Consider the following 143,785-nt stretch of genomic DNA (forward strand, 5'->3'; position numbering starts at 1 on the left):
TTTCCTTAGTTGTTGAGGGTTGTTTATTTTTTTGCTTTAAAAATATATGGAATGTCAGAAAAATCACAGCAATTTTTCCCTGTTTATAATTGATCAGTTAAAAAATGGCAAAGTGTCAGTGAGTTGTCTATGGTAAAATTGCAGAGCAGATCAGTGAAGCATCACAGAGAACCATAGATCCTATCTTCATTTTTAACATTTAGGATCTCGCTAGACAGGAATAAACCAAGTACTTTAATTGAACTTTTACAACTCTCATTTCAGTAATCTAACATAATGATTTTATAACTGACCAACATAACATAATGATTTTATAACTGACCAAACATAACAACATAATGATTTAATGACTGCCCAAAAGAGAATGGTTGGTTTTTCTCTCTGAGATGCAATACTGTTTATCCCATAGCTTCTAGATAACCTAATGTTCCCATGAAATTTTTATATAAAAATTAGATTGGATAGGTTTTAAGGGTTATTAGATGGGGAAAAAAAGTTGCATCTTTATTTTCATTAACCTTAATTTCCTTTGAAATCCTATGTATTTTCTTTCATACATTTAAAAACATTATTCTAAGGAGTCCACTGACTTCATCAGAGTGACAGAGGGGTTCATGACACAATAAAGGCTGAAGAACTGATTTAAATCAATATTTTCTAAACTCTTCCACAAAACCCTAGCAACCCTAGCAAAATCCTATACAACATGAATAGGTGGTCCACAAGAAAGTTTTGATGATCGGTGATAATTCTCCCTGGAATATTAACTATGAAATTGTTGTTGTTCAGTCATCTCAGTCATGTCCAACTCTGTAACTCCATTTGGGATTTTTTCAGCAAGGATACTGGAGTGATTTGCTATTTCCTTCTCCAGCTCATTTTAGAGATGAGGGAACTGAGACAAAAAGAGTTAAGTGACTTGCTCAAGGTCACACAGTCTGAGGCCAAATTTGAACACAGGAAGATGAGATTTCCTGACTTCAGGCCCAGCACTCTAATCCACTTTGCCACTTAGCTGTCCAAAACTATGAAATTATCTCTGTATAAAATATTTGGTACATGTAGTAATTCTTTTGGTATGAAGATAATCTCAATTCCCTATATTTTCTAAAATTTCTCTAGCTCCCCATTTTTTTCTGGGAGTATCTCATTCCCAAGGTGAGCATTTTTTTACATCGCAGCACTACAAGTCAAAGAAAGGTCCTTTATTCAATAGGCATTTTTAAAGCACCTACTAGATGGCAGGCATTGTGCTAAGCATTGGGGATACAATGCCATAATGTTACTGCTTCCTTTCTGTGGTAGCAAAGAGCTGGGAATAAACCAAATTCCCATTGATTAGACCATCGCTAAACAAATTATGGTACACAAGTACAATAGAATATTATTTTACTGTAATAAGTGATAAATAGGAATAATTCCAGCCAGTCATCAGAAGACTTATCTGAACTGATGCAGAGTGGTTAGCAGGGCCAATCACAAAAACAGTATATATAGCAACTACGACTATGTAGTTGGAAACAACCAAAAAATGAAATTACCTTGTGATTAGGATAACAAAATTTGGTTCCACAGAAGAGCTGAAAAAACACATCCCCTTGGTGTCGTTGCAGAAGTGGAGGAATAGGGATGTAGAATATTTCATGTACTGTCAGACATGGTCCTTGTTTTGGTTAGTTTTGCTGAACTCCTTTTTCATCTTTGTTACAAGAGATGACCTGCTAAGTAGGGAAGGGGGGAGGAATATATTTGGAAATAAATAATGCAAAAATATCAGATCAATAAAATAGTTTTTTTAAAATAAGAAAATCTTAAGATCTCAAGTCTTTTATGGTCAAATTAATTTGGAAACACTGGTCTAGAGGAATGGAGAAAGATTTTTGTTTAGCAATGCCAATGAGCCTTGTAAGATCTCAAAATGGACCTTTGGCAAGCCAAGTGGGATATTTGGATAATTCCCCTCAATCAGATGGCAAAGATTCAAATACTTCTGTCAGAAACAGACATTGTGCTCTACTGTTTAAAATGCATTAACTAAAAACAAAATCAGTGGAAAGAACACTGGACTTGGAGTCTCTGGTGTGAGGCCATTTTTTTCCCCTTGGCAATTCAGCTGTTCTCATCTAAATTAGCTCAATGGACAGAATGGACGGAAGGAAGCCACCTAATCATTTTTCACACCAAAAATCTTTCTTATTTTCCTCAACAATCTTTTCCTTTTTCTTTTTCTGCTTCTCTTCATCCTTAACATAGGCGCAAGCGGTTAATTTACTAACACATTAACAGTTAAATGGAGGAGAGTTCAAGTTGCATCTTTGACATATACTTCCCAGGGCAACCATGGGCAGGTCACTTAATTTCTCTAAATATCCTGGAAAATGAAGATAATATGTGCCCCACTGTCTATACAGAGGTATTGGAAGCATGATGTCATGGAATGAACCTGGATTCCAGATCTGACTCTGTCACTAACTCGTGGGACCGTGGGTAAATGATTTTCCTGAAATGAGACAGATTAGTTGATCTTCTAAGGTTCCTGTTAGCTTTAAGGTTCTTTGCTGTATATGAAATGTGATCTACATCCAGAAGACTTAAGGCTGACCAAATGAAAATCAGTAAAACCATTTGGATTTATCAATTTTTCTGAGTCCATGTTCTGCTGTTTGCTCCAGGGGAGAAGATGGAAGTGATAGCTGGCAATGATGTCCCGCAAAAGCGAAAAGATGGGAGTAGAATGAAGTGGTCATTATTCACTTTACCCACTTGGTAAAACTCAGACTTGGGCTAACCGTGATGGAAAGGGCAGTATTGCTTTTAAAGTTTTCTTTACCTAGTGCAAGCGAGAGGAAGAAGTCTGCCTTAAGAGTTTAATGGGCAGCTTTATGTATTTATATGCTTTGATTGAAGTTAAAAAAGGTCTGTTCCACACAATAGGTAGTTTCTGGTTGGATTTTAAAAGAAAACAAAAACTTTGATCATTTCAAAAGCAATGAAGCCTGCTGGATCAGTGAGAAAAGAAGGCGGTAATTTATGGCTACCATTAAGAACACAAGACAAAGATAGGGAAAGTTTCACTACGCGAAGATTTACAAATGTGTATAAAACATCCTTACAACTAGAAATAGCCAGTGTTTGTCCCAGAACAAAGCACAAGGGGGAGGGAAGGAAGAGTGAGAGACAGAAACAGACAGGGAGAAAAGGAGGCAACCTGCCTGTCTTCCCTGGGGATGAAAAGGGCAAAAAGACATCACCCCGTCCCGCCCCCCCTCCTTTTAAAAAGGAGACTTTCCCCTTCAAATAGAAATGTGCAGGGGTCTGCGGACGGGACAAACAGCCTCCTCCAATTATTCAGAGCGTGGGTGACGGAGGCAGGAGTAGGTGCAGGTGGTAGGGTGCCAATCGGCGTGCCTACCTATCTCCATTTGGGACTTGCACTATGTGGAAGTGATAACTGTGTCCGGATGTTTGGATGCCATGGGAAATTCGTGTTCGGGTACACCGCCTAGCAAATATCCCGGGGCCCAGAGCTGAAGCCTTGTGAGGGAGGCTTCCCCATCGTCCCTACAATCCTGGGGGGTCCTGCCTCTTCAGGGACCGGGCACTGAGGTCCCGATGGGCACTGGCTGCAGGAGATGCCCCCAGATGGACTGAAAAAAGCCGGTCTGCCTTAGAGACAGCCTTCAGCACCACTGCCCTCCCTGGGCCACGGTCGGGCCCTAAAGTCAGGACTGTGTTTTCTCCCTGTTACAATGTTTCTTTTTGGAGGCTACTTTGTGATCATTCTAACCCAGTTTTACTTACGTGACAACGTGTGTGTGTGTGTGTGCTCGGGAGAGGACAGGCCTAGACAGAGGAATGCAGGGGGCTGGAGGGCACGGAGGAAGCCCGGGGCGGGGCAGAGGAAAAGGACCCGAGTTCCAATCCTGCCTCTCCATAAAATGAGTCTCCTCCTCGGCGCCCTTGGCTGCCGGGGCGCCTCGCACATAGTAGGGTTTTCTCCTTGAACGGAATTCGCTTAGGGAGGAGGCGATGTCCCGCACACATCAGGCGCTTTAATGACTTTGTAGACCGGAATTCGCTTTAGGCATGAGACGGGCTTCTGGTGGAAGGACGATGCGCTTTTCAGGGACAAGTCGAGCCCCAGGACCAGTGGGGAGGGAGGGGAGGTGACCCAGCCACGTGCGCTAGGGAGGCGAGGCGTCCAGCCCGGAGCCCGCCAGGTGTGTAGGTCCGAGCCGGGCCGCGGGGGGGCGGGGCGAGGGACTGTCAGGAGGCCCCGCCCCCTCGGCCCGGGAGCGAGGCGGCGAGTGGGGGAGACGGGGGGCGGGGCCGCCCAGGCCCCGGGTGAAAATGAGGCCGGGCCGGGGGGCGGGGCCGTCCGGGGCTGGCTGGCGTGAGCCGCGGCTGTCAGAGTGTCAGACTGGCGGCTGGCGCGCGAGGCAGGCAGGGCGCCTTCCCTCACGCGCTCTCGGCTCCCTCCTGCGGCGGCTGCCGCTCGGCGCCCGGCACTCCAGCGCTCCTTCTCGGCTCCGCCGCCGCCTTCTGCGCGATGCGGGGCCCGGGCCGCCACCGCTCTGGACTGGCCGGGGCGCCGCCGCGGCTCCTGCTGCTCCCGCTGCTGCCCCTGCTCCTGGTCTCGGCGCTGTCGCCGTCCCTGCCACCGCCCCAGGGTGAGCGAGCCCGGGGGCTCCCGTGCGGCCGCAGGCGTCCCTGCCCCGCTGCCCGCTGCCCGCTGCCCCGCTGCCCGCTGCCCCTCTGCCCGCTGCCCGCTGCCCCTCTGCCCCCTGCCCTCCTGCCCCGCTGCCCGCTGCCCGCTGCCCCGCTGCCCCCTGCCCTCCTGCCCCGCTGCCCGCTGCCCCGCTGCCCGCTGCCCCGCTGCCCTCCTGCCCCGCTGCCCGCTGCCCCTCTGCCCGCTGCCCCGCTGCCCGCTGCCCGCTGCCCCTCTGCCCCCTGCCCTCCTGCCCCGCTGCCCGCTGCCCCGCTGCCCTCCTGCCCCGCTGCCCGCTGCCCCTCTGCCCGCTGCCCGCTGCCCCGCTGCCCGCTGCCCCTCTGCCCGCTGCCCGCTGCCCCGCTGCCCTCCTGCCCCGCTGTCCGCTGCCCGCTGCCCCTCTGCCCGCTGCCCCGCTGCCCTCCTGCCCCGCTGCCCGCTGCCCCTCTGCCCGCTGCCCCGCTGCCCCTCTGCCCGCTGCCCCTCTGCCCCCTTACCTCGGGGCTCCTCACGCTTTCTCCCCCTGCTCCCGCCTGGCTCTCCGCCCCCTCCTTTATCCCTTCGTCTTCTCCTTCGTTCTGCCTTCGACTGCCTCGGCCCTTCTTCCTTTGCCTTTCTCTAGACCAGGGAGCCCGCGAGCTCTGCCACCCGCAGTGGGGTTCCCTGGTGCTTTCACTTGCTGTGGGGTTCCCTGGTGCTTTCACCTGCAGTGGGGTTCCCTGGTGCTTTCACTTGCAGTGGGGTTCCCTGGTGCTTTCACTTGCAGTGGGGTTCCCTGGTGCTTTCTCTTGCAGTGAGGTTCCCTGATGCTTTCACTTGCAGTGGGGTTCCCTGATGCTTTCACTTGCAGTGGGGTTCCCTGGTGCTTTCACTTGCAGTGGAGTTCACTGGTGCTTTCACTTGCAGTAGGGTTCACTGGTGCTTTGGTTTGCAGTGGGGTTCACTAGTGGTTTCTCTTGCAGTGAGGTTCACTAGTGGTTTCTCTTGCAGTGAGGTTCACTGGTGTTTTCACTCACAGTGGGGTTCACTAGTGCTTTTGCTTGTAGTGGAGTTTACTAGTCGTTTGTCTTGCAGTGGGGTTAACTAGTGGTTTCTCTTACAGTGGGGTTAACTAGTGGCTTCTCTTGCAGTGAGATTCACTGGTGCTTTCACTTGCAGTGGGGTTCACTGGTGCTTTTGCTTGCAGTGAGGTTCACTGATGCTTTCGCTTGCAATGAGTTTCACTGGTGTTTTCACTCACAGTGGGGTTCACTGGTGGTTTCTCTTGCAGTGGGGTTCACTAGTGCTTTTGCTTGTAGGGGGTTCACTAGTGGTTTCTCTTGCAGTGGGGTTAACTAGTCGTTTCTCTTGCAGTGGGGTTAACTAGTGGCTTCTCTTGCAGTGAGATTCACTGGTGCTTTCACTTGCAGTGGGGTTCACTAGTGGTTTCTCTTACAGGAGATTCACTGGTACTTTCACTTGTCGTGGGGTTCCCTGGTGCTTTCACTTGCAGTGGGGTTCACTAGTGGTTTCATTTGCAGTGAGTTTCACTGGTGCTTTCATTCATAGTGGGGTTCCCTAGTCCTTTCACTTGCAGTGGGGCTCACTAGGCTTTTGCTTGCAGTAGGGTTCTCTAGTGCTTTCACTTGCAGTGAGGTTCACTAGTGCTTTTATTTGCTGTGAGGTTCCCTAGTGCTTTTACTTGCTGTGGGACCAGCTGCCTGGGGAGCAGGGTATGCCCTTAAGTGACCTTTTTAAAGAATAAGCATGAGTTTTCAGCAGCTGGAGTTAAGTGCTTTTGATGAGCTCAGCTTACTCAACTTCAATTATTTCCCAAACTTGATTGAAAAAAATAATCAAGAAGGTTAACTTCCACCAAATATTTCTTCCTATCCCAAGTGTGTTAAGGGGGTGCCAGGCATGCCTTAATGTCCCACAAATGAATATCTTGTCTTCTTTTAAAGTAAAGTTTAGTTACTAATTTGTAAAATTACAGTTAAATTTGAGTTTTTTTAGTTTGATGAATATATAGCACCTTTTTCAAGAGAAATGTCTTTTAGTTTAATAAGGCCTGTACTGCTTTTGTGACTGATAATAAACTAGGTAGTGACAGATTGGGTGGACATTTGGTTAGAAGAAAAGAGGTTAACCCAGATGTGGGGAACCTGCAGCCTTGAGGCCACATGTGGCCCTCTTGGCCTTCAAGTGAGCACTACAGGGCCACATGTGGCCTCGAGGCTGTAGGTTCCCCAGCCCTGGGTTAACCTGTCTAGTCTCCTTCAGTTAAAAGAAGATGGCAGCACACTTCATTTAAGGAAACCACTGACCTACTGCTAAACTTCTCTTCTTTGCAGATGTAGATGAGTGTGCCAGAGGAATTGGTGACTGCCACGAAGATGCCATCTGTCAGAACACACCCATGTCCTATAAGTGCTCCTGCAAGCCAGGCTACCAAGGGGAGGGCAAACACTGTGAAGGTAAACTCACAATCTGCAGTGCCAACGGCATGTCAGGGACACAGTTGCCTCTACATTGCCTGATTTCTTCATGAGCAAAGCTTCCCCAAGAGGGTTCTTCACTCCCACAATGCATAGGCCAGGACTTTAGAGGTAGAAACAGTCATAGAGATGGTAAGAGTCCAGCGCCTTCTTTCTGCCAGGACGGAGACTAAGGACTAGAAGCTTAGTTTCTTCCAAGATTGTGCTGCTGATAATTGTAACAGAGATGAAATTAGAACCCATGTTCCTTGACTCCACATCCAACAGTCTATCAAATGCTAGCTAGTAGCACCCACCTCTCTGCAAGAAGGAAGAGGTATGTTTTAGTACTTGTACTCTGGGACTGTCATTAGTTTTCCAGTTACTCAGAGCTGAACTTCCTTTTGGGCAGTTTTTTATTTTTGCTCATTTATTTTTTTGAGGCAATCACGGTTAAGTGATTGTCTAGAGTTCACACAGTAAGTGTCTGAGTTTGCATTTGAACTCAGGTCCTCCTGACTCCAGGGCTGATGCTCTATCCACTCTGCCATCTAGTTGCCCCTAGTGATCTTTTAATTTACATTACTGTGGTCATTGTGTATATGTTCTCTTTGTCCTGCTTATTTCCCATCTGCATCAGTTCATGCAAATCTTTCCATGCCTCTCTGAATTCTTTTTGTCATCTTTAACTGCACAATAATATTTCATTATATTCATATAGTTTTCTCAGCCACCTCACCATCAGGGGGTACCCACTTTGCCTCAAGTTCTTTACCTCCAGAAAGAGTATATATTGTACCTTTGTTTTTGTCCTTGACTTTCTTGAGATATATTCTCAGTACAGTAGTGGGATTGCTGAGTCAGAGGGTATGCGCAAGTTAGTCATTTTTCTTGCATAATTTCAAAGTGAATTCTAGAACAGCTGGATTACTTCACAACTCTGCCAGCAGTATATCAATGAGTCTATATGGAATACCCCCTCTTTTCTTTTTCATTAAGCTCTTCACCTTCAAAACCTGAATCAAAACTCATCTCTCCCAGGAAGACATCTGTGATTGATCTCACCTAACTTTGCTCTTGCATGGCATGAAATTTTTCTTCACATAAAAGATAAAAACCCAACAAGTTCTGATTGAAGGAAAGTTGTGAACTAAGGAAACTCTTCTCTATTTTTCATATTTTCCCCTTTGAACGGTGCTTCTTATAACCTTTTAGTACCTAGTATTCTATTGTTTTACCACTATCAGAACAAGAAAGGATCTGCAGATACTGTGTATTTAGTATACAGGCATATACCTTGGAGATACTGAGAGTTTGGTTCCAGACCACTGCAATAAAGCAAATATTTCAATAAAGTAAGCCACATGAAGTTTTTGGTTTCTCAGTGCATGGAGAGGTCATGTTTGCCCTGTACTGTAGTGTGTTAATTGTACAATAGTATTATATCTAAAAATGTACGTAACTTAATTAAAAATACTTCATTACTAAAAAATGCTAACCATCACCTGAGCCTTCAGCAAGTAGCAATCTTTCTGCTGCTGGAGGGTCTTGCCTTGATGTTGCTGACTGCTGACCAGTTAGGGTGGTGGTTGGTAAAGGTTGGGGCCCCTTTGGAATTTCTTGAAATAATACAACAGTGCAGTTTACTACATCCATTGACTCTCTCTGTCATGAAAGATTTCTCTGCAGCATTCTATGCTGTTTGATAGCATTTTACCTACAGTCAAATTTCTTTCAAAATTGGAGTCAATTCTTATATGAACTGATGCAAAATGAAGTGAGCAGAACCAGGAGAACACTGTACACAGTAACAACAATGTTGTATAATGATCAACCGTGAATGACTTTGCTATCCTCAGCAATGCTGTGATCAAGACAATTCCCAAGGACTCGTGATGAAAAATGCTGTCTGTTTCCAGAGAAAGAACTAGTGGAGTCTAAGTGCAGATCAAAGAATACTATTTTCCACTTTATTTTTTCATGTTTTTTCCTTTTTGTCTGTGTTTTCTTTCACAATATGACTAATGTAGAAATGTTTACATGATTACACATGTATAACCTATATTAAGTCGCTTACCATGTCAGGGAGGGGGGAGGGGACGGATGGAGAAAGAGAATTTGGAACTCGAAATTTAAAAAAAAATATCAAAATTGAAGCCATTTCTCTCAAACCCTGATATTGCTTTATCAAATAAGTTTATGTAATACTTTCAATATTGTTGTGTCTCAGGGAATAGGGAGGCCTGAGGAGAGGGCAACAGGCAGGGACTGGCTGACTCGGGAAACAATCAGAACAAACACAGCATTTATCAGTTAAGTTTGCCATCTTATATGGGCTAGAGGTCTTCAAACAAAGTCTGAATGATCCCTTATGTTGTAGAGGGAATTCATATTCAAGCATCACTTAGATTAAATAGCCTCGGAGGTTTTTTCTAACTCCCAGATTATGGAGTTGTTCCTCTAGCACCAGGCAAACAGAGCTTTGAGGGGCACTAGGGGCAGGCATAGAGGGAACTTCAGGGAGGGAAAGGGGAAATATGCCAGATTTAGGACCTTGGTTTATACAAATATGTATGTCATTAATGTGTGGCTTTAGGGAAAACTATCATCGTTTTGTTCAGCCATTTTGCAGTTGTGTCTAACTTTTTGTGACCCCATTTGGGATTTTCTTGGCAGAGTTACTGTAGTGGTTTGCCATTTCCTTTTCTAGATTATTTTACAGATGAGGCAAATAGCATTAAGTGACTTGGCCAGGGTCACACAGTAGTCTGAGGTCCAATTTGAACTCAGGAAGATGAGTCTTCCTGACTCCAGCCTCTGCTTTCTATCCACTGTGTCACCTAGCTGTCCACTATCCGCATTACTATAGCACTTACTGTGTATGAAAAGTATAATATATACTTATAGTAAGTATATATTGCATACTTACTATATATTAGTAATTACTATAGATACTGGAAAATTAGCCAAGGCAAGAAAACTAGAAATTTTGGTTTGACTTTATATTATTAATCCTGGTTAGGTCATTTACGAGATGCAGCATGCTGTCAAGAGCCGACCTCAGAGTCAGGAAGACTTGCCTCTGTGTAATCCTGAGCAAGTCACTTAACTTCTCGTTTTGCTCTTAGCAGCTCTATAAGACTGTAAGGTCCAAAGGAGTTGCTGGCCTGCATTGGTCAATGGAGTTTGCTCATTTGAGAGTTCCTTATATCAATGAAATCACAGGTTCATTCCTGAGCTCTGCCCCTGGTTATTTATGGGGACTGTTCAATACTTATGCCAGATTAGGATGCAGAAGGTAACTGTTGTGCATCATTCATGGTGGATCCAATCAAATTTCCACAAGTGTATATTACCATGACACTGACTTGTATTCATGTAAACTCCTCATGCAGTTCTTTGCTCACAACTACATATATCAGAGGGAACATCCTCTGCTTTTACTCCAGGTATCTATGCTACAGAAATTCATGCTTGTTGATAAACTGCCTTGAAACAGTTTACTTTTTGTGAATGTTGTAGCTTTTAAAAACATTTTGAGGGCAGATACCTTGTTTTTGGTTTTGTTTACATGTAGCACATGTTCAATAAGTATTGATTGAATAATACAAATTTTCCATTAATTTTCTAAGATTGATATGCTGTAAATTAAGTTGACTTTTTCACAATGTACAGCAGATGTGTCTTATTTTAGTTTAAAGCAATTATGTTTTAGTGGTGGTGTGGCACCTTTGTCTTCTATCTGACAGATCAGTGAGATCTTAAATCAGTTATCCATCCAAAACTGAAATGTTTCTTCTAAAAAAAAGGAGGAGAGAGGGAGAATGTAAGGAGAACATAGTTCAGAGATGTAACTGTCTTCTCAACAAGTGAATTTCATTTGTAAGTCACTTGGGTCAGGTCTATGGTATCCTCTCTTTATTACCAACTTCACTTTACATGGCTTTCCTGGAAGAAATGAGCCAGGTGTGGCTGCTGAAGGCCTTCTCAGAGAAGTTATTTCTTTAAACCAAGATTGACTGACTGTTTATCCTGAGTATTGTAGAGAGGTTTCCTATTTGACTGCAATTTGGACTAGATGACCTCTCAGGTCCCTTATAACTTAGATTGTCCATTAAAATTTCATAGCAGCTATGTTTGCAAGGTAAGCATAGGATTCTCTTCCTTAGAAATTCTGTATGCTAAAAATTGGGAGAAATTTACATGTACTAGTGTGTCTATTGACTGAGTTCCTAAAGGAACAAATATTTCTAAAATTAAATAATGATATGATACTTTAGGTCATTTGTTTTTCTTTGAAATGTGCAGTACTTAGAACACAGAGTTGGGAGCTGCAATCGCATACATTAAGTAATCTGCCTTTGTGCTTTAGAAAACAGTCATGAATCAAATTAGGTTTAGTAAGGGTGCTCTTATTGTTACAGAATAATAGATTTTGGCATTGGAAAGCATTCTGTATAGACCATTGTAAGCCCAACAAGGTGGGATTTTTGCTGTTTTCTTTTTGGAGTTCAGTTTCCCAGGCTCAGGCTAAATTGTGAACTTCTGAAGGCTAAATCTCCTTTGAACCCTGATAATTCATAGCTGTGCTGAATCATGTAGGTTTCATGCCTGCTGACTCTGAGCCAGTCAGGAGTGAGTCTTTGTTATATATTCTGGGAGGCTGGCATTTTGCTTTGGGGGCTCATTCATGAGAAGCACCTTTTGATTCCCTGCACAGGAATCTGAGTAGCCTGTTTTTTTTTAAGAGGCTCTTCCCCTACCCCCACTACTCAGACGTTGGTGTTCCCAGTCTAGTGGTGTATGTAGGTGGTTGTATTACTTTGTTCAGACAATTGGAGCCCTGTTTGTTGAATCTCATGCTAATTTCTCTGCTTGCATTTTCTATACTCACTTCTTTCTACTTATCTATTAAACTAAAGTAAGATTGTTAACCTCTTTAAAGCTGTCTTTGCTTTATAAAAGAAGATCAGAGAACCTGTGCTAGCAGTCCACCCTAGTGGGTGGGTGTGCTAGTATGGTTGCTAATACAACCATTTTGTCCAGTGTCCTCATTTTATAGATGAAGGAAGTTAGGCCTAGATAAATTAAGTGACTATTGGTTCTTTGAATGAGGTGAACAGTTGTTAGTAAGAATCTGAATTCAACATAGTTAAAAACACAGAAAAAAATAGGCTCATATGTGTTCAGGATAGCTTCTCTATGTCATCTTCCTTTACCAAGATTTTACTTTATCAAGCAATGTGGTTTGTTTCAGTTGAAACCTTAGCTTGAAGTGCTAACTTTTTGTGATAACAAAGTGGGTGAACAAAGTGGGCGCCCACTGCCTGGGGAGCGATTGAACAAGTCACAGTATGGAAATATAATGAAACATTATTGGATTGTAAAAAATGATGAAGATGAATTGAAGGAAAGATGAGAAATCTTGCATGAATTGATACAGAGTGAAATAAGTCAAGCCAGAAAAGCAATATAAAGTATGACTACAGTTATGTAAGTGAAAATAAAATGAATATGTAATGATTGATTGTAGCCCTAGAGAGGGAATGAGAAATGCACCTTCTCCTTTCTTTGGAGCAGTAAGGGACTGCTGGAATAGAACCTTTTGTATGCTGTCACATGCAGCCACTGTCAATAGTTTTGCAGAAGCTTGCTGTGTGTGTGGTTGGGGGTGGGAATGGTAGGGACCGAGATATTTTTGGAAATATCTGTGATACCAAAGCACAAGGCATCAGTAAAACTTTAAAAGTAGAAAAAAGGTCTGTTGATCTAATTATTACATAGAAGCCAGTTTGTAAGATGATTCTGGAGAATGCTTATTGTATGCAGTTTCATGTCATAACCTGTCTTTATCAAAGATATAACAGTCATCTTATAGACTTTTCCTTTATTTCTCAGACATTGATGAATGCAATAATGAATTCAACGGAGGCTGTGTACATGAATGTTTTAACATTCCAGGCAATTATCGCTGTACTTGTTCTGATGGCTTCATGTTGGCTCATGATGGTCATAATTGTCTTGGTAAGTAGTATAGTACAAAAAAATTGCAAACATTAATTTCCTTAACGCAGTTCTTTATCCCTGTCTAGTGCTTTGGTTGGGTTTGAACAATAGGCATTAAGACAGAGCATCTTCAAATCAGTCTTTTTTTTTTGTCCAAATGGAGAATCTTAGTTTTTAATAATTTTTAATACTTTGTGACATTATTTTTCCCAATAGGCTTATGAGATAATATCATCATTATTGCTGATTGATTCTAAAGTATACCAGTATTACTTTAAGACCAAATATTAGTTTTTGCTCTCTTAGAACAGTCATGGATAGATCTGAGTATTATATTAGAAGTATCATTGCTGATACTCAGTTAATGCCACTCTGGGACTCTCTCAAACCTCTTGAATCAGGCAAACCTCCTTGGAATGATCAAAGTATATCCTTGGGTTTCAGTCAGGCAAGTTTTACTTTTTTGTGAGAGAGAGAACACTTTCATTATTCCTTTTCCTCAAAGATACACAGAACAGAAAAATCTGCTGGAGTTTTAAATCTACAGAGCTGGTTCATGGAGTGGTTTCTTAAGATAAGATTTCTTCAAAACTACTGAAAACAAGCTGTTTGGCTGCAAGTAGAATAGTGCAGAGGTTTCAGAATGACTTTGGCCTTCTCTGTCCTACAGCTTGCACTGGCAGCTCTCTGTGGTTTTGCCAACCAGATTCCATCTGTAGCCAAAGATCTGCGTTTGATGTGCAGATGAATGTCAGGAGGAGGCCTTGTGGCCTTCCAGCTTTGATCATGTTATTAATTATCATGCTACTGATCATGTGACTTACATTGTAGAGTGTGTGGCAAGGTGAGAAACTGCCCATCTCAGGGATATGAGCTTGGGGAGCTCTTGAGCTCCAGCTTTATCCCAGAATCATGGGCAACCTATTAGGATGCTCTACGTTTGTTTCCCAGTAAACAGAGGGAATTATCTCACTTCCTAGAAATGGTGGGAGAATTATATTTGCTGTTTAACTGTGTTGAAATTTGTGTCTGAAAGGAAGATGTTGGAATGAGGAAGTGAAGCACAGGTTTTCATTCAGCAAGCTTTGTCCTCAGCTCCTTTATTTGGCTTTATTCTAACAACTCTGTAACTGTTGTAGTCCTAGTAATACAAAGCACTTTCATTAAAGCAGCCCTCTGAAGTAGGTAGGCAGGGCAAGTATTATTATCTTCATTTCACGTAAGAAAATCAAAGAAATAAATCGACTTGCCAACAGTTACACAGCCAGTGGACAGTGGAGCAACTTGCAACCAGGTTTTCTTTTTCCATGTGCTCTTTACAGTGCATGCATGATGCTGCCTCTGCAGCACTTCTTGGTCCAGGTCGAGAGAGGTTCCTGGCTATTTCTTCTAGGTCTGTGGTACCATTAGATTGGTACAAGTCAGGACTGCTGATGCCAAGGTAAGGAATTACATACGCACTGATGGATTTGATGAGGAAAGAAGACCCAAGGACAAAAATAAATTTTGTGATCTGCAATTACCTGGGTAATTGGAATCTTACATGGGTCTCATTTAATTTGTAGATTAAATTTGCAGTAGTTCTTTTCATTTTCAGGAAGAACACTTTGTTCCTATTTGATTCAACAGCAACTGAGATTTATATTTTTAATTTATTTATAATATTTATTTAATATTAATTATTAACTAACTAAATTTATTTTAAAATATTTATTTATAATAAATATTTAATTTAATAAATATAATGTATATTTTTGCATTGACGGTATGTACTTTGCATATATGACAGATTGTACTTTACATATAATAGGCATTTGATAAGTGTTTATTGAATTATGTTGAGGAATTAATAACTCAGATGTTAAGAGGTGGCCTAAAATATGAGAAAGCAGAATTAGAACTCTGAAGGGCAAAGGTCGATAATGCCAAATCTTTATTTCTGGTCAAGCTTCAATCCTACATTTCTCGCTCTGCTAACTATTTCTACCTTGATGTTCCCCTGGCACTTCCAACTCAGCACATCCCAAACAAGCTCATCATTTCCCCTCTCAAATCTATTCTTCCTCTTGACGTCTTTGTTCCATTAAAGGCAGCATTCCATTATCATTGGCTCTTCCCTCTACTTTGCCTATCATATATGTGCGTATATATATATATATATATATATGATATATCCTGCATCTATATCTACATAGACAACATTTTTTTATGTGGCCTCTTCAATATATTCCTTCCTTTTCATTCCTACCCCCACTACCTTAGCTCAGGCTTTTATTACCTCTCCTCTAAATTACGGCAGGTCTTTTCAGCTGGTTTCCATTGCCTTCAATCTTGCCACCCTTCTGGGGGCCATCTCCAGTGGGCCTGGTCTCTGTCTGGTCACTGGACCCAGATGGCTCCAGAGGAAAAAGTGAGGCTGGTGACTTTGCACATCCCCTCCTCACTTAAATCCAATCCACTTGCAAGTCATCACCTTCCTAATATCACGGTCCTCTTCAGAATGAAGAACATACAACAGTCCCTTCCACCTGTACTCTGTGTTTTGAGAGTGATCTTTCTAAAGCACACCTGTGATGCTGTCTATCCACTGAAAATTTTACATATGGAGGTCTTCACTGCTTGTGAACTCAAAGAATATTTGAGGCCTTTCATGCTCTGTGGCCTGTTGCTCTCCTTTATGTACTCTACACAACAGCTAAACTAACGATCCTCCCCTGCCTCAGCATAGCTTCACGCCCTTGCTCGCAGCCGTCTCTCTAATTTTGCTTGTAGAAATCTTTTCCATCTTAGCTCAAATGTCACCTCTTCCCCCTTGCTCAGTTTTCCCTGTTTCCCTCCCCCACATGTACTCATGCATGCAATATCTCCCTCCTTGGAACTCCTGTGGCACTTTGTATTTCTTTTATGACACTGCATTTCTCATTGCAGTGATGTGTATGCATGTCTCATCTTTCTTATTAAACTATAATTATATATATATATAAGCTAGTTGAGGGAAAAGACTGTGTTTTTCATAGGATCACAGATTAGAGCCGGAAAGAAGCTTAGAAATTATTTACTTCAACTCCCCCTTTTTTATGGATGAGGAAACTAAGGCCCAGAGAGGTTGTTATTTGCCTAAGTTTTCACAGGTAGTACTAGGAGAGAACTGGGCTTTGAATATAGGAACTCTGACTCCAGATCCAGCATTCTGTCTACTCTACTGTACCCCCTTAGCCTTTGTATCCATTGTAGTGTCTAAAGCGAGGCTTTGTACTTGATAGAACCTCAGCCCCTATTGGAAAAGATCAATAATTGAATGAATGAATGAATGAGCTGAGCCCCATAGTTTAAAAAAAAACAACTAAGGCTAGCTATTTGGTGGTGTTGGTTAATAAGTGTTTATTGACAGGTTCATCATGAGCCCTAGGTTCTTTTTTGGTTCCATTTCTAACTTCAAAGAGAGTACTTCCATCCCATATTCTCAGTTTGTCTATCTGGAAGTAATAAATCTAAGTTGTCTCTACTTCACAGTGATGTTAGGGGTGAACATGAGTAAGCCTATAATATGTTTAAAGACACTTAGAAGAGCAGCATTTGAAACAAAATGGAAGGACTAGGAAAAACAGAATTTAAATGTTTTCATTTTTTCCATCAATCACATCAAAGAAAGAATGAGATGTTATGGCAGTCCAGAACTTGGAGCTGGGGACTTTTCTGCAGTAGCTAGGATTCTTGAGTTCTGTAGATTATATTTCACATTGTGTTGAGGTCTATAGGTACTAAAAAAACCTTTCCTAGGGTTAAACCCTTGTTGGGCTAGGATTCAAATGCAGCTTAGGACTTGTGCAACATTCAGAATGTGCCAAGAAATGCTTGTGATTTCTGCCAGCCATAATCCAGATATCTAATTTAAGTGTGTGTGTGTGTGTGTGTGTGTGTGTGTGTGTGTGTACATACACACACATGTATATAAACTCACTTTTTTCTGGTACATATCTTTCCTAGTCCCAATTATATTTTCATCAGCCTCTTTTCTGAAATAAATGACAAACATAGAGGGAGAACATCTTTTCAGTATCAAACTGCAAAAATATAATTTGCATGTATATAAAATGAATCAGATATTTTGAACTCAGAATAAAACCTATTCTTGATAATTCTAGGTCTACAGATTGGAATACCAGGGCAAGGTGTGTTCTGCAGAAGGCTCATCTCTTGGAATTTGCTTCAATCTCTGGTTTAAAGTAGGCCAGGTTTCTTAGCCTTTAGGATATGGCACAGGTCCCATCTGTTTAGTCCAGTATCTGCCTGATGGTATAGGAGAAGAGATGAGTGTAAGATTTCAAGTTTGAATCCTAGATAACAGATATTTAAATGGGAATTTTCTTGTAATAGATATGCTTAGAGAGGCTAGTGAGAGCAAAACAAAAATAGACTAAAAAAAGTAAATGCATTTGACTTATCATCCTCAGTTTTCATTCCAATCAATGTAAAAAAGTTGGTTAAACCTTTGGATGTGACTTTGGGCATTACATATTAGTTGTGTATGGGTAGCAGTGGCTTGTTTTTTAACTGTCAAGATAATTTCTGGTATACTTGTGGATCTGTATCTGTGTTGGCTTGAGCTCTTAATACAGGATTATATAGTGGATTAATTTAATGCTTGTAATGAGATCGTGAGCAGGAGTTTAATCCTTTTTGGTTGCAGGTATAACTAACCTGTCAGGGCCGGGCCAGAGATTTTTAGAGAAATGGTGAGACAAAGCTGGTCTAAACTCACTCCTTCCTCTTCCAGATGTGGACGAGTGCCTGTCCAACAATGGTGGCTGCCAGCACACATGTGTCAACACCATGGGGAGCTATGAGTGCCAGTGTCAGGAGGGTTTTTTCCTGAGTGACAACCAGCATACATGCATTCACCATGCTAAAGGTATGGAAAGAACTTCTTGCGTGTGTTACTAGGGCTTTGTTGCATTCGGTCAACAAGTATTTGTCAGATGCCTGCTAGGCAGACAACTGGAAACCTACCAGATGAGAATGTGAAAGTCCCGGTGTAGCAGAGGGAGAGAGAGAATGGATCAATGGATCATTTCTCCAATTTGACCTCCTCTGTAGTACAGGAATTACGGTTCACCACCTAGCTCATGATAAAAGTGCTTGTAAGCTGAAAAATGCTGTAGAAATGTTCATTATTTGTCCTGGCTTGGTCATCTCACTTCTGACCCTGAAGTTCTTCCTTTGCAAATGAGGAAGCCAGACTGGCCTGGGACTCAGATTTCAAAAATTGTAAGTTCCAATATTAGGAGATATATTAGGAGTAATGTCGTGCTTGAAACACTAAACTAGGGGTGGGGAACCTGCAGCCTCAAGGCTATATGTGACCCTTTAGGTAGTTTGGATTCAGTCAGAGGGCTGCACTTGAGGACCTAGAGGGCCACATGTAGCCTTGAGGCCGCAGGCTCCCCACCCGTGCCCTAAACCTTTCAAACATTACCAGTCAATGTATCAGCATCAGACTACTCTTCTGCTTCAAAGCAGGACTTCATCAAAAACACAGACATGTTTCAAAATACTAGTACAAAGGGAAAATTTTTATTTATCCAAGGGGTTCATCATGAAAGTTGTTTTCTCCACTTGCTTCATCATTATTAAATTAAGAAAATGTGTAACATGCTTTGTAAATATAAAACATTATATAAACGTAAGCTGCTGTTATCCGTTCATTTTTAAGGAAAATTACCAAATATCATAGTCTTATACTTTAAATGTTGTTAATACCCTTTGACGGTGTGCTACCTATTAATTTTCAATGAATAGTGCTTTTTCCCCTCCTCCATTTGCTAGCTGATTTTCTCGTTAGAAGATACATTCTTAACTGTGTAAGAAAGGTAGGAGTATTTCACATGTCCAGAGTGATGCTTTCAGAGTGTATGCACGACTAAAGTACCTGTTTGAATAATTTCTTCCACAATAGCTGAACATACACAGACAAAATGCTCAAGTGGAAATTGAGTGGTTCATTTTCATTCCTTGTAAGCACTCTTAGAGGGTAAATCATACTGCTGTGTGTAATGTTGGAGAAGTCACAAAACACTGGAGCTAATCAGGATAATTTCTGAATTTGTGCGATACCCTGGTTCTTGATTGACAGCGGAATAGTAGATGTTGGCTTTCAAGTTGGGTCCTTTGGACTCTTTTGTATGTTCTGTAGGATTTGGGGCATCTTTGTCTCATGAGACTTATGTAGAATTCTCACTGTGGGAAAGGAATCAAGAAACCAGTAGAGCAGAATAATCTGAGGAGCCGAGCCTCCATTCTTTTGTTGTTTAAAGCTCTCTTACTAGAAGGAAGAACACTGTAGTCTGACACTTGGATGTCTAGGCTGCAACATGGGAAGTTGTTGATTAATTATTCCCAGCCCAGCACCTGGAAGCATAGAGTGTAATTTCACTCTTAGGTAACGAGATGTTTTCTCATTCAACCATTTTAGATAAACTGATTGCAATCATCACTTCAAATAAAGTGACTGAAGACTTTCAAATTGATAACACTCCTTTATCCCCAAACTGAAGTGGCCAGTGAAAACTGACCACAGCCACAGCCTCCTCAGAACAAGTGGGAGAGTGAATGTGAATCTTTTCTCCAAGTTTCCAAAATTATATAGTCCAGACATTCCTGAATCCTCTAAAGCACATTTAAAACGAAAGTCTTTTTTTTTCCTTTCTGAGATTGAAGTATAAATTCAAGAATTTGAGTTGTGGCCTGGAAAATCTCATTGTGATTTGGTATTACTTTTCAAGATGATTGCTTGGCAAATTCATATCAACATAAGTCAACAAATTAGAGTGGATTATAATGAAGAACTCCTTCCATATTTTCTTTTTAAATTCTTAAATGGAAAAATAGGTAAAAGGTGCCAACTTAAGGGGAGGGGTTCTTTTTTTAAAAAATTGGTTTATACATTAAACCCTTAAAACTGGTATTTAAGTTCTAAAACCCACAACTGACCGTTAAAATAATTAAAATAAAAGTTTCTAAAGGAAAGCAATAATTAGTATCTTCTAACGAATTTAAAAATATTTTATTTGCAAATATATTATAAAAAGTAACTGTCAAACATAATGATCACATATTGGACACAGTTTTTGACTTTTATTTAATATTCCTCAGTTTGGCGGCAACATTTAGTAGCTTAGGAAGATTCCAGTATATTGATATGTAATTTTTTGACACTTAGAAATGTCAGTTCTCTGGAAAATTGGTTCCCTCTTCTCACAGGATGGGAAGGCTATAGAGATTACATCTGAAAAGGGTATATAACCTGTATCTAACCTCTTCATCCCTGCTCATTGGCGCTTTGGTTGTCAAAATGTCATAATCTCCCAAGTTGAGAAATGGCATAACGGGAGTCAGGAAATATCTACTTTGTAGTCTCAGCTTATTATAGTAAGAATAGTAATAGATGACATTTAGATAACACTTTAAGACTTTTAAAGCTCTTTACATTACCTTACCTGAGCCTTATAACAGCCCTATGAGGTGGGTCCTACTGAAATTATTCTCTCTCAATGAGGAAACTGAAGCTCAAAGAAGGACTTTTATGGTCATAAAGCAAATTAGTGGGGTGATTCGGGACAAGTGACTTCTCTTTGGACCTTGGTTTTCTTCAATATAAAATGAGAGTGTTGGACTAAATACTCTATAAGATTTTTTTCGACGTTAACAGTCTGAAACCATGATTCTAGGTTGCAGGCCACTGCACCTAATTGTTTTGGCCTGTCTGAAATCATTGGCCATCATCATAATAACCAAACTAAAGCATTGTAAGGCTGACAGCTCTATGCATACATCCTTTTACCCAAAACTAAAAAGAGCCCTGTGAAGTAGAGACCATACACTCAGTGTAGAAAACTGAAGCCCCAAGAAGTTCAGCGACTTGCCTATTGTCACATACACACCTGGAAGCATTAGCAGAGTTGGGATTTATACCCAGGTCTACCTTGACTCCCAAGTCTAGCTCCTTTTTCTCCTCTAACAAGCTACAATCCCCTTAACATGTTGTGGCTATCTCTTAATGGTTGGACTGCCTTTTTGTGGAGTAAGGAGGGATCACTAATGCTTCTGAGTCTCTACAGAGAATAATCCCAGGCAGGAAAGGGGCCAACCTTCATAGCTGAACCCCAGATTAGTTGTTACTTGAGGCCCATATTTGCTTTCTCTCCAAAGCCCAGCACCCCAGAGCTACTAGGTCTCCCTACCACCACCATCTTTAGAGATGAAGAAAGAAGACCTTTAGGTGGGGCTGAGTTTGGGTCTGTGAGTTCTACTGTCCCCCCTGCCTCAAGTCCTCTCTATACAATCTCTTCTTTCACTTTATATGCTTACACTTGCCTATTTCACATGTCACATTTTGATCTGATTTCCATCTATGACTTGTAAATTCCACACTGGGTCCTCTGTAAATAAGAAGAAATTTACTTTTACTAGTGGAACTAGTGAATCCCCAAAGCTTCAGGGATGTTGTAACCCCACTCCCCACACTCTCCATTTTTGACTGACAATCTAAATATCATCCACAGCTTAATCTCAAGTGATAGGCAAGTTTACTATACATTAACTATGCTGCTAAGAATTGTCATTATTCAATTCAACAAGCATTCTTAACTACTTCCACCACAAATGCTGCTGCTGACATATTCAGTTTACCCATTCGTTTCCTTGGTTTCTATAAATACAAACAAATAGTGTTGCTTAGCTTGTCTTATGAGCATGATAATCAAAGGGAATAACTCGCTAAAGCAGCAGTCACCAACAACTTGGATAGACCATTTTTGCACAGGCAAGCCATCAAAAGGGTTTGCCAAGTGGCTGAAAATGCCACTCAAAGAAACTCCATTAGCCAGAGCAACAAGAGAGCTTTCCATTAATCCCTCGCAAATTTCCTTCCTCCTTAATTGGCAGCAGCTGTTGGCAGAGGTGAGCTGATTTAAGAGCAGCACCCAGTAGACTGAGGGAGGGCAGGAGTGGGATATTGGCTCACAGCTAGCAGATAAAACAAGATGGTTTTAGGAGAGACCTAAAGGGCTATGGGAAGTATTACCTTTACACTGTATGTTTTATTTGCACTAAACTTCTGTCATCCTGTTACATGGAGAGGTGGTTTATGAGATTTGGATAGCAGAAGTCTAGATTTCTCTATGGAATATTAAGGGAAGGGAAAGGGAAATAATATATGATAAATAGTTTTGAGTCTTTTTATAGTAAAGATTTAGATCCCTGCAGTAGTGGGTACTTTTATAATCATGTATAAAGCCATGAAACTTGTAATATCAGGAGCCTCTTATTGGCTTACTTGTGGTCAATGACATGTCCAGTGATAAGTTCAAAAGCAGGAAGGCACTATTGCTTTTTTTATTTTTTTTAGTTCCAGGGCCTGGTAGAGGGGCTGACATAGATTTTTAATCAATATTTGTCTAATTGATTTGAATGCTGGTAGAGAAAATCACCAGAGATTGGGAGGGAAAAAGAAGTGTGGGATTCTAATGCCAAGTTTTAGAGTGTATGTGGCATAAATAGATCAATGGATCATATTTTGTTCTTGTGCAGTCACTTCATGGGATTTCTACTGGCATTTAAGTGGTTTGATTTGTAATTAATTGGGTGGCAGAAGAGGCATTAAAAAGTGGCATTAGAAATGTCCTTGATGAGTTACTAGAATATGATAGACTCATTTGAATATATTGTCGTCTACTGATGTCACAACTATTTTCAGTCATCCAGGCTCATATTTTTGAAAATTATTTTTCCCTCTCTTTTACTACCTACATCATCAGCTGCCAAATTTTACTGATTGAATTTCCATAATGTCTCTCACATCATTTTCCTCTTCTTCATTCACTCTGCTATGCCCATAGTTCAAGCCTTCATCATCTCTAGGCTCAATTATTGGCCTTCAAACTGATCACCCTATTTCCAGTCTCCAATATATCCTTCAGACAGCATAGCCAAATCTGACTATAGTATTCCTCCCTCCCCTCAGAAACCTTCACTAGTGTCAGCTTCAATGATTCCTTATCACTTTCAGAACAAACCTCTTCAGCCTGGTATTTAAGGTCCTTCTCGATCTCTCTCCAGTCTACTTTTCTAGACTCCTTTCATGCTGCTCTGCCTTGTAGATTTTTCAGTCTAGCAGTTTGGACACCTTGACTTTCCCTGCCCACCTGTCTTCCACTTCCATACAAACCATTCCACTTGCTGGAATATCTGCCCTTTTACGTTCTTCCCTGCTGAAAATATACTCTTCCTTCAGAGCCCAGTCCTCCTCCAAGAACTACACAGCTTCAAGCGACTGCACCTCTGATGCATTTCTTAGAGGATCTTGTCTAAATCTCTCCTTTACCCTTCTTGCATTTTTCCTTCTATCACTCTTACCTGTGTGTGTTGTATCCTCCCTTACTGATCCAAGGTCCATGATGGCAGGCACTTTGGGTCATTCCTCTCTGTCTTCTCAGAACCTAGCACAGTTCCTGAGGTATCCTGCGCATTTAATAACTGTTTGTTGAATGGAGTAGAATCGTATAACACATGAGCTTACTGAGGGGGTGGGTACCTCAGGGGCAAACTGTGTCTCTGGACAGCCTAACCAAAGATCAGTTATGTCCTTGTGTCAACCCTGTTTTGCAAAGCGCTTGAGCTGCATGAACAAGGATCATGGCCGTGGCCATCTCTGCAAGGAGACCCTGGAGGGAGAGGTAGTGTATGAATGCAGGCCTGGTTTTGAACTGGCAAAGAACCAAAGGAATTGTATCTGTAAGTGTGGAGCTGGGCCCACTTATGTCTTCTGGAAGCCTCATAAGCAGCTGCTTTCATCAAGCATCCGCTCACCTGACCACTTACCTCCTCTATGGTGCAGGTGTCATGAATGTTAAGGACATTGAGAAAAGTCAGGAGTTTGGAAGTCAGTGCTTAAGATAGGTCTCTGTCTGTTGTTTAGCTACCATAGAAAAGTTATCTATTACAGTAAGAAGTAAACTGATGCTTGAGAGTTATATTAGAAAATTAAGACTAAGGACCAAGAGGAAGTAAATGGAAAAGATGTTTAGAGAAGAAAAACCAATTAGGATTTGTTTCCAGCTAATAAATACTTCAACATTCAAAAGATTTGTAATTTTGCCTTAATAGATGGATTCATGAGTTCCTCAGACAAGAAGTAATCTCTTGATGGCCAGCCTTCTAGTGAAAAATCTGTCAGAATTTTCCAGGCTGGTTCTCTTGTCCATTGCTGAGCTTTTCAGGCTTGGTAGGACCTGCCAGAGCTTGAAATGCTCTGTTGGCATAGCTTTTGAGAACCTAGATGCTCTAAATGCATGGAAATACAGATTTATTTATCACTTTAGAGCGATCTTTGAAAAATAATTGTGGCAGTAAAACTCTAACTGATCTAGAAAAACTCACTTATGTTCTTTACCTTTTTTTTAATTTTAGAAAGGGTTCTACAATCCCTTTAATAGGAACTTCAACAAAAGTAGATTACTGAAAACTACATATAGATTTGTAGGGTGAGATTTTTGAGTGAATAGGCTAGACTTGGAGACAGGAAGAAGGCAGATTTATTTTTCATCTGAGAGATGAGGAGATTTTTCCTCATAATCATTGTCAATGCAGTGCTAGATGCTAAAGCTAGGAGGTCCTGATGCTTCATCCACAGAGAGCTTATGGCCTTGTCACTGGAAGCTGTATCAGAAGGCAGAGCTTTGAGCCCAGCCTCTAGTGCTAATTTGATAGTCATGGACGAAGGGCCTAACCTCTTCTGAGATTGTGTTTCCTTGTGTGTAAGATGAGGAGGATAATATCTACACTACCTTCCTCAGAGTATTGTTGTGAGAAAAATGCTTTGTGGGTCTGTAAAGTACTATAGGATTGTAAGTCTGCTAGTGTAGTGCAGGGAGTGTTGGACGTGAGATGGAAACTTGGCCTTGGCTTGGGTTGTGCTTCTCTGAGTGTTCTGGCCTGTAGCTGGCCTGCCTTAGTAAGCCTTACACAGAGATGAGTTTTTATTACCAGCTATTGTTAATATTAGCTTTCTGAGCATGGTTATGTCAACAGACCTTAGACTCCACTGGTGTTAACCTCTTGGAAAGCTCTTGAATATGGGCCTAGTGAGAGATTGCATGCCTGTGGTGGAGATGCATGCAGCGGATAGAGTGCTGGAGTCAAGAAGACCTGAGTTCAAATCCAGCCTCTGACACTTGCTGGATGTGTGACCCTGGGCAGGTCACATAACCCTGTGTGCCTCAGTTTCTTCATCTGTAAAATGAGCTGGAGAAGGAAATGGCAAACTGCTCCAGTATCTTTGCCAAGAAAACCCTAGATGGGATCATGAAGGGTAGAACACGACTGAAAACAATTAAATAACAAACAGGAACTTAGCAAAGTTCTAAGAGGCTCATGGCCAGGTTATGAGCCACATGGTTATAAAGTGGCCATGGAATTATAAAAGTTTTGACCCTGGTACTCTGGAAAACCATTTCTGAAGGCATAGAGGGGTTGACATCTGATTGGTGGAACTGATAGCCATGAAATCATGAATATTTGAAGGATGAAGTTTTATTGTCATTAGCAATAACAATAATTAGAAATTAAGCTGCACAGCAAGAAGGACAAATGTTTTGGGCAATTGCTAAAACCCATTAACTTTCCAGATATGTAAATTTGTATTCTGTAGTTTTCAAAGTCAGGAGAAACTGCAGACAGGCAGGCTGGTATTGATCCTTCTATGGCACTGTAAAGCCCGGCTGACAGGCTCAGATCTTAGCTGTGCAGTTTTTAAATGCAATTTCCCCCTCCTTTCTTTTAGGTATTAGTTTAGAAGAAAAGTTCTGTAACAGTAGCAACGGTTTAACTTGGGTATCTGAAGAGTTCTTCAGAGAGAATGAAAGATTCCAGGGGCTCCATGGGGCTAGAAGAAATTGAAGACCTAAAGAGTTTGGGCATTGGAATAGAAACAGAGAGAATTTAAAACAGCTGCTGGTGGGAGAGGGCTAGAAAGGTTAATGTTGTATTAATCATATGTGTTGTGTGTGCAAGTGAGACGTTACTTTGACATGAATACCAGCCTCTCACAGTGTCTCCCTTGATCATTCTTCCCTTCAGACCAAATCCAAATAAAACAATTGATGTAGAGCATTCTGGACCGTTTAGAAGAAGCAGTTTTTGATGATTTTTAAAAATAGTTTTTTATTGCTATCTTTTGTTTTTATATCACCTAGATTTTCTCCTGTATCTCTCACTCTGCTCCCTCACAGGGAGCATAAAATTTTTTTAAAAGAAAAAGAAGATTGACAACTGAAAAAAAAAACTTAGCTGGAGAAATATGAACCAGTTAAGCATTTTCTTTGTCATTCCCAAGAACATAAAATGATACTGAAAATTGGTCAAAGTCTCCTTCTGAAAAAGCTGAAAACTTTATTTAGGATACAACAGATTGCCTTTTTTTGACTTTTGAAAAATATATTGACAAGGGAGTATTAAAACGATAATTAGAGAGGAAAGAAATCATTCAGTGGTTTTTTTCATATTTTGCCACTGCCATGAACAGCACAATTTAAAATGATAAATTTCATATTCAAGCCTTTGGCCAAAAAAGTAATTTAGCACATTTGTTAACATATGACAAAAAAAATTGGAAATGAACATTAAAAAGATCATGTCACTAAATTAAACACCAAAAAATCATGACTAATCTAAGATTCCATTTTGCTGCAGTTGAGATATCTGTGCAGAAGTTGTCAGTCATTATAGCAGCAGAAAGAGATCAGGACTTGGAATTCCCATCAATTGAGGATGCAAAGCTTTCTGTGAAGGCGAGGTTGAGGCTGTTCAACTTAGCATGTCCTAAAGGCAACAGCAACAGAGAACAGTCCAGCAAGTTGGGAGGCAGGTAGCTTGGTTTGTGCCATCCCATCTTTGGTCTTCCACCAAGTACACTATGGTTTTGGGAGCTTCTGGAGGAGGTTCGCCCTGCCAGCCATATTTGTGGATAGCTTTGGTATGGATACCCTGCATTAGAGAGTGGATATGGCGCGTGAGGCCCAGCAGAAGGATATGGTGGAGGACCACCTGGTTGCTCTACATATGGTGGATATGGGGTAGTTAGGCCTGGGTCTGAGTAGGGTTGGGGATTTCCATAATCATGTGGGAATAAAAAGCTTTCCTCCGGCAGGCACTCGGTGCCTCCCTTACTTGGACTGGAGAGGTGAGACTACAATAGATTCTCTTGAATAGAGAGCTAAGTCAGAGCCATGTGTGAGAATTTTATTCTAATGAAGCCCACAAAGTAGGTATGTAGCAAATAAAAGATGTGTGTGCCTTAATCTAAATACTGTGCTTTACTTCAGAGAGAGACCACTTCCCTTCTTACAGCAATGAGCTGATTTTCTTCCTGTTGGCTAGCTTCATTTCTGTTGCTTAAGCAGGCCAGAAGATGCCTGAACACTCCCCGTTTGCCAGTTCAATGCAGGAAGGTGGTCTTAGATAGCAGAATGAGGATACAAAGTGCCAAAGCTCTGGAAACTCCAGAATAATAGACTGAACTGAATCCTTTTTTATAAAATTGTCTCCTTTGCCACTTGGTAAGTAACAGGGTCTGGAAAGGCTTCTAATTAATATCTAGGCACCCCCAAATGCCATAAAGTGGTATCTAGAAACAAAATAGTCCAGGCCCTTGTGTGGAAACTTCCCCTTAGTGCAGGAAAACACATAAATAATTTTATTTAGCTGGACCACGTGTCATTACAGCGAGGCCCTTGTGTTCCTCCTGCCACAGTTTTAAGTGTAATTTTTTTCTTTTGAATATCAGCAATTTCCGGTCAGTTCACATGTTTGTGTGAGGAGGAGGGATGATGTGAGACACAAATGAGATTTAGCTGTGAAGCGAGCAGGTAGCAGTCAGCAGTTGTGAGAGAGCTCACCATGCAGTAGCGCAAGAAACTGGGTGTTGCTGTCCTATTGCATTGCTGCTGCAGAATGGATTGGGAGAGAGAGAGAGAGAGAGAGAGAGAGAGAGAGAGAGAGAGAGAGAGAGAGAGAGAGAGAGAGAGAGAGAGAGAGAACACACTTTTTGTGGGGATGTGGCCCAGCTGTGGAAACATGTGGTAGGCAGTGGGCACAGAGAACCCCAAATCACCAGGTCATGTAGAGTTAGGTGCCCCACAACACTTGTGGAAGCCTCTCTTCTCTCTCCTTTGGGCCGGTATCAGAAGCTGCTGAACTTGCACTTGCATATCACAGGCTCTTGATGGCATCCCTTGGCTTTCATTGCATTGGCTGTGGACATTTCCTAAGTCTTAAAGTCAGAAGGACCTGCAGGCATCTGATCTAGCATTCGGCCTTGAAGCCTTTAAGCTGGTTTACAGATCAAGACAACTGAAGGCCAGAGGTTAGATTATTTACCCAAAGCTACATAACCAGGAGAGGAAGAGTAGGCCTGGAGAGTCAGGTCTCCTGCCATGGCATCACACTGGCTTTTTGGCACATTACTGATCCATGTGTTTTCAGAGACATAACCATGGAAATGGCAGCTGTCAGCACATATGTGATGATGCAGATGAAGGGCCTGAGTGTTGCTGCCACCCAAAGTACAGAGTGCACACAGATGGAAGATCCTGCCTGGGTCAGTACGCAGACTGGCATCCGTCATATCAGAAAACTGATGCTGCTGATGACAAAGGCTGTGGATGTGGGTGTGATATGACCCACAATCCTTTCTGCACTTCTCCCATTAAAATTGCCCTTTGGCTTTTGGCTCTAGTCACAATGACGTTCTCTAGATATATATGGGCTGTATTAATTAAAGCATGATAACAGTTGATGGTTGTATAGTGCCTTCAGCTGTACAAAGTGCTGCTTTGTATACGTGATCTTATTTGTGCTTTAGAGATCTCTGTGAGATAGACACTACAGGTACTCCTGCTACTATCTGATAGATGAAAAAGTTGAGTTTAGTGACTTGCCCATAGTCACATTGCTAATAAGGTCAAAGGCAGGTTTGAACTTGGGTCTTCCTGACTCTAGGTCCTAAACTCTATATGTTGTACTACCTAATCCTCTTCAGTGATTTTTTTTCACACCTTGGAACTTTTTTCCCATCCTGGAAGAGGGAATACATTTGCTACCAATATTTTACATATATATATATGGATGATAGATTTGTAAAAAATTCTTTTTGAAAAATCATATCTTTTTTCACGAGGGATATATTGCTATTTTCAAGTGTTGTTTTCCTTCAAAATGGTTTAAGGATGAGTTGACCATCAGGAGGTGTTATTTTACATCTCCATTGAAAGAAGATGATCATATAGCTCCTATTTTTAAAGCATATTTAAGACTTCAGATGAAGTTGATGGCATAGTTTTCCTAGGGCAAAGGTTCTTCACTTGGAGTCAGTGGACTTCTCCGCTGGATAGATTTCAGTGGGTCTGTGATTAAAAAAAAAACATTTTAATAACTATATTTCAATGTAATTGGCTTTCTTTGTAATTCTGTGTTTTATTTTCATGCATGAACATTATTCTGAGGAGTCCATAAGCTTCATCAGACTGCCAAAGAGGGCAACAAAATAGAAATGATTAAGAACCCTTGTCCCAGTGGCAGGAGCGGTGTCTTCATTTTTTTGTTTTTGTTATTTGTTTCTCTTATAGACAAAGAGAAACCTACCCTGGAGCTAATGGAGCACGTTACATCATCAGTAGCTGATGCTGACAGAAGAGTGAAACGGAGACTGCTTATGGGTAAGATGGACAAGCTCTCCCTACTTTCATCGTCGGAGGGCAGAGAGGCCCGTGTCCTCATGGCCCTTTTTTCAGTCTAACAGGCCACTCTTGTTGGGCTAGGGAGTATCAGACTTTGTATTGCCTTTAATTAAAATGTTTTTGTTTGCATATCCTTAGAGGGCAGAAACTCTCGACCTTCTTCTCTGTATGCCTTGTAGCGCCTTGCATATAGGCCCTTGCTCAATAAATATCAATGGAATGGGTGGATACAACACCTGTCTATTGTTATGGCCTATTCAGTATTTAATAAGAGTATTGAGAGAGAGACAGAGATAGAGAGAGGTTGCTCCTTATTGAGGTATTTCATATGGAAGAGGGATTCATTTTCTGCTTGGCTCTGGAGGAAATTTTCAGCAAAACTGAACTTTAGACTAGGGACTAATTTCCCAACTATCTGAACTGCTGAAAAGTGTGACCAGCTGCCTGTCTGACCAAGTCATTGTTGGATATCTTACAGAGGGGATTCCCATTTTGGTTAATGACTGAGCAGGCAGCATGGGCTGTGACAGAGTCAGACGGAGTGTCTGGAGCATCCACATCCCACCTCTGTGTCTGGAGGCCTCCTTTCCTCTCTGGGCCTCAGCCTTCTCTTGTGTAAAAGGACTAGCTTGTTCTGAGACCATCTCTTCTTAGTGTCTATGGCCTAAGACCTCCAAGTCTGTGATCCCAGGGCTAGATGGCCCCTGAGGCCTCTTACAGCTCTGAGAGTCTGGGGTTTATCTCATTGCCCCTAATTTCATTATTTTTATTTTTTTCAGTCTATTGCCTCTGTTATATAGGAAGTTTAGGAATGAGCAGAATAATGATTAGTATAGAACAGCCCCCAAAAAGAAATTTACCATTCAAATGGTATTCTTCTGGCAAAAAGGAGAACCAGAACAGTCTGCAGAGCATTCAGGATGAGCCCTGGAAGACTTCACAGGATTTTTTCATCAAAGCAGATAATTTCACATTTAGCAGCCTGTGGCAACCTGACCTTTGTAATTTCTAACTGAATTTCATACAGTTCATAATTGTTCATGATAAATCACCATAATAGATTGTCAGTCATGATAGAGGCCAAGCAGGGGGAATAATTTGTCCATGGTCATACAGCTTAGTATGACCTAGTTCTCTTAACTTTCAATCTAGTGTTCTTGGTCCAGAACTGGGGCACCTCTCTTCCTGGCATACAGGAAAGTGGATATCAACTAGCAATAGGAACTTTCATTTCTATAGCATTATTAGGTTCACAAAGACTTTTTCTTACAACAGCACGGTTAGATGCACAGATGGCTGTCCCCATTTTACAGAGAGATAACTTAAGGTCCCGAGAAGTAAAGTGACTTATTATATATCAATAGGTCACAAGATCCCTGATCATGATTGAGGAAGTGGCCTCAGAGGTTCTCTAGTACCACCTAGTCATTTTACAGATGAGGAAAATGAGTAGCAGAGAGGTTGTGTCTTACTGCAGCTCACTCAGATAGAGAGTGAGTAATACAGCCAAGATTTAAATTCAAGATATGCTTGAACCACTGGACCTTTGACCAGCGCAGGGAGCAGATGGCAGGGGTATTCTCTGGAATGAGTGGCTGACTGGAGAATGGGAAGCATGGTCTGGGGCCTTCTAGTTAAAGTGGACTGAGGCAAGTTTTTATTCACTGACCCACCAATCAATCAACCAGTAAACATTTATTAAATGCTTACTGTGTACCAGGCACTTGGTCAACCAATAAGGGGAGAGGTTCATTTCTATCCGGGGTTAGGGAGCATGATCTCTGGAGGGTCAGTGTTCTTGGTGGAGAGAAGTGGACAGCAACAGAGCAGATGGTAACATTCTGCTTCAACCCCAGGTCCGGTACTCTTACCATGAGCATAAGCTGCCTTTTTCCACCCCTCCAACCCTTTGTTGTTTTATGAAGATATAGCCTTCCAGTGATAAAACAGACACATTCTCCCCTTACAATGGGCTGCACCAGGTGCCAGGAGTCCCAACAGCAGGTGGTGATGACATTGACTCCATCATATGTACCCCATTCTGCTTTTGGCCTTCCTTGAACTTTCAGTCATGTAGGAGCATTGAGACACTGAAGATCTTTCTTCTCAGAAAAGCAAACAGTTTTTTCATTTCCTTTCTTTTTTTATCAGAAACATGTGCTGTAAACAATGGAGGCTGTGACCGTACATGTAAGGACACATCTACTGGTGTTCACTGCAGCTGCCCTGTGGGATTCACCCTTCAGTTTGATGGGAAGACATGTAAAGGTAGGTTCCCTCGCAGTAGAGGAAATGTGTATCCAAGCACTGTGATACAATGAAGATACCTCTTCTCCATCTGCACCCATCTCTGCCACCTCTTGAGTGCCTTCAGATTTGATTATGACTCATATCAATAGTAGATTTTCTTATTTGGGCCAGTGAAAACTTGTGATTGAGCAAGCACGTAATTAAAGCTAATTTAATTCTGTTAGCTGCTGGGAAGGTCAGCCTCTATGAACATCAAATAATTCATTTCACGCTATAACCTTATTAGAAAAAAAGGCAGAAGATCAAGGAAATAATCCATTTTGAAGAGATAATATCAGCATATTATAAATAACCACCTAGATAATTATCCAGAGTAAATTAATGAAGAATTAACCCATTAATTCTTACTGATCAAGGGGATCTCAGTGGCCTCTTGATATTTTATGGGCATAAGTACAAAGGACTGGTTACTTAGCATGTTAAAAAAAAATAACTTGTTATCTGTTTCAATTATCTGTTATCAACTGTATCAATTGAAAAAGTGTAAAATAATGTTGAGTATCAGGAAATGGTCTTTAAAAATTGAGTATTTTGTTGTTGTTCTAGTTTTATAGCAAGTGTTTAAGCGCCTTAAAAAGTTTTAATGATTAAAATGGGACGAGGGACTTACTGAGAGAAACTGAGCATTGAACGGAGGAGAATGCAAGAAAACCTCGTTCTTCTTTTCCATAGCTTTGCTCCTGATGGCTAGGGAAGAGTAATGTAAGAGTTCTAAATATATTCTAGAAAGATGAAGATTACCATATTTTAAAAAAAGGATGTGGGAAAATAATGAGTGCGTCAACATTAAAGCAGAAAACCACCCAGAAGTAGAATATCTCTGAAAACTCTTTGATGAACGATTGTTGGGAGTTCTAGAGCACTGGCAAGCATCTTAGGGGTTCATAGGGAAAATCAACAGATGTGTTCATTTTTTCATTTGTCTGTTGCAGATATTGATGAGTGTCAGATTGATAATGGAGGCTGTGATCACTTCTGCAGAAACACTGTTGGCAGTTTTGATTGCAGTTGCAAGAAAGGATTTAAATTATTAACAGATGAAAAGTCTTGTCAAGGTATGTGCTGAGAAAACCTGAAGATTGACTCACTGCATGACCTTGAACTAGTCACCTATCTAAATTATATCTTTGTGAAATAGAACAAAAATTCTTATGTGCTTCATGGGTATATTATGTATATCAAAGAGTTCATGATCAAAGACTTTGAAAAATTTGCTCTTCTTAGGAGGGAAAGGAAAATTTAGAACAAGTTAAGTCAAACCCCATAATAAGGTCCCTCCTCTTTTTAAAAGGCATCATCTTAGTTCTTCGTGTGAAGTGTATCTGAGGAATACGAGCAGGTGTTCAGCCATCCTGCCAGGGACATGTTTTGTAGCTGACATAAGGAAATGAACTGAATTTTCTCAAATATCAAGAAACCTTGTCATAGAAGCATCTGCCTTTCAAAAGCTTTTGATAGCAAGGTGTTGGTGCCTGTCAGTGATTAGCAACTGAATTTGATCCTTGTATCCGGTTTGGAAATGGCAAGCTTTGACAGGCATATGGGGGCATTATTCTTATAAGTTTTTAAAGGGACATATAAGGGGAGAAACCCTCAGGAAGCATACATTCCTTGCATCTATATCACATGGGTGATGTTTTAAATGGTGAGAGCTGGTTGACTATTAGAGATATGGACTATACTATGTCCTTTTGCTGATTGATTCTGCGTGTGGGGAGTAGACAAAACATTCACCATCAAAGTCTGTGGGAGGAAGCTCTTAATACATGTTTGTCAAAAGTACTGTCCGTTCCTCCCTTCTCACCCTCTCCTGTTTCCATGGATGCACAAGAACTGAAAAGCTACCCGGTGAATAAAGGATTAAGTTTGTTCTTCTTTGTCCCAGAAGACCAAGGGCAGAGCACACAGGGGCAAAATGCTAAAAGATACACATTCCCAACAAAGTGATACAAAACTGGAATTGGTTCGGCATGGAAGGCCTTCAAGCAGAGGCTGGATGACCCTTGTCAGGAATGTGGTCAGGGGGATTCCTGTTCAGGGGTGGGTTTGGCAAGACTGTTTCTGAGGTCCCAGCTCCATAGGTAGGAAGTGTCTGAAACAGGATCTGAAGCCTGGTAAGGAATTTGTATTTTATGTTATAAGCAATGGAAAACCACTGAGGTTTTTGAATAGAGAGTTCTATTGTCAAACCCGTGTATTAGGAAGATTATTTTGGTAGCTATGTGAGGGATAGATTGGAGTGTCTGAGGCAGTTATAAAGTCTATATGTAACTCTATATATCTATATATAAGCATCTCTGTGTGTATATATATCTATACATACATACATGCATATCTATCTATCATTTGTGTGTCTATCCATCCGTCTGTCTGTCTGCTCCTTGTATCCACTGCATTTCTGTCAGGAGGAAGGTAACATGCTTCATCATGGGTCCTCCAGAGACATGAATGGTCACTGCTTGGATCAGATTCCTTTAGCTTTTGTACTTTGCTTTCTTTACAGTGTTTTATTCATATAATTGTTTTCCTGGTTCTGCTCACTTCGTTCTATACCAGTTCATTCTGCCTAAGATTCTCTGAAATCCTTTGATCATTTCTCATAGCACCATGATTTTGTATTAGCTGTGTAGAAAAAGGACCTTAGCGAATCCACTAATGCAGAATGATCTTAAATTGGATTGTTAGACTAACTTTTCCATTTAAAGAAATTACTGCAACCCACTGAAATGTCCAGGAAGTGGCATGCAGAAATCTTGGCCTATAGAGGAATGCAGAGATGAGGCCAGACAAGAAGGCTGTGATGAGATAGACTCATGCCTGCTGCTTAATGAGGACACGGATACTCCTAGGGGTCTTGAGCAGGGTAATAGTGGGCAACAGGTCAGGCTTGGAATATGTGACCAAGACAAAGTCTGTCTGCAAAGCGGAGTTGTATCTTCAAATTTAAGTGAACACTGTTCTTGTGGAACCCTTTTGAAGGTAATAGTAATTAACATATTCTTGGACAGGGTTGGAGTTAAAATCTTAAAGCTCTGGGCAGACTAGTCTCACCTGATCAGAGACTAAACCTGACTTTAAAGGTGTCTCTTCATACACCATGCCACACATGTATACCTCTCAAAGAATTATATATATGTATATATATCTATCTATCTAGCATGGTGAAGAGCTTCACGTTTATCCCACGTGAAAATCGGTGGAAGGAACTAGGAATGGTGAACATGGTAAAGAGAAGAAGACTGGAGAAGGACAGGATAACTATCTAAGTAATTAAAGGTTTGAGAGCTGAATGAGGAATTCAACTTCCTTTGTTTGGTCTTAGAGGGCAGAACTCAGGATTGGAGGGATGGTTGCCGACAGGCAAATTTAGGCTTGAGGTCAGTGACAACTTCTAAAAAGGAGAGCCCTCTAAAAGTGAAATGGCGGGTCTTCCCTCTACTGGAGATCGTCAGACAAAGGCTGGACGCCCATGCCTTGTCAGTTATGCTGTGGAGGATATTTCTTTTCTGTTAAGGGTTAGACTTAGATGCCTTTGAACTCTCAAATTCTGTGAGAAATGATATTGTTATTTTATTATCAGCAGATATTATTAAAATGTTTGCATAATAGAAGTTTTCATATTGTGGCATAGTCCTTTATGCTGCTGTGTTGGCAGTCGTCCCATGCAGGTTGATTTGTGACCTTAGTGATAAAGGCTTTCTGATGGGATGAACTAGTTGCTACAAGGGAATTTGCTCCTGAATTTACGAGTGCTCTCAACTGAGGTCCAGCTGAATGAATTCTTTAGAAGAAAACATTGCTAACCCTTCTTTGGAAATTTACAGATGTCGACGAGTGCTCTTTTGCAAGGACCTGTGACCACACGTGCATCAATTACCCTGGCACCTTTGAATGTGCTTGTAATAAAGGATACACCTTGTACGGTCTCACGCATTGTGGAGGTGAGGGAAATGCATCATGTTGGGGTGACCATGACTTGGGGAGAAAAGGAAATGGGTCCAGTCTTGAAGCTTCTTTAGCTTCCTCCGTATTGCATAATGAAAGGAAAATTTCTGTCCTTCCTACAAGGGCAACAGCCCATGTTGGCTTTCAGTAAGAGTGAGATGACTAACACTTCCAACAGTTTTGTTTCCTCTCAACAGCATGAAATGGAACAGAAGGGAATTCTGAGCTCTTTCAGCTGTGAAACTGTTTATTTGCTAGGGAACAATTGTACTTGTAATGTAAGGAAGTGAATCCTACAAACTGATTAATAACAATTCCCTTAAGCATTTATTAAGCACCTATTATGTTCAAGGTATGAGGCTATGTGTTGAGAATACAAAGATAGGATGCTTAGAGCTTGTTTTCATGAAGCTAGTGATCTAATTAGGGGTGGGGTAATAAGGCATACACAAGTAAGAATGATACAGGGAAGTATGAAATAGAAAAGCAAAGGAGAGATCCAGAAAGGCCACTATGAGGGAGCAATCCTAGAGGGATCTTAGGGAGCTCTCCTTGAGGGAGGAGAGATATGAACTCATTTCTACAAAGCCTCCCAACAACTTGTAAAATAGGAAGTTTTATTATCTCCATTTACCTGAGTTGCCTGAGGCTCTAGTGTTCAACCTGAGGAGGCCAGTGGACCACCTGGCCTCATCTCTCAGGGGTGGTAGGTGAGGAAGGTGGGCAGGAAGAGGTTTTGCATCTTGCAGAAATGATCAGCCTAGAGAGAAGGTTGTGAACCCCAGAGAAGAAGAGAGGAAAGCTCTAGCAGAGCTCCAACCCTAGTCTGCTCACAAGCTTGCTGTTGAGTCAGAGGTCCTAATGCTATGAATCAGTATCTGGGCCGAATGTGAGCATGAGAGGTGTTCTCTCCTCTAATAACCCTCATGGACAAAAAGTTCTTGCCAATGTGTAACTTGAATTCTTGTGATTGCCGTTGTAAGTCTGCTTCCTCATGCTCTGTGTGCTGTGAAAAGGAAAGCAGATGTTTACTAAAATGAGTCCAACAACTTTTCATTCCTCGGTAGCTCATGTAAGCTTGAGGATCCTTATCCCAAATCCATTCCCACTGATAAGTCCAGTGCCCCCTCAGCATTCTGGGGTACCCTGAGGAGCCAATGGAGTGGCTTTCTCTCTCGCTATCAACTTGAGCTCTCACCTGTGTGCTTCCCCCAAGATTATAAATTGAGTCATTTAGTCAGCTAAGCTTCAGTAACATTTTAGAAATGGATATTTTCTAAAGAGGTACAGTAAGCACCATTGGTACTATACATTCTTCCAGGTCTGTGATACAAAATCCCACAAGTTCATCCAGAGTCCAGGGGAAAGTGATCTCAAGCTCAGAGAGTTCCTGAAAATCCTTTTTTCCTGTTTTCTGGATACCAAAGAAGTTCCCCTTAAGCATGGTGCTGTTTCTTTTCTGAGCTGTTTGTTGGACTACGAGTCCTGATGATGCAGGATTCAGACCTTCCTGCCCGCTGATCCAGGGATGCTGCTTAGGGCACTGATGAGAAGATGGAAGTAGAACTTCCTCTGGACCTTTTGATTTGGAAAGTCCCACTCTGGTCTAAAGGAGGAGGCGCCTAAGAAAGAGATCTAACTAAGGCTGGAGCTAAGGACTCTCCTTCCTCCCAGAAAATTCTTCCTTAGGAATGTGCTGGAAAACCACACAGTCTAGTTTCTAGAATTTCTTCTTTTTCAGCTCGCTTGTTAATTTATAGATGATTCTTTGGGCTTAATCAAGCCTCCTTGGCCTGTCAGAGCACAGTTCTTATATAGTTAAAGGCCTTATGTCAGTCTAAGACATATTCCTTGATTGAGAAATTGATTGAGCATTGTTCTTCCCTGATTTAATATATCAAGCCAAACATGGGTTGGGATGGTTTGGATCCCAGTCTTATGCCTGTATTAAGTATCCCATTAGCCTACTCTTATTTGGGTTAAAAACTGAATGCCTTGCTAATATATCAGAGAACTTTTTAAAGGATTGAAACCTGTAAATTTGCTTATACTGAGACATCAAGCAAATGTGTATATATTTGGTTTTGAGGTATGGGGAGGAAGTCATATTTTGCCTTGTTTTCCTTTTTGAATTTTGGGATGGATGCTAGAAAGATGTGGGTTTTCCTGGTTTTGCCACTGACTAATGTGACTCATATCAAGTGTAACATTTAGGGACTGCTTCTAGGCCCACAAGGGCTGGATCACTCCACTCACTGCTTTGCCCTGAGGAGTCTCTTTATTCTGGAACCATGTATGTAGACTGTTCAGTCTTGGAGCTCATCATGCCTCTAATGAGAGGAGGGATTAGGCTTTCTTTTCTCACTTTCTTTGACTGGTAAAACTCCCACCCCAGCACCCTTGAGAAAACTTATTTAAAGGTTTGACTGTGGTTCATGTTTAGGGTCTCCCTAACGTGGAGAGTAGAAAGGTACTCACTGTAAAATATAGATCAGATATGGGGTAGGTATTTATTTTTAGCACATAAAAAGAATGCCAAAAGACACAAGACTCAGTCTACACTGAGAAGCTTAAAACAGTATTCAGTAACTTAAACTTTGCCAGGGGACTAATACTTAAGCATCAGTGGAATATAAAGAATTTTGGAGGATTGCTCAATAAGCATTTTATATTTCACCTTCTGCACTGTCCAGCCAGCTCCCAGATTATAACTGATGAAACAAGTTAAGCTTGGACCCATTCTCCAGTTGGTTGTCATCTTTTCCTAGAGCAGTTATCAGAGATTCTTCTCCTTGCCATCAGTCAGCTCTGGCCAAAAGGACCTAGGACTCTGGACCTCTTGAACTCACAAAGTCATCTTCAAGCTTATCCAGGGAGATATCCATTCAAATACAAAAGATGCAGGTTCAGGCACACCTGTGCTTTTATTTGCCATGTGCCCCTAGCCTCATGGTAGCTAGGGTGAGGGGTAAGACAAACCAACTCTCTCCAAACTTTTATGAGAAGTGCTCAAAACAGTCTTGATACAACTATGCTAGAAGAGAACATTGAGACTGAGGTCACCCTTTTAAAGTAACTAACAAGTCACCTGCTGTTTCTGCTCAGCAGCTAATAAGGAGCTGGGAGCTTTAGAGTACCAAGTCCTTTCAGCAATGTACCACCACAGGCCTGGGGGCAGTGAGGAAGCTCCCCATGCCCAAGTGCTGAGGCCCAGTATCCCCAGAGTCCCCTCTCCTGCGATAGCTCCATTTCCCTTCTCCCTCCTTCCCTCTTATAGTCTATCATTCTAGGAAAAATGATGCCTGTTTTCTCTCATATGTCAGAGATGTGTAAAGAATATATACATGTATGCATATGTATACATATATATGTATATACACACATACAAATACACACACAGAGGAACATAGGAAGCAAGAGAGGAACTGGTTTGATTACAGATATTAGTGAATCAACTCACTGGTGAAACTTGTGCCAGTCCTATTGAATCCAGGAATCCAGACGAATGACTAACAGGTGAAGGGGTAAATCAATGCCAAGCATGTTTTCTACAGAAAATTTTTAAAATTTAAAATTTTTAAAAATTTTATTTGGGAAGCAGCAAGTGATTATGGAAAAAGCCCTAGAGTAAGAGTTAGAAGATTTGGGGTGGTCTGGGGACACACATACTGTGCACCTTGGACCATTCACTTCATCCTTTGTGGGTCTCAGTTTTTCGTCTCTAGAATGGAGAGAGTACTTGCACCATCTATCTTACAGGGTTGTTGTTGTTAGGAGAAGACGTTGTATATCCTGGAGTGGTCAGGTCAAACTCAGATAGAAATGGGGACCATTAATCTATACGTAAGAATCCCTGAGAATCACATACTGACTTAGTTTTAAAATGTAATATCTGTGTTTTATTGTATTTTTGTCTATTTTGTTAAATATTTTCTAATTGCATTTTAATCTGGTTTGGGCTGCATTTGGGAGTGTTGTAGGCTGCATGGGGCCCAGGCCATGCATTAGACTCCTCTGCCTGAAAGCATTATGTACATGCAAACTGTTATTAAGATTTGTATCATGCAGTTCCCTTGTTTCTGATCACAGAGGGTAAAGTTCCTGGGTGATCTTCCCCACCCCTGGTAAAGATGATATATAACTGAATCATAGAATCTCTGAATTGAAAGGGACCTTGGAAATCATCTGGCTCAAACCATGAGATCAGTAATGTCTTCTACAATATCCCTGTGTAGCTTCCAAAGAGCCTTTGCAATGAGGAGCTTGCCATTTTGTGAGGTATCTGTTTCCACTTTTGTATGGTTCTCAGTATCAGGGAGATTTTCCTTAGCGTGAGAGGATGTCTATTGCCGTCTAACTCTGGTATGAGGTCCATTCACCAAGGATGATTTTCTTCCTCAGACACTGATGAGTGTAGCATCAACAATGGAGGCTGCCAGCAGATCTGTGTGAACACTATGGGAAGTTACGAGTGCCAGTGCCTCTCTGATCACCAGCTCCACTGGAACAAGAAGGACTGTGTGGGTAAGGCCGCTGCTCATGTTTGCTCCGTCCACAGGCTCTGACCGTTTGACTAGAAGGTGGGGCAGCAATGGGCATTTTCACAAGTCTTAATCGGACAGCTGTGTGGAGTGGCTCACCATGTCCTCCATGCTTTTTGCACTTGATAGGCTGCCCATTGTTTAAAAATGGTTGAGAAACAGGAGATGCTTTGTATGGTCTTTGGATTCTCTTCTGTGTTTCTGTCAGGTGTGTATGTCTGTTTTCTATGGGGCTTCTCTGTACGAGCTCACCTAGTGCTGTTGTCCTGGGATGGCGCATGAAGGGCCTGTCTCTGTTTTTTTCTGGCTTTCTTCTTCTCTGACCAGAACGTTAGTTACATGGAATGTGCTTTGGACTATTCATATTGTTGTCTTTTGTTCCATTATTTTTAATTGTAGAAGTGTTTTTCTGTTTACATGCTTGTGTTTTGTCCTGTTTAGAGGTAAAGGGATTCCTTCCGCGTAACAGATCCCCCAGAGTGTCCATGCACTGTACTAAGAGTGGTGGAGTGGATAACTGCTTCCTAAACTGTCCCTCAGATGTCCACCTCTCTCTAGGTAAGTGATCAGGTCTACCTCACCCTGCCCTCCCCACCCCCACCCCCAACAAGGCAGCTTTACCTGAGGCAGGGATAAGTGGATGCCTGGGACCAAGACAGTAGGTGCTATGTGAACACAGAACACTCTAACCAAAGGGCCGTTTTGGTTTTTTTTTGGAACTTTCTTGGCGCCTTGTCTAAGTAAACCTCTTTTTCCTTAGGCCGTAGACAGCAAAGGCCAGAATGGTTTGAGTTTCTGCTCCATGGAGGTGGTGATTTTATCTGTGTCACCTGTGTGATGTACTCTTCTGTGTAATTGTTGACTTCTGTGTTCTGCCTGCTAGGATATCACGATGCCTACTCTGTCACCTGTGGCACCTCTTCTCATCTCAGGAGTCAACTCCATAAATCTAATGATTCTGCTTCATTGGGTAATTACCAAAGCTGGGCATTCGGTAACAATGCTCTGTGTTTGTCAGGTAGGCAAGTAGAGTCATGTGGGAGTTGTCCACGTTTTTATCTGTAAAATGACAGTGGTGAGAACAGTAACCCCTGCCTGTCTGCTTCGTGGGCTTCCATGAGGACCAATCAACATAATAGATATGAATATTTTGTAAATCATACCTGCACACAAATAGCATTTTATAATGTTTCCTTGCCCATGGCCTTCAAGCCTAATACTAAATGCTCTTAACCCAAACCATCCCTTAAATGTCCAGTTTTATCACATGAAGTAACAACTGACAGTTTAAAGAAACTTCTCAGTTGGTGAACAGGATTTGCCACAAACCCCCAGAGAAACTGGTAGGTACACAGGGAACATGTATGCCCTAGCACATGCAGAGGCTCACAATTGGCATAGCTCAGAAGGAGACAGAGTAATGGGATTTCGCAGATGCTGTTTGACTTTTAAAGCCTTTACCATATGGCTCCAACCCACCCTTCCAGCCTTATCCATCACTCCTCCTCATGCAGTCTGTGCCAATCAAGCTGACTTTTTTGTTCTTCCTTATTCTTGACATTCCCCATGCCCTCTCACCATGCCTTTGCAAAGGCTTTCCCTCCTGACTAGGATGCCCTCCCTCCTCATCTCTGCCTCTTAGAATCCTTAATTTCCTTTAAGCTCAAGTCAAATGCCAATTCCTACACAAGGCCTCTTCTGGTCCCACAAGGCCCAGATGCCTCCCTCTGGAAGTACCTTGCAATCATTTATGTGCACATGACATCCCCCACTTCCATTCAATGTAAACTTGAAGGCAAGGACCATTTTATTTTAGTATTTGTACCCTTGGCCCTTTGCTCCATGCCAGCACATGGGGCTGCTTAATTGGTACTTGCTGATTGATTGATTGACCTATGTCTACTTGGGGATGCACTTATAAGCCCTTATAGCTGGAGAAGTCATGTAAACAATTGTCCCTCACTCCCATATTGCACAAGAGCTCTTGTGGGGGCAGGTTAGTGTGCCTGCAAAGCTGTCCATGCAACTTAAGCAGCATCTGGGCCCTGGAGACCCATCCTGGAAGCACAGGAAGTCTGTTTAAAACCCTGCCCTTTCCCAGAACACGGATATATGGGAGCTAAAGGCAACCCGGTCACCTGACCCATGTCCACCCTCGGAGGTGGATGGGATTCGTTACATTTAGTTCCAGTAATATCAGCCTTACTCTCAAATTATAAAGCCATCTTCCCTCTTTGCGCTAAAGCCCTGGGAAGGCAATGGGCGTGTCAACCTGGTCCCATCCTGTCTTGTGCACATAAATCTGCACTTTGGTCTGGTTTTTTTGTGCTTTTCTGTGAGGTAATGGCTTTGGAAATTTCTGCTTTGTCTTTCTGGAAGGCTGCCTTTAGAGGGTTCTTTTTTTCAAATGTCAGAGAAGTCTTGTTGACTTCTACAGACCCTGTTCTAATTGGGACTGTGAAGACATCCTGACCTTTCAGAAAGTTACGTAAGATACTCCCTTGCAGCTTTTCCAATACTTTTTCTGTCATATTTGAACTTTGGATTATCTTTCTTTCTTTGAAAAATTTATTGATGCATTTAGTTTGTCTCAGCAGACATTTCTCTATAAAGTGCATCCTTCAAGAAACAATTTACTTTGGATTTTTTTTTTTTAAGTGGAGAGATACATAAAGCTTTATACACAGACTTTTTCTGGCTCTATAAACAGGATTCTGGTATCTAATAATCCAGTTTGGGGTTAAATCAACAACTAAGAGGTTTAGATTTTTCTCAGGCTATGGATAAGGTAGCAAATACAGAAGTCTGGTGTTTTTAAAGTATTAAAAATGTGTAATGTACCCTTGCCAGTGGAAGGCTTGGTATTACCTGGTCTTATTCCTTTGCCTCTGAGGGTAACATCTCTTATTTGTTTCTTTCTGAAGATGTCGCCATTGTCAGGACAAGTGTCACCTTTAGGCTAAACGAAGGCAAATGCAGTTTGAAAAAGGCTGAGCTGCTTCCAGAGGGCCTGCCACCAAAGATACCAGGTACGGATGGATATTTCCCCATGGCACAAAGTATATGGCAATAAGAGCTCGTTTGCACGTTTGGGGAAACTAAATTGGAGGCTTAGAGACAGCAAAAGGTCTATCCGAAGATACCCTTGTGCCTGAATTCAGCTTAGTTTAAGGATAGTGTTCTTCAATTGGGTGAGGGCATTTTGGATCAAATCATGAGTTCTCCAGAGGTTTTTTTTTTTTTTTTTAACAAAGGTATGGCTGTCCCAAAAGTCTTGGTGCAGTTTTAAGCAGGAATCACTTACAGTGACTGAAACCACATTGAGACTTTTGGAAGAGTCTATCTTATTGTATCCACACATTTTTCATTTTTAGAGTGGTTTAGTGTGGATCTTTGTTACTTCTTTCAACCTCTAATACTGGACTGAATTTCAGGAGGCTTTTGATTATATGGTTTGTGAAGTGTGGGGCATCTTTGTGTTGAAAAAGGAGGTCAATAAGTATAAAATGCTCTGACTACTTGTGACTTTATTGGACCAACTTTGCTAGATTCTGACACCTCAGCAGTACATCTACTTCCAAGTAAATAAAGTAGGATTTGGATTAAAAAGAAAAAGAATTAAGGAAGAATACAGAGTACAGTTCTCCAGCTGTGTCTTTTCCTGGCTTGGGCCAGTTTCGGTCAGACTAGCTAGCTACCCCTTCCTCAGCTCACAACTTCATGGGAGAAAAAAGCCTTAAGATCATAAGGGTAGAAACAGCAAGGGGAGTTGGAGGACCTAGGCACAAATTCCAGTGGGGCCATTTAGTAGGTTTTTTAAGGTGTTTTATTTTCTTTCAAATTTATTAATTGTTTTCAGTTTTCAACATTTACTTCCATAAGTTTTAAATTTTCTCCTCCTTCATCCACCCTCCCTCCTCAAGATGACGTGCAATCTTATATGGTTTCTACACATACATTCCTATTAAATACATTTACACATATGTTGGATAGAAGAAATTATAATGAATGGGAGAAACCATGAAAAAAAAAACAAAACACAATGAAATATAACAAAAAAGAAAATGGTCTGCTTCATTCTGCATTCTGGCTCCATAGTTCTTTCTCTGGATGTAGATGGCATTTTGCATCATGAGTCCTTTGGAAATGTTTTAGGTCCTTGCACTGCTGAGAAGGGCTAAGACTATCAAAATCAGCATTGCAAATTGTAGCTGTTATATGTTCTTCTGGTTCTGCTCATTTCACTCAGCATCAGTTTATATAAATCTTTCCAGGTTTTCCCAAAGTCTATCTGTTCATTTCTTATAGCACAGTAGTATTCCATCATATTCATATACCATAACTTGTTCAGCCATTCCCCAATTGATGGATATCCCCTCAATTTTCAGTTCTTGGCCATTACACAAAGAATTGCTATAAATATTTTTGTACATGTGGGTCCTTTTCCCATTTTTACGATCTCTTTGGGATACAGCCTTAGAAGTGGTATTGCTAGGTCAAAGTGTATGCACATTTTTATAACCCTTTGGGCATAGTTCCAAATTGCTTTCCAGAGTGGTTGGATCAGCTCACAACTCTACCGACAATGAATCAGTGTTCCAACTTTCCCACATCTTCAATAGTTATCATTTTCTTGTCATGTTCACCAATCTGATAGGTGTGATGCGGTACCTCAGAGTTGTTTTGATTTGCATCTCTCTAATCAATAGTAATTTAGCGCATTTTTTTCATATGATTGTAGATAGCTTCAATTTCTTCCTCTGAGAACTGCTTATTCATATCCTTTGACCATTTATCAATTGGGGAATGTATTGTATTCCTGTAAATTTGACTCAGCTCTCTGTATATTTTAGAAATGAGGCCTTTATCAGAGATACCAGTTGTAAAAATTCTTTCCTAGTTTTCTGCTTCCTTTCTAGTCTTGATTGCATTGTCTTTGTGCAAAAACTTTCCAATTTAATGTAATCAAAATTATCCATTTTGTATTTCATAATGTTCTCTGTCTCTTATTTGGTCACAAATTCCTCCATTCTCCATAAACCTGACAGATAAATTATTCCTTGCTCCCTTAATTTGTTTATAATTATTAGCCTCTATATCTGGGTTGTGTATCTATTTGGACTTTATTCTGGCATACGGTGTCAGATGTTGATCTATCCCCAGTTTCTGCCACACTATTTTCCAGTTTTCCCAGCAGTTTTTGTTAAACAGTGAGTTCTTATCCCAGAAGCTGGGGTTCTTGGGTTTATCAAATGCTATTTATTAATTTTGTGAATTTAGGCAAATCGCTAAACTTTCTTGGGCCTTCATGCCCTCATCAATAAAGTGGGAATAATAATTCTTTCACTGCCTGTTTCACGAAGCGGTGAGGAAGGTACTTTGTAAACCTCAAAACACATGTAAATGTAAGTTGTTATAATTTATTTGCACATAACCAGTTGTGATAACACAAGCTGAACTCCAGGGAATTGGCAGATACTCTAGAGGAGCATTGGTACTGTTTGCATACTTAGACTTCTGATCAGTAGGAAAAAGTTTTTTTCTCAGTAGAATGACTTATCAGGAGGATGAATCAATTTGGAAGCGATCTGATCCAGGAGGCTGTGGCTCTTTAAAATATGAGCAAAGCATTTGTACGTATTGTAGTAACTTGATGTCTGGAGTTTATCATTTGATCTCTTAAATGCTTTCATAACAAAATGTTTACAGGCCCTGTAGTGAATGTTCTCTTGATGGTTTTGCTAGAATCTGGCTTCCTGTAATTCTGTTTTTTTTTCACACAGAGTACAGCTCGGTAAAAGAGGGCTTCCACTATGTAAACCTTACATGTGGCTCTGGCAAGCAAGTCCCTGGGGCCTTTGGCAGACCAACCACGACTAAAGAAATGTTGATCAGTGTTGACTTTGAGCTTGAAGCAAACCAACAGGAGGTGACAGGTTAGTCTGAAGTTTCCCCAGGTGCCATCAAGGCTTCTCCCAGCTTGTTCCTTATTTCTTCATCTTTCACTTTTCATCTTTTTTTACAAAAAAATAAAAACAATGAAGTGTCTCTTGTTTTGTATTTTTTGGGTTTTTTTGCCTCCAACCTACATTGATTTGGTTTGAAAGCAGAAGGATTTTGCCTACCTTACAAGAACCCAAAGCTGACATTTTTTGATTGCCAAATTTCTGTTTTGTTTGAATGCTGCCTAGTTTGCTAGTACTACTTTCTCATAATTAAGACCTTTCCCTCCCCTATCTAACATTGTGCTTTGGGATGTTGGCTTGTGTTGGCATTTCAGACTGGCCACTGCCAGCTACTGTGGCTTCTATGTCCTTTCCATATTGTTTCTTACCTCTTACTCTTGATTTCATAGCATCTTGTGATCTGAGCTGTGTCCTGAAAAAGACAGAGAAGAGATTACGTAAAGTGATCCGCACACTTCGGAAAACAGTTCACCGTGAGCAGTTCCATGTTCGTTTGTCAGGAATGGATTTTGAAGTGGCACAAAAGTCCCCCAGAGGATCTGAATACCCTACGGATTCCTGTGGCTTGGGGCAAGAGCCCAGAAAGGGCAAATGTGGTGAGTGGACTGGCAAAGAGCCTTCTTTATTATGTAACCCATCTATAATCTGCTGCTGTCCCCAATTAGAGAAGTGAGTCATAGACTGATTAGTGTTAGATACAGAAGAGAGCAAAGGTGAGCATCATCCATTGTGTGACTGGAATTCAGCTGTGTTCAGAACACACTGGGCTGAAGTGACAAAGGACTGTCATTCCTGTGTGTTGTCTTTAAGAGGATAAAACTATGGAGGCCTTGATTTGCTCATAGAACATCTTGTAGCTTATCTTTTGACCAAACACTCGTCTAATAATAGAAAGCACTTACCACTGGAAGACAGAAGGCATGGTGGGTAGTCCAGAGAATAAGGGGTCGGCCGATGGGGGCCACTCCCCCAAGTGGAGGTTCTGAGAAGAGCTTAATCGTGAGAGATTCAATTGTTATATGCATACATTCTTCCTGGAGTCTCCCTTTTGGGTCAGGGCCCAGAACAACCGGCTCTTCTTCTCCAGGGAATAGGTTCTCCCTCTCTCCTCCTTGCTTCTGTCATTTTCCCTCTTTAGAATGTTGAGCTCCTTGAGAGCAGGCACTGTCTTTCTTTTTGCTTGAATTTGTGTCCCCAGTACTTTGTATAACCCCTGACACATAGGTCCTTAATAAATGTTAATTGGCTGACATATATATATGTTTACATTATAGGTCCAAATTCAAAGGCAATCAAAGCAGGGTTACCCAAGTCTTTAAAGTGATTGCTGAGGAGAGAAACCTGGGTTATATTTTGAAACAAAAAAATGATATTTTTAGAATTAAACACTGAGCACTGCACTACTCTTTCAGAATTGTTTTGGGGGCCCTGTCACTGGGGTCATGTGGATTCTGTCCCCTTTGTAATGCATCCCACGATGGTAAGTTTCAAAACTTGATTATTGGTTTAAGAGAAATGAGGACAGTCTGAGGACCTCATTTTCTGAGAAAATCATTAAAAGAAGTTTCAACACCATTGGTCCTTGTTAAGGAGAATTTAGATGCTAAGTCCCAGAACAATTGGTGATCAATTTTCTTCCTGGGGCATCTACCACAAAAGCTATGCCCGCAAATCGTCCTTTTCAGATGGATTCATTTGGAGGGAGGGAGACCCCACATCACCTTAAAGCTGCTGCTCTGGATAGGAGGAAAAGAGAGCAGCTTAGGGCCAAGGTGCCAGTGAGCTTGCCTGAAGAATAAGCACTGGGTGGGAGGGAGAAGAAGGGCCGTGGAGTAGCCTCCCATTTTAACTAATTATTCTTGATTGTTTTTATACTGCTGAAGGAGACCTCTAAATTTAAGCACCCCTGTAAGGCCTTGGTTATCCATCTGGAGTATGCCTTATGCCCTTATCATATTAACTTTAGAAAACACAATATACCATTAGATTGTAGGAGAGATTTCCAGAATGTTAGCTTAAACCTAACTTGGAATCACAAAACCTCTGAGCAGCTTGCACTGGGGAAAATGATTTGAAAACATAGGTTTTGGCTTTTCCCAAATGGGGGAGTAGAGAAGTACCCCATGTGCAATGTAAATCAGTCATTGGGAGGCTGTTTATTTCCTTTTCACAGAAGGAATGCTATACTACCTAAGATGCAGAAGTGCACGTCCAGTAATACTAAAACTTAAACCTTCTGTAGGACTGCCCAAAGAGCACTTGGATTCCGCCATGGCTTCTGCTGTCAAAGCGTGGCCCTCTAGGGCCCTGTCCTCTGGCTTAGCTGACCCTCCTTTTGGTAGTCTTCTCCAAGAAGAGCTCTTGCAGATGTAGAGAGGGCACTTGCTCTAGTGAAGTAGTCCCCAGCTGAGAAACCCAGAAACTTCTGACCTCTTGAACATTAAGGCTGCTTTTAAGGATGGACACGTGTGTCAGGATTGTTACTCAGTCACCTCGGGTCAGGGAAGGAAACTCAAAACAGGCAAGGCCCGGGCTGAGGCTAGCTGCTGTGTGTGGACAGTTTTTCATGTCTGCCAGTGTTGGGGGGTGGGGTAGCCCCATCCCTCACCCTTCACAGGAAGCCTAGGGAGTTTCTTGCTGCTTAGGAGAACCATAAGGGAGAGACTGTGTCATTCCTATTTTAAAGTTCACCAAGGGGGCCAATCCTATCTGACTCAGCCTTCGGCCTCCTTGGAGTAGAGGACCAAGGGAGCTTGCCTGCCCCTGTAGCCCCATTCCCTATACATGCTCCTTGGGGCACACTACCTAATGCAGGCTGTTTGCAGGTTTTTGCTATTGCAAATAGAATAGATACAAATATTTTTGGTATAGACAGGTCTTTTTTCTTTTTATGATGTCTAGGACACAGACCCAGCCGTGGCAATTCCAGCTCTAGTGATTTGGTCAGTGTTGTGATGTATTGCGTATTTCTGTATTGCTCTCTTTGTAGTGTATTAGTGACTCAGTTTCCCCAAAGACCTTATCTATAGAGGTTTTTGCTATTTTAGTGCTGCCTGTGAGATAGTAACTTAAAGTTGTCTTGAATTGTATTTCTCTGCTTCTAAGGAAATCTCAAATTACATTCTATTATACCTATCTCTCAGATTTTATTTTCCACCGGTAAGGATAAATTCCTTAAGGACCGGGATAGTTTGATTTTTACCTTTATATTCTCAAAATCTAGCTTAATGCCATACATAAATATTAGATACATGATCAAAGTTGAATTGAATTGAACTGATATAAACCCAAGGGAACTCACCTGATGAAACCTAAAGCTGAGATTTTTGTTTGTTCATTTTGCTTTTCCAAAATATAGTGGAAAGCAATCTCTCTGTTGGCTCAGTAAATCCTCAAATATTCCTACAGTATCCCAACTGTCTTAAACAAAAAATAAAACCGGTTAATTTTTTCGTCTTATTTAAATACTAGGTGTGACCATTTCCTCCACATAAAAAGAGAGTCTCTTTTTTTCCTTAAAAAAAATAGCTCTTATTTGCATAATACTTTATAGCTTACAAAACGTCCTCCCAACAGTCCCCAAGGTAGGTCCTTTCTACCTTCTGGGGTTCTTTTTATAAAGTTCTATGTTACAAACAAACCATCCCTTTCTCAGACCCATCAGTCAGATGTTTCTCCACCCACTTTTGTTAGATTGCTTTTGGATGGCTTTGTACATTCATCAGTGAGTCTTTGTGATAGAAACTTGGGGAAAACTGATTTCTCGGGTGCTGTAGACCAAATCCTAATGAGAATGTTGCTGTAACACTGCCTGGTATATGTTGCTCAAGTACAAAGGTCTGAGGATAAGGGTCAGATGTTATCTTAAGAGAGGCCTAATGACCATGACAGCTTATTCAGGTTGCAGTGTATTTTATATGTAGCTGCCTGTGGTGAATGAATGTGTCTTTAAAATGCTTGTCAAACTAAATTAGGTGGTGTTCTGTTTTGTTTGGTTCTTAATGAGGCAGAGTGACTTTTTCCCTGTAGCTCCTCTTGCCATAGAAGGCTCTATCACCCTGATTTCAGCTTTAAAGATTTTATACCAAGAAGAAAATACCAAAGAATTAATGGTTAAGTATCTTCCCCTCATAGCGCTGACTAGGCTGTTGTGCTGGTTCAGGCTTCAGGGAGAGGACTTCTCAGAGGAGGGAGTTGGGGGAAGGGTCGGATGCTTTAGAAAGCGGTTGTCTCTTTTCCCTGTTCACCTTACACATTCACAATGGGACTGGGCAGTCCCTGGATTTTAAAAGAAAATGTTCACAGACAGTTGGGTTTATGGATTGTGGGGGGAAAGGGCTTGGAGCTTAAAGACATTTGCCATTCTAATTTGCTTCATCTGATAGGATTCACAGGAACCAGAATGGTTATGATCTGAACTTTGCTGATACTATGGAAGGATGAAACCAGAAGAATGAATGGAATCTGACAGCATAATTAGATCAATGATCTTTTTCTGTTAGATTTAAGACTTGGTTTTTGGTAGCTGTAAGAGGAAGGAATATTACTGTGGAAACTGAGGAAAGAGGGTATATGTGTGCGTGTGCATATGCAGCACCCACTTCTGGAGAGCTCTCTTGCCTCCAACTTGTTTGTCTGATGGGTGAATCTCTGACAGGTTTATCTAACCTTTGCTTGAATATCTCTAAGGCAAGGAATTTGCTTCCTTCTGAGATGGTGTATTCTATTTTCGACAGTTTTAATGGCTAGAAATTCTTACATTTTGATCTGAAATCTACCTTTCTTTAACTTCTTTTCATTCATCCTGGTATTCTTGAATGGGGAGAATTTGTAGACCATATTTTAACTCCTTTTGCCTAATCAGAAGTGTCTTTTTTTAGACATTTATGTACAGTAAGACCTCATTGACTTGAGCTTATTGTTTTGGAAGTTGAGATCGTTGAAATAGGGGCTGATTTGAAAGTTGTCTTTTCATGGTCTATTAAAACAGGAATTTGTGGAGCAATGAAGGTTGCTACAAAGAATGACCCAGGTGATCATTTGGGTTAAAGCAAACTTTTCAAATATGTTAGAAACATGCTAAGAAATGTAAAGATATCACGTCACCTCCTTGAGGTGTGAAGGTCACCTGGAGTTTCCAAAGACCAGGTTAACAGAGAACAAACTGTGGAGGGTCTTTAGAATGCCAGATTTGGAGAGAGAGGCTTATCATTAGGTTGGCCACAGCAAATGATCTTGCAGATCACTTAATAACTCATAAATGAATTGCAATCTATGTCAATGAGAAGAGTATCCAGCATCCACACTGGTCAAATCATGGACCCTTGAAATAATACCAAGTATAACACATTTTAGAGTTAAAGAGACACTATTTAGGAAATAATATGTACTGATAAGATTTTAAAGAAAGCTATGGTGGTGGTGTCCATGTGTAATCCTAGCTACAGCAGTGGCTGAGTGTGATGTATCTCTTGAGTTTGGTAGTCCTGAGCTGCAGGTATCTAGACTCAGTTTAGTATTGGTAGGGTAGGCCCCCCGGCAGCAGGAGCTGCTTGAAGAAGGAGCCAGCCCATGTCAGAGGAAGGAGGGGTAGAAGCTCCCATGCTGATAAGTAATAGTATCAGTCCCGTGAGTAGCTCCTACATTCTAGCTTGAGAGAGATGGGGAGACTGTCGTATTAAAAAAAAGTCTAGCCAGTAATTGATGGTCATTTAAGCACCTAAATTCTTCAAAGAGTACAGAGTCCTCAATGTAGCAGAAAAATTTTCTGCAGAGATGGAAGATTTTCTTTTCAAACATCTCATTCCAAGTTGAAAAAATAGGAGATGAACATTTAGGAAAACCTTGCATAAGTTTATGCACTCATCACCTTTTATTAAGTACCTCCTCTGTTTGTACAAGGTGATATGCTACTGGCTACCTGGGATAGAAAGAGAAGACATGGTTCTTGCCCTCAGGGAACTCATTTCCTAGTAGAACAGATAGGATAAGCACACAAATAACTACAGTGCAAGACAGAACATGGTGTTCCTGAAGTTTATTTTGAGCCAAGTTCTGTGAGTTTGGAATATGGTATCTGAGCTGAGGCTTGGGAGACAGAGAGCATCTCAGCAGGTAGACATCAGAATTGCTGCAAGTAGAGGGTGCAGGGTGAGCAAAGTCTTGGAGTGGGAGAAGGCCCAAGATGATGGATGAAAAAATATTTAGTGAGCATTTGCTATGTGCCAGGTACTGTGCTTTTAGGACTAGAGATAGAAGTTAAAAGGCGAGACAGTTAGTTCTCTAGGAATTCACATCCTAATTGGGGGAGATGACGTATGTTGAAAGGTTCATTGGCAGAGTGACCCAGAGAGGCTTGGAGGTATATCAGTAGGTTAAATGGTATTTCATGGCAGGTCTGGAGGCCTCAGTGGCAGCACGTAGGCAGAGAATATGGTAATATGTAGTGGGGCTCCAGTTTTGGATCTGCAGTTGGTGCCTCCCTGCTCATTTAAGTAGTACGAGCATCTATGTTTGCTCCATGAGGTCTCAGAGGCCTTAGAGGGGCCCAGCCTATCCCTTCCAGGAAGGGGAGAAGGAATCTGAGAGAATAAGTTGGCCAAGGGATTCAGTGTTTGGGGAAGGTATGTCCGGTGAGTAGCCCTGCTGAGTGAGTTCAGGGAACAGACAGAGTAAGGCTGAGAGGGAAACCTGGAAAGGTTGAGGTTAGAGTATTAAGAGGTAGGAGGAGGAAGATGAAGACTGAGTTACCTGTATTTTGTGTTTTTTAACTTGACCTGACTGGAATAACTCAATTTTCCTCCAAAAAACACATTTATAATAAATCAAAAATTTTAAAATTTAGAACGATCAGGTGATTTTAATATGATTATACAGATTTGTTGTTGAACAAAAAAAAGTCAGACATTCTGGGTGATAATAGTTGAATTCTTAATATAACTGGTAGAAAATATTCCTTAGAATAACACCAAGCTATGATACTTCCCAAAGACCATGCAGTTTTATGTTACCTTAAAATTATTCTCCAATTGTTTTGCATACATAGGTCTCGTCTCCCCAGGCAAACTGTAGTAGTAATTATGCACCCAGACATTGTCCTAGGTTCCTGTTGCTGACTCCGGATGGATTTATTCTGGTATTAAAGATGCCTCAGATGTATAGCTATACATGAATCATTCTTGTGTACAAGATAGAAATATCCCCATTAACACTATATTTGAAAAAGATAGAATTATGTCTAATCATGTACTTGACCTGAGAATTTGGTCGAGAGAGGGAGGGAGGGAGAGAGGGAGGGAGAGAGAGAGGGAGGGAGAGAGGGAGGGAGGGAGAGGGAGAGAGAGGGAAGGAGAGGGAGAGAGAGGGAGAGAGAGGGAGGGAGGGAAGGAGAGAGAGAGAGAGAGAGAGAGAAAGAGAGAGAGAAAGAGAGAGAGAGAGAGAGAGAGATTGCATGTGGGGAAAAGCAGCATTCATACTCAGTGCCCTGTGCTTCTGTGAAGCCCTGCCATGGAACCATGTGGCCCCAGAACTGTCATTGGCTAGAAGGAGTGGTAGAGTGATGAGGATTCCTGGGCTGACTCTGGAACTATAGAAATAAGTTAGTTTCTAAACAAGTGATAGGATTTTCAGAACCAGGCTTTCTAAAGAGGAGAAGTTTATAGGATAAAGTTGAGTCCATGCTTGGTTTACTAACCAAGCATTATGGAGAAAAGAAGAGTTCCTGGGTAACACTGGACAGTGTAGGACAGTGGTACTGGACCACATGTTCTGGAGAGAAGATTAGGGATTCTTTTACTAAATGGAGGACTTTCAGGACCAAAGAAACTAGAGTCAATCAAGGGATGGAGACCTGATGTGGAATAAACCCAGACCTTGCTCCTTCCATCAGTGAGCTCACAGAACCAGACCAAAAACAGAAAGGTGCAATTTTAATTAAGTGGGAAAGAAATATCCAGGAAATATTAATTTCAAAAAAGCAGGAAAAACAGGATCCTGATAGAAAAGTCAAGGAAAGAAAAGGAAAAAAGGAAAGATTCAGTATTGAAAAGAGCCTGAGAGGTCAAGGAAAGCTAGGGGTGTAGTTAGCTTTTTTTTTTTTTTTTTAACATGGTTCTCCTGCTTTAGTCCCTCTGCTACCTTTTTAATTTTGTTCCCATGCCCTCTAAGGACTTACCTCTGTTTGTGATTATTTTCTCAACCTAAAATCATGGAGTTGCTGGAATGAATCCTATAGGCCATTACATGTTGTAGGTATGAGATCTGAGCCATAGAAGGGCACTGTGCCTTGCTTAGTTAAGCAACAGAATAAATAAATAAATGAATAAAGCCAGTCTCCTGGCTTCCAGTCCAGTTTTCTTTTCACTGTACTAGACTGACTTTCCTATATTTTCTGTAAAAAAAGATTTTTAAAAAGCGTCCATTATTGATTATGTGGATAGGTACAAAGCAGTAGGTAGATGAACTCTGATGTTTTTCCAAAACATTGCTATCAGATTTTACATGCATTGACTACAGCTGGTTAGTGATGTCAAAGCAGTCTTTGAGTGAACAGTATCTTCCTCATAATAGACCATGCAAATATGTCTTTGCATATCAAGGCAGCAATTGAAATAAAAGACTATTCCTTTGATGATATGTAGGAAGGACTTCCTGACCAAAAGCTGAAGGACTCAGTGTGCAGAATGAGACATATATTTTTGGATGTGGTCAGTGTAAGAATTTATTTTCCTTGACTATGCGTATTTGTTACAGGGATTTCATTTGTTCGTTTTTTTCCAAGGTAGGAGAAAAATAGATTTTTCTTAAATTTTAAAAGTTAAATTTGAAAAACCAATATATTGGAAAGAATAATTTTAGGGGAGGGAGGCATTTGGAGGGTGCACTTTAGAAAGTGGGGGTCTGAAAAAGTAAACCAGTGCAAAAAGTTCTTATTTCTAAGCCACAGGAATATTGGAAGACAAGAGAATGAAAGGTTTATTTCAGGGCACCAACTATGAAACTCGTGTCTTTTCTCACTGACCCAGTTAGTAGTAATATTTCCAAGTGGCCAATTCTACTTTAATGCTTTCTTACATTAAAACAAAACAAAAAACCTGGGTAGAGACTACAAATAAATCCTCCAGTCAGAGAGATCCTGCCGTCGCCATGATTAACCAGGGACTTTCACAGAAAGAGAAGAAAACATAAATCCTTTGGACATGTTGCTGCTTAGGGTGACCTCAGTTCCTGAACTGTGAAAATGTGATAACTCTGAGGACACCATGGGAATCCCTTTGCATTGGCCGTTTGTGACTTTCCTTCTAAAGTCAAGGCGTGATTCTTAAGAAAATGGTTAGATGCTGGAAACTGACCCCTTTTATTAGGTTCACCTTCTTAGTCCCAGAGATACCATAGTGTTTGTCCACAGCATCAACTTCTCAAAGAGGAAGGGGCTGAAAGGAGAGGCAAGAGCCCTTCAACCTCTTTGTAGCTATTAATCCTGGCCCCCGCTGGCCTCTCGCCTTTTGCATCAGAAAAGCTTTCTCGTATTTTATTTTAAAGGGGGCCAAAAACAGCTGTGTGAGATTTGAGAATGGGATTTTAATGGTCACTGAAGGCGTACAAAGGCTGGGGCTGCAAAGATGAAGTGTACCAAGGCAATTGACTCCTTTGTTTGGTGTGCTCACAACATTCAGGCTGCTAACTGAGAAAAGAAAATCAACTGGAATTTCTGAGTGAGTTCTGCTTGGGCTGGATCTTCAGCACATTTGGAAACAGTTATCTTCAAGTCGTTCTTGACATGGAGAACTTGTCGAGGGAACCAAATCTTAGCTTGCTCCTCGTGTTATTTGTGAAGTCAACAAAGGGAGTGTGACCTGAGCTATTTCTATAGATGTTGCTCTTTTAAGAAAAATGGTTCTTCCTTGACTGTTATATGAAATAGGACTTTCACAGGGAATAAAAAAGGATTTGTTCTTTCCTTCTTACCCAGCCTCTTTCTGCCAATGGTGCCTTTCCTGGCTCTCTGGTCCTTTAAGAAACAATGCCAGATCTAGGATGTTGTAAGAAAATTCTCTCACCTCTCCAAAATGGGACCCTTTAAAAGGCTTCTAGTGCCTTAAAAGACTCCAAAGAATGAATTTACATACGCAAACAAGTGTGACTAACTTTCTGGCAAACCAACAGGCTCTTCGTCTATACAACTGTAAGATCTGTTCTCTGCCAACTGTATCATGACAGCAGTAAACCACATTGATCAGCCTCTCTAAAAGTTGTCATTGGCATAATTCTTGAAATCATTCTGATACCATTCATGTAAATATCCTCTTATATTAATAACCTTATAAACTGCTACGTGCCCCAGGTGGGTAACTTATTCTTTCTGCTTTTGACCTAAGTTTATTTGGTAAGAGAGTTGATGTCAGGATATTGAGTCCTTGTTAGGCTAAGAGGCAGTGATTATGTTGCTGATCGAGAAGGGAAGAGTTCTTTGATGCTCTTTGCCAGTGCGATCAACTGACAAACAGGGTGTCTAACCGTTCTTTGAGTCAGAGGGGGATTTAGAAGTGTCACGGAAAAGAAGGATTGCTACCAGACTAATGGATTGGTGGAGTCAGAGACTAACACTAATTATTTGTGGTCAGAAGAGTGCAGTGTTTAGTATGGAGAGGACGTTTGATTGGAGTCAGAGGAGGAAGAAGAGGATGAAGCCCTGTAGGCGGTTATGGTTCCTGTAGCTTTGGTCTCGGCCCTCTGTGGCCCTTTTAGAATTGTAGTCTATAGAGGTGCTCGTTGTTATTCATACTGTTGTGTGTTGCCTTTGTTGGTCAGTCATTTCTCAGCTGTGTCTGTCTCTTCATGACCCCTTTTGTGGTTTTCTTAGCAAAGATATGGGAGTAGTTTGCCATTTCTTTCTCCAGCTCATTTTACAGATGAGAAAACCAAGGCCAACAGGGTTAAAGTGACTTGTCCAGGGTCACATAGCTAGTAAGCATCTGAGGTCAGATTTGAACTCAGGAAGAGGAATCTTCCTGACTCCAGGCTTAGCTTTCTCCATGACACATTATCCCACAAGCAGAGAAAGAGTCTGGAGGAAAGTGGGTTCAGGCTTAGAGAGCACATGTGATAAAGGGGTGACTCCCAGCTCATTGTTGCTGTGCTTCTTTTTTTGTAAACCTGGGGCCCTCAATAAGTTTGTCCTGAGGGTGTTATAGTTTCTTTGCTGGGCTCTTTATGGAGCCATGAATCTGCATCTAGTCTGTCCTTGGCTCCCAATTCAGACACTGTCATCAGCTGATCCATGCTACCTGTAGGAAGCTGATGGGAAGAGAGGAAGTCCAATATCCCCCGAATCCTGCAAAGCTTAAAAGGTCATCTAACCAAACTGGTAGAGGGGTGAGGAGGACAAGTCCAGCTGGTTCCCTCTCCTCCCCCAAGTTCTTCCTTCTCATGGATTTGCCAGAACATATGCTCTCCTGGCTTGCCTGCCATTCACTGGACCTCCACAGTTCCAGAGGCCATAACACAATTCATCAGGTAACAGAACTTAATGTGTGGCATCATCTCACTTAATCCAATGACCTTCAAAGACTTTTCATAGTTAATTTAAATTTCTTGACTGATTGAGATATGTTTTCACCTAATTAAAGTATCTGGGCTAAGAAAATGTCCTCACCTGATAAATGTGTATCAGAACCAATTTTTTTTTGGGGAGGGCATAGTTTTGATCCTTATCCTTCCAATAGTATGGTTACTAAGCCCATGTTCAATATAAGCCAAATAAGAAGCAAGCGATGAATGGGTGAAGTCATATGTAGCTTAACATTTGCTTATGACATGCACTGTCTATGTAAGGGGTTCTTAACCTTTGGTAGTCTGGATCCCATATGAGAATAATACATAACAAATTTAAAAATAAATTTTAAAACAAGTTTTTATGTACATAACATCAAATAAATAGAAACCCAGAGGAAACTGATCGTATTAAATACAGTTATAAAAAATTTAAACTAAGTTCATGGACCCCAGGTTAAGAACCTTTGTTAACTGGTAACATCCTTTAGGCGTTCCTATTTGTAGATGACACTGGGCTTAGTCTATCAAGTTCTGGAATGATAGAGAGTCTTCTAATTTGGTTATACAGCCATTCAGGAGAGTTCAGCCTAACAATTCATAAAGGAAGATTCAAGAGGATGAAGAATGCCTGTTATCCAGACTATATTGTGTTAGCCCAATGAGTTGATCCTTCTATACTTCTTGAACAGATTCTGCTAATAACTAGCATTAATATAGAACTTTAAGCTTTGCAAAACATCATCAGGTCCTCACAACAACCCTACGGGGCAGGTGCTATTATTTTATAGCCTCATTTTATAGACAAGAAAACTGAGGAGTTAAACGCCTTATCCAAGGCCATCTGAGGCAGGATTCAAACGTCTGATTCCAAGCTCAACACTCCATCCCTTTTGTCTCTAGCTGACCTCGGCGCTTCTGTAGATAATGAGCTGGGCCAGAATAAATAGGAAGGAGATAGGAAACCAGATTTCATTTTGGAGATTTATAGCATTTTCAACAATCCCAAGCTCTTCTTTGAAATAATAAGCTTATCTTTTAAACACCAGTATTATTGTAGTGGTGCTATATGAAGCATGAAACATCACAATATATAAAGAATCAGACTTGTGACCCAAATGGCAATGAAGCAATACGTTGTGAACTTAAGTAGGCTTCGCTATCTTTCCTAAACAATGACCTGTTGCAGAGGAACTTTGATCACGTTTCTATCCCCAGTTTACTATACCAGAGACTTAGATAAATCCCCTTGGATAAGATTTGACTCTGACTCTCCCTGTCTCCCTCTCCCTCTGTCTCTCATTTCACTCACAAGTGGAGAACTCATTCACTCTGTTTTCTGGTATATTCTCACATATATATGTTCTCTGGTTTCTGTTTGCTATCAACTTGGATAAATGGTTTTGTTTGCTAAAACAACAAGTACTGCTACTTGTGTGCACTAAGATTATCATCTAGGAGCTATGTTATCCAAAAAGAAGGGTGACCAGTCTGATGTAGTGAGACTGAAGGGTAATACATAGTATTAGTGATCATCACAACTAGCCTTTACGTAACTCTTTAAGCTTTGCAAAGCACTTTACATGTATTAACTCATTTGATCCTCACAAAAGCTGTAAAGTAGGTATTCCTATTGTGGTCATTTTATAGATGAGGAAACTGAGGCAAACAGAGGTTAAGTGACTTACCCAACGTCACCCAGCTAGGAAGAGTATGAATCAGGATTTGAACTCTGGTCTTCCTGACTCAATGTTCAGCACTATCTACTATGCTACTGTCTGCTTCTGTGTGGACACCCAGGTGCTTTCCTGATATTCATTCAGTGTTAAGTGGGCAGCAAAGTGTGGCGCAATGATTAGAGCATTGGGCCTGAAGTCAGGAAGACTTGAGTTCAAATCTGGCCTTAGACACTTACTAGTTGGGCGACCCCTGGGCAAGTCACTTCACCCTGTGTACCTCAGTTTCTTCATCTGTAAAATGAGCTGGAGAAGGAAATGGCAAACTACTCCAGTATCTCTGCCAAGAAAATCCCAAAAAGGGTCACTGAGAGTCAGACATGACTGAAGTGACTGAGTAACAACTGCAAAAAAAAAAAAAATACAGTTTCAGCCCTGACTGTGGAGCTAATCCCTTAATGTTAAATGTGGCTCTTTTGAAAGACTTGTCCTTGGGGAGCTGGAGGAGTTTTCACCCTTATCTTCACATCTTTACAACATCCCCAAGATAACTTGTCCAATGTTACATAATAAGGGATTGATGGAGTCAGGAACACAGAACCGAGATTACTTTTCTAAGTTAGAGCTTTATTTTTTGCTTGTTTCAGTGCTGTATCTATTTATCACCACATTATCTATTCATCTTTTAGATTTTTATAGATTGTGCCCAGGCTCTCTGCTGACCAGATCATTGTTTTCTGCTTTTTAGTCTCTTGCAGCGTTGGGACGTATGATGGAGGACAAGGGCGATGCATTTTGTGTCCAAATGGGACATACCAAGATGATGAAGGACAGATGACATGTGAACCTTGCCCTAACACAGAGGATACGGAGAACCAAAAGACCACAGGAGCTCGCAATATGTCTGAATGTGGAGGTAAGGAAACTCAAGCTGTTCCCTTTCACCCTTTGTCTTTAAAACAAGTAAAGATTTTTATGTTATCCACTATTTAAATATAAGCTGTGATCGCCTCATTCTATACACCAAGTAAATATTTCTTTGAATTACTGAATCGGAAGCTTTGCCCAAAAGATGTTGCTGTTATTACATTTTTTATTTAGTGTGAAAATGTAATCACTTAAGGTTTGAGAGTTTGACCAGTGTACACTGGTTTAAGAATGTTGAAAGGAGTCAGATTGTCTTTTGTTTGAAACACAGACTTAACTTATTTATTTTGAAAAACTTGTTAAAAATTCCAAAGAACATAAAATTCTATTTATGTCTCTCAATTCTTTTCAGATTTTAATATCCATGCATATGACTTTACATGCTGTAATTATTGGCTACAGACTATTTTATGTACTGCTTTTTTTCATATATACATCTCCAAGTAATGAAATGAAACACATGCTTGTCATTTTTAATTGCTGTATAATATTCCACTATGTTAATTATACTATTGTTTGCTGAGCCATCACCATATTGTGAGGCATTTAGGTTAATGCCATTTTTTTAAAGAACTTCTAAATTTGGTTTTACTTTTTTTTTAATTGTGATATCTGAATTTCAAATTGTGTCTTAGAAAAATTTGATTCTGAAACCAAGCTAGATCAGATTTTTATAGGGTATATCCATTTTTATTTGTTTTGCTCTAATTTTTATTTGAGAAGAAATAAAGGTACAGGAAGAAGGAAATACTATAATCTTGTTAAAGAAAATACAAGAGCTATTGACTCAGAAAAATTTGCAAGAGATTTGTTATATTTTATTACATTTTAATGCTGAAATGTATAGTAATCCCTGCTCCTTTTCTTTTCATGTCTAACACTGTTGTCAGATTGCCATGGCCTAACCCAGAAAAACTAATTGGAACTACTAAAAAAAATTCCCAGAATCTTGGAGTTGGAAGTAATATTGGTAGTCATGGAATCCAGTCCATACTTGGATTGGAATCCCTTCTGCAAGTGATCATACGGCCTTTGTTTGAGGTCTCCAGTGATGGAGAATCCCTGTGAGGCAGCCCAGTCCACTTCCGAATAGTTCTGCTAGAAGATTTTTTTTCATATCAAGACTATGTTTGCCTCTTTTTGCATGTCCACTCATTGTTCCTAGTTCTGCCCTTTGGGGCTGAGCAGAAAATAAGAAATGAGAATTAGAAAAATCTAATTCCCCTTTCCAAATAACAGCCTTTAAACACTTGGAGACTACTATGATGACCTGAAGGCTCCTCTTTTCCAGGACAAACATCCTTAATTTTCTCCAACAGTCCTTTATGTCATTATCTATAGTCTCCTCACAGTCCTGGTCATCCTCCTGTGCATACACTCCAATGGTGCCTTATAAAATGTGCCTCCCATAACTGAGCATGATAGTCCATATATGATCTGAACCCGTGAGGATCTTCTGTCTGTCTCTAATAAAATACAGCTTATTAAATTCATACATGATTCTAAGATCTATTAAGATTTTTCTTGAAGCTTGACTGTCATTTGTCCAGTTAGTTCCTCCTCCCCGACTTTGTATCAAAGGCACATTTGTAAAGCATGCCATCTTTGCTTTCCTCTGGTGCTGCACTGTGCCTGTAATTTTATCAACATGGAAACTTCATCCAGTGGCACAGATCTCAATTTATTCATGACTTCTTGTCTTCTGTGATACCTGTAAATCATCCATGTGTGATCCATTTAAAAAGTCAGAGACTTTCTTCTTTTAGATCTTCTAACATTCCATTGAAACACCTAGGCTGTTCAACTGTTATCCCTCCCTATCACTCCATGACTGGCCCGCCTCCTTTTCCAATTGTACATTCCTTTGTTGATATCTTTCGCATAATTTCTTTGTACAGGTCATCGTTGGCAGTACACTTCAGCCAAATTCCCCTTTGAAGCACCTGCTAAATAATAGTTATCTCTTTTTGCTTTTATCAAGGAACTGTATTTGATAAAAATACTTGCAGTATCTTGAATAATAATTTTGAAGAGGAAATTGGCATATTTAGAATAGAATTTTGAAAAGCCCTTTTGGAGTTTGATAACATAAATCCAACTGAGGCCAACTATACCAAAACAGAAGAATTTTTAAAAATTAGATATGCTAGACAGCTAGCATCTGTGTCATGGTTTCTGACTTGCCAAGCATTTTCCACTTGTTACCTATTTGATCCTGACTACAAACCTGTGAAATAGATGCTGTCATATGCATCGTTCTCTTTGGGTACCTCCACTTTTCAGAATCATTGGTTAGAGCTTCGAGGGACCTCTATACCTGTGATTCTCTGATCCTGTGTTCCTTGATGGGTGTCCAATATGAATCTCAACACGTCCAAAACAGAACGCCTTAGCTTTCCCTCAGAATCTACCCTTCCCTTCTGAACTTTCCTGTTTCTGTCAAGGGTACCCCAATCTTTCCAGTCACCTAGGTCTGCAGCTTTGTAGTCATCTTTGACCTACTCCCCTTTGTCCCACACATCCAGGCAGCTGCCAGGTCTGTTGATTCTACCTCCACAATGTCTCTCACATCCATCTTCAATACTTTTCCAGTCTGACTTTGGCCTGGCTTTGCAGACTTATCATTACATGTTATTCCCTTTCCTACATTCTAGGGTCTAGCCAAGCTGACTCACTTGTTCTTCCCACATGACATTTACTCCCCACTCTCCATGCTTTTGCACAGGCTCCCCTCCATACCTCACTAAATACAATGCGGAAGCTTATGAGGTTTCTGGCAGTGGCTGGTTGTTCTAACGATGTTAGATAGGCCTGTCTGTAGACACTGTCTTGGAGCTCTCTCTGCTGGCCCACTGCTCATCACTGTCCCTCCTCCCTTCTAGTGATTAACTTTCTTTTGAAATACCTTTGGAGAAACTTTTCAAAGAAACAGTCTCTACTTGCTCAGACCAAAAGAGTCTCTTTGCTTTCAGCCAGGGGACTGATTCTCACTCAGTATTTCCTTGATTCAAATGAAAAAAAGACTCCTAGGGATGGTCCAGATTTGGGTGTTTGGATATTTTTTGCCAGGCTGACAACAATCTGATTGATTGATGTATTGAACATACTCTACAATTCATCTAAATTGGATAAATTTTGAATCCAACAAACATGCTCCATGCTTTCTTGACTTGGCTTTTGTTTATACTTTTCTCCATATCTTGAATGTTCTTCCACTTCATCTCTGCTTTTTGACATCCTGCCCATCCTTCCAGGCCCAACTCAGATTTCCAGCATCAGCAAAGCCTTTCTTGACTGTCCGTAACTAAAGGATTTCTCCTTCCTTACTTTTGATAGCACTCTACGGTTGTGTGCTTAACTATACTCGAGTCTCTGTCCTCTATGTCTGTGCCCATTTCTTGTCTCCACTTACTGTATCCTGAATTACTAGAGGATGGTAGCCCTTATTTATCTCAGCCTACCACGTTATATAATTAACATATTTGGTCCTTAATAAAGGTTTGTTAAATAGAATCTTTTTGAAGGCCAAGCATAAAAAAAAATCTTACGGAAGTGATTTCATAGGACCAAAGACTTAGGGCTGGAAGGGACCTTGGAAGCCATTGGACGCAACCCTTTCATTTTACAGGTGAGGAAGATGAAACCAAGAGAGGTTCAGTGACTTGCCCAGGGTCCACATAGCAAATATCTGAGGCAGGATTTGAACTCAGGCTTTTCTGACTCCAAATTCAGCACTCTATGTCCGCTGCATCATTTCCTTTGTGTTAATGTCAATGTAGTGCAGACAGTAAGATAGTAGGAGATGGTTTCCAAATGGCTATGGATTTATAATAGTGGTTAGGAGTTACCCTAACTCACTTGTAGTCTCTATGAGATGGTTACGCCTTTGGCTACTACACGACTTGCTAGCATATTCATCCTCATCATCCAGAGTTCTAGGGTAATCCAGGAGTATATTTGGATTTTTCCCAGTTAATTTTTACAGTTGCAATATCTCTCAGTAGTTAATCAGCTGAATCAGTGTCCTGACTCCTGTTTAGTATTATTTAGTATTATTACTTAAATAAATATATTTTATTTAATAAATTGGAGAAACCTCTTTTCCCAATAAGCTTTGCTCAAATCTCTCTATATATCAAAACTCGTGATCTCTGAGGCTTAAATATTAAAGTTACTGGCTATACAGCTTATCAACATGGTAACCAATAATAACACAAAGACATAAATTATTGTGTACTGTGTTTAACCTGTGAGAAAAATTACAACCCCAGTCACTTTTGATCCTGTCTACCGTTCTTGACTTCTCACATTCTCACTTCTCACAGTCCCACCAGCCTTAAGATGTCCAGAAAGTTTCTTAAGAATTCCCTTCATCCTCTTTGCAAGATAAAGACTCAAACAGTCCTTTAAAGAAAAAAGTCTTCTTCATCCTGTGTACTTACTCAGTCTGTCTCCAACCATGACAGTCCAGGGTACAGTGGAGTCTGTAAACTACTAGTTCCTCCTAGACTCCTAATAGAATGTCTACTAATCACTGATCCTTCAGCATTCTAAAGCCTCTTAGAAACATGCTATGGTGTCTATGGTCTCTGGGAGAAAACCTAGTAGAATAGATGGTGCCAATTGTTTAATGCCTTCACCTGCAGCACAATAAATAACTTGCTTTTCTTGGTTAGGTTGGGTATACTTGATACATGTTGGATTCTTTCAGGTCAATGCCTTCCTGGTGAATATTCTTCAAATGGCTTCTCCCCATGCCAGCCTTGCCCCCTGGGAACATACCAGCCTGAAGGCGGCCGTACTTTCTGCTTCCCTTGTGCCGGGAGTCGGAGAGGAGAACTCACTACCAAGCATCTTGGTGCCACCAGTTTCCAGGACTGTGAGGCCAAAGGTAAAGTCAGATAGAAATACTTAGCATCTGGTAGTGTTAGGAAAGAGAATGTCTATCAAGATGTTGTACAGCGCCTCCACTTCACAGACGAAGAAAGTGAGGCTCTGGGAAGTTAAAGGACTTGCCCAAGATCATCTACACACAGAGCCCAGACTCAGGCTAGGTCTTTTGATTCCCAAGGTCATTGTATTTACCACTACAAATGAGGAAGAATCAATAATATATTAAAACTGGTAATATCTGCACGCTATCTTTCATAGGGTAATTCAACAAATTCACATTCAACAAATGTGTTACATATTCAGAATATAAAATGAGTCTTTTCTCTCAAGAAGATCACAGTCTATTGGGAGGGAATAAAACATGTATACAAACATTGTGACACTAGATGGAGCAAAGTAAGTGCAAAGCAGAGGACCAGGAAAATGCTAAGAGAACTTTGAAGTGGCTATAAGAAGAAAGCACTTTATAAATAGTGAAGTACTAAGTAAGTGTGAACTTACTACTGTTGCGTCTGGATCTTTCTGGGTCAGTCTGCCTAAGCATGTTCACTAGCCTGTGTTAAAACTAGTTCTGATGATTCTGGTCTCTCCCCTCTTGTTCTGTGCTAGTATCTAAGTCAACATTTTTTAGCCACCATGTAACCAGGACACTGAGTCATCTTGACTGGCCTCCCTTGTCATCAGAGTTACAACTAGCAATTCCGACACCTTGGACAAGCGTAGTTGAGGGGAGACTGAGGAATACAAGTTGTTCCCCCCCCCCAACCCCTCCGCCCCCCAGGGAGAGAGAATTGAACCTTCCCCTTTAAGGAGAAAATAGACCCTGGAACCCTAGCCTTGGTCAGGAGGAGACCTTAATGGATATCACAAGGTCACTTAGGACAGCTTATTTCAGGCAACCAAGTATGGCAGGGCCAGGCTGGGACAAGCTTAGCTGGGGTGCAGCCATGGTGTGGAGGGTGGAGTGGGAGTCCAAGTGCTGCTAGCACTAGTAGTTTCTTTAAATTTTAGCAGCATGCGGAAAAGTCCTGGCTACCCCTCCCTAATTACAGCTCTACTTGTCATCTATGCTATGCTGGGCCAAATTTCATTTTCACAGAAACAACCTTGTTTAAAATTCCATTGTAGAAATCCCACTGAAGCATGTAACTTTAGGAATTCCAAAGGGATGTGCCACTCCTTGCCCCACAGCACCCTCTAGGTGCAAACACCGAAAGCACTGGCTTCTGGGACTTTCCAGCATTTCTTCTATCCTCTTGTCTTGGTCTGATTAGAAGGAATCCTTTCTCAAGTTCTATAATCGTGGTTTTCCTTTGACCCACCCCGGTAAGTACTCTGTCCCGCCCGCTGCTCCTCTTTCTTGGCCCAGGGCACTGCTTAGACACTGTTCCATAGAACTCCTATCACTTACTCATGAAACACTGAGGGGAATGGGTGATCAGCACACTGCCCGTTCTATTCCCAGATCGTTCCTCCACATTTCACAAAATTTAGAGTTGGAAGCCACCCCAGTGTCCAACCATGCTCTGAAGGAATTGCCATTCCACCCAGCAAGTGCTCATCCTGCCTCAGCTTATGGACAGGAGCTTGTGGCTTCTTGAGGCAACTTTTTCACTTTTGGACAACTAATTCTTTTTTTTTTTTTAATAATTTTTTTTCCCAATTATATGTAAAGACAATTTTTAACATTCATTTTTAAAATTTTTTGAGTTCCAAATTCTTTCCTTCTTTCTCTCTCCTCCTGTCTCCCTGAGAGGGTAACATGTGCAGTCATACAGGAAATTTGGAAAACTAATTTTTAGGAAGTTTTTTGGACAGAAGGTCCAATTTCCTCTCATTGTTCCTGGTTCTATCTTCTGAAACAAAACTAAATATATTTAATCTCCCTTCCAACTAAAGACCCTTCAGATACCTGAAGATAACTTTTATGTCCCCTCTGAGTCTTGGCTAAACACCCTTATTTCCTTCAACTGTTCCTCCTATACTTGGATTCAAGGCATTTTGCTGTGTTGGTTAAACTACTCTGGATGCTCTCCAGCTGTTACTGTCCTGTTTAAACTGAGACATCCAGCACTGAGCACGCTCTTCCTTAGTCTAAGCAGGTACTGAGGCAGGGATCACATCATCATTTCTGGAGGGCATAGCCTCTTTCATGCATCTCAAGATCACTTTAGCATTTGGCTGTCTTATCACATTGCTGGCATGTTTTGAGGTCACAGTTCACTAAAACTGCCAGATCTTCAGACAAACTGCTGACTAGTCATGCTTCTCCCATCTCATACCTGTGAAGTTTATTTGAACTCAAGTGTGAGAAAAATGTACATTTATACCTATAGAATGTCACCATACTAGATTCAATTCAGCGCTGTAGCTCATCAAGATCTTTTTGTATTTTCACTCTTGTCATCAAGGGTGTATTAGCTAGCCACCCCAGCTTTCCATTCAATGGACCCCCCATCACTATATCTGTCCAAGTCATCAATAAAAAGTTAAACAGCATAGCGTCAAGCACAAATTCCCTGTGTTTCCAGTTCCACTGGAAATCACTTTTCAAATTGACATTTAACCATTAATGACTAATCTTTGTTAGGCCGTTCCATCAGTTTCAAACCCTTTTAATTGTGTTGTCATCCAATCTATGTCTTTCCATCTCATCAACAAGAATAGTGGGAAACAGTGTATCAAATACTTTGTTAAAATCTAGGTAAACTGCACTTTATGGCATTCTTCTGATCATTTAGTTTAGGAACCATGCCAAAAAAGGAAGGAGGAGGAATTTGGCATGACTTGTTCTTGAGGAAGCCATGCTGGCTCTTTGTAATTGCACGATACTTTCTTTGCCAGATATTCCCTGCTCATCTCTTTACTGGTACATTCTAGATTTTTCTCAAGAATCAAAGTCAAGCTGACTGGCCTATATTGAAGTATCACTTGCCATTTTTTAGTCCTATGATATCTTCCCATTTCCTATAATCTTTTCAAAGATCACTGATAAATGGCTCAAAAACCACATCAATCAGTGATTTTTTTCTTCTGGACCTGAGGAAATAGTTCATCTGGCTTAGGTGACTTGAATTTATCCATGGCCATTGGAAGTTTTCTTGCTGTTATTTCCTTGCTTCTATTGGGCATCATTCTTTTAGCCATTTTTGTTGTCGTTTCCAGTGCAAAGACCTTTTCCTTTGGCAGAGAAAACAGAAGCCGAATATCCTCCTGCCAGCCCTTCTGTCTCTCCTGTCAATTGTCATCTTCCCATTCACTCCAAGGAGTCCTTATTCCTCCTTTGGTTCTCCTGCTTCTCCCAATGTGCTTTAAAGCAACAACAACCACCTAGTTATTCTGCTGGCTGTCCTTAGTTCCCCTCACCAGACTCAGCTCATTCTGAGCTTTAGCACGCCTGAAGCTATCTTTATATCCTTATATTTATTGTCTCTTGCTTTCTTCTGTGCATATTTTTGAAATCTAAATTGGCTGGTAAATTCTCCATGCATCCACATACAGTCTCCCCCATCAGCAAGCCTCCTTCCACGATTATCAGTTGATACCAGTTAGTCAGCCAGACTTTATGAAGTTTATAGTATTTTACTAGAGTGGTATTGTTTTGAGGTCCTCCAGAATTCACGAGATCTTCTGACCAAGCTAGGGGGCAGAGAAGGAGATCAGGGTTGATATGGCGGTACTTCTCTTTCTTTCCTTACTTCTCTTTCTTTCCTTTCCCAAATGATTCCTTCTCAATGGCTTGGCTGTCTCTCCTCTCCACTAGCGAGCATTCAGATTTCTTGGTTTTAAAATGGTTACCATTTTATAGAGGATTCACAGAGTGTGACCAACTTTCCCCAAATCAATCAGCCCAGATTTACTTCCTGTAAGTGTCACTCCACTTTATCCAGTCATCTAAACTGACCAAAGACTTAAAGCCTATAAGTGATTCAGTAGAAAAGTGTTCTCCCCTGGTTGAAGTATCACAGTATAGCATCTTTTCATTTATTTAAGTAGGTGGAGTGGAGTAATTGCCTTCATTCTTTCTACCTCTCCCCATGTCCATCCTCGTTCTTTTGAATATGACATACCTTTATTTTTTTAAATGAATATATCATTTATTTTTAACGTTCATTTAAAATTTTTTTGAGTTCTAAATTCTCTTCCTCCCTCCCCTTTCCTACTCACTGAGAAAGCAGACAATGTGCTATCAGTTACACTTGTGAAATCATACAAGACATGCTTCCATATTAGCCATGTTGCAAAAAGAAATGCAAAAAAATAAAGTGGAAGAATCCTGCTTCAGTCTGCACTTAAACTTCATCAGTTCTCTCTCTGGAGGCAGAAAGCATTTTTCATCATGAGTCCTTCGGAATTGTCTTGGATCACTGTATTGATTAGCAGAGCCAAGTCTTTCACCATTGATTATCGTTGGAATATTGCCGTTACTATGGACAACGATTCCCTGGTTCTGCTCGCTTCACTTTGGGTCAGTCCCTGTAAGTCTTCCTAGGTTTTTCTGAAACCATCCCCCCAATCATTTCTCATAGCGCAATATTATTCCATCACAATCATATAAGATATACCTTTCCAGAGCCAGATTCTAATCACGTATCATCCTACTAAGTCTTATTGATAACACTGAAATCGCATTTGCTTAGGACTTCTAGTTCCTCTTGTTTGTTACCTAAATATTGGACATTTCTGCCCAGATATTTGAGGCCGTGGATTTTATGACTGGTTGCTTTCGTGGATCTTGTCTCCTGTGAACCTTGGTATTTCAACCCCTTGTCTTCCTTGATTGTATCTGTTCTCGATGATATTTAGCTTAATGGATTGCATGGTCGGTGCTTTTTTCCTTCTATTTTTTCCAAGATTTATTAAGGATGTACTGAGATAATGTATTTGGAAATGCTTTTCAGACTATTAAGCAATAAATAAATGTAAACTTTTTTATTGTTAACATTCTCCCAGGTAAAGGGGAAGAGGATGGGGAGGTCAGTGTTCTCTGATATGATTCTCTACATATGACGTCAAGGGAATTCCTGCATTGAACATGGGCTTGAAAAAAAGGCCCTCCAAAATTCTCATGACTCTATGACTTGTAGTTTTTTTCCTGCAATTTCTATCACCCCTACTTAGAATTCTCCTCCCACTCCTCTCTACAAACACATGTCCCATACTCCCTCAAAACTTTAATCACAACTTACCTTTTTCCATTCTTAGGACCATCTGATCACTTCGTTAAAACCCTCTATTCCTTCGGTAACTTAAATACATGATTTTTTACTGTATTAGTTGGAATTAGTTTGTGTGTCCTATTTAAGGGTATTGTTGCTATGCCATGTACCTTCCATTAAACAGAACTCTTTGAAGGGCGTAGGTTATAACTTTTGTTTGTTTTGGGTTTTTTTGTATCTACAGTGCCTTGTGTTGAGCTGTGCATAGAATGAGCATTAAAGTAATGTTCCTGACTGATCAGCCTAAATTACATAAATTAATGTTGTTTTACTGATATCCTGATGGCTTATTGAATGATCTGTGAAAGTGTTCTGGCTCAGTTTTGTATTTTTAAAAACTAAGTGATTATTTCCATCTCCTACAGTTCAGTGTTCACCTGGACATTTCTACAACACTACAACTCACCGGTGTATTCGATGCTCAGCAGGAACATACCAACCTGAATTTGGAAAAAATTACTGTGTTTCCTGTCCAGGAAACACCACCACTGACTTTGATGGCTCCACAAATGTAACCCAATGTAAAAGTAGGTTGTTCCCCAATGTTTTCCCCTACCAATTAAAATGCTGCTTTCTCATGTTGGGGTGGGAGGAAGGACAAGAGAGGGAGAGAGAGGATTTCTTCACTTTGGTTCCTGTTTGACCCTTGACTCTCTGTGTGCACGTTCTTGGACACACCATATCCCACAGTTACTGCCTGTCAGGTTCTTTTGTTCTGGTTCCTAGTTGTGTTCTCTGAATTTCCCTTTGGAATTTTGACTCTGCCACTACTGACTCTGTCACTACAACCAATGGATTTCCCCAATGTGCTTTTGAGTGTTCCAAAAGATTCTGCTCTCAATTTGTCCACAATTCCCTTGGAGTTATTTTAGGGTAATATGACTGCAGTGCCACTTGTATCTGGACCATTGTGTTTAATAGTTATGAGGACTTTTTACAATTCCACCTTAATGGGATTGAAAGATGGTCCTGATGCTATAGAAAAATGGCCAAATAGCAGTGGTGATTATGACGACAGGCTTCCCAAGGTGATCAATGACGTCAGTCGTTTCCCATTGAGAAGAACTTAGTCTGTAGACTCCTTTAATGGGATCACATGAGGTTCAGGTTTCATAGTCATAAGCCAAAGTCTCTAAGTATAGACCACCTTGTTTCCCATAATCCATAAATTTTCCAAATAATGAAGAAATTGAGTTCACTATGCTGTTTAGTTGTTTGGTTCCATTATTGATGTGGAAATGGATGAAGATTTGATTTCTGGAGCACAGTTCCAGAAATAAACAGCATCAACTCAGTAACTCATAAAACTGTAAAAAGTTTTGTTTTCAATCTATTTCTTAGTATCGGTGGAAGGACATTAAGAGATTATGTGGGCTCAGAGAAAGAACTATGGAATTCATTCGCAGAATGTAGCAGATCATATTTGTGTGTGTGTGTTATGTTTTGATTTGTTATATTATTTCTCCCATTTATTTTAGTTTATCTACATAGCATGACTATAGTGAAAACGTATTCAATAGGAAAGTATATGTAGATCCTATATGCCATCTTGGGGAGGGAGGCGGGTGGTGGTGGGGAGGTGTGTGGGGGGGTAAAAATCTAAGTTTTATAGTAGTGATTGTAGAACGTTAAAAAAAATTAAAAAAAATAACATGCACAAGATCAAGTTGGGAGCTTCGTGCAATTAAGAATTTTCCAGCAACCACAGAACTCCCCTAATATTCAGACGGAAAGTATAAAGTTACATATAAAGTCATTTGTAAGACTGAATCCTACTAAATTCGTGAATTTATTTGGATTGTCTGATTTTACAATGTTTACTTATATTAAATACAAAAAATTAGAAGTACGCAGAGTAAAGTCCTAAATTTTAAAAGAAGGGATCTTGCTAATAACTACTAACTTAAACATTCAACGTCATTACTACAATGCCACTGTTGAGGTTAAGTATTCTAAGTTTTGCCCAATAAACACTCTCGAAAAACAAACAAACAAAAAAAGAGATGATGTGGGGAAAAGAGCTGTCTAAGCATGAAAGGAGCCTTAGACTTGACTCTGCTTTAGTCCCAGATATCATTGTGGTGGGAGGTATGGAGATCACAGGATCTCAGAAAGTCCATCTTGTCAATGAGAACCTGACTGAGAACACTTATGGGAGGCAGCTCCAACAAGACGTCCTCAAGGGTGAAACCTCTAACGAAAGCAAGGAGCTTCCCTTTGAGGTGGCTTGTTTCACATCTGGATAATTGTTATTGTTTAGAAATTTTTTCTTTAGAAGCAGAAAAATCTAGCTCCTCTGCAATCTTTATCCTCTTAATACCAGTTCTGATTTTTGGGGCTAAGAAGGATGACTCTCCTCCCTCTTCCCCATGATAAAACTTTAAATACTTGAAGGGTTCTATCATCTTTCTAAAGCTTTTCTTCAGACTATATATTCCTATTTTCTTCAACTGATCCTTAGAAAGCTTTCCAGTCATCTAATAATTCAAATCACACTCTTTTGGAGACACATGATCTTACCTCTATGTTTAATAAAATGTAATGCCTAAAACTCTTTGACCTAGTAATACCACTACAAGGTATAATACCCCCAAAAGGTCAAAGACATAAGGAAACAATCTCTACATATTTACACAAAAAACATATACCAAAATATTTAGAGAAATACTTTTTATTCTAATGAAGACCTGGAAACAAAGTGGATCCCATCATTTGGAAAATGTCTAAACAAATGATAACACGTGAATATAATGTAATATTATTATGCTGTAAGAAATGACTAAAAAGAAAGATTCAGAGAAACATGAAAAGGCTTGTATGAACTGATACATAGTGAAGTGATTGGAACCAGGAGTGTGATTTATTGTATAAATTGTGATTATGATAATGTAGAGGAAAACAGCTTGGAAAGAATTAAGAATTCTTATCACTGCTGTGATCAGTCGTGACTCCGAAGACTGATGAGGAAGCATGCTTCACACCCATTGGCATAGAGGTGATGGATTAGCTTGACTAAAGTGTGGCTTTGTTTTGCTTGACTATACTTGTCATAACGGAAAATTTTTATTTTGGGTGGGGAGGGACTTCTGGGAAAAGTTCGTGGATAGTGATAGTGATATAAGAAAAGAAAAAAAGTTCAATGAAACATTTAAAAAATTTTTACAAGAGAACAAGAATTTCAGAAAGAGATACAGACAAACAGGGCAGTTTTGTAACTTTAGTGTAAATTAAATATACACATTCTAAACTATATAAGAGATGTTTGCTTTCCTATGTAAACCTCTTTTTTTAATCTTTTTTGTACATTCAAACGTTCATGTCTGTTTTTTAAGTTCATAATTGAAAAGAAAATATATAATGCACAAAACACAACACAGTAGTACAAGTGTAGTGTAACCCAGAATGGAACACAACATACCTTGTTCTGGACACAGTAATTCTCTTAAAAGAACTTAGGATTAGCAAAAAAAAAAAAAAATAGCTTTTTTGGATGGCAGCTTTATGCTGTTGGCTCATGTTGAATTTGTAGTTCACTGTAGATGTTCATTACATGAACTGTTGACCAATCACATCTTATATTCTTGAAATTGATTTTTTGAATTCTAGCATAGAAGCTTCTTACTTAGTTCATCCCATCATCTGAGACATTCTGGACTTTTTTTGGGTTTGGATTATTCTGTCTCTCTAAACTTCATATCATCTGTGGATTTAACAAGGATATCATCTGTCCTTTCATCTAAGGCAGGGATAAAAATGTTCAACCTCACAGGGTTAAGGACATAAATATGGTAATGTCTACTACAGACCTCCTTCCAAGTTGATGCTAATTTGTAACATGGCTACCCTTTGGGTGTAGATGTTCAACTAGTTCCATATCCACTTAACTCTATCCCTAAACTCCATAAGCAAAGAGCAAAAGACTTTGTCAAATGTCTTGTTAAAAAAAAATAAAGAAGTATAACATTGATTGGGGAATGACTAACCAAATTGTGTTTCCTCAACATAACGTAATGCAACATCATTACTGCCACATAAGAAATAACATGCAAAAGTATAGGAATCTATGCATCTGAATGGATGCAGAGTGAAATAAATAGAACTAGGAAAACTATACACAACACCTCCAACAGTGAAACTGCTGAATGCTTTGTAATTCCAATGACCCTGCTTGCCCAGGAAGGAGAACTGAGAAAAGGCACTCCACTCTGGTCATTGCAGAGATAAGATTTTTGGTACAGAATGTTGCATAAATTGTCAGAGAGTCAATACGCTGGTTGGTTTTGCCTAAGTGCTTTCCCCCTCTCTCTCTTTATGTCTTTGTTTTAAGAGAAGGCTTGGTGGGTTGAGTAGATTTGGAAATATTGGAAATGAATGTACTGTAAACAGTCGGTAATTTTTTTAAAAAAAGAAAATCAAACATATTTTCACTACATTCTCTTGCCTACCAGTGTAGCTACCCTGTTAAAAAGAAAGGGAACTTAATCTAGCACGATCTTTTCTTGATGAAATCGTACTGACCTCTCAGTCATTGCTGCTTCCCTTTAAAGTAAAGTGCCCATAAACCATCCAGTAGTAATGAGCCAAGAATTCTTTACTCATGACTAAGTCAAACTCTGGTTTGCAGGTTGTGGACTTATTCTTTCTCTTTTTTTGAAAATCATGACATATATCTTTTTCCAGTCCTGTGCCTCTTCTCCTGAAGAAGGGCATTACTTCTCCCAGATCACTGATCACTGCACAAGATCACTGATAGCAGCTCAACAATCATGGACCGTTTCTTTGAACTCCTTGAGAGCAGACAGAGACTGGTCCTCTCTTCAGCGATCTTGTGAGGATCTGCCAACCATTTTTGAGTAGATATTCCTTCCCAGCTAAAACTTGTTTTCCTTTAACAGATAGACGTTGTGGAGGGGAGCTAGGAGAGTTCACTGGGTATATTGAATCTCCAAACTACCCTGGGAATTATCCAGCCAACACTGAATGCACTTGGACCATCAATCCTCCTCCCAAGCGCCGTATTTTGATTGTGGTTCCTGAGATATTTCTTCCTATAGAGGATGAATGTGGAGACTACCTGGTGATGCGGAAAACCTGTAAGTCTCAGCCTCTTGCGTTCCCCTTCTGTTCCCGTGACAAACAGGAAGGCTCACTTTGTGGAAACCTGATACAATCCTTGGGAACTCTGCTTTGTTGTTATCTAGCAGACTGGGGAATTTCATCTTCTGTCTTGGTACATCTTCAGGTCATAAGATATATAGAACACTCTCCTAAAAAATTCCTCACATGGAGAGTCACTTAGATATCCACAACAACTTTTGCTATACTGGAAGTTAGAGCATGTTCTCCAAATACATGATGATTCAGACAGTCAGTCAACAAGCATTTTTTAAGCTTTACCCCTAATCCACTCTGAGGACATAAAGAAAGGCAAAGACAGTTTCTGCCCTCAAGAGGCTCACATTCTAATGAGGGAGACAAGATGGAAATAACTGGGTACATTCGAGATACACAGAAGAGATGGAAAGTAATCTCATTGGGTAAGACACTTTGTTGTTACTTTCAGTGGTGTCTCCATTTGGGCTTTTCTTAGCAAAGACATTCAAGTGGTTTACATTTCCAGCTCATTTTGCAGATGAGGAAACTGAGGCAAACAGGGTTAAGTGACTTGCCCAAGGTCACACAGCTAGTAAGTGCCTGAATCTGGATTTGAACTCTGGTCTTCCTGACTCCAGGCCCAGCACTCTATCCACTGCACCATCTAGCTGCCACCAGAGGAAACAGGTAGCTAAACAGAAGTATCTCATGGGCAGGCAAGTGCTTTAGAAAAGTCACTTTGGCATTTAAATGAAGGATGTGTTGGGGGGGGGAGAGACTTGAGGCAAAGAGACCAACCAGAAGGCAATTGTAATAGTCTCGGCAGGAGGTGATGAGGGCAGCTGCCTCACTCTAACACAGAGAACACGAGGCTGAAAGATAGATAGATAGATGATAGATAGATGGATGGATGGATGGATGAGTGGATGGATGGATGGATGGATGAGTGGATGTCCCCTGACACCAGCATTATAATGGAGTTCTCACTGAAGTAGTGGTTTGCCACACATATCAGAGATGTTGATAGGGACTTACCAGGATGGTGGCTCGGGGCTGTGCCCAAGAAGGTAATGGTAACAAGCCATAAATAATTACCTAGTCATTTGTGTGTCTGTACGTAGATTATGACTAATAGCAAATTCACTCTTGGACCTTGAGACTACCCAGGTCAAGAGGACATGAAAGGTGATGGGGCTGCTGCTAAATGTCCAGCCTCTTATACTATTGTTTTCAACCTTTGGTCAAAGAGGGAGCTACCACAACTACTAGCTTTATTTTTGATTTTGCCACATTTTCAAGATTTCCTACAAGTGGGATGATTCTGTTGGGCATGAAGATTTCCTCAACTTGATGAGCTTTCCTTGTTTCATGAGATTTTGAAAAGACAAATATGTTTGTTGTCTGCTCAATAAAAATATTTTGATCTCTAGCATACTTTTCCTTTGGCAGCTTCCTCCAACTCTGTGACAACCTACGAAACCTGCCAAACATATGAACGTCCAATAGCTTTCACCTCCAGATCAAAGAAGTTGTGGATTCAGTTTAAATCTAATGAAGGGAACAGTGCCAAAGGATTCCAGGTCCCTTATGTAACATATGATGGTAAGGGACTCAAATCTGATCCTCTTTTGACTCTACTGCTCAATACGAAATGTTTTCATATTTTCAACAGGAGTAATTTCTGAGGCAGTCAAAGAACTTCTACTGAGCACAGATGTTGTAGAAAAGCTGTAAGGAAAAGATGAGAGAATGTTGTAAAGAAACAGGTGCTAAATTTCTATTTGAGGACTCTGAATGTGGGAATTGAAAGAGGTTTTAGAAATTTAAATTCAGTAAAAATTTAACTCCCTTGGAACCCCCAATAAATGTTTTGGATAGCTGAGTTATCCCTGAGCATTTACCCCTTTAATGAAGTCTCCTATTCTTAAGATTAGAAAAAGAAACCTTGTAAGGTTAAGTACCAAGTCTTTTTTTAAAATGTTTAAACCGTTATGGATAGAAACCTTTCCATAATATTTACATACTTCTATGCTTCCTTAAACAGATGACAAAGAACATAATTTAACCTTTTCTTGATTTACTCAAGGTTATCGTTTATCAATATGAATTATTGTCTTCTATACAGTGATGCTTCTGGGCCAGTTGTGAAGTATGTTGGGGGTTTTGCCCCATGCAAAACAACTTCATATTATTATTTTAAACCTCTTTTGACTGCTTTTAAAAAATTTTTTAGTGTATTTGCTGGTAATGTTGGTGTGGTGGAAATAAAGTCTATGGACTGCAACACATTTAGGACTGCAACACAGACTGTTAGAGCAAGACGGGACTTTATGGATCATTTGACCTAATCTCTCACTTTATGGGGAGGCCCCGTGGGGAAAGTGATATGTTAGAATTCAGAATGAGTACATGGCAAAGGTTGGACCTGGCAGTTCTCATTCCCGTTAGTCAATGAGCTTTTTATAAGTGCTTATTGTGTTGTACTGTGACATGCTACTTCTGCAAGATTGCTTCTCCATGCCTCTTGGTGATGGGATACATTATTCTGAGAAGAGGCAGAGTACTTGTATTAAAGGTACTTAAAAATAAATAATACTGATTTTGAAACTGTTAAGCCACAAGAGAAACAAAAATCGTGTCATCTGTTTCCACCAGAGGACTACCAGGAGCTCATTGAAGACATAGTCCGAGATGGCAGATTATATGCATCTGAAAATCATCAGGAAATTCTTAAGGTTAGTGTTCTGGGTTAAATCTTTTCATAATGAACACAACTAGGTAATTTGCAAAGCTACAGATTTTTCAAGATGGAAGGGACCTTAGAGGCCATCCAGACCCAATGCTCACAAGAACTGTTTCACCGTACCTGAAAGGTTCCATCCCTCCTCAGGTCGAAGGCTTCCAGTGGAGGTCTCCCTCCCACCTCCCAAGGCTGTCGAGTCCATTTCAGGGGATTCTAATTGTTGGAAAGTTTTCCCTGATTCCAAGCCTAAATTGACGTCTTTGCAACTTCTGCAGGTTGATGCTGGTTCTGCCTTGTGGCCAAGCAGAACAAGCAGCCTAAGCTTCTCCCATGTGTTACTTTGTCTTGTCCCCACAGTAAACCTGGAAACATTCAGAAAGCTCAGTCTTGACACTCATCTGGATAAAGGAACTGATTTTTACACTATATCTGGAAAAAAAACAAACAAGAAAAAAAAACTAAGTTCAATGAAGCGGTTACAAAGTCCATTGACTAAAATTTTGTTCTTTTTAGGATAAGAAATTAATCAAGGCTCTATTTGATGTCCTGGCACATCCACAAAATTACTTCAAGTATACAGCACAGGAGTCCAGAGAGATGTTTCCAAGATCATTCATCCGATTACTACGATCCAAAGTGTCCAGGTTTTTGAGGCCTTACAAATGACTCTTCCCTCATCTCACCAGCTACAAATGCTCAGCCATGCCCCAGCCTGTGGGCTTTTCAAGGACAGAGTTGTGTCTGCCACTTGCATGCCAGTGGAGGGACAGGCATGGTATCCAGTATTAATGACTCTTTAGAGTTTAATTTTTATAGATAATACAAATATTTTGATAAGCTGAATTGTATTTTTTCTTCCAAGAGATCTTGTATACAGTTGTGTCCTGTTACCGGGGTGCTGTATCAGACAATGCCATCAGGTTTAGGCAGAGAGAGGCTTTCAGAAGGAACCATGTCTGTTACCAACAGAGTTTCCTCATTGCTGCAAATAGTGACGTGGAATAGGAAGGACTAAGGAGTAGCTTCCCTGAGCCATGTTTTGGTCCCTTCACCCCACAGAGCTAATCTGTCATTCATACTTCTCATTCCCCAAGTTAGAAACTGCTGACGGGACCTCCCAACGACACCAGTGGTAAGTGGATCTGAGAGGTGAGTTTCCTTGTCTGAAACTGGCCTGGTTCTGTTCAGGCAGCTCAACCATGTCATATTTTCCTTACTGGAGCTATGGAGTCAGATCCTACCCCTTCAGAGTTAGGAGTAAAAGAGCTCCAGCACTGAGTTTCAGGGAACAGTTTTCTAGGAAAACTGGAAGGGCCATGTTTGGGGCAGTGAGTTATGTGACTTCAACCCCAGGTACCAGAGTTCTGAAAGAATATGGTAAAGAATGTTTGAAGTGGAGAGAATTAAAATAAAATGATGAAAAAAAATTCTATACAAATGTAATAATGATTGCTTTCTGATATTTTTTACCTGTATTGCACATTATATTGAGGAGGGGGATAGCATCACCATATCCTGTGCCGTTTCTATTTATTTTCCAAAAACCAACCCCTTGGTCATCCTACTGAATTTTCAACCTCTGGTTGGCCCATTTATGGCCCCAATCTCTAAATCAGAGGATTCTTGTCTTGTCTATGTTCTTTCTAACTCACTCAACATTTTTTTTCCGTATGATAAACTGCCATCAATACATTTGCCACCTCCTGCTTTTATTGTCTGGTGACCGCATAGGGACATTTTTCTATAGCAGTCTTTCCATTATGCATACAAGATTCTAGCTTTGTTTTTTGTTGTAAACTAACTTTCTAATATGATCACATCACACTGTGGAAATAAGTTTTTTGTAGTGGAAAGAGCAGTAGATTTGGAAGAGCTTGACTCAAGTTCATGCTCTGGTATTTACTAGCTGTATGACTTCAGAGAAGTCTTCACCTCTCTTAGCTTTAGTCCCACCATTTGTAAAATTGGGATGATGAGACTTGTATTCCTTTTATTGTCGTCGTGAGGGAAGTACTTCATGAACCACAAACGTACACTATTACTATACCAGTCACCACTGCATGAACAGGTCTGGAACTGTTCTAGGCTGTTCTGCATTATCATCATACACTAAAATGACCCTGGGAAAATGCTGGTGAGATGTAATTGACAAGGTACAGATTTAGTCTTAATAAGGACTGTTCCATGGAACAGTCTGTGAAAGTCTTGTGCCCTCAAACATTCTTCAATAGACCTGTGGTCTCATTAGTATCAGTGAAAACTCTATCCATGCATGCATCTTTTTCATACCTTCTAATCCTGTGTATTTGTTATAAGTTCTTTCCATAAATTCCCCTGAAAAATTCCCTCCCTATCCTGAAGGTCTTCCTTTGACTCTTTAATATTTTATAGATACCAGTTTAACACTCAGGGTATCTGTTTATTATCCTCCACCCTTGCTCCATGACAAACCCACTTTCCTCAGAGTTCTGAATGATGTCCAGTCATTGTGGAAAATGTCCTAATACATATGCCGATTAAGATTCCATTGTCCTTTGGGTCTCCTGCAATTTTGATTTTTCTGAGATGATAGTAGTCCATGATTCATTGACCATACATTACTAGAGGAATATCAACATGAGAGAGGAGAGAAGGAGGAGCAGTGGATGAGAGGGCTGAAGAGAGAGAGAGGGAGGGAGGAAGGAGAAGAGGAGAGGGATGGCCTTTTCCAGTAAAAAACAATTAGGGATCACTTAAACCACTGTTTGATTTTCCAAATGTGATCTGACTTGACTGCCTGCTATTCTGATTCGGGATCCAACTTATGGTCCATCCACAGTGTCTGTCTAATATATGTACTGTTGAAATACTGGGAGAAATAAATGAATGAAAAAAAAACCCCACATTTTATTCAGTGCTTCCAAAGCACTCTGCTAAGCAATAAGGCTTCAAATAGGCTATTCACATTCTAAACTGAGAAGACAACTTGTATCAGAAAGTTCAGCTCTACAAGTCACATGGAAAAGCCCAGTGGTTGTTAGAGCACAGTGGGGAAAGCAGGTGATGATGTGCCTCCTTTAATGTCATTTCCATTGCGAAAACTACATAGGTTTTCTATGTTGAACCATTTGAGGCATCTGGGACTTGGGTGGGGAGAGCTTTCTTTTCCTGGTCTTCAGTAGCTGTGGCTCCGAAGGAAGACAATTGCTCAGTGTCTTCTCCATAAACCTTGCTTCCCTCGATGATGGATGAGGAAGCCAGGCTAGAAGCAGTTTTGGTGGTTGCAGGGGCCTTGCTCTTCCTGGGGTTCTTGGGTTTACTCGTCCAAATCAATCAAATAAGATAATCTTTGTAAAAGTACTAAGCATAGTGCTGGAACATAGTAGATACTTTATAAATGTTTATTGCCTCCCCTCACCCTTCTTTCCTTCCATCTTAAGCAGTTGTCAGCAACTGACTTTGTTAGTGGCAGGGGATGGCAGATCAGGGATTACTATCCTGGAATATGACTAGGAGTCTGGGTTTTAAGCAGAGATGGTAGTCTGGCGCCAATGGTTCTAGGGCTCTTGGGCTCAAAATCCAAAAGATGGTTTGATCTTCCTGGCACATGCTGCTCTCTCTCTCTCTCTCTCTCTCTCTCTCTCTCTCTCTGTCTCTCTCTCTTTCTCTCTCTCTGTCTCTGTCTCTGTCTCTCTCTCTCAGGATGACTTTCTACCTCAGCTAGGCTGGTTTGTCTGCTCCACCACATATATGAATGGAAAAAATATTCTACGGGTCTTACCTGCAAAAGGAAGTTGGGGAGTCTACCATGCAAATCAAGCCACAGAATTGACTGACAGGATGGAAAGGAGGCAGGAGTTTCCATAGAGAGCCCTGTAATTGGCATATGGGAATTGACATTCTGGAAATAGACTAGGTTCAATTTAACCTCAGCAGTGAGCTCCTCCTGGTGGCTTGGTTAATTATAGTTTTCTTGACTAGCATCATTTTATGGTGGAGGTGTACTTTCTTTAAAGCCCCCATGCTTTTCCTGGTGAATGTGCATGTTGTTAAATCTCCTTTCCCAGATAGTCAATGTCTTTAGCTAACAGGAGGTTATGTCCAATAGCCCATTAGTGCCACGTTGCAGCTACCAAATTAGTCTAAAGAATTAAATGTTCCATCTATGCTCAGTGACCAGCAGCAGTTCACTTTCCAATGAACACAGTGGGACTGAAATATATTTAGAAAGTGAAACTAGTCTGATGCACAATTTTTGTTGTGCTAATTGGAGGAAAAAAAGATCAAATCCTCCCATTCTCCCCCGTCCATCACTAAGCCTCCATAATAGAGACATTTGGTAGAAACTATCGGCTTTGACATCTTTTCCATATTTTTGACAAGGGAAATGAAGCTTTGGACTGTAATAATTAACCATTTTTATTAAATATAACTTCATCATTAAGTAGTAGGATTTGGAACCAGAAAGTGTGTTAGAGATCATGTAGTCCCCCCTCTTACAGAGGAGGAAGATGAAACCTAGAGAGTTACTTAGGGCAGGGGTGGGGAACCTTCAGGCTTGGGTGTGACTGAGTCCAAGTTTTACAGAACAAATCCTTTTATTGATGCTTGTACCAAGTAAACACATAGTGTGCTTACAATCCATAAGCAATGTTTCCCAAATAAATCTGGCCACAGAAAACCTTTGAGTTCGAAATATATTGACAGAACCAACAAATCTTGGTTAGGAGAACTGGAGGCATAAAATGAGCCCAAGTTAAATAAAGGGTCAGATTTAGTGATGTAAATCAAGGGAATAAAACCTATTTTCACACCAAGAATATAACATAATTTAAACATTTTTGATATTTCATATTTAGTGTTTGATGGCAACTATCCTTCACATGAGAATTCTCTTGTAGAATATCTGCATATATTCCAACATGGAACATAGATTGGGAATCTCCAACATCTGTTTCCCAATCGCCAACCAGACACAATTGTTGAAAACTGAAGCCAGCTTCAGTATAGGCTCCACCTAGTGGTTACTGATGATAAAATCACAGAATTTTAGTTTGCAAGCATTCTAAGCAATCATCTAGTCCAACTCATACTCAAAACATACTTTATTAGTAGTTAATCCAGCCTCTGCTTCCAGACCTCCAACAAAGAGGGACCCACTTCCTTTCGGGCAGCTCGTTCTACTTTGGGATAGATCTAGACCCAGATGGCTCAGGAGAAGAAAGTTAGGTTGGTGACCTTGCACAGCCCTCTCTCACTCAAATCAAAGTCAACTACAAGTCATGGCATCATCTTGATGTCATGGTCCTCTTCGAAAACGAAGGACAAACACAACAATAAGTTTTTAGGAAGTCTTTCCTCATGTCAAACTCAATTTTGCCTCTACAACTTCCACCTATTACTCCTGCTTCAAGACATACTAGTACATGATATCCAAGTCATACTTTCATGTTACTCCAGAGTCTTATCTTCTTAAAACTAAACAATTTCAGTTCTTTCAGGCAATCCTCACAGGACATGGACTCAAAGTCCTTCACTATTGAAGGAGTGATTGCCCTCCCCTGGATACCTTCCAATCTTATTCCAATATCCTGAGTATTTGGCACCTAGAACCCCACATAATACATGTCTAGACATAGGCTGATGAAGCAGAGCACAATAGGATCATCACCTTCCTGGAAACTGAGCTTCTTTTCATGTACTCCATGACAGTATTAGCATTTTTTGGCTGCTGTGTCATACTGACAACTCATTTTGAGTTCCTAGTTCACTAGTTGCCGCCAAGTTTCACTTCTTCATATCATGTACGTATTGAGATGAATTTTTGAGCCCAAGTGTAAGACTTAATATTTTTGCCTATTAAATTTCATGTCATGAGATTTAGCCTAAGACTTTTTTTGGGGGGGGGGAGGGTCCTGACTGTCATCCCACTTATTAGTGTCTTAATGTCTATAAATTATCTTCCTTTATCCAAGTCATTGATAAAAATGTTGAACAGTGTAGAACCAGGAATGGATAGCTGAAGCACTACACTAGAGTTGTATCTCCTCATTGACATCAACTTATTGATAGCTAGTCTTTGGGTGTGGCCATTTGTCCAACTCTAAATCCTCTTAACTATATTATCTTCTAGTCCATATCTCTCCATCTTTCCCAATATCTCTCCCTATCTCCAACAAGATAACATGAACAATTTTGTTATGTGATTTTCCTAAACTGGGCAAACTATCTATAGAAGTCACCTGATGTACTGAGGGTACCACCATTTTTCCAATCACTCAGGCTCACAACCTAGAAGTTACCTCTTGGCCATATCTAACCTGTTGCCAAGACCTGTCCATTTTGCCTTCTCTGATATTGTCCCTACTCTGGTATGGGCCCTCATCACTTCATCTTGAACTATTGCAACAGCCTTCCAGTTGGTCTCCCTGACCCAAGTCTTTCCTCACTCCAATCTGTTCTCCACTTAGCTGCCAAAGTGATCTTCTTAAGCACAGGTCTGACCACATTATCCCCCTATTCAATGAACCTCAATTCAGGATTAAATATAAATTCCTCTAACTGGCACTGAAAACTCTTCATAACCTGCCCCCCACTTCTAGACTTTTTATACCTTATACCCCACTAATGTACTCTGTGATAAAGTGACACTGGACTCATCATAGAAGTCACTCCACTTCCTAACTCCAGGCATTTTCACTGGCTGCCTCCATGCCTGAAAATTTTCCCTCCTCTTTTCTACCTCTTGGCTTCCTTCAAGATCCAGCTAAAATCCTACTGTATACAGGAAATCTTTCCTGGTCTCCCTTAATTCTAGTGCCTTCCCTTTCTGATTATCTCAAGTTTAACTCATCTATAGCTTGTATGTATATAGCTGTTTGCATGTTGTTTTCCCCATTAGACTAAGCTTCTTGAGCATTGGGGCTACCTTTTGGCTTTCTTTGTAACCCCAGAATTTAATTAGCACAGGGCCTGGCATGTAGTAGGTGCCTAATATACATTTTTTGACTATGAGTCTAGAAAAGGAAAGTAGGTTAGTCTGACATGCCTTCTTCTTTAAAAAAAACAAACAACCTCAAAACTTTGCTTCAATTAACCAAGATCTACCTTCTTCTCTTCTACCTCACCGTCCTGAAAGAGAGTACAAGAAAAACACAACCCATTAAAAACAAGTACCGTGAATTAAAACAAAATTTCCACATTGACCATGTCCAAAGAAATTTTTGTCTCTACACTCTGAGTCCTTCACTGCATTTTTAGGAGGCAAGTAGAATATTTCATAATTAATACTCTGGAATCCTGGTTGGTCATTACACTCATATGAGTCCACAAGAGTATTCCATATGCCAAAACTTCTTCATCCATTCCCCAATTTATGGGCATTCCCTTTTGTTCAATAGAGCCTGAGGTGTTGGTCTAAGCCTAATTTCTTCCAGATTGCTTTCAAGTTTTCAGAGCAAATTTTATCAAATAGGGTGTTCTTTTCTAAAGAACTTATTGCTTCTTATATACTGAAGGCTTAGTTAATAATTCTCTTATTTCTGACTCCTCTTTCATCTCTTCCATTGGCCTATTTTAATTTTTAACTGATACCAATGGTTTTGATGATTATTGCCTTATGATATAGTTTGACGTCTAGGAGTGTCATTCTCCTTTGTCCCTACATTTTTCATTTTGTTCCATATCTTTCATTTCTTCAAATGGATTTTGTTGTTGTGTTGTTGAGTTCCATGAAGAAAGCTTTAATAACTTCAGCAATATTATCTCCCTAAAATTAACTTTGGTAGCATTATAACATTTATTATATTGGCAGTGTTCAGCCACAAGCACTATCTTTCCTCTATTTAAATCTTGTTTTCTTATATCTTTAAGGAGCACTTTGAAACTGAATCTGGACAAGTGTTTTGTGTGCTTTGCTAAGCTGGGCCACAATTACATCATAGATTTGGAAGGTATTTGAACCGATTTCCTTTTCTATCACCAGATTTTGTTATTATCATATGGACAGGCCATTGTTTTTTGGGTTTATTTTGTAGCCTGCAGGTTTGGTGAAACTGTTCATTTTCTCAGTTTATTTTCTGATTCTCTAGAATTTTCTAATAAACCATCAGTAAACAGGGGAGAATTTTAGGGCCTTTTTACCAGTCTTAATGCTTTCCATTTATTTTTCTGTCTCACTGCTATGGCTGGTATTTGCACTTCGTTGCTTTCCTCCTGCATTTAGTGGGAAAGCTTCTACAGGTCTCCACTGCGTTTGTAGTTACCTTTTAAAAAGTATGTCCCGTGCCTGTGCTGTGTAGGGTGATTCACACCTATATTTCATATATTCATAAGTGAGTGTTGTACTTTGTGAGACTTTTTCTGCATCTGTTGAGTCATGTGCTTTTACATGTTTTTATTTTTAATATGATTATGCTGATTATTTCCCAGATGCTGAAGTAGCCTTGCAGTAATGCTATAAATCTACCTTAGTTATAATGAATGATGTTTCTGGATGAATGATTTGTTTAACAGAATGTTATATAAAATATTTGACTTGATATTCATGAATGATATTTGGCTATAGATCTCCCTCTGGGATTATTCTTTTCTGGTTTAGGTATTAATAAGGGGGAGTGCGTTAGAATGTACTCAGTGTGATGGATGCCATGTAACACCATTGATTTATACTCAACCTGCCAACTCTCTTTTCCCTGAAACCCCATAGCACAATGGAAGGCCAGAAGGCCATCTGAGCTGAGGTTTTATGTATAGAATTGAAAGCACCAGACTTCCAAATTCCATCATCACACCAATATTCTTTCTACCATACTCACTCTCCATTTAGGATCATTACAACTTAAAACCTTATTTGGTATCTGCATGCTGTCACTCTTAACACCTCTAATCCTCTTCAGGTACACTTGACACCAACGTGTCCATATCCTACTTTCTTTCCTAAACCCTCTGTCATCCTTGATTGCCTCTCAAGAAATTCCCTACATCTCTGATCTTTTCAATCAGTGTTACTTCAGCAAATCTGTTGTTAGCAGATGTAATGTTGGTTGCATTCAAACTCTACTAAAGACAGTACAACTCTGATGGACTAGACCTGCTGTTCAAATGCCAAACACGTTTGCTAAAAGACTATTTTATGGAGAACTCACACAAGGCAGGGGCTCACATGGAGGTCCGAAGAAGCAATACAAGAACATTCTCAAACGCTCTCTGAAGAACTTGGATATCAATTGTGAGACATGGGAGACATTGGCACGGGACTGTCCAGCTGTGCTCTATGAGCAAATAAGAATTCTGGTAGCTCAAAAGAAATGTGAGATGTACAAATGTCGAGACAGTTCCCTCCCAAATGGTCAGACTATTTGTGCCTGACTTGTGGCAGTCTTCCAAGTTTGTATTGGTCTCATCAGCCACAGCTAGACACATTGTACATTGAAGCCCCCCCCCAACCCCCCACATCATTTTGTCCCTCTTGGAGCACAAAGGATAAACAGAACTTCAGCCAAGTGAACAGCAATTTCCATCGACGTTACCTGAATGAAGCCTTCCACTTCTCTAAGGATGAAACTTCCCTGGCAACATGGTGTGCGTATTCCTTGCTCCACATTGCCACTTCCCGAACATTTCTCTACCATTTCTTGAGGACTTCTGGACTTGGAGTTCAGGAAATGTCTCTTTGTCATCATTTCCCTATCCTTTCTGTCATCTGCCTATAATCTGCTTACTCTCTCCATTTTTTCAGTAACATTACTACCTGAAATACTATTTACCTCTCTACCTCATTCCCAGCTGTCATTCTTAGGGTCTTCAGTATTCATCTGGATAAACCTTCTAACAACGTGACTTCTCAGTTCCTCAACTCCCTCAGTTCCAATGACATTGTGCCATGTTTGGTGCAGAGGGGAGGCAAGCTGGAAGAGAATGAATACCTCAAACATGCTTCACTGCCATGTAACCACCATGGTCCCAGCCCTCCACTACATGTACCTTGACCACCAGATGTCCTGAATGTTTCCTCTAATATTCCTCCCTCTTCATGTGATTCAAGACACCCCTTGTCCCTTCGTTCTCCCCACTGCTCACTCTGTGAAAGAATTTACTTTATAATACTAATATATAGCCATGATGTAATGATTTAAGGTTTGCAACACACTGTACATAGATTAACTCCTTTGAAATGGAAAGAGTCCTGGTGCAGAGTTGTGCTGACCTCCTTGTGAGTGAGTACTTCCAACATGCCTCACCTATCTAAAACCAGCCTGGCCCCTGGACTCTACCAAACCTTGCCATGACCACAAGATCATATACTAGATATATACCCTGCCACCATACATGTGTACACTTGTTTTCTCAGAGGATACTGTTTTCTTACTCTCTTTTTCAGGTGTTGATAATCAAATTTCCATTTTCCAGTCTGCTGTATTGGTCCTAGTTCCACTCAGTATCTTTGGACCTCTAGATCTCCCCAATCTCTCACTCCCATCCATGGGCTCTCCTTTGTCCATGCCCTATTTTTTCCTATCCTTTCTTTACACCCTATTTAGCCCTTATTCTGGGGCAGATAGGTGGTACAATGAATAGAGCACTGGACTTGATATCAAGAAGACATCTTCCTGAGTTCAAATCTGGCCTCTAATACTAGTTTTATGTTCCTGGGTGAGTCACTTAGCCTTGTTTGCCTCAGTTTCTTCATCTGCAAAATGAGCTAGAGGAGGAAATGGCAAATCACTCCAGTATCTTTGCCAAGAAAGCCCCAAATGGAATGAGAAAGAGTGAGACACAACTGAAACAACTGAACAACAAAAGTTCTTACTCTACTGTTAACAAATGGCATAGGTGTGCACTCTGCCCCGAAAACCATTTTGTGTATATTTTGTGAGTATTTATAAGTGTAGAACCACAATAGCCCAGTACACAGACAGCTGGTCCTGAAGCCCAGAAGATGCAGGCTCCACTGTGGCCACTGTTGTGCGATCTGGCAGCATTCTAGGACGTCTCCTAAGACAGGTAGTTGCCCAGAAGGGGACAACCAGCATTGTGAAAGAATTTGCTCCACTGGGATTTCTCTACATCCTTGAAATCACATCTAGTCTATTGCCTACACACATGAATTGTAGATTGGAGACTGAAATTATCCCTTGCTGAGATACTGTGGAAACTTTCTATTTTTAAAGTGCTCACATTTTGGTAGTTCTATAAAATTGAGTTGAAAATTTTTTCCTATGTTCTCTATAATTCTGAGTTACTTTTGAAAGGATTCATCAACAGGTGGGCATCTCTGGAATGATTTAGGGTTTTTAATCACTGTGAACTCTTCTGGAGCTTTAGCTTTTGTTTCCCTTGATTTTTTTTTCAAAATTAGATCTCCAGGACATGGATTCAAAATGGCAGACTGAGAGGAAGCATTAGAATCTATCTAGCCCAAGAAAGATCTAGAAAATGCACCAGACTGAATTCTGATCAGGGAAGTCAGACTGAAAAAAATAAAACAAAGTGTGGGATGTTTATAGGAAAAACAACTGACGTGGAAAACAGATCTAGGAGAGAAAATTTAAGAATCATTTTGGACTACATGAAAGCCATGAACCCAAACAGAAAGAGCCTGAAAATCATATTTCAAGAAATCATAAAATCACCCTGACCAGATATCTTAGAACCAGAATGCAAAATAGAAATTGAAAGAATTTGCCAGTTACTTCCATAAAAAAAATCCTCAAATGAAAACTCCTAGGAACACTGTAGCAAAAATCCAGAACTTACAAGTTGATGAAAAAAATAGTGCAAGCAGCTAGAAAGAAAAAATTCAAGTACCGAGGACTTACAAACTGAATCACACAATTTGAGCAGCCAGCAGTATCAAGAAGCAGAGTGCTTGGATTGGAGTATTCCAGAAGGTAATGGATCTAGGAGTACAACCAAAAATAACCTACGTAGAAAAACTGAATGTAATCCTAAGAGGGAAAAATGAATCATCAATGAATTAGAAGACTTCCAAGCATTCCTAATGAAAAAAGCAGTGCTGAGTAAAAAATTTGACATAGAAATATAGAAGTCAAGAGAAGTAGAGGGAAACATGAGTAATATTATAAGGAACTAAAAACATTTCATATTCTTCTATTGGTAGATTATATATACTAATATACATATATAGTATACCTATATATACAATATATAGTTATATATATAATCTGATGCATATGTGTATGTGTGTGTATACATATGTATACACACACACACACATACATATATAGTCCCTCCGAACTGTATCATGGCGAGGGTGAAAGAAGGAGTTTAATTAGGCAGAGGGCCTGAGTATGATTCTGTTGTGTTTGGATGATCTTGAAAGAAAAAATGGAATGACTGGGAGAGTGAGGCATTGGGAAAAGGGCGAAGGGAAAGAAAGAATGAGGCAAATTATCTCACTTAAATGGGACACACAAAGAAGAGTTTATACACTAAGGAGGCAACAATGGGGGAGACTGGACAACCCTTGAATTCAATCTCATCTGAACTGGCTAAAGGAAGAAAGAATACATATAAAACACAGCTGGGTCCAGAAACACATCTTACCCGATGACAAATAGGAAGGGAAGCCATTAAGGGAAGAGGAAGGAAAAAATGGAGCCCAAAATCTAATGGAGGAGAGGACAAGCAAGGAAATATGTTCCAACAAGCTGTAGACAGGATAAGTTGGAAATTATCAAGAGAGAATTAAGGGGGTTGGGAATGGCTGCCTATAGAAAATGGGATTTTAGTTGTGATCTGAAGGAAGCCAGGATGAGATGAGGAGGGAAAGCATTCCAGGCATTGAAGACAGACAAAGAAAATGCCCAGAGCCAAGGGGTAGAATTGCTTGTTTGAAGAAGAGCAAGGGGTCAATGATTGTATTAAAGAGTATGTGGAGAGGAGTGAGATGTAAGAAGACTGCAAAGCTAGGATGGGGTGAGGGTAAGGAAGGCTTTGAATGCCAAAGAGAGGATGCTGTTTTTGATCTTGGAGGCAAACACTGGAGGGTGTGGAGAAGGGAGGTGAAGCATTTGCACCTGTGCTTTAGAAAAATCACTTGGGCAGCAGGATGGAAGAGGGGTTGGAGGAGAGACAGACTTGTGACAAACAGACTGACTGTCAGGTTATGGCAGCTGACCAAGGGTGAAATGATAAAGGCTGGCACCAGAGGGGCAGCAGTGTCAGAGGAGAGAAGAAGATACATTGAGAGTTGTTGCTAAGGTGAAATCAATAGGCCTTTGTAACAGATTGTATACGGGGTGTGAGAGACAGTGAAATGTCAAGGTGAACACCTTAGTTGTGAGCCTGGGGGATTGCAAGGATGGTGGTGCCCTTGACAGCAAGAGGAAAGTTTGAAGGGATGTAGGGTTTGAGGGGAAAGAGAATGAGTTCAATATATCATTTATGATATCTACTGCACACCCAGTTTTAGATTTCTGAAAAGCAAGTGGAGATAGGAGACTGGAGATGGGCAGAGAGATTGGGGCAAGAAAGGTAGATTTGAGCATCATGAGCACAGAGCTGGTAATTAAATCTATGGGAGCTGATGGGATTGCTAAGTGAAGTAGTATAGAGGGAGAAGACAAGAGGGCACAGAACAGATGTGAAACCTGAGGGACACTTATAGGAAGAGAATCCAGCAAAGGAGGCTGAGAAGGAAGGTCTGATGGGTAGGAAGAGGACCAGGATAGGAGGGTGTGCTGGAAACCTAGAGAGAAGTGAGTACCAAGGAAAGGGTGTCAAAAATGTCAAAAATGAAAAAAGCTGGATTTTGAATCAATGAGGAAGAGATAAAAGCAATTATCAGGAGCTATTTCCTATAAATAAAACTGGTGATCTAAAGAATATGGAAGAATATTTATAAAAATATAAGGTACCCAAATTAACAGAACAGGAAGCCAAGAGTTTAAAGATAGATCTTTGTTAAATTCCTTTTTTTTTTTTTTGAGGGGCTAAAGGGGAGTTGGGAATATTCTATGTGCTTCTAATATTTCTGTCTAAAATCTGTAATGCAGCTGCCCTTTTTTATTGGGATTCTGAAGAGCCCAACTCCTTGCTAATCCCTCACCTCCCTGTCTCTAAGGAATTCTTTATTCTTCGAGTTCTGTGGTTTCCACCAACATTCCCCTTCAGCTGTTCACCAAAAAGTCACCTCAGAGACTCATTCATTACACTTCTAGCAAGTACCCATGGAAATAGCATGTTGAAATAGCATGTTCCCTACTGTACTAAAAAACACCTACCATTTCTGACGCTGAATCTGAAAACACAATTCAGAATTTCTGCCCCTTTCTAAATATTGATTAATATCCATCTGAGGCTTTGGTCTCTCCCCTTATCACACCCTCTATGGCTCTATATGTAACTATACACTCTTTCCATGTAGGGTTGACCCCCCACGTCCAAACTCTACCGCTGGTGTTGCTCAGGTGCAAGACTCTGCATCTAGTTCTATCTGCTCTCAATTCCCTCCTCCCCTCAAAAAGACCTTTGTCTTTTTCAGGGAAGAGAACTGTGTTTGTATAGAACAGTAGCCCATCCTGCTGGCCCACTTCCTCAAGCTGGGTGGGAGAGTACCACACCATGTGGTGATGACCTTGAATGTTGATGCCACCAATAGCTCCTGAAGAGCCAAAGTTCTGACTTGGATTGTCCAGTCTAGGCCTTCTCAGTGGGGAACTTCTGGTGGGAAACCCTCCCCTGGTCCTAGGCTTGGACTCACCTCTTCACAACGACCTCCTTCCCTAATACTGGCCCTTCCTTTCTCCCACTTAAAGGTTTCAAGATGCCCCGCAGGTTCTTTGGTTCCCCTTGCTACTTCCAAGTCCATCTTGTTCTATTGATATCCATTCAAATCACTCTACCTCCTTTCTACAAGACTTCAGCATCTAACTCACTGGTTTCTTCCTCTGAGACTGACTTTCAGTCACATCCTACCCTCACAGTTAAAAAATGAACCATCAGTTTTGAATACTTCAGTTTGACCAGATTAGCTAACTCTCTTTACACTCCTTTATAATGTTATTTTCTAAAACTCATAAACCAATACTGTGTTTTAATGAAAAGACTTTTGCTTTTGTTTTTGTCGTTGCCAGTTCCAGGTACATTTTCACTTCTCCGGCTCATTGCCTTCATGCAGATAACTCGTAAACTTCAGTACTTGAGCGAGCCTAACTTCCTGTTGTATTTGTTTCGCAGGTCTGGTTCACTAGACTCAGGGAATTAATAGCTTTGTTTCAGGTCAACGGAAGCAAACAGAAAGAAAACAATCTTTTAAAGATGTTTCTAATTAGTATAATTTCTGTTACTTTTCCATAAAATATTCAACTGACATTGTTTTATGAGTATGAACAGTATTTAGTCCTAGAAGATCATTTTTGGATAGGTTGTTAGTTCTATTTGATAGATAATCAATATGTTGCATCAACATTCTTATGATCAATAATATCATTTACATTTTCTGTCTGATGATGATATGACAAGAGATGACATCCCCAGATTTCAGTCTTATATTCCCCAAATTGAGACCCACTGACCTTTCTTTGACTTTGTCTCTTTCCCGAAATGGGATTCTTTGGATTTACCGTTAACTCAAGCCTGGGCCAAAATACAGTGCCTGCCCCAAACTGGAAAAGTGCCACAGTAAACCTGGAGGTTCATGTTTTACAGGAAGAAATAAACTATTTGCGTATTTACCTTTCGCAAGCAGGGCCCAGGGGCAGCCAGGATCCTCAGACAGAAATTTATAGAACTGAATGATTGATCCTAGCACACTCAAGTGCTCTCAGAGATGTAGAGGGTATTTTTTTCCAACTGAAAACTCTACTTGTTCAATTTGAACTTGTGTGGGAATGAAAAGAAGAAATAAAATAAAATTTCAACCCCATGAGTTAAGTTAAAAATGTTAAGTAACAGTCATGGTGATGTTTTATTCTAATATAAGATGTACACCAAGATAGGTAACAAGAGAATTATTGGAATGAGTTGTCTGATCAACCTGGAATAACCACCAAGGGATTGAAGAGACACACAGGCCAGTTAGGGCTGTTGTGACATTCTGGAACAGCACAAGTGCCTCCTCCATTATGGTGTTTCCACATCATTATGTAATCAATCCAGAAAGAAGTCTTTCTTTTGAGAAAAACAGGAGGTTGAGAATCAAAGAAAGAATATGACCATGTCTTAGGGTGGATATGAAAAAGCAAAATGAGAACTGACAGCACAGAGAAAAGAGAGATGTTTAAATACTTTTTTGTTGTGTTTTCTGCTGAGAACTATGATCTGTGGACTGGCAAGGGCACAAGATACATGAGTATAATCAATAATAATAACATTGTAATATAATAATCATTAATAGTGGGAACATCAGCCCAATTGATACATAAGGAGATACTGAGAGAGTGGCTAGGGGCTCTTGATGTATTTAAATCACATGGCTTTCTGGAACCATATTCTGGAATACTGAAAGAACAGAGAATTGGGATGGTTTTGGAAGTTCAAATAAGAGGAGTATTGGACCAGGGCGAACACTGTGCGTATGTTCCTCAAAAGGAAGAGAGGGCGTTCTTTAGACCATGTGGGTCTTCAATTCCTAAGGAAACTTTACAATGTATTATTAAAGGGAAAACTGATGACCATTGAGCAGAAGAAGCAGTAGGCAGAAATGTCCACTCAAAGTCGTTCCTGAAACAGTATTGCTGTGACTGTATACAGTGTTCTCTTGGTTCAGATCATTTCCTTCTTCATTATTTCATGCAAGTCTCTCCATGTTCCATGGGAAGAGAGAGTTATTCAGGGTAAGATTTTGGAATTTGATCCCTTGACTCATCTCTCTTCTGCCTTCCTGTTTTCCCGTGATGGTGGAGAATTCTTCCAGCAGCATCAGGGCAGTGGAAGATACTAGGGCAGACCCAATTTGTGAATGAATGGGGCAGAAGTGGCAAAGAGCCCAATCACTTCAGTCCAACTGTTCTGAACAGCAGATACTGAGCTGACTTCTTCCCCCTTCTTTCCCTCTCCTCACTCCACACCCTCTGTGCTCCCTGGATGGAGCACGGGCACTGCCTGGGTGGACTAATATGTGTGTATTCAATAAACATCCAAGTGAAGAAGGAATCTGCTTTATTCTACGTGTGTCAAACCTGGTCAGTGTGGAAAGCAAGGAGAAAATGTAGGAAGACTGGAAGCACTGTAGGAATTCAAAGCACCAAAGGTTGCTGGAAGTGTAATGAATGAGTCTCTGAGGTGACTTTTTGGTGAACAGCTGAAAGAAAATGTTGGTGGAAATCAAAGAACTTGAGGAATAAAGAATTCCTTAGAGACAGGGAGGTGAGGGATTAGCAAGGAGTTGGACTCCTCAGAATCCAAATAAAAAAGGGCAGCTGGATTATAGATATTAGAAGCACATACAATATTCCCAACTCCCCTTTAGCCCCTCACAAATAAGGAATTCAACAGAGATTTATTTTTGAACTCTTGGCTTCCTGTTCTGTTAATTTGGGTACCTTACATTTTTGTAAATATTCTTCCATATTCTTTAGATCACCAGTTTTATTTATAGGAAATAGCTCCTGATAATTGCTTTTGTGTCTTCCTCATTGATTCAGAATACACCTTTTTTCATTTTTGACACTGTTGATCACCCTTTCCTTGATTGGATCCTCTTCCTATAAGTGTCCCTCAGGTTTCACATCTGTTCTGTGCCCTCTTGTCTTCTCCCTCTATACTACTTCACTTAGCAATCCCATCAGCTCCCATAGATTTAATTACCAGCTCTGTGCTCATGATGCTCAAATCTACCTTTCTTGCCCCAATCTCTCTGCCCATCTCCAGTCTCCTATCTCCACTTGCTTTTCAGAAATCTAAAACTGGGTGTGCAGTAGATATCATAAATGATATATTGAACTCATTCTCTTTCCCCTCAAACCCTACATCCCTTCAAACTTTCCTCTTGCTGTCAAGGGCACCACCATCCTTGCAATCCCCCAGGCTCACAACTAAGGTGTTCACCTTGACATTTCACTGTCTCTCACACCCCGTATACAATCTGTTACAAAGGCCTATTGATTTCACCTTAGCAACAACTCTCAATGTATCTTCTTCTCTCCTCTGACACTGCTGCCCCTCTGGTGCCAGCCTTTATCATTTCACCCTTGGTCAGCTGCCATAACCTGACAGTCAGTCTGTTTGTCACAAGTCTGTCTCTCCTCCAACCCCTCTTCCATCCTGCTGCCCAAGTGATTTTTCTAAAGCACAGGTGCAAATGCTTCACCTCCCTTCTCCACACCCTCCAGTGTTTGCCTCCAAGATCAAAAACAGCATCCTCTCTTTGGCATTCAAAGCCTTCCTTACCCTCACCCCATCCTAGCTTTGCAGTCTTCTTACATCTCACTCCTCTCCACATACTCTTTAATACAATCATTGACCCCTTGCTCTTCTTCAAACAAGCAATTCTACCCCTTGGCTCTGGGCATTTTCTTTGTCTGTCTTCAATGCCTGGAATGCTTTCCCTCCTCATCTCATCCTGGCTTCCTTCAGATCACAACTAAAATCCCATTTTCTATAGGCAGCCATTCCCAACCCCCTTAATTCTCTCTTGATAATTTCCAACTTATCCTGTCTACAGCTTGTTGGAACATATTTCCTTGCTTGTCCTCTCCTCCATTAGATTTTGGGCTCCATTTTTTCCTTCCTCTTCCCTTAATGGCTTCCCTTCCTATTTGTCATCGGGTAAGATGTGTTTCTGGACCCAGCTGTGTTTTATATGTATTCTTTCTTCCTTTAGCCAGTTCAGATGAGATTGAATTCAAGGGTTGTCCAGTCTCCCCCATTGTTGCCTCCTTAGTGTATAAACTCTTCTTTGTGTGTCCCATTTAAGTGAGATAATTTGCCTCATTCTTTCTTTCCCTTCGCCCTTTTCCCAATGCCTCACTCTCCCAGTCATTCCATTTTTTCTTTCAAGATCATCCAAACACAACAGAATCATACTCAGGCCCTCTGCCTAATTAAACTCCTTCTTTCACCCTCGCCATGATACAGTTCGGAGGGACTATATATGTATGTGTGTGTGTGTGTATACATATGTATACACACACATACACATATGCATCAGATTATATATATAACTATATATTGTATATATAGGTATACTATATATGTATATTAGTATATATAATCTACCAATAGAAGAATATGAAATGTTTTTAGTTCCTTATAATATTACTCATGTTTCCCTCTACTTCTCTTGACTTCTATATTTCTATGTCAAATTTTTTACTCAGCACTGCTTTTTTCATTAGGAATGCTTGGAAGTCTTCTAATTCATTGATGATTCATTTTTCCCTCTTAGGATTACATTCAGTTTTTCTACGTAGGTTATTTTTGGTTGTACTCCTAGATCCATTACCTTCTGGAATACTCCAATCCAAGCACTCTGCTTCTTGATACTGCTGGCTGCTCAAATTGTGTGATTCAGTTTGTAAGTCCTCGGTACTTGAATTTTTTCTTTCTAGCTGCTTGCACTATTTTTTTCATCAACTTGTAAGTTCTGGATTTTTGCTACAGTGTTCCTAGGAGTTTTCATTTGAGGATTTTTTTTATGGAAGTAACTGGCAAATTCTTTCAATTTCTATTTTGCATTCTGGTTCTAAGATATCTGGTCAGGGTGATTTTATGATTTCTTGAAATATGATTTTCAGGCTCTTTCTGTTTGGGTTCATGGCTTTCATGTAGTCCAAAATGATTCTTAAATTTTCTCTCCTAGATCTGTTTTCCACGTCAGTTGTTTTTCCTATAAACATCCCACACTTTGTTTTATTTTTTTCAGTCTGACTTCCCTGATCAGAATTCAGTCTGGTGCATTTTCTAGATCTTTCTTGGGCTAGATAGATTCTAATGCTTCCTCTCAGTCTGCCATTTTGAATCCATGTCCTGGAGATCTAATTTTGAAAAAAAAATCAAGGGAAACAAAAGCTAAAGCTCCAGAAGAGTTCACAGTGATTAAAAACCCTAAATCATTCCAGAGATGCCCACCTGTTGATGAATCCTTTCAAAAGTAACTCAGAATTATAGAGAACATAGGAAAAAATTTTCAACTCAATTTTATAGAACTACCAAAATGTGAGCACTTTAAAAATAGAAAGTTTCCACAGTATCTCAGCAAGGGATAATTTCAGTCTCCAATCTACAATTCATGTGTGTAGGCAATAGACTAGATGTGATTTCAAGGATGTAGAGAAATCCCAGTGGAGCAAATTCTTTCACAATGCTGGTTGTCCCCTTCTGGGCAACTACCTGTCTTAGGAGACGTCCTAGAATGCTGCCAGATCGCACAACAGTGGCCACAGTGGAGCCTGCATCTTCTGGGCTTCAGGACCAGCTGTCTGTGTACTGGGCTATTGTGGTTCTACACTTATAAATACTCACAAAATATACACAAAATGGTTTTCGGGGCAGAGTGCACACCTATGCCATTTGTTAACAGTAGAGTAAGAACTTTTGTTGTTCAGTTGTTTCAGTTGTGTCTCACTCTTTCTCATTCCATTTGGGGCTTTCTTGGCAAAGATACTGGAGTGATTTGCCATTTCCTCCTCTAGCTCATTTTGCAGATGAAGAAACTGAGGCAAACAAGGCTAAGTGACTCACCCAGGAACATAAAACTAGTATTAGAGGCCAGATTTGAACTCAGGAAGATGTCTTCTTGATATCAAGTCCAGTGCTCTATTCATTGTACCACCTATCTGCCCCAGAATAAGGGCTAAATAGGGTGTAAAGAAAGGATAGGAAAAAATAGGGCATGGACAAAGGAGAGCCCATGGATGGGAGTGAGAGATTGGGGAGATCTAGAGGTCCAAAGATACTGAGTGGAACTAGGACCAATACAGCAGACTGGAAAATGGAAATTTGATTATCAACACCTGAAAAAGAGAGTAAGAAAACAGTATCCTCTGAGAAAACAAGTGTACACATGTATGGTGGCAGGGTATATATCTAGTATATGATCTTGTGGTCATGGCAAGGTTTGGTAGAGTCCAGGGGCCAGGCTGGTTTTAGATAGGTGAGGCATGTTGGAAGTACTCACTCACAAGGAGGTCAGCACAACTCTGCACCAGGACTCTTTCCATTTCAAAGGAGTTAATCTATGTACAGTGTGTTGCAAACCTTAAATCATTACATCATGGCTATATATTAGTATTATAAAGTAAATTCTTTCACAGAGTGAGCAGTGGGGAGAACGAAGGGACAAGGGGTGTCTTGAATCACATGAAGAGGGAGGAATATTAGAGGAAACATTCAGGACATCTGGTGGTCAAGGTACATGTAGTGGAGGGCTGGGACCATGGTGGTTACATGGCAGTGAAGCATGTTTGAGGTATTCATTCTCTTCCAGCTTGCCTCCCCTCTGCACCAAACATGGCACAATGTCATTGGAACTGAGGGAGTTGAGGAACTGAGAAGTCACGTTGTTAGAAGGTTTATCCAGATGAATACTGAAGACCCTAAGAATGACAGCTGGGAATGAGGTAGAGAGGTAAATAGTATTTCAGGTAGTAATGTTACTGAAAAAATGGAGAGAGTAAGCAGATTATAGGCAGATGACAGAAAGGATAGGGAAATGATGACAAAGAGACATTTCCTGAACTCCAAGTCCAGAAGTCCTCAAGAAATGGTAGAGAAATGTTCGGGAAGTGGCAATGTGGAGCAAGGAATACGCACACCATGTTGCCAGGGAAGTTTCATCCTTAGAGAAGTGGAAGGCTTCATTCAGGTAACGTCGATGGAAATTGCTGTTCACTTGGCTGAAGTTCTGTTTATCCTTTGTGCTCCAAGAGGGACAAAATGATGTGGGGGGTTGGGGGGGGGCTTCAATGTACAATGTGTCTAGCTGTGGCTGATGAGACCAATACAAACTTGGAAGACTGCCACAAGTCAGGCACAAATAGTCTGACCATTTGGGAGGGAACTGTCTCGACATTTGTACATCTCACATTTCTTTTGAGCTACCAGAATTCTTATTTGCTCATAGAGCACAGCTGGACAGTCCCGTGCCAATGTCTCCCATGTCTCACAATTGATATCCAAGTTCTTCAGAGAGCGTTTGAGAATGTTCTTGTATTGCTTCTTCGGACCTCCATGTGAGCCCCTGCCTTGTGTGAGTTCTCCATAAAATAGTCTTTTAGCAAACGTGTTTGGCATTTGAACAGCAGGTCTAGTCCATCAGAGTTGTACTGTCTTTAGTAGAGTTTGAATGCAACCAACATTACATCTGCTAACAACAGATTTGCTGAAGTAACACTGATTGAAAAGATCAGAGATGTAGGGAATTTCTTGAGAGGCAATCAAGGATGACAGAGGGTTTAGGAAAGAAAGTAGGATATGGACACGTTGGTGTCAAGTGTACCTGAAGAGGATTAGAGGTGTTAAGAGTGACAGCATGCAGATACCAAATAAGGTTTTAAGTTGTAATGATCCTAAATGGAGAGTGAGTATGGTAGAAAGAATATTGGTGTGATGATGGAATTTGGAAGTCTGGTGCTTTCAATTCTATACATAAAACCTCAGCTCAGATGGCCTTCTGGCCTTCCATTGTGCTATGGGGTTTCAGGGAAAAGAGAGTTGGCAGGTTGAGTATAAATCAATGGTGTTACATGGCATCCATCACACTGAGTACATTCTAACGCACTCCCCCTTATTAATACCTAAACCAGAAAAGAATAATCCCAGAGGGAGATCTATAGCCAAATATCATTCATGAATATCAAGTCAAATATTTTATATAACATTCTGTTAAACAAATCATTCATCCAGAAACATCATTCATTATAACTAAGGTAGATTTATAGCATTACTGCAAGGCTACTTCAGCATCTGGGAAATAATCAGCATAATCATATTAAAAATAAAAACATGTAAAAGCACATGACTCAACAGATGCAGAAAAAGTCTCACAAAGTACAACACTCACTTATGAATATATGAAATATAGGTGTGAATCACCCTACACAGCACAGGCACGGGACATACTTTTTAAAAGGTAACTACAAACGCAGTGGAGACCTGTAGAAGCTTTCCCACTAAATGCAGGAGGAAAGCAACGAAGTGCAAATACCAGCCATAGCAGTGAGACAGAAAAATAAATGGAAAGCATTAAGACTGGTAAAAAGGCCCTAAAATTCTCCCCTGTTTACTGATGGTTTATTAGAAAATTCTAGAGAATCAGAAAATAAACTGAGAAAATGAACAGTTTCACCAAACCTGCAGGCTACAAAATAAACCCAAAAAACAATGGCCTGTCCATATGATAATAACAAAATCTGGTGATAGAAAAGGAAATCGGTTCAAATACCTTCCAAATCTATGATGTAATTGTGGCCCAGCTTAGCAAAGCACACAAAACACTTGTCCAGATTCAGTTTCAAAGTGCTCCTTAAAGATATAAGAAAACAAGATTTAAATAGAGGAAAGATAGTGCTTGTGGCTGAACACTGCCAATATAATAAATGTTATAATGCTACCAAAGTTAATTTTAGGGAGATAATATTGCTGAAGTTATTAAAGCTTTCTTCATGGAACTCAACAACACAACAACAAAATCCATTTGAAGAAATGAAAGATATGGAACAAAATGAAAAATGTAGGGACAAAGGAGAATGACACTCCTAGACGTCAAACTATATCATAAGGCAATAATCATCAAAACCATTGGTATCAGTTAAAAATTAAAATAGGCCAATGGAAGAGATGAAAGAGGAGTCAGAAATAAGAGAATTATTAACTAAGCCTTCAGTATATAAGAAGCAATAAGTTCTTTAGAAAAGAACACCCTATTTGATAAAATTTGCTGCAATTTTATCAAAAGTCTGCAACTACAGGAAAGGAAAGAATATCATGGAATGCAATGCAAAGAGCTCTCACATAATTTACATTATGCAATTTTCTACCCATGGGCAGGCGGCAGTACCTGTGCCAGTCCAGGCTCTGGATTCAGCTCCGGTTTCTGGCAGGCATTGGAAGGTACCAGGGGTCCTCCTCTCTGAGCACGGAAACTGCTCCATCCCTAAGGGCTCAGGTACTGAAGTCACTCTGACTGCAGGGATCCAAAAGCCAAGGATGGGGAAGAGCCGCTCAGAGCCCCATGAGGGAAGGAGAAGATCTACAGAATTATTCACTTATATTAAGTGAGAACTGGCTGTAATATCAGAAGACAAAAGAAAAAACTTACATTCAAGGAAAAAACCAACTATTCTGTAAAAATAAATAAAATCTTACATCAGGGAAAATGGATCTGTTATAGGACAAAAGACCATTAAGAATTCTTGATGAAAAGGTTGGAGCTGGAAAAAAATCTGTGAAAAATAGGAGATAAGAGAAACCTATAAAAGCATGAATGAATGAAAAAGCACTTACTAAGCACTAATTATTTTTTGTTATTATTTATTTGAGTAAATGGAAAAAGCTAAATGAGGACCAGATAAATTCTAATAAGAAAAGAAGGGTGAGGTGACTATATTAGTAAGTCTGTTCACTAAAAGTTTAGAATAGTTTCTTCAGAGATTTATTTCTGAGCGTTTATTATCCTCCAGTTGGGGAAAGAAGTCTAAGCAAGGCCACTGCCCTAGGTGACTGGACTGAAAAGATTAAGAAACGAGACAGGACAATGCAGAAGACACCAAGGAGACTGGTGAGTGGTCTTGGATATCAAGGGATCAGGACACAGTGGTGAGTAACAAGGGGACAAACATAGTGGATGACAGGGGGACAAAACATGGACAACATAGAGACAATACACTGACAGTAACATCGAATGGACTAGATATCCTAGGGCTGACAAGAAAAGGCTTGTACCCTGGGGAAGGAGGTAGAAAGCTGTGGCACCACATCAAGGAGGCTGGGCATTTGTGCCTGGATACTGAAGGGTAGATACCAATGTGACTAGAGACTGGAAATAGACACTTTGGAGGGGTAGAAGGGCAGTATTGGATATCACAAACTGAACATAAGATGGTGGATATGTGACGTGGAAACACAGGGGTGAGAAAGCAGCTAGATAGCAGCTAAGGAGATAGAATCAGACCTAGAGTCAGGAGGAGCAGAGTTCCAATCTGTCATCAGACACTCACTAGCTATGTGACTCTGGGCAAGGAAGTCACTTAACCTCTGTCTACCTGAATTTCCTCATCTGTAAAATGTGCATAGTCATAATAACCCCTACCTTCCAGGGATGTGAGGATAACATGAAATATTGGTCTTAAAGTGCCTTGCAAATCTCAAGTCATCATATAAATGCTAGTTTGTTGTTCTAATTATTAAGATGAATGGGACATCGGTATTTTGCCAATATTTTTAAACAAAAGATAATGGTACAAATACTGAGGGACAATCCCAAAGAGACTGGATATTGGAGAATGGACAACAAGAGGTAGACTTCAAGGGTTCATTATACAAGTAAAGGACACCAAGGAAGCAAAATATTACAGAAGAAATACTGAGGGTAATGGTCACCAAAGAGGATGTACACCAGGATTGGCCATTGGAGAGCGGAGAGTAGATATTGAAAAACCTGATTGGAAATATCTGAGTATGAGAAATGGAGACCCCAAGCTATCAAAAGCAAACAGGAAGAGAACACCAGTGGTTTTATGGATTTATTGAGTGGAAGAAAATGAAGTTAAGTGGAATGGCAATGGGGTATTAACTGGGAGTCTGTTCTAGAACGATATTCCTTTCTGAATTTTATAATGTCAAGCTTCCCCAAGACTGGTCATGAGACACTCTCAGACACATCTTCTTGGATGGCTAGTACATCACTGAAAATCAGGAACTGGGTGACTCAGAGACCCGGCTCACACTGACATGGAAATATGGACCCAAGGTCACTAAGAGACCAAGTCTATGACGCCCAACCTGGGGTTTGACAGGAGACAGAAACAGGCTCTAAGGGTCATTGCTCATTTATGTTCATTCTGGGTACAAAGAGAGTCCAGCAGGCTCACAATTGGTCAGAACTTCTGTTTATTGAATGTCTGCATGGCATCAGTTACAGTTGTGTGGGCCCAGAAGGCTCTTGACTCCAGGAGGATCTCACAACATACATGGAGAGGGCAACAAAAGGGAGAAGTCAGCTTAGTATTTGGGGTCCAAGCCTTTTGGTCTGTAGCGATTGGGATCTTTGCCACTTCGGCCCCATCTGTTGGCTTCCTGGTCTGCCATGGAATCTTCCACACCCCGGCCAGAGCTGCCCCCCTGGAGGAACTCCCGGGCATCACTGAAAAATAAGAAGTTTAAACAAACCAGTCATTCACTTCCAGAACAATCTATCTGGGCTCCATCTCCCTCATCTGTGATGAGAAAGAGGGCAGTGTGTTAAGAGAATGTAGAAGCCTGTGGGATGGTGGGGGGTTGCTACTACTGCTGCTGTTGCTACTACTAATCAATCATGCTCCCAAGCAGTGGGGGCTCAAAGCTCAGCTCTGTGCTGGGTGTAGCTCAGCTCCTGCCAGAATGGGCCCAGTGGGAGTAAGTGACTTAGACATCCTCCCTCACATGGCTAATGAGGGAATTGGTTTTGTGTACTTATACACATTTATGGTAGGTTTTGTTTCTCTTGCCTTCTGAGTGAGTAGAGGAAGACAAGGTGAGAGGAAAAGAATTCAGAAATGAAAATAAAATTAAATTGGTGTTTTTTAAAGAAATCATCCTTCAACTAATCTGTGCTAACACAATGATGAGGTGATCTAAGTTAACTGATTTACTCAATGCCATGCCAAACTACAAAAAAATTTCCAGAATTAGAAAAAATAATGACAAAATTCATGTAGAGGAACCAAAGATCAAGATTCTCAAGGGAACTAATGAATAACAATGGGAAGGAAGGAGGTCTATAAGGACTTGCTCTGCTACTGTGGTCCAAAGGAATAATCATTAAAACTCTTTCATACTGCTTAAAAAAAGGGTTGATCAGTGGAACAGATTAAGTTCACAAAATATACCTAAGTATAGTACCTTTGTGTTTGAGAAATCCAGTTGGATCTCACTATTTAACAAAAACTATTGGAAAAACTGGAAAGCAGTTGGGCAGACATTGGATCTAGATGAACACCACATACCACAGCAAGTTCCAAATGGATATAGAAGTTCAAATCATCAAGAAATTAGAGGAAGAAGGAAGGGGATGCCTTTTATAATGAAGAGGAAAAGACTTCTTGCACAAATCAGTAGAGACAATCACGAGAGGTAAAAATAGACTATTTCAATTGTAAAGAATTGAACAGCTTTGCACAAACAGAAGGGATGAAGTTAAATTAAAAGAGAAACAGTGAACTGAAAAAAAGTCTTCTTGGCAAGTTCCTTCATAAAAGTCATTGATGGCCAATATAACTGCAGAAATGATTCAAAGACGTAAGAACAAAAGGCCTTGTTCAAATGGCATGAATGGGAAATTGTCAGAAGAAGAAAGGTAAGATAACAGTAGTCATATAAAAATGTTCCAAATCACTAATAGTAAGAGAAAGATAAATGAAAACAATTTTAAAGTGCCACCTCATCTACATCAGACTGGAAAAGATAACCAAAAAAGAAAATGAACATCCTGGGCTGGGCCATAAGAGGATAGACAGACTAGTTCACTGCAGATGGAGCTGTGAATTGGTACAGCCATTCTGGAAAGCAACGTGGAACTCTACCTGGTGAATAATGTACAAAGTGAATAAACCAGGAAACCATTTATTCAGTGGATATCACATCATAAAGAGAAACAACTTTGAAAACCTAGGGACTCATCTCAACTCAATGAACACAAAACTTCAGAAGATCAGTGAGGAAATGTGCTTCTCTCATCTTGATGGGAAGCTAATGAACTGGAGGGGAAAGGTGAGGTATACACTCTCAGCAGGTCAAATGTGTGCACCAACTTAGCTTGACATTACTAATTTCCTATGAAGGAAAGTTTTCATTAAAATATTGTCAGGGAAGAGACTTTGAAAGAAGAAGACCTGAAATGAATGAAAAGAAAAGAAAAAGAAAAAACAGTATCAATGAAGCCTTTCAGAGAGCCCAGGAGGGACCAGAAGGAAGTGTATGGGAAGGCGCTGACAACCAGGACAGCTTTGGGACTAATGTAATGAATGAATAATATGCTTTTAAAACGTGGTGACAACAGAGATTCACAGTGACATATAAAGTTTTCTATTTTGTTATTTTTTATATATGGAAATATTCCTGTTTGATGGTGTCACACAAGTTCAGAATAACTCCCAATAAAAAAATGCTTAAAAAAAAGTCAAATCCTCTCTGAAGTCTGTCTTTCATCTGATACAGGGTCAATACTGACAACACATCAGGCCCTGCTGCTTCCTCTGTGGGACAGACCAGACTGATGGCTACTGCTCAGGACCCTGCTCTGGACACTATGGGAAACAGAGAAGGAGGAGCACCTGCAGGGTCTGCAGTGAGTTCATCCATGGGCCTTCCTAGGCCTCTGAGAGTCCCCAGACAGGCCAGATCTGCTCCACTTTCAGGATCATTCCAACATTCTTACCTGAGCACTTCAGCTGCCCAGACGCCCCCAGGTCCTCTCTTAGCAGCATCATAGTTCCCACGAGCATGGAAGTATTTGTCTGAATTTTTAAAATTGGCTTCACGCATGTCCCTGTAGGCCCTCCACATGTCCCCAGCACCTAGAAAGGGAAGAGGCAAGAGGCATAAGGAGCAACATGGATCTGGCTCTAGTGAAGACAGAAACATCATCCCCAGGTTCAAGATTTCTTAAATGGATGCCATGGGAAAGCATCTCCTCAGCCACTGGTCCCCAATGGAAATGAGATGCGCCTTATAAAATAAGTGTCCCTTCACTACATTATCAATGCTTAAAATATAAAACAATGGGTTCTAAAACAGAATTTTCCACTGAAAACATATTTTAGCTCCTCCTTTATTACTGCTCCATTTCTTTCAGATAAGATTCAGAATAGCAACTTTCATCCTGAACTGAGCCAAAGATTCTTTCCTGTTCCATAGCCATGGGGGGCTCACCAATGCAGCTAAAGCATCTCTCTTTCCATTGGAGGGAAAGGTCCACACCCACCAGCCCTGCCTTTGCCACTGCTCAGGTACCAGATTCTATTTCTGGCTGCATCTGCTACCACCTGCCCTTCTACCTTCCAGGTATCTGCCTTCTGTGAATAAAACAATCTTCCTCCTCTTATCATTCACTGCTTCGTGCAAAGCAACTCGAACAAAGGAGATATGCTCTTGAAGAGGCCTTACCTAGACGAGCCTGATTAAGGAAGTCCGCAGTTTCTCGAAACCAACCCTGACTGTTGACACACAGGACCAAGGACAAGAGAAAGAGGCCTGTGAGGAGCTTCATTGCTGCTGGAAGGCTGCAAGTAGAAAGAAGATGGATGCTCAGAGACCTGCCAATGCTCATGAATCCCTGTTGGTTTTCCTTTTTTATATTCATTTTTCTGTCTCCACATTTACCTTTGCTTTCATGAAGTCTTTCCTTTTTGGAAGGACACGTTTGAAATATCCAAAGGTACTTGGATTGAGAATAACCCTTCCATTCTAACTGGGTTCCATCAGCTCCATGGAAAACCCTACTGGGTTCCCTTAGCATGGAGAGGGTACCACTCAGCTTTTGGGAGCTGCTCCCAATTTTGTCATTCCCCTCTAAAGGTCAGGGAGTCAGCAAGCAGTGACTAAGCTCTCAGGAGGTATTCTATTAAACAATTCAATTAAATTCAAAAAACATTTCACAGTGTGTTTATTAGATGCCAGGTTTTCCACTATTCCTTGGTGATTAAAAAAAAACCAAAAGGAAGCACATTTAGGGTCAGGGAGCTCACATTCCACAGATACATTAACAGGTTTTGTTTAGACCTAAAGCCACACAAAGCAAACAGAAGGCAAAGAGCCTGCCCACAGCAATGCTATCACCTATGCCGTGACATATGTCATGTATGCATCGTGGCAGAGGATCTCAGGAGGAGGAAGAAAGGCCAAGTCTTAAAGAAACATGAACTCACCTGAGGTTCCTTGTCCTTTCTCAGGTCAATGGAGAGACTCAGCTCTGAGGCCTGTGGGGTATTAGAGAGGAGGCTGATATTTATACAAAGTTTTCTGGATTGAGTATTTTAGCCACTTGGGTTCAAGGTGAGTTGGGGAATTCCCCCTTGAAAATTTTTCCTGACAAATAATAGAAATAGGTGCCCAGAAACACAAATCTGTCATTTTCCCAGATTGCGAAATGTTCAACATGGGTATTCTTGGGAGGTTTTCCTTTTTTTACAGATTTCTTCTATGCTCAGCAACTGGTCACCTTAACACATCAAACCAGACAAGCACCCACACTGAATGTCATGGATGCATTGCAGTCTCTGTAACCCATTATTTCCAATCTATAGAGGGCTGGGGGAATAATTTCATTTTTTAAAAAACTGTCATTTTTGTAGCTTTTTAAAAAGCACTTTACACATCCCTCTTATTTGAACTTCACAAAAACCTCATGAGGTACATTTAATTTCCATTTTATAGATGGAGAAACTGAGGCCTGGAGATATAAGTGATTGGCCCATAGTGAAACCCACAGATACTTACAAGGTTTAGGCAAAGCTTACTGAATTAAACTTTTATTTGTTTTCTAGTTTTCATTTGTGTCTGAGCCTCAGCTCATGCCATTCCTCCTTTATGGGAAGCTCCCTCCCTCTACCAGTGTCAAACATGACCTCCAGGATGCACCAGATCTGCCACTTCCTCCATGACATCTTCTCTAATTACTCCAGACTACAGGAGCCCTCCCCTTTTCTAGTCTTTCTAACTTGCACTGAGTTGACCCAGCATGGCTGGATCTGTGTGTCAGAGATTACTGTCAAGGACTCTCTCCATATGTACTTGAAAAAAGAAACATATGTTTCAGCCATACCTGAGTACTCTACTTATTCGATTGGAACTTGTTTAAGAAGGAAAAGAAGAAATAAAATAAAATTTTAACCCCATGAGTTAAGTTAAAAATGTTAAGTAAGGGTCATGGTGATATTTTATTCTAATATACCAAGATAGGTAACAAGAGAATTATTGGAATGAGTTGTCTGATCAACCTGGAATAACCACTAAGGGATTGAAGAGACACACAGGCCAATCAGGGGTCTTGTGACATTCTAAAACAGCACAAGTGCCTCCTCCATTATGGTGTTTCCACATCATTATCTAATCAAACCAGAAAGAAGTCTTTCTTTTGAGAAAAACAGGAGGTTGAGAATCAAAGAAAGAATATGACCATGTCTTAGGGTGGATATGAAAAAGCAAAATGAGAACTGATGGCAGAGAGAAAAGAGAGATGTTTAAATACTTTTTTGTTGTGTTTTCTGCTGACAAGTATGGTCTGTGGACTGGCAAGGGCAGAAGATACATGATTATAATCAGTTACAATAACAATATAATATAATAATCATTAATAATGGGAACATCACCCAATTAATATATAAAGAGAGAGAGTGTCTAGGGGCTCTAGGCTTTCTTGAACTATATCGTGGAATACTGCAAGAACAGAGTTGGGATGGTTTTGAAAGTTCAAATAAGAGGAGTATTGGACCAGGGCGAACACTGTGCATATGTTCATCAAAAGGAAGAGAGGGCGTTCTTTAGACCATGTGGGTCTTCAATCCCTAACAAAACTTTAGAATGTATTATTAAAGGGATGACTGATGACCCTTGAGCAGAAGAAGCAGGGGGCAGAAACGTCCACTCAGAGTCGTTCTTGAAACAGTATTGCTGTGACTGTATACAGTGTTCTCTTGGTTCAGATCATTTCCTTCTTCATTACTGCATGCAAGTCTTTCCATGTTTTTCTAAGATCACTGACCTGCTCATTTCTTGGGTAACATTCCATCATTATCAATTTGTTCAACCATATTATGCTATAAAAGGAACAGAATTCTAAGGGAAAAATGCCCCTAAAGATGGATAAAAGGAAGGGAGGAATAAATGAGAGAAGACAACCTCAATGAATCCCTTTTGCACTCAATGAGAACAGGTCCAACCCTTTTGTTGGTGTGCTGTCTACCCATAGTGGACGTCTGGTCTCATGTAACAATCTGAGATCTCTCTAAGCCCAAAGCTGGCATAGTTGTGATTTGCAAGTCCCTCTGCCCGGGAAGCTTTCTCATTCATCCCTGAAAGCTTGTGGGAGGGACTTCTATATGGACTAGGCTCAGTGGCCTTTAAGGTTCCCTCCAACTCTGATCTTTTTTTTCTATTTCATTCCTTAAGACTGTGATAGGTATTGTAGAATAATGTAGAAGTATAAGACACTTCTCTCACCCTCACAGAGTTGACAATCTTCTTGGGAGAAGTAGATCATTATCAAAGAATGAATGGCTGTCATGAATGTTTGCTGCTGAACTGTCTTCCCTGGCAATGGGAGATTCTGCTGTGTTGTGCAGGGGGATTTATGCAGCTCTCTGACTGAGTCCTTAGAATCAGGCCTCATTCCTCAGATCCTCTCTCACATGTACTGTTTGTGTTAGCTCTTCTGCAATCCAGGAGCTGAACGAGAACCTTGAAAGATGGAAGGAAAGAGACATACTGTAGGAAGCATATTATTCACCCACAGTATTGAAGCCTGAGACCCACACAGCCCAAGAAACATGAGAGAGACAAGGCTAGGCCACCACAGATGAACTTCTTGGATCTCTAAGAACCAGCTCTTTCCCCTCTCCCACACACTGGGAGTGAAACACACAGAACTGGTTTAACTGGCCAGTGCATGTCAGCACTGAGGTGGTTTAAATGCCAAATGACTGAAACATATTTCTTTCTTCAGCTACATATGGAGAGAGTCTCTGACAGTCATCTCCAACACACAGATCCAACCATGTTGGGTAAGGTCAGGGCAAGTTAGAAAGACTAGGAAAGGGGAGAGCTGGAGTAATCAGAGAAGACCTCATGGAGGAAGTGGCAGAACTGGTGCATCCTGGAGGTCATGTTTGACACTGGTAGAGGGAGGGAGCTTCCCATAAAGGAGGAATGGCATGAGCTGAGGCTCAGACACAAATGAAAACTAGAAAACAAATAAAAGTTTAATTCAGTAAGCTTTGCCTAAACCTTGTAAGTATCTGTGGGTTTCACTATGGACCAATCACTTATATCTCCAGGCCTCAGTTTTTCCATCTATAAAATGGAAATTAAATGTACCTCATGAGGTTGTTGTGAAGTTCAAATAAGAGCGGTGTGTAAAGTGCTTTTTAAAAAGCTACAAAAATGACAGGTTTTAAAAAATGAAATTATTCACTCAGCCCTCTATTTGTTGGAAATAATGGATTATACAAACTACAATGCATCCATGACATTCAGTGTGGGTGCTTGTCTGGTTTGATGTGTTAAGTTGACCAGTTGCTGAGCATAGAAGAAATGTGTAAAAATGGAAAACCTTCCAAGAATACCCACGTTGAACATTTCGCAATCTGGGAAAATGACAGATTTGTGTTTCTGGGCACCTATTTCTATTATTTGTCAGGAAAAATTTTCAAGGGGGAATTCCCCAACTCACCTTGAACCCAAGTGGCTAACAGACTCAATCCAGAAAGGTCTGTATAAATATCAGCCTCCCATCTAGTACCCAGCAGGCCTCAGAGCTGAGTCTCTCCATTGACCTGAGAAAGGACAAGGAACCTCAGGTGAGTTTATGTTTCTTTAAGACTTGGCCTTTCTTCCTTCTCCTGAGATCCTCTGTCACGATGCATAGGTGACATATGTCACGGCATAGGTGATAGCATTGTTGTGGGCAGGCTCTTTGTCTTCTGTTTGCCTTGTGTGGCTTTAGGTCTAAACAAAACCTGTTAATGTATCTGTGGAATGTGAGCTCCCTGACCCTAAATATGCTTCCTTTTGGTATTTTTTTTAACCTCCAAGGAATAGTGGGAAACCTGGCATCTAATAAACACACTGTGAAATGTTTTTGGAATTTAACTGAATTGCTTAATAGAACACCTCCTGAGAGCTTAGTCACTGCTTGCTGACTCCCTGACCTTTAGAGGGGAATGACAAAATTGGGAGCAAAGCTCCCAAAACCTGAGTGGTACCCTCTCCATGCTAAGGGAACCCAGTAGGGTTTTCCATGGAGCTGATGGAACCCAGTTAGAATGGAAGGGTTATTCTCAATCCAAGTACCTTTGGATATTTCAAACGTGTCCTTCCAGAAAGGAAAGACTTCATGAAAGCAAAGGTATATGTGGAGACAGACACATGAAAATAAAAAAGGAAAACCAACAGGGATTCATGAGCATTGGCAGGTCTCTGAGCATCCATCTTCTTCCTACTTGCAGCCTTCCAGCAGCAATGAAGCTCCTTACAAGCCTCTTTCTCTTATCCTTGGTCCTGTGTGTCAACAGTCAGGGTTGGCTTCGAGACTCTCTGGACTTCCTTAATCAGGCTCGTCTAGGTAAGGCCTCTTCAAGAGCATATCTCCTTTGTTCGAGTTGCTTTGCACGAAGCAGTGAATGATAAGAGGAGGAAGATTGTTTTATTCACAGAAGGCAGATACCTGGAAGGTAGAAGGGCAGGTGGTAGCAGATGCAGCCAGAAATAGAATCTGGTACCTGAGCAGTGGCAAAGGCAGGGCTGGTGGGTGTGGACCTTTCCCTCCAGTGGAAAGAGAGATGCTTTAGCTGCATTGGTGAGCCCCCCATGGCTATGGAACAGGAAAGAATCTTTGGCTCAGCTCAGGATGAAAGTTGCTATTCTGAATCTTATCTGAAAGAAATGGAGCAGTAGTTAAGGAGGAGCTAAAATATGTTTTCAGGGGAAAATTCTGTTTTACAGTCCATTGTTTCATATTTTAAGCATTGTTAATGTAGTGAAGGGACACTTATTTTATAAGACACATCTTGGTCTGTCATTTCCATTGGGGACCAGTGGCTGAGGAGATGCTTTCCCATGCCATCCATTTAAGAAATCTTGAACCTGGGGATGATGTTTCTGTCCTCCCTAGAGCCAGATCCATGTTGCTCCTTATGCCTCTTGCCTCTTGCCTCTTCCCTTTCTAGGTGCTGGGGACATGTGGAGGGCCTACAGGGACATGCGTGAAGCCAATTTTAAAAATTCAGACAAATACTTCCATGCTCGTGGGAACTATGATGCTGCTAAGAGAGGACCTGGGGGCGTCTGGGCAGCTGAAGTGCTCAGGTAAGAATGTTGGAATGATCCTGAAAGTGGAGCAGATCTGGCCTGTCTGGGGACTCTCAGAGGCCTAGGAAGGCCCATGGATGAACTCACTGCAGACCCTGCAGGTGCTCCTCCTTCTCTGTTTCCCATAGTGTCCAGAGCAGGGTCCTGAGCAGTAGCCATCAGTCTGGTCTGTCCCACAGAGGAAGCAGCAGGGCCTGATGTGTTGTCAGTATTGACCCTGTATCAGATGAAAGACAGACTTCAGAGAGGATTTGACTTTTTTTTAAGCATTTTTTTATTGGGAGTTATTCTGAACTTGTGTGACACCATCAAACAGGAATATTTCCATATATAAAAAATAACAAAATAGAAAACTTTATATGTCACTGTGAATCTCTGTTGTCACCACGTTTTAAAAGCATATTATTCATTCATTACATTAGTCCCAAAGCTGTCCTGGTTGTCAGCGCCTTCCCATACACTTCCTTCTGGTCCCTCCTGGGCTCTCTGAAAGGCTTCATTGATACTGTTTTTTCTTTTTCTTTTCTTTTCATTCATTTCAGGTCTTCTTCTTTCAAAGTCTCTTCCCTGACAATATTTTAATGAAAACTTTCCTTCATAGGAAATTAGTAATGTCAAGCTAAGTTGGTGCACACATTTGACCTGCTGAGAGTGTATACCTCACCTTTCCCCTCCAGTTCATTAGCTTCCCATCAAGATGAGAGAAGCACATTTCCTCACTGATCTTCTGAAGTTTTGTGTTCATTGAGTTGAGATGAGTCCCTAGGTTTTCAAAGTTGTTTCTCTTTATGATGTGATATCCACTGAATAAATGGTTTCCTGGTTTATTCACTTTGTACATTATTCACCAGGTAGAGTTCCACGTTGCTTTCCAGAATGGCTGTACCAATTCACAGCTCCATCTGCAGTGAACTAGTCTGTCTATCCTCTTATGGCCCAGCCCAGGATGTTCATTTTCTTTTTTGGTTATCTTTTCCAGTCTGATGTAGATGAGGTGGCACTTTAAAATTGTTTTCATTTATCTTTCTCTTACTATTAGTGATTTGGAACATTTTTATATGACTACTGTTATCTTACCTTTCTTCTTCTGACAATTTCCCATTCATGCCATTTGAACAAGGCCTTTTGTTCTTACGTCTTTGAATCATTTCTGCAGTTATATTGGCCATCAATGACTTTTATGAAGGAACTTGCCAAGAAGACTTTTTTTCAGTTCACTGTTTCTCTTTTAATTTAACTTCATCCCTTCTGTTTGTGCAAAGCTGTTCAATTCTTTACAATTGAAATAGTCTATTTTTACCTCTCGTGATTGTCTCTACTGATTTGTGCAAGAAGTCTTTTCCTCTTCATTATAAAAGGCATCCCCTTCCTTCTTCCTCTAATTTCTTGATGATTTGAACTTCTATATCCATTTGGAACTTGCTGTGGTATGTGGTGTTCATCTAGATCCAATGTCTGCCCAACTGCTTTCCAGTTTTTCCAATAGTTTTTGTTAAATAGTGAGATCCAACTGGATTTCTCAAACACAAAGGTACTATACTTAGGTATATTTTGTGAACTTAATCTGTTCCACTGATCAACCCTTTTTTTAAGCAGTATGAAAGAGTTTTAATGATTATTCCTTTGGACCACAGTAGCAGAGCAAGTCCTTATAGACCTCCTTCCTTCCCATTGTTATTCATTAGTTCCCTTGAGAATCTTGATCTTTGGTTCCTCTACATGAATTTTGTCATTATTTTTTCTAATTCTGGAAATTTTTTTGTAGTTTGGCATGGCATTGAGTAAATCAGTTAACTTAGATCACCTCATCATTGTATTAGCACAGATTAATTGAAGGATAATTTCTTTAAAAAACACCAATTTAATTTTATTTTCATTTCTGAATTCTCTCCCTGTCACCTTGTCTTCCTCTACTCACTCAGAAGGCAAGAGAAACAAAACCTACCATAAATGTGTATAAGTACACAAAACCAATTCCCTCATTAGCCATGTGAGGGAGGATGTCTAAGTCACTTACTCCCACTGGGCCCATTCTGGCAGGAGCTGAGCTACACCCAGCACAGAGCTGAGCTTTGAGCCCCCACTGCTTGGGAGCATGATTGATTAGTAGTAGCAACAGCAGCAGCGACCCCACCTCTATCCCCCCACCATCCCACAGGCTTCTACATTCTCTTAACACACTGCCCTCTTTCTCATCACAGATGAGGGAGATGGAGCCCAGATAGATTGTTCTGGAAGTGAATGACTGGTTTGTTTAAACTTCTTATTTTTCAGTGATGCCCGGGAGTTCCTCCAGGGGGGCAGCTCTGGCCGGGGTGTGGAAGATTCCATGGCAGACCAGGAAGCCAACAGATGGGGCCGAAGTGGCAAAGATCCCAATCGCTACAGACCAAAAGGCTTGGACCCCAAATACTAAGCTGACTTCTCCCTTTTGTTGCCCTCTCCATGTATGTTGTGAGATCCTCCTGGAGTCAAGAGCCTTCTGGGCCCACACAACTGTAACTGATGCCATGCAGACATTCAATAAACAGAAGTTCTGACCAATTGTGAGCCTGCTGGACTCTCTTTGTACCCAGAATGAACATAAATGAGCAATGACCCTTAGAGCCTGTTTCTGTCTCCTGTCAAACCCCAGGTTGGGCGTCATAGACTTGGTCTCTTAGTGACCTTGGGTCCATATTTCCATGTCAGTGTGAGCCGGGTCTCTGAGTCACCCAGTTCCTGATTTTCAGTGATGTACTAGCCATCCAAGAAGATGTGTCTGAGAGTGTCTCATGACAAATCTTGAGGAAGCTTGACATCATAAAATTCAGAGAGGAATATGTTTCTAGAACAGACTCCCAGTTAATACCCCATTGTCATTCCACTTGACTTCATTTCCTTCCATTTAATAACTCCATAAAACCACTGGTGTTCTCTTCCTGTTTGCTTTTGATAGCTTGGGGTCTCCATTTCTCACACTCAGATATTTCCAATCAGGTTTTTCAATATCTACCCTCCCCTCTCCAGTGGCCAATCCTAGTTTCCAACCTCTTTGGTGACCATTACCTTCAGTATTTCTTCTCTACTATCTTGCTTCCTTGCTGTCCTTTACTTGTATAATGAACTCTTGAAGTCTACCTCTTGTTATCCATTCTCCAATGTCCAGTCTCTTTGGGCTTGTCCCTCAGTATTTGTACCATTATCTTTTGTTTAAACATATTGGCAAAATACCGATGTCCCATTCATCTTAATAATTAGAACAACAAACTAGCATTTATATGATGACTTGAGATTTGCAAGGCACTTTAAGACCAATATTTCATGTTATCCTCACATCCCTGGAAGGTAGGGGTTATTATGACTATGCACATTTTACAGATGAGGAAATTCAGGTAGACAGAGGTTAAGTGACTTCCTTGCCCAGAGTCACATAGCTAGTGAGTGATTGGAACTCTGGTCCTCCTGACTCTAGGTCTGATTCTATCTCCTTAGCTGCTATCTAGCTGCTTTCTCATCACATGTGTTTCCATGTCACATACCCACAGCCTTACGCTCAATTCGTGATATCCAGTACTGCCCTTCTACCCCTCCAAAGTCTCTATTTCCAATCTCTAGTTACCTTGGTATCTACCCTTCAGTATCCAGGCACAAATGCCCAGCCTCCTTGATGTGGTGCCCCAGCTTTCTACCTCCTTCCTCAGGGTACAAGACTTTTCCTGTCAGCTCTAGGATATCCAGTCCACTTGATGTTACTATCAGTGTATTGTCCCTATGTTGTCCTTGTTTTGTCCCCTTGTCATCCACCATGTTTGTCATAAACTGTCCAGATGTACTCTGTGAGCAAATAAGAATTCTGGTAGCTCAAGAGAAATGTGAGATGTACAAATGTAGAGACAGTTCCCTCCCAAATGGTCAGACTCTTTGTGCCTGACTTGTGGCAGTCTTCCAAGTTTGTATTGGTCTGATCAGCCACAGCTGGACACATTGTACATTGATCCCCCCGCAACCTCCCACATCATGAGGTCATTTTGTCCCTCTTGGAGCACAAAGGATAAACAAAACTTCAGCCAAGTGAACAGTCATTTCCATCGACGTTACCTGAATGAAGCCTTCCACTTCTCTAAGGATGAAACTTCCCTAGCAACATGGTGTGCATATTCTTTGTTCCTCTCTACCACTTCTCGAACATTTCTCTACCATTTCTTGAGAACCTCTGGACTTGGGGTTCAGGAAATGTCTCCGTGTTGTCATTTCCCTATCTTTTCTGTCATCTGCCCACAATCTGCTTACTCTCTCCACTTTTCAGTAACATTACTACCTAAAATACTATTTCCCTCTCTACCTCATTCCCAGCAGTCATTCTTAGGGTTTTCAGTATTCATCTGGATAAACCCTCTGAACAACGGGACTTCTCAGCTCCCTAACTCCCTCAGTTCCAATGACGTTTGTGCCATGTTTGGTGCAGAAAGGAGGCAAGCTGGAAGAGAATGAATACCTCAAACATGCTCCACTGCCATGTAACCACCATGGTCCCAGCCCTCCACTACATGTACCTTGACCACCAGATGTCCTGAATGTCTCCTCTAATATTCCTCCCTCTTCATGTGATTCAAGACACCCTTCGTTCTCCCCACTGCTCACTCTGTGAAAGGATTTACTTAGTAATACTCATAGCTAGCCATTATGTAATGATTTAAGGTTTGCAACACACTGTACATAGATTAACTCCTTTGAAATGGAATGAGTCCTGGTGAAGAGTTGTGCTGACCTCCTTGTGAGTGAGGACCTCCAAAATGCCTCACCTATCTGAAACCAGCCTGGCCCCTGGACTCTACCAAACCTTGCCATGACCAAAAGATCATATACTAGATATATACCCTGCCACCATACATGTGTACACTTGTTTTCTCAGAGGATACTGTTTTCTTACTCTCTTTTTCAGGCATTGACAATCAAATTGACATTTCCCAGTCTGCTGTGTTGGCCCAGGCTCCAATCAGAATCTTTGAACCCCTGGATCTCCCCAATCTCTCACTCCCAACCACGTGGGCTGTATCTCTCTTTTGTCCATACCCTATTTTTTCCTATCCTTTTTATTTAAGATGCAAAACATTTGTTATTATTTTTTTTTTAAATTGAGAAATCATTTTCACATAAAACAGAAACAGGCAAAAATGCCCATTTGTTCTTATATATTTACATTATTACAATATTTGGCAAATATTTACCTCATCCAGCATTTTAGGCAGTAAAGCTAAGGCTATGTTTCTTACAAGGCATCAAGCCCTGCACTAGTGTAGACCATGGCTGAGAGTGTAAGAACACTATTGCACCATTTTGAATACAAAATTCGTCAAGAAGTAGGGAATCTTCTCAAACCATGCCTTTTAGGTGAGATTTGAGAATCCCACAAAACTGTCTGATTCAACAGGCAGTCCCACTGGGGTCAGCGTCAGGGGTTCTAATGCGCAAACCTCTTTTTACGTCTGTGGTCAGGGTCCAATTAGGGGGAATTCCCTATGTACAAATACAGTCCCACTGGACGCTAGCCTTTCACAAAAGCCCCGTAAATACCAGTCCCATTCTGGGAGAAAGGAGTTCAGAGAGGTCTCTGGCTCAAGGCTCAGCCTGTAGTGCCAGCTCCAGGCTTGCCTGGGGTGGAGCCCAGTTACAGATGTCACTTCACTGGCAGCGCCAGGTGGTCAGTCCCGGCCAAGGCTCTGTCGCAGAGGGGACACCGGGTGGCCCGTGGTTAGCTCATCTGATCGCGCAAATTTCCGACCGCAGCCGCGCCAGTTACAGTGATGGGGTTTCCACCTGTGTGCGTGCGCAGGTGAGCCTGGAAGGTGCGAGCTCTTGGTGTGCGTTTTCCCGCAGCCCGCGCAGCTGCACGTGTGCGTGGCCGGCCGCGCTTGGGCTCGGGCTCCAGCAGCTCCAAGGGCGACGACGGGGGTGTGAGCAGCCCTCGGGCTGGGGGCCCTGCGGCGGCGTCCGCCAGACCCCTGCCCTAGCGGAAGAGCCCGAAGGGGCCTGCGGGGCAGTGCAGCTGGGGCGGCCCCGGCAAGGCTGCGGGTGCGGCAGGGCCGAAGGCGCCCGGAGGCACGCTGCTGGGCGTCCTGCCGCGGGCTGCGGCCGTCGGGGCTGAGTGGGGCCCAGCATGCAGGTCCCGCCACCCTCCCGCTTCACGCAAAGCGGGGGCCGGCCCAGGGCGGCCGCGAAGGCGCTGTCCAGCTCGGGCTCAGCCTTGATGCCCTCGGCGAAGGCCCCGAAGACAGACGGGGCCAGCCGCAGGCGGCCCTGCAGCGGGGCGGGGCCAGCCCGAGGGGGCGGCTACTGCTGCTGCGGTGGTGCTGCGGGGAGCGCGGCGGGGAGAGGGCGGCCGAGGGCTCGGGGCCCAGCCCGTCCAGCCCCACGGAGCGGATGAAGTCCAGCCCGCTGCGAAGGTGCTCGTCGGCGCCCCGGGCTTGGGCTGGGGCTCGGTGCGGGGCCACGCTCCTGGCAGCCGCGCTCCCGGCACCGGACTGGCCAACGTGGCGAGGGGCGGCAGGACGGGCTCGCTCAGCGCCACCGCAGCCAGGCGCCCGAGGGGACGGACCGATGGACGGAGACAGACGGCCCGACTTGTGGGCGGGACGGAGCAGGGAGGGGAGCGAGAGTGTGAGAGGGCCGACTGACTGACTGACTGACTGACAGGCGCGCGCCGACCAGACTCCCTGACACAGAGAACCACGGGCTGGGCTGGGCTGGGCTGGGCTGGGGCTGACTGGGCTGTGAGGGAGTCCCCATCCTTTCTTTACGCCCTATTTAACCCTTATTCAGGGGCACGAAGGTCGTACTGCGAGTTGAGCACTGGACTTGATATCAAGAAGACTTATCTTCCTGAGTTCAAATCTGGCCTCGAATACTGGTTGCATGATCCTGGGTAAGTCACTTAGCCTTGTTTGCCTCAGTTTCTTCATCTGTAAAATGAGCTAGAGGAGGAAATGGCAAATCACTCCAGTATCTTTGCCAAGAAAGCCCCGACCAGAATGGGAAAGAGTGAGACACAACTGAAACAACTGAACAAGAAAAGTTCTTACTCTACTGTTAACAAATGGCACAGGTGTGCAGCCTCCCCCGAAAACCATTTTGTGTATATTTTGTGAGTATTTATAAGTGTAGAAACACAATAGCCCAGTACACAGACAGCTGGTCCTGAAGCCCAGAAGATGCAGGCTCCACTGCGGCCACTGTTGTGTGATCTGGCAGCATTCTAGGACGTCCCCTAAGACAGGTAGTTGCCCAGAAGGGGACAACCAGCATTGTGAAAGAATTTGCTCCACTGGGATTTCCCTACATCCTTGAAATCACATCTAGTCTATTGCCTACTTATACATTACTTGTAGATTAGAGACTGAAATTATCCCTTGCTGAGATACTGTGGAAACTTTCTGTTTTTAAAGTGCTCACATTTTGGTAGTTCTATAAAATTGAGTTGAAAATTTTTTCCTATGTTCTCTATAATTCTGAGTTACTTTTGAAAGGATTCATCAACAGGTGGGCATCTCTGGAATGATTTAGGGTTTTTAATCACTGTGAACTCTTCTGGAGCTTTAGCTTTTGTTTCCCTTGATTTTTTTTTCAAAATTAGATCTCCAGGACATGGATTCAAAATGGCAGACTGAGAGGAAGCATTAGAATCTATCTAGCCCAAGAAAGATCTAGAAAATGCACCAGACTGAATTCTGATCAGGGAAGTCAGACTGAAAAAAATAAAACAAAGTGTGGGATATTTATAGGAAAAACAACTGATGTGGAAAACAGATCTAGGAGAGAAAATTTAAGAATCATTTTGGACTACATGAAAGCCATGAACCTAAACAGAAAGAGCCTGAAAATCATATTTCAAGAAATCATAAAATCACCCTGACCAGATATCTTAGAACCAGAATGCAAAATAGAAATTGAAAGAATTTACCAGTTACTTCCAGAAAAAAAAATCCTCAAATGAAAACTCCTAGGAACACTGTAGCAAAAATCTACAACTTATAGGTCAATGAAAAGAATAGTGGAGGCAGCTAGAAAGAAAAAATTCAAGTACCGAGGACTTACAAACTGAATCACACAATTTGAGTAGCCAGCAGTATCAAGAAGCAGAGTGCTTGGATTGGAGTATTCCAGAAGGTAATGGATCTAGGAGTACAACCAAAAATAACCTAGGTAGAAAAACTGAATGTAATCCTAAGAGGGAAAAATGAATCATCAATGAATTAGAAGACTTCCAAGCATTCCTAATGAAAAAAGCAGTGCTGAGTAAAAAATTTGACATAGAAATACAGAAGTCAAGAGAAGTAGAAGGAAACATGAGTAATATTATAAGGAACTAAAAACATTTCATATTCTTCTATTGGTAGATTATATATACTAATATACATATATAGTATACCTATATATACAATATATAGTTATATATATAATCTGATGCATATGTGTATGTGTGTGTATATATATGTATACACACACACACACACATAGTCCCTCAGAACTTTATCATGGTGAGGGGTGAAAGAAGGAGTTTAATTAGGCAGAGGGCCTGAGTATGATTCTGTTGTGTTTGGATGATATTGAAAGAGAAAATGGAATGACTGGGAGAGTGAGGCATTGGGAAAAGGGGGAAGGGAAAGAAAGAATGAGGACCATTATCTCACTTAAATGGGACACACAAAGAAGAGTTTATACACTAAGGATGCAACAGTGGGGGAGATTGCACAACACTTGAATTCAATCTCATCTAAACTGGCTAAATGAAGAAAGAATACATATAAAACACAGCTGGGTCCAGAAACACATCTTACCCAATAACAAATAGGAAGGGAAGCCATTAAGAGAAGAGGAAGGAAAAAATGGAGCCCAAAATCTAATGGAGGAGAGGACAAGCAAGGAAATATGTTCCAACAAGCTGTAGACAGGATAAGTTGGAAATTATCAAGAGAGAATTAAGGGGGTTGGGAATGGCTGCCTATAGAAAATAGGATTTTAGTTGTGATCTGAAGGAAGCCAGGATGAGATGAGGAGGGAAAGCATTCCAGGCATTGAAGACAGACAAAGAAAATGTGCAGAGCCAAGGGGTAGAATTGCTTGTTTGAAGAAGAGCAGGGGGTCAATGACACTGGATTAAAAAGAATGTGGAGATGAATGAGATGTAAGAAGACTGCAAAGGTAGGATGGGGTGAGGGTAAGGAAGGCTTCGAATGCCAAAGAGAGGATGCTGTTTTTGATCTTGGAGGCAAACACTGGAGGGTGTGGAGAAGGGAGGTGAAGCATTTGCACCTGTGCTTTAGAAAAATCACTTGAGCAGCAGAATGGAAGATGGGCTGGAGGAGAGACAGACTTGTGGCAAACAGACTGACTGTCAGGTTATGGCAGCTGGCCAAAGGTGAAATGATAAAGGCTGGCCCCAGAGTGGCAGCAGTGTCAGAGGAGAGAAGAAGATGCATTGAGAGGTGTTGCTAAGGGGAAGTCAATAGGCCTTTGTAACAGATTGTATATGGGGTGTGAGAGACAGTGAAATGTCAAGGTGAACACCTTAGTTGTGAGCCTGGGGGATTGCAAGGATGGTGGTGTCCTTGACAGTAACAGGAAATTGTGAAAGGATGTAGGGTTTGAAGGGAAAGAGAATGAGTTCAATATATCATTTATGATATCTGTTGCACATCTAGTTTTAGATGTCTGAAAAGCAGTTGGAGACAGGAGACTGGAGATGGGCAGAGAGATTGGGGCAAGAAAGATACATTTGAGCATCATGAGCATAGAGCTGGTAATTAAATCTATGGGAGCTGATGGGATTGCTAAGTGAAGTAGTATAGAGGGAGAAGACAAGAGGACACAGAACAGGTGTGAAACCTGAGGGACACTTATAGAAAGAGGATCCAGCAAAGGAGACTGAGAAGGAAGTTCTGATGGGTACGAAGAGGACCAGGATAAGATGGTGTTCTGGAAACCTAGAGAGAAGTGAGTACCAAGGAAAGGATGATCGACAGTGTTAAAAATGAAAAAAGGTGGATTCTGAATCAATGAGGAAGAGATAAAAGCAATTATCAGGAGCTATTTCTTCCTATATTTCCTATAAACAAGACTGGTGATCTAAACAATATGGAAGAATATTTACAAAAATGTAAGGTACCCAAATTAACAGAACAGGAAGCCAAGAGTTTAAAAATAGATCTCTGTTAAATTCCTTATTTTTGAGGGGGTAAAGGGGAGTTGGAAATATTGTATGTCCTTCTAATATTTCTGTCTAAAATCTGTAATGCAGCTGCCCTTTTTTATTGGGATTCTGAAGAGCCCAACTCCTTGCTAATCCCTCACCTCCCTATCTCTAAGGAATTCTTTATTCCTCGAGTTCTGTGGTTTCCACCAACATTCTCCTTCAGCTGTTCACCAAAAAGTCACCTCAGAGACTCATTCATTACACTTCTAGCAACCTTTGGTGCTTTGAACTCCTACAGTTCTTCCAGGACTCCTACATATTCTCCTTGCTTTCCACACTAGCCAGGTTTGTCACAAGTAGAATGAAGCAGATTCCTTCTTCACTTGGATGTTTATTGAACACACACATATTAGTCCATACAGGCAGTGCCCGTGCTCCATCCAGGCAGCACAGAGGGTGCGGAGTGGGGAGAGGGAAGGAAGGGAGAACAAGTTGGCTCAGTATTTGCCCTTCAGATCAGTTGGACTGAAGTGATTGGGGTCTTTGCCACTTCTGCCCCATTCATTCACAAACTGGTCTGCCCTAGAATCTTCCACTGCCCTGATGCTGCTGGAAGAATTCTCCACCATCACTGGAAAACAGGAAGGCAGAAAAGAGATGAGTCAAGGGACCAAACTGTAAAACCTTACCCTGAATAACTCTCTTGGGACTCTTCTCCCATGCCTTTCTGGAGGCTGGGCCATGAACAGCTATGAGAAGCATATTTCTATACAAAGCATCTGTGTGGCATCAAAGGGACAGAACTGGATTTGGAGTGATGAGGACCTGGGGCGGGTATTTGCTACTTACCAAGTCATTTAAGCTTTGTGGGCCTCAGTGAGCTCATCTGTAAAATGGATATAAAAAGATTTCATCGGGGGCGGAGCCAAGATGGCGGAGTAGAAAGACGCATACACACGTAGCTCCGAACCCAGAACCCATAGAACATCAGTAAAAAGGAACTCACGGTGAATTTTGGAGTAGTAGAGGCCATAGCACAGTGGAGCAAAGGAGATTTCTGTTCCAGAGGGACCTGCAAACCTCTCGCAAAAGGTCCGTCGCGCTGCGGACATGGAGCCCAGCCCAGCCCCGCCGCGGCCATGGCAAGGAGAGGAGCAGATCTGAGTGGGCTTCAGGGACGGGATCTCCAGTGGCCATGCGGGTCCCTCCACCCACAGGTGATGGGGGTCAGTGAGAGGGTCTTCTTGGCAGGTCGAGAGGGGAGTGGGGTACCCCCATAACTCAGGCCCCCTCAGGAGGCAGTAGCTGACACAGTGGCAGACGAGGGCTCCCCAAGTAGGCAGGAGCCTGGATCCATTGTTGAAGGTCTCTGCATAAACCCCCTGAAGGAACTGAGCCTGACAGGCAGCCCTGCCCTGACCTGAGTACCTGAACTTAATCTCACACTGAATAGCAGCCCCGCCCCTGCGGAAGCCATGAGGCTAGGAAGCAGCATTTGAATCTCAGACCCCCAAGCTCTGGCTGGGATTATCAGGAGGCGAGGTGGGTGAGAGGAGAATATTCAGAGGTCAAGTCACTGGCTGGGAAAATGCCCAGAAAAGGGAAAAGAAATAAGACTATAGAAGGTTACTTTCTTGGTGAACAGGCATCTCCTCCCTTCCCTTCTGATGAGGAGGAGCAATGCTTACCATCAGGCAAAGACATAGAAGTCAAGGCCTTTGTATCCCAAACATCCAGACTAAATATTCTGTGGGCTCAGGCCATGGAAGAGCTCAAAAAGGATTTTGAAAATCAACTTAGAGAGGTGGAGGAAAAGCTGGGAAGAGAAATGAGAGATATGCAGTCAAAGCATGAACAGCAGGTCAGCACCCTGCTAAAGGAGACCCAAAAAAATGCTGAAGAAAATAACACCTTGAAAAATAGGCTAACTCAATTGGCAAAAGAGGTTCAAAAAGCCAATGAGGAGAAGAATGCTTTCAAAAGCAGAATTAGCCAAATGGCAAAGGAGATCAAAAGCTCACTGAAGAAAAATAGTTCTTTCAAAATTAGAATGGAACAGATGGAGGCCAATGACTTTATGAGAAACCAAGAAATCACAAAACAAAACCAAAAGAATGAAAAAATGGAAGATAATGTGAAATATCTCATTGGAAAAACAACTGACCTGGAAAATAGATCCAGGAGAGACAATTTAAAAATTATGGGACTACCTGAAAACCATGATCAAAAAAAGAGCCTAGACATCATCTTTCATGAAATTATCAAGGACAACTGCCCTGAGATTCTAGAACCAGAGGGCAAAATAAATATTCAAGGAATCCACAGAACACCGCCTGAAAGAGATCCAAAAAGAGAAACTCCTAGGAACATTGTGGCCAAATGCCAGAGTTCCCAGGTCAAGGAGAAAATATTGCAAGCAGCTAGAAAGAAACAATTCAAGTATTATGGAAATACAATCAGGATAACACAAGATCTAGCAGCTTCTACATTAAGGGATCGAAGGGCATGGAATAGGATATTCCAGAAGTCAAAGGAACTAGGACTAAAACCAAGAATCACCTACCCAGCAAAACTGAGTATAGTATTTCAGGGGAAAAAATGGTCTTTCAATAAAATTGAGGACTTTCAAGCATTCTTGATGAAAAGACCAGAGCTGAAAAGAAAATTTGACTTTCAAACACAAGAATGAAGAGAAGCATGAAAAGGTGAACAGCAAAGAGAAGTCATAAAGGACTTACTAAAGTTGAACTGTTTACATTCCTGCATGGAAAGACAATATTTGTAACTCTTGAAACTTTTCAGTATCTGGGTACTGGGTGGGATTACACACACACACATGCACACACACACACACATAGAGACAGAGTGCACAGAGTGAATTGAAGAGGATGGGATCATATCTTAAAAAAATGAAATCAAGCAGTGAGAGAGAAATATATTGGGAGGAGAAAGGGAGAAATGGAATGGGGCAAATTATCTCTCATAAAAGAGGCAAGCAAAAGACTTATTAGTGGAGGGATAAAGAGGGGAGGTGGGAGAAAAACATGAAGTTTACTCTCATCACATCCCACTGAAGGAAGGAATAAAATGCACGCTCATTTTAGTATGAAAACCTATCTTACAATACAGGAAAGTGGGGGATAAGGGGATAAGCAGGGTAGGGGGGATGATGGAAGGGAGGGCATGGGGAGGAGGGAGCAATTTGAGGTCGACACTTATGGGGAGGGACAGGATCAAAAGAGAATAGAAGTAATGGGGGACAGGATAGGATGGAGGGAAATATAGTCAGTCTTATGCAACACAACTATTATGGAAGTCATTTGCAAAACTACACAGATTTGGCCTATATTGAATTGCTTGCCTTCCAAAGGGAAGGGGTGGGGAGGGAGGGAGGTAAAGAAGTTGGAACTCAAAGTGTTAGGAACAACTGTCGAGTACTGTTCTTGACACTAGGAAATAAGAAATACAGGTAATGGGGTATAGAAAGTTATCTGGCCCTACAGGACAAAAGAGAAGATGGGGACAAGGGAAGGGAGGGATGACAGAAGAGAGGGCAGATTGGTGATAGGGGCAATTAGAATGCTCGGTGTTTTGGGGTGGGCGGAGGGGACAGATGAGGAGAAAATTTGGAACCCAAAATTTTGTTAAAATGAATGTCAAATAAATAAATTAAAAAAAAAAGATTTCATCACATTCCTCCAAAGGAAATTATGAATACTACGTTCTTTATAAATCTTAGAGACCCCAGAAACATGAGTAGTTATGAATGAGTGGAGAGAGGCCTGTGGACAGATACTCCTCCATCATACTCTCAGAGTTGGAGCTGAAAGATTCACAACCTGTCTTTGTGGTATCAGAGTGTCAGAAGTGCTCATTCCTGCTGTGCTGGAAACAACATTCTAGTCTCTGCTGCTGTGTGTGTCAGTCAGGCAGTTGGAGGGATTGCTTTGTAGGACCTTGAGCTGAGGGATTCATAGAGAAGGAGAAGGAAATGTAATCCCTAGAGTAGGTTTTTCCATGCTTTCATCTCCTGCATGTTCAAAGAGGGCAGAGACGGGCTTCACTGTCAGGGGTTTACCTGATCATTTTGGCTGCCCAGGTCCCCCCAGGTCCACTCTGGGCAGCATCATAATTTCCACAAGCATGAAAGTATTTTTCTGAATTTTTATAATTGGTTTTACACATGTTCAAGTAGACCCTCAACTTATTGCCAGCAAATATCTTGAGTCAAAAGGAGAGATGTACCTAGTGATAGAAATCCAGATGGCAGATAGCATTCCTCTGCCATCTTAAAGATTGATCTTCCTAGGCAGAGTGACTGCTTCTCCCCCATTCTCTGGTACCCATGGAAATAGCATGTTGAAATAGCATGTTCCCTACTGTACTAAAAAACACCTACCATTTCTGACGCTGAATCTGAAAACACAATTCAGAATTTCTGCCCCTTTCTAAATATTGATTAATATCCATCTGAGGCTTTGGTCTCTCCCCTTATCACACCCTCTATGGCTCTATATGTAACTATACACTCTTTCCATGTAGGGTTGACCCCCCACGTCCAAACTCTACCGCTGGCATTGCTCAGGTGCAAGACTCTGCATCTACTTCTGTCTGCTCTCAATTCCCTCCTCCCCTCAAAAAGACCTTTGTCTTTTTCAGAGAAGAGGCCTGTGTTTGTATAGAACAATAGCCCATCCTGCTGGCCCACTTCCTCAAGCTGGGTGGGAGAGTACCACACCATGTGACGATGACCTTGAATGTTGATGCCACCAATAGCTCCTGAAGAGCCAAAGTTCTGACTTGGATTGTCCAGTCTAGGCCTTCTCAGTGGGGAACTTCTGGTGGGAAACTCTCCCCTGGTCCTAGGCTTGGACACACCTCTTCACAATGGCCTCCTTCCCTAATACTGGCCCTTCCTTTCTCCCACTTAAAGGTTTCAAGATGCCCCGCATGTTCTTTGGTTCCCCTTGCTACTTCCAAGTCTATGTTCTGACAACTACCTTTACCATCTCATTACAGTCTTGTTCCATTAATATATATTCATATCGCTCTGCCTCCTTTCTACATGACTTCAGCATCTAATTCACTGGTTTCTTCCTCTGAGACTGACTTTCAGTCACATCCTACCCTCACAGTTAAAAAATGAACCATCAGTTTTTAATACTTCAGTTTGACCAGATTAGCTAACTCTCTTTACACTCCTTTATAATGTTATTTTCTAAAACTCATAAACCAATACTGTGTTTTAATGAAAAGACTTTTGCTTCTGTATTTATCGTTGCCAATACCAGGTACATTTTCACTTCTCCGGCTCATCGCCTTCATGCAGATAACTCGTAAACTTCAGTACTTGAGCGAGCCTAAGTTCCTGTTGTAAAGATTTGCTTCACAGGTCTGGTTCACTAGACTCAGGGAATTAATAGCTGTATTTCAGGTCAATGGAAGCAAACAGAAAGAAAATAATCTTTTAAAGATGTTTCTAGTTAGTATAATTTGTATTACTTTTCCATAAAATATTCAATTGACATTGTTTTATGAGTACAAACAGTATTTGGTCTTAGAAGATTATTTTTGGATAGGTTGTTAGTTCTGTTTGACAGATAATCAATATGATGCATCAACATTCTTATGATCAATAATATCATTTACATTTTCTGTCTGATGATGATATGACAAGAGATGACATCCCCAGATTTCAGTCTTATATTCCCCAAAATGGAGACCCACTGACCTTTCTTTGACTTGGTCTCTTTCCCGAAATGGGATTCTTTGGATTTACCGTTAACTCAAGCCTGGGCCAGAAAACAGTGCCTGCCCCAAACTGGAAAAGTGCCACAGTAAACCTGGAGTTTCATGTTTTACAGGAAGAAATAAACTATTTGCCTATTTACCTTTTGCAAGCAGGGCCCAAGGGCAGCCAGGATCCTCAGACAGAACTTTATAGAAGTGAATGATTGATCCTAGCACACTCAGGTGCTCTCAGAGATGTGGAGGGTATTTTTTTCCAACTGAAAACTCTACTTGTTCAGTTGGAACTTGTGTGAGAATGAAAAGAAGAAATAAAATAAAATTTCAACCCCATGAGTTAAGTTAAAAATGTTAAGTAAGGGGTCATGGTGATGTTTTATTCTAATATAAGATGTACACCAAGATAGGTAACAAGAGAATTATTGGAATGAGTTGTCTGGTCAACCTGGAATAACCACCAAGGGATTGAAGAGACACACAGGCCAGTTAGGGCTGTTGTGACATTCTGGAACAGCACAAGTGCCTTCTCCATTATGGTGTTTCCACATCATTATGTAATCAATCCAGAAAGAAGTCTTTCTTTTCAGAAAAACAAAAGGGAGAGAATCAAAGAAAGGATGTGACCATGTCTTAGGGTGGATATGAAAAAGCAAAATGAGAACTGACAGCACAGAGAAAAGAGAGATGTTTAAATACTTTTTTGTTGTGTTTTCTGCTGAGAACTATGATCTGTGGACTGGCAAGGGCACAAGATACATGAGCATAATCAATAATAATAACACTGTAATATAATAATCATTAATGGTGGGAACATCAGCCCAATTGATACATAAGGAGATACTGAGAGAGTGGCTAGGGGCTCTTGATGTATTTAAATCACATGGCTTTCTGGAACTATATCCTGGAATACTGAAAGAACAGAGAGTTGGGATGGTTTTGAAAGTTCAAATAAGAGAAGAGTATTGGACCGGGGCAAACACTGTCCATATGTTCATCAAAAGGAAGAGAGGGCGTTCTTTAGACCATGTGGGTCTTCAATCCCTAACAAAACTTTAGAATGTATTATTAAAGGGATGACTGATGACCATTGAGCAGAAGAAGCAGGGGGCAGAAACGTCCACTCAGAGTCGTTCTTGAAACAGTATTGCTGTGACTGTATACAGTGTTCTCTTGGTTCAGATCATTTCCTTCTTCATTACTGCATGCAAGTCTTTCCACGTTTTTCTAAGATCACTGACCTGCTCATTTCTTGGGTAACATTCCATCATTATCAACTTGTTCAACCATATTATGCTATAAAAGGAACAGAATTCTAAGGGAAAATGCCCCTAAAGATGGATAAAAGGAAGGGAGGAATAAATGAGAGAAGACAACCTCAATGAATCCCTTTTGCACTCAATGAGAACAGGTCCAACCCTTTTGTTGGTGTGCTGTCTACCCGTAGTGGACGTCTGGTCTGATGTAACAATCTGAGATCTTTCTAAGCCCAAAGCTGGCATAGTTGTGATTTGCAAGTCCCTCTGCCCGGGAAGCTTTCTCATTCATCCCTGAAAGCTTATGAGAGGGACTTCACATACATTTTAAGCTATATGGACTAGGCTCCGTGGACTTTAAGGTTTCCCCCAACTCTGATCTTTTTTTCTATTTCATTCCTTAAGTCTGTGATAGGTATTGTGGAATAATGTAGAGGTATAAGACACTTCTCTCACCCTCACAGAGTTGACAATCTCATTGGGAGAAGAAGTAGATCATTATCAAAGAATGAATGGTTGCCATGAATGTTCACTGCTGAACTGTCTTCCCTGGCAATGGGAGATTCTGCTGTGTTGTGCAGGGGGATTTATGCAGCTCTCTGACTGAGTCCTTAGAATCAGGCCTCATTCCTCAGATCATCTCTCACATGTACTGCTTGTGTTAGCTCTTCTGCAGTCCAGGAGCTGAACGAGAACCTTGAAAGATGGAAGGAAAGAGACATACTGTAGGAAGCATATCATTCACGCACTGTATTGAAGCCTGAACCCCACACAGCACTAAGAAACATGAGAGAGACAAGGCTAGGCCACCACAGATGAACTTCTTGGATCTCCACGAACCAGCTCTTTCCCCTCTCCCACACACTGGGAGTGAAACACACAGAACTGGCTAAACTGTCCAGTGCATGTTAGCACTGAGGTGGTTTAAATGCCAAATGGCTGAAACATACGTTTCTTTCTTCAACTACATGTGGAGGAAGCCCTTGACAGTATCTCTGACACACAGATCCAGCCATGTTGGGTGAGCTCAGGGCAAGTTAGAAAGACTAGGAAAGGGGAGAGCTGGAGTAATCAGAGAAGACCTCATGGAGGAAGTGGCAGAACTGGTGCATCCTGGAGGTCATGTTTGACACTGGTAGAGGGAGGGAGCTTCCCATAAAGGAGGAATGGCATGAGCTGAGGCTCAGACACAAATGAAAACTAGAAAACAAATAAAAGTTTAATTCAGTAAGCTTTGCCTAAACCTTGTAAGTATCTGTGGGTTTCACTATGGGCCAATCACTTATATCTCCAGGCCTCAGTTTCTCCATCTATAAAATGGAAATTAAATGTACCTCATGAGGTTTTTGTGAAGTTCAAATAAGAGGGGTATGTAAAGTGCTTTTTAAAAAGCTACAAAAATGACAGTTTTTTAAAAAATGAAATTATTCCCCCAGCCCTCTATAGATTGGAAATAATGGGTTACAGAGACTGCAATGCATCCATGACATTCAGTGTGGGTGCTTGTCTGGTTTGATGTGTTAAGGTGACCAGTTGCTGAGCATAGAAGAAATCTGTAAAAAAAGGAAAACCTCCCAAGAATACCCATGTTGAACATTTCGCAATCTGGGAAAATGACAGATTTGTGTTTCTGGGCACCTATTTCTATTATTTGTCAGGAAAAATTTTCAAGGGGGAATTCCCCAACTCACCTTGAACCCAAGTGGCTAAAAGACTCAATCCAGAAAACTTTGTATAAATATCAGCCTCCCCTCTAATACCCAACAGGCCTCAGAGCTGAGTCTCTCCATTGACCTGAGAAAGGACAAGGAACCTCAGGTGAGTTTATGTTTCTTTAAGACTTGGCCTTTCTTCCTCCTCCTGAGATCCTCTGCCACGATGCATACATGACATATGTCACGGCATAGGTGATAGCATTGCTGTGGGCAGGCTCTTTGCCTTCTGTTTGCTTTGTGTGGCTTTAGGTCTAAACAAAACCTGTTAATGTATCTGTGGAATGTGAGCTCCCTGACCCTAAATGTGCTTCCTTTTGGTTTTTTTTTAATCTCCAAGGAATAGTGGAAAACCTGGCATCTAATAAACACACTGTGAAATGTTTTTTGGATTTAATTGAATTGTTTAATAGAATACCTCCTGAGAGCTTAGTCACTGCTTGCTGACTCCCTGACCTTTAGAGGGGAATGACAAAATTGGGAACAAAGCTCCCAAAATCTGAGTGGTACTCTCTCCATGCTAAGGGAACCCGGTAGGGTTTTAGATGGAGCTGATGGGAACCCAGTTAGAATGGAAGGGTTATTCTCAATCCAAGTACCTTTGGATATTTCAAACGTGTCCTTCCAAAAAGGAAAGACTTCATGAAAGCAAAGGTAAATGTGGAGACAGAAAAATGAATATAAAAAAGGAAAACCAACAGGGATTCATGAGCATTGGCAGGTCTCTGAGCATCCATCTTCTTTCTACTTGCAGCCTTCCAGCAGCAATGAAGCTCCTCACAGGCCTCTTTCTCTTGTCCTTGGTCCTGTGTGTCAACAGTCAGGGTTGGTTTCGAGACACTGTGGACTTCCTTAATCAGGCTCGTCTAGGTAAGGCCTCTTCAAGAGCATATCTCCTTTGTTCGAGTTGCTTTGCACGAAGCAGTGAATGATAAGAGGAGGAAGATTGTTTTATTCACAGAAGGCAGATACCTGGAAGGTAGAAGGGCAGGTGGTAGCAGATGCAGCCAGAAATAGAATCTGGTACCTGAGCAGTGGCAAAGGCAGGGCTAGTGGGTGTGGACCTTTCCCTCCAGTGGAAAGAGAGATGCTTTAGCTGCATTGGTGAGCCCCCCATGGCTATGGAACAGGAAAGAATCTTTGGCTCAGTTCAGGATGAAAGTTGCTATTCTGAATCTTATCTGAAAGAAATGGAGCAGTAATAAAGGAGGAGCTAAAATATGTTTTCAGTGGAAAATTCTGTTTTAGAACCCATTGTTTTATATTTTAAGCATTGTTAATGTAGTGAAGGGACACTTATTTTATAAGGCGCATCTCATTTCCGTTGGGGACCAGTGGCTGAGGAGATGCTTTCCCATGCCATCCATTTAAGAAATCTTGAACCTGGGGGTGATGTTTCTGTCTTCACTAGAGCCAGATCCATGTTGCTCCTTGTGCCTCTTGCCTCTTCCCTTTCTAGGTGCTGGGGACATGTGGAGGGCCTACAGGGACATGCGTGAAGCCAATTTTAAAAATTCAGACAAATACTTCCATGCTCATGGGAACTTTGATGCTGCCCGGAGAGGACCTGGTGGGGTCTGGGCAGCTGAAGTGCTCAGGTATGAATATTGGAATGATCCTGAAAGTGGAGCAAATCTGGCCTATCTGGGGACTCTCAGAGGCCTAGGAAGGCCCATGGATGAACTCACTGCAGACCCTGCAGGTGCTCCTCCTTCTCTGTTTCCCATAGTGTCCAGAGCAGGGTCCTGAGCAGTAGCCATCAGTCTGGTCTGTCCCACAGAGGAAGCAGCAGGGCCTGATGTGTTGTCAGTATTGACCCTGTATCAGATGAAAGACAGACTTCAGAGAGGATTTGACTTTCTTTAAATCATTTTTTTTATTGGGAGTTATTCTGAACTTGTGTGACACCATCAAACAGGAACACTTCCATATATAAAAAATAACAAAATAGAAAACTTTATATGTCGCTGTGAATCTCTGTTGTCACCACGTTTTAAAAGCATATTATTCATTCAATACATTAGTCCCAAAGCTGTCCTGGTTGTCAGCGCCTTCCCATACACTTCCTTCTGGTCCCTCCTGGGCTCTCTGAAAGGCTTCATTGATACTGTGTTTTCTTTTTCTTTTCTTTTCATTCATTTCAGGTCTTCTTCTTTCAGAGTCTCTTCCCTGACAATATTTTAATGAAAACTTTCCTTCATAGGAAATTAGTAATGTCAAGCTAAGTTGGTGCACACATTTGACTTGCTGAGAGTGTATACCTCACCTTTCCCCTCCAGTTCATTAGCTTCCCATCAAGATGAGAGAAGCACATTTCCTCACTGATCTTCTGAAGTTTTGTGTTCATTGAGTTGAGATGAGTCCCTAGGTTTTCAAAGTTGTTTCTCTTTATGATGTGACATCCACTGAATAAATGGTTTCCTGGTTTATTCACTTTGTACATTATTCACCAGGTAGAGTTCCATGTTGCTTTCCAGAATGGCTGTACCAATTCACAGCTCCATCTACAGTGAACTAGTCTGTGTGTCCTCTTATGGCCCAGCCCAGGATGTTCATTTTCTTTTTTGGTTATCTTTTCCAGTCTGATGTAGATGAGGTGGCACTTTAAAATTGTTTTCATTTATCTTTCTCTTACTATTAGTGATTTGGAACATTTTTATATGACTACAATTATCTTATCTTTCTTCTTCTGAGAATTTCCCATTCATGCCATTTGACTCTTTATCTATTGTACAAGGCTTTTTGTTCCTACGTCTTTGAATCATTTCTGCAGTTATATTGGACATCAATGACTTTTATGAAGGAACTTGCCAAGAAGATTTTTTTTCAGTTCACTGTTTCTCTTTTAATTTAACTTCATCCCTTCTGTTTGTGCAAAGCTGTTCAATTCTTTATAATTGAAATAGCCTATTTTTACCTCTCGTGATTGTCTCTACTGATTTGTGCAAGAAGTCTTTTCCTCTTCATTATAAAAGGTATCCCCTTCCTTCTTCCTCTAATTTCTTGATGATTTGAACTTCTATATCCATTTGGAACTTGCTGTGGTATGTGGTGTTCATCTAGATCCAGTGTCTGCCCAACTGCTTTCCAGTTTTTCCAATAGTTTTTGTTAAATAGTGAGATCCAACTGGATTTCTCAAACACTAAGGTACTAATTTATATTTTGTGAACTTAATCTGTTCCACTGATCAACCCTTTTTTTTAAGCAGTATGAAAGAGTTTTAATGATTACTCCTTTGGACCATAGTTGCAGAGCAAGTACTTACAGGCCTCCTTCCTTCCCATTGTTATTCATTAGTTCCCCTGAGAATCTTGATCTTTGGTTCCTCTACGTGAATTTTGTCATTATTTTTTCTAATTCTGGAAATTTTTTTGTAGTTTGGCATGGCATTGAGTAAATCAGTTAACTTAGATCACCTCATCATTGTGTTAGCACAGATTAGTTGAAGGATGATTTCTTTAAAAAACACCAATTTAATTTTATTTTCATTTCTGAATTCTTTTCCTCTCACCTTGTCTTCCTCTACTCACTCAGAAGGCAAGAGAAACAAAACCTACCATAAATGTGTATAAGTACACAAAACCAATTCCCTCATTAGCCATGTGAGGGAGGATGTCTAAGTCACTTACTCCCACTGGGCCCATTCTGGCAGGAGCTGAGCTACACCCAGCACAGAGCTGAGCTTTGAGCCCCCACTGCTTGGGAGCATGATTGATTAGTAGTAGCAACAGCAGCAGTAGTAGCAACCCCCCACCATCCCACAGGCTTCTACATTCTCTTAACACACTGCCCTCTTTCTCATCACAGATGAGGGAGATGGAGCCCAGATAGATTGTTCTGGAAGTGAATGACTGGTTTGTTTAAACTTCTTATTTTTCAGTGATGCCCGGGAGTTCTTCCAGGGGGGCAGCTCTGGCCGGGGTGTGGAAGATTCCATGGCAGACCAGGAAGCCAACAGATGGGGCCGAAGTGGCAAAGATCCCAATCGCTACAGACCAAAAGGCCTGGACCCCAAATACTAAGCTGACTTCTCCCTTTTGTTGCCCTCTCCATGTATGTTGTGAGAGCCTCCTGGAGTCAAGAGCCTTCTGGGCCCACACAACTGTAACTGATGCCATGCAGGCATTCAATAAACAGAAGTTCTGACCAATTGTGAGCCTGCTGGACTCTCTTTGTACCCAGAATGAACATAAATGAGCAATGATCCTTAGAGCCTGTTTCTGTCTCCTGTCAAACCCCAGGTTGGGCGTCACAGACTTGGTCTCTTAGTGACCTTGAGTTCATATTTCCATGTCAGTCTGAGCCAGGTCTCTGAGTCACCCAGTTCCTCGTTTTCAGTGATGTACTAGCCATCCAAGAAGATGTGTCCGAGAGTGTCTCATTACCAATCTTGGGGAAACTTGACATAATAAAATCCAGAAAGGAATATAGTTCCAGAACAGGCTCCCAGTTAATACTCCATTGCCATTCCACTTGACTTCATTTCCTTCCATTTAATAACTCCATAAAACCACTGGTGTTCTCTTCTTCTTTGCTGTTGATACCTTGGGGTCTCCATTTCTCATACTCAGATATTTCCAATCAGGTTTTTCAATATCTACTCTCCCCTCTCCAATGGCCAATCCTAGTGTCCAGCCTCTTTGGTGACTATCACTCTCAGTATTTCTTCTCTAGTATCTTGCTTCCTTGCTGTCCTTTACTTGTATAACAAACCCTTGAAGTCTACCTCTTGTTATCCATTCTTCAATGTCCAGTCCCTTTGAGGTTGTCCCTCAGTATTTGTACCATTATCTTTTGTTTAAAAATTTTGGCAAAATAGTGATGTCCCATTCATCTTAATAATTAGAACAACAAACTAGCATTTATATGATGACTTAAGATTTGCATTTCATTTTATCCTCACATCCCTGGAAGGTAGGGGTTATTATGATTATCCACATTTTACAGATGAGGAAATTCAGATAGACAGAACTTAAGTGACTTCCTTGCCAAGAGTCACATAGCTAGTGAGTGTCTGAGGACTGATTTGAACTCTGCCTCTCCTCACTCTAGGTCTGATTCTATCTCCTTAGCTGTTCTCTAGCTGCTTTCTCACCACATGTTTCCAGGTCACATATCCACAGCCTATGTTCAGTTCTTGATATCTAATACTGCCCTTCTACCCCTCTAAAACATCTATTTCCAATCTCTAGTCACCTTGATATCTAACCTTCAGTATCCAGGCAGAAATGCCCAGCCTCCTCGATGTGGTGCTCCAGCTTTCTACCTCCTTACCCTGTGTACAAGTCTTTTCCTGTCAGCCCTAGGGTATCCAGTCCACTTGATGTTACTGTCAGTCTATTGTCCCTTTGCTGTCCATGTTTTGTCCCCTTGTCATCCACTATGTTTGTCCCCTTGTTACTCACCACCGTGTACTTATCCCTTGATATCCAAGCCCACTCACCAGTCTCCTTGGTGTCTTCTGCATTGTCCTGTCTCTTTTTTAGTCTCCTTTTCAGTCCAGGCACCTAGGTCATTGTCCTTCCTTAGACTTCTTCCCCTTTCTGGAGGGTAATATACTCTGAGAAATAAATCTCTGAAGAAACTATTCTAAACTGTTGGAATCACAAATATAGTCACCTCTCTCTTCTTTCCCTATTAGAATTTATCTGATCCTCATTTAGCTTCTTCCATTCACTCAAATAAATAATAAGAAAAAATAATTAATGTTTAGTGAATGCTTTTTCATTCAATATACTTTTACAGGTTTTTCTTGTCTTCTGTTTTTCAGAGATTCGTTCCAGCTCCAGCCTTTTCATCAAGAATTCTTAAAGGTGTTTTGTCCTATAAAAGATCCACTTTCCCCAATGTAAGATTTTATGTATTTTATAGAATAGTGGTTTTTTTCCTTGAGTGTAAGCTTTTTTCTTTTGTTTTTTGGTACACAGCCAGCTCTCACTTAATGTAAGTAAATAATTCTGAAGCTCTTCCCCATTTGTGGCTCTTGGGTCCCTGCAGCCAGAGTGGCTTCAGTACCTGAGCCCCATGGATGAAGCAGCTTCAGTGCTCAGAGAGGAAGACCCCTGGTACCTTCCAATGCCTGCTAGAAACCAGAGCTAGATTCAGAGCCTGGACTGGCACAGGTACTGCCACCTGCCCATGCGTAGAAAATTGCATAATGTAAATTATGTGATAGCTGTCTGTATTGCATTCCATGATATTCTTTCCTTTCCTGTAGTTGTAGACTAGTCTTCTATAATCCTGAGAGGAGTATTTTGCTCTCTGAGCTATTTCTGTTTGCTTGCAGCATTTTTTTCTTTGACCTAGAAACTCTCAGTCTGATGTTTGTTTTAGGAGGTGACCAGTTAATTCTTTCTTTCCTTACCCTGCCCACTAGTTGTAATCTATATGATCACTTTTATTTTATGATTTCTTGAAATCCATCTTGAATTTTTGTTTGATCATGGTTTTCAGGAAGTCTGATGAGTTGGTAATTGACTTGTTCTTTAGTTCAGTTGTTTTTTGATAGTAGACAACACGTCTCAAGTTTTCCCTTTTTTAGCTTTGTTTTAATTTTCTTGGTGTTTTTATTGAATCACTGAGCTCTGTTTGCTCAGTTCTGTTTTCCCCGGGAGTCTACTATGTGTATCCTAGTTTTGGTTTTCTCTTACAAGCTCATTTTTCTCCTTCCAGTTAGTTCCTTAGGAGTTCCAGTTTTACTTTTTATCTCTTGCTTCTTATTTTCTAATATCCTTGGAGTACTTGCAGCCAAAACATTCTTTTTTCTAACTGTTCTTCTTGTGGAGTTACTCCAATGTTCTGGGCTTACATCTTGGGTTTTTCTTAACTCAGAGTATTTCTTTATTATGTAAGAAGTTTTTTTTTCTTCTTTCTTCCTGCCTCTAGACAGTTTTTAAATGAGACTTTGTGCCAGGAACTACTTCTGTCCCCTTTTGCTCTTTAGGATGAGGTGAATTGGTTCAGATCCTGTACCTTTTGCATTATAGACTTGCCTCAGTTTTGAGCAGAGCGCCTGGTTCCTGGTTGCCCTCCCAGTTCTGGTCACCTAAGCAGAGTCCATCTCTGCCTTACCTCTGCCTCCATTTGTGAGTTAGCTTGTAATCTGCATTGGTCCTGAGATACCCTGACTGAGATATTAGCAGTCACCCTGGTTTGAGGCCTCCTAGAGGGTCTCTGGTGCCTCTTTTTAATCTTTAGTTCTTGGAACTCCTGGTATGGTCACTAGTATCACTAATCTGCATTTTAGTGGGATCCCTGGTGCTAGAGGCCTGGACACCTCCTGCCTATTGTCCCCTGCTGTGTCTGGAAAGGATATCAGAATCATAGCTACCCCAAAGCATACATACTTTTCAGTTGCCTCTGCCCATCTCAGCCTTCTTATGCAAGGACTTACTAGCAGTTGGCATGGTCCTCTACTATGACTCTGACAGTCCAGGCCTGGGATCTTCCTAGATGCAGGTCTTCTTTCTTTTAAATTAGAGATCAGGTTGGCTTGAGATTTTCCTGGTTCCCCTGACCAGAGTATCTGCCACCTTCAAGCAATTTCCTTGACATATAGATTTACAGTTGCTGTTGTTTGGTTGTTTCAGTCATGTCTGACTTTTTGTGACCCTGTTTGGGGTTTTCTTAGCAAAGACACTGAAATGGTTGGTCATTTCCTTCTCTAGATCGTTTTATGGATGAGGAAACTGAGGTCAACAGGGTTAAGTGACTTTTACAGAATCACATGTCTTGCAAGTATCTGAAGCCAGATTTGAATTTATGAAGATGAGAGTTACTGATTCCAAGTTCAGTGCTCTAGCCACTGCACCACTTAGCTGCCCTCTATCCCAGGTAGGGTTGTGAAACAGAGCAATGGGCCAATGGAAATGGATAATGGGAAAATGGGATGACTAATTATGTCAGAGTGTTTAGAAATGACCCTTCCCTTCAAAAACTAGCCTATACATTCTGTATTGGGAGAGTAATCAAGGGAACTGGAATCATTAACACAATGTAAAATACCAGGTGCTACTCCTGGACACCTGTATTTAATAAGTGCCTACTATGTGTCAGACATTGTGCTAAGTACTTCACACATATTATCTCATTTGATCCTCACACACAACCCTGGGCAGGAGGTGCTATTATTTCAACCCATTTTGCAGTTGAGGAAATTGAGGCAGACAAAAGTTAAGTGACTTGCTCAGGATCGTACAGCTAGTAAGTATCTGAGGCTGGATTTGAACTCAGGTCTTCCTGATTTCCAGCCTGCACCACTAGCTACCATATTGACTGTTAATACCTAGGATCTATGAACAAAATCTGTTCTCTACTCTCCCAAGAGATGTGTAAGATTTATAACTTGCAAATTGAAAATATCAGGGCAGAAGGTCTAACTTGCTTTTGAGGTATCTATCATAGATTTTGAAGAGACTTCAGAAACCATCTAGAGTAGCTACCGTTCCCCCCTCTATTCTATAGATAAAGAAACTAAGTAATTTGCTCAAAGTCGCTAGGTCTTCTTTTTATGGTACCATACTCTTTTTTTTTTTAATTAATTTCAGCAAAATTCTAAAACAAGAGTTGAGGGTTCACTCTTTTTAAGCAGCATTCAACATAACTAAATTTCGGTCTGAACAGTGGAACTTTTTCATTTTATGGGATCTGAGCTATCAAAGAGGTGCTTTTGTTCTTTGGGGATGTTTATCAGTGGGATTTGCACAGATTAAGTTTGTGAGAGGGAGTAGATGGGAGGGGGTAGCTATATTCTGTCTGTGTTCTTATACCTCACTGCTCAAGGAATATTGCTTCTATTGGAACATGGGGGGAGGGGGAATATTCCTCCCCAAAAGTTAAATTACACAGCCCTCACTGTTGGGCTAACCCAGTTAGTTTGCTTAGTACAAAAGAACAGGTCCTCTATGTGACAAAGAAAGGGCTGTCTCTTGCCTGGTTCCCTTGGTGATGGAGCAGGAGGGACCTACCAGGCAGGGGTCCAGGTGACCAGGCGGAAGGGATGGTTTCTGATAGCCAGGTTTGAGGGAGCCACCATTGTCCACAGAGCCAAGATAACTGCCAAGAGGACCCCAAGGGAAGTGAACAATTTGGCTTCTCTCTCATCTGGCCTACGGCCTCTTGTGTTTAGGATTGCCTATGATCACTTTTTCATGGCTAAAAGTGAAGAAAGTGTCATCTTCCAGGCTTGGCAAAATTCTGAATTCAGTCCAGGAGCTTACTCAAGAGAAAGGTGAGTAAACTTATGGATGATGATGATGATGATGTGTTTAGACTCTGAAACTGCCCTAGGAATTTGGGTTTGCTCTGGATGCCAGGAGCTAGGTGTACTGTGAATATGAGATTCAAATATATCTTATTTGTCTGTTGTGTGCATATGTCTAAATAAAACATGGATAGCTAGAATATACACTAATACATAGCAAGTGCATTAGAAAGGACATAGCTAGAATGCACTCTGATACATAGTAAGGGCATTAGAAAGTTACAAAACAAAGTATTATGCTTGTAGATGCCAAGAAAGCCTCCAATGGAGAGGAGACTCCTGAGTTGAGCATTAAAATATGGGTAGAAAGAGGGGACTTGAAGACATTCGAGGAAACTGGAAAGGAACATTTGGAAGCAAGAGAACACAGAACTTGTTGGAAGAGGGGCAGAGGAGAAAGACCAGAGTAAGTAGTTCAGGTGGACTAGAGGGCAGAGCACGTTGGGGTTTGGGGGAGCTGTAGGTGATAATGTTTGGACAGGTACCCCAGGCTGTGGGGCTGGGTTACTTCTCATACCGTAGAGGTAAGGAAATGAGGCCTAAAGGGTGGGGGGAGAAGATTTGTGACTTTGGGGTATGAGTGATCAGGAGAGAGAACCAAGATTTTCTTTCCTTGGAGATTCTGAAGTCTGTCTTGGGCATCTTTGAATGTGTGAACATGTGTGTATGAACGCCCCTGAGTTCTTCCTGCACACATATGCTTGTCAAGCTTCAATCTCCCCTTTGCTTAGGAGGATTTGTTCCTTGTGCTCAGCACATAAAACATATTCTGCCCCACTGAGATATGCCAAATGACATAACATAGGCAAAGTGCTTTGTTAAACCTTAGAGAGCTATATAACCCTATAGAAATACTATCCTTATTTCAGGCGTGGCTGATAACCTCAATAGCTCGATTCTAGTTCTCTGTAATGAATTCTTGCAGATCTCTGGGGACTGCTGGGGCGGTCATGGGACAGGACAGCCGCCCCTTCCCTCAAGTCCTGCTTGGGTAATTTAGTGATCCATTTCTGATGGATGAGCCAATTCCTGTGCTTCTCTTCTATGGCTAGCAGTGTCTGGCTTTGTCTGGACTCTACTCCTCTCCATTGTAACCTGCTTTTGTCTCTACCTGCCCCTCCCTCCTCCCCAGAGCCTGGGACACTGGTTCCAAGTCTCTGGAGAAACTAAGTATAATCACCTGTGTGTCTGACTGCTACAGGATCTGTCCATATGCCCCTGGCCTCAAAGTAGGGGGATGGGGGCTGGGGGAGCAGTTTTTTGGGGAAGGAGACAGCGTCCAAAGAGGCAGAGTGACCCTTAAGGACATTTCCTGCCCCCTCCTCCCAATCCTCATTCAGTCACATGGTGTAGTGGGTGGGGATAGACCTCAAATTGGAGAAGATCTTGTCTTTAAACTTCAGTGGGTGTCACCATCGTAAACTGGGGCTCTCTGTGGTGTGTGAGCCTCTGCGTGTGGGTTGGGGGCGGAGGGCGCTATGCCATGGATGTGTGTAGAGGATGGAAGCTGTGTGGGCACTGAGGTCCAAGGAGTAGACAAGGTCTCTGTAATCCCAGGGTCTGCGACTGCTTGGAAAGGTAAGAACAGGGCTCGTGGGTGGGGGTGGGGAGTGGGCAGACAAGCATTTGGGCCGAAGGCACCTTTGTTCCC

At 41.2% G+C, this 143,785-nt stretch overlaps 3 protein-coding genes across 4 annotated transcripts; 2 read left to right on the forward strand and 1 right to left on the reverse strand.

Annotated features, from left to right (window-relative positions):
• The first annotated feature begins 4,406 nt into the window (after positions 1–4,406).
• Positions 4,407–80,267, forward strand: SCUBE2 (signal peptide, CUB domain and EGF like domain containing 2). 2 transcript variants are annotated; one of them, XM_072619478.1, is made up of 21 exons: positions 4,407–4,670; positions 7,042–7,164; positions 13,063–13,188; positions 17,948–18,082; positions 29,850–29,939; positions 32,112–32,228; positions 33,203–33,325; positions 36,095–36,211; positions 40,617–40,739; positions 41,198–41,314; positions 41,640–41,774; positions 43,681–43,785; positions 46,540–46,692; positions 47,112–47,318; positions 60,697–60,864; positions 65,587–65,766; positions 71,353–71,514; positions 75,883–76,080; positions 77,531–77,683; positions 78,737–78,816; positions 79,338–80,267. In XM_072619478.1, the coding sequence occupies exons 1-21, from the start codon at positions 4,550–4,552 to the stop codon at positions 79,488–79,490; spliced, it is 2,886 nt and encodes a 961-aa protein (XP_072475579.1). In that variant the 5' UTR covers positions 4,407–4,549; the 3' UTR covers positions 79,491–80,267. The 2 variants fall into 2 exon arrangements, with proteins under 2 accessions (XP_072475579.1, XP_072475580.1); XM_072619479.1 differs by having other exon boundaries at positions 4,408–4,670; positions 41,640–41,726.
• Positions 80,268–104,799: 24,532 nt separating this feature from the next.
• On the reverse strand, positions 104,800–108,880 carry LOC140510696 (serum amyloid A protein). The gene is made up of 4 exons (XM_072619480.1): positions 108,830–108,880; positions 108,069–108,184; positions 107,341–107,479; positions 104,800–105,069 (listed from the first exon to the last, which is right to left on the reverse strand). The coding sequence occupies exons 2-4, from the start codon at positions 108,169–108,171 to the stop codon at positions 104,928–104,930; spliced, it is 384 nt and encodes a 127-aa protein (XP_072475581.1). The 5' UTR covers positions 108,172–108,184; positions 108,830–108,880; the 3' UTR covers positions 104,800–104,927.
• Positions 108,881–112,394: 3,514 nt separating this feature from the next.
• LOC140512028 (uncharacterized) lies at positions 112,395–136,982 on the forward strand. Its single transcript, XM_072621403.1, has 7 exons — positions 112,395–112,477; positions 113,126–113,241; positions 113,846–113,984; positions 116,262–116,402; positions 133,626–133,741; positions 134,331–134,469; positions 136,753–136,982. The coding sequence occupies exons 2-7, from the start codon at positions 113,139–113,141 to the stop codon at positions 136,892–136,894; spliced, it is 780 nt and encodes a 259-aa protein (XP_072477504.1). The 5' UTR covers positions 112,395–112,477; positions 113,126–113,138; the 3' UTR covers positions 136,895–136,982.
• The last annotated feature ends 6,803 nt before the right edge of the window (positions 136,983–143,785 follow it).

This window comes from Notamacropus eugenii, chromosome 6 (genome assembly GCF_028372415.1).
Source record: "Notamacropus eugenii isolate mMacEug1 chromosome 6, mMacEug1.pri_v2, whole genome shotgun sequence".
NCBI lineage: Eukaryota > Metazoa > Chordata > Mammalia > Diprotodontia > Macropodidae > Notamacropus > Notamacropus eugenii.

Excerpts from the sequence above, each read along its gene's own strand:
- SCUBE2 (XM_072619478.1), top strand. The coding sequence starts at position 4,550 with ATGCGGGGCCCGGGCCGCCACCGCTCTGGACTGGCCGGGGCGCCGCCG. Across the intron at positions 13,189-17,947 it reads TGATGGTCATAATTGTCTTG|ATGTGGACGAGTGCCTGTCC; the intron begins GTAAGTAGTATA and ends TTCCTCTTCCAG. Across the intron at positions 40,740-41,197 it reads GAACAAGAAGGACTGTGTGG|AGGTAAAGGGATTCCTTCCG; the intron begins GTAAGGCCGCTG and ends TGTCCTGTTTAG.
- LOC140510696 (XM_072619480.1), bottom strand. The coding sequence starts at position 108,171 with ATGAAGCTCCTCACAGGCCTCTTTCTCTTGTCCTTGGTCCTGTGTGTC. Across the intron at positions 107,480-108,068 it reads CCTTAATCAGGCTCGTCTAG|GTGCTGGGGACATGTGGAGG; the intron begins GTAAGGCCTCTT and ends TTCCCTTTCTAG. Across the intron at positions 105,070-107,340 it reads TGGGCAGCTGAAGTGCTCAG|TGATGCCCGGGAGTTCCTCC; the intron begins GTAAGAATGTTG and ends CTTATTTTTCAG.
- LOC140512028 (XM_072621403.1), top strand. The coding sequence starts at position 113,139 with ATGAAGCTCCTTACAAGCCTCTTTCTCTTATCCTTGGTCCTGTGTGTC. Across the intron at positions 113,242-113,845 it reads CCTTAATCAGGCTCGTCTAG|GTGCTGGGGACATGTGGAGG; the intron begins GTAAGGCCTCTT and ends TTCCCTTTCTAG. Across the intron at positions 116,403-133,625 it reads GGCTTGGACCCCAAATACTA|CCTTCCAGCAGCAATGAAGC; the intron begins AGCTGACTTCTC and ends TTCTACTTGCAG.